The sequence below is a fragment of the Hordeum vulgare genome, chromosome 7H (genome assembly GCF_904849725.1).
Source record: "Hordeum vulgare subsp. vulgare chromosome 7H, MorexV3_pseudomolecules_assembly, whole genome shotgun sequence".
In the NCBI taxonomy this organism is placed as follows: domain Eukaryota; kingdom Viridiplantae; phylum Streptophyta; class Magnoliopsida; order Poales; family Poaceae; genus Hordeum; species Hordeum vulgare.
Window position 1 is genome coordinate 472,724,767 of NC_058524.1, and position 144,179 is coordinate 472,868,945.

At 44.0% G+C, this 144,179-nt stretch overlaps 1 long non-coding RNA gene and 1 pseudogene across 3 annotated transcripts; one reads left to right on the plus strand and one right to left on the minus strand.

The window, feature by feature from the left end:
• Positions 1-29,734: 29,734 nt before the first annotated feature.
• LOC123409108 lies at positions 29,735-83,956 on the minus strand (annotated as a pseudogene). The gene is made up of 2 exons (XR_006612828.1): positions 83,142-83,956; positions 29,735-30,336 (listed from the first exon to the last, which is right to left on the minus strand). The product of XR_006612828.1 is annotated as a malonyl-CoA:anthocyanidin 5-O-glucoside-6''-O-malonyltransferase-like (transcript).
• Positions 83,957-130,420: 46,464 nt separating this feature from the next.
• LOC123411948 lies at positions 130,421-133,254 on the plus strand. 2 transcript variants are annotated; one of them, XR_006613365.1, is made up of 3 exons: positions 130,421-132,577; positions 132,937-133,004; positions 133,046-133,254. It is a non-coding gene; the product is annotated as an uncharacterized LOC123411948 (long non-coding RNA). The 2 variants fall into 2 exon arrangements; XR_006613366.1 differs by having other exon boundaries at positions 130,421-131,835.
• The last annotated feature ends 10,925 nt before the right edge of the window (positions 133,255-144,179 follow it).

Below are 144,179 nucleotides of genomic sequence, written 5' to 3' on the forward strand. Positions count from 1 at the left end.
GAGAAGAAGGATACCGCGGGCGCCGGCACGGAAGTGCGTAGCCCCGTAACTGGGGAGCGCCTCGACGTCGAGAGGGGCATCCCGAAGCCATGCCAAATCGTCGACGATGAAGGAGAGAGCGCCGAAGAGGATCTCGTGACCCATGCTCAAATCTCCACCGGATGACATGATGAAAAGATGTAGTCGCAAACTCGTCGGAAGTCGCTTAGACGCCTGCCCCAAGGTGGGCGCCAACTGTCGTGGGTATAAGTCTGACAGTAGATGTGTAGGGTACGAAAGTATGCCCAGAGCCTTAGCTACGGCGAGGTTGTATGAGTTCAGGCCCCTCTACGGTGGAGGTAAAATCCCTACGTCTCAGTTCTCTTGGGAGCTTGTTGTTTAGTGGAATATGGATTACAGTGAATTGCAAACCCCTGCACCAGTGGGGAAGGGCGGCTTATATAGAGTGCGCTGCCCTTTACAACGGTTCGGTGCACCAGGGGTGGAGTAGTGGCGAATAAATGCCTACGTTACAGGTAACGTATGTCTTAAATGCTAATAAAGGTACATGGAAACGTATGACCGTTGCCCTCCAGGGGGTTACGATGTACAGAGTGGAATCCAGTCGGTAAGTTTGATACGCTCCGAATGCTCATCTCCGACTGGATGATGGAGGAATCGTCACCGACTGGATGATGGGAAGTCCTTAATTCAGTCGAAACTGACTAAGGGCCTTATCCCTTATGAAGGGTAGTCCTTGGGTAGGACCCATAGGGCAGGCCTATGACCCTACCCTACGACTATAACCCCATCAGGTGGTTTGGATCCATGTCTTTGATATTGTGCCTTGTTCTTGGATGGCATGAAGGAGATATTCGAGGGGAGTGTAGGTCCTATGAATCTTTGCCTTTATTTTTGCCATGCCCTAGGATTTACATGTTTTAGATCAAGCACTTGAACTATGTTTGGATTATATCTAAAACTTGCACTCTCTTGACTAGGCATGTGCTTATTTAGATAGTACTTATGATCCTCATGTGGTTAGGGCTGTGGTGGAGTTCTTAGTGATCGTACACAGCCCATGGCCCTCGTAAAATCCACGTAGCCATCTCTATGGGTTCTCTTCATATTTCAGATATGAAAAATCAAACCCCAGCGGTACTACGGCCACGGGTAGCGGTACTACCGCTAGGGACCCAGCGGTACTACCGCCAGGGGTAACGGTACTACCGCCAGGACCCCGGCGGTACTACCGCCAGGGGTAGCGGTACTACCGCTAAGACCCCAGCGGTACTACCGCCAGGGGTAGCGGTACTACCGCCAGGAGGATTCTCTGTGTATTCTTTTTATGTGCTTGGCAATGAGTGTTTACTTTTCTGCCTTTTCTTGTTCATTGCCTTGACTCCTTTTGTCGCTCTTTTTCGGTGTGTGTTTTGTGTCACAGGTGGTGCTCGCTGCTCGAACCCCCCACGGGACACGCAGTCAAAGCATTATCGCAACCCAGAGGCTCCAGAGGGCTCCGCCACTTCAGGTCTGCAACCCAAAAAGCAGGCCTTCAAGAAGACCACTCACAAGGACAAGGGGCTCAACGTTTGCACCATGCCCCTAAGGACTTTCTGCGGTTCCGCACCCAAAACCACTATCTCCAAGAGCGGGCTGTGATCAAGAATGTCAAGCATGTTTGGGCAAGGGATCACTACAAGATCTACCGTGATATCATCAACCATTTCAAGAAGAACTTTGTCCCCGTTCAGTGGATTGACCTGGCTCACCTTCAGCGGAACATGGACTATTTGGTGATGCTCTCTCTCTGATTGACAAACTGGGCATCAAGGAGATCATCTCTTTCAAGACAGACTTTGACCCCAATGTTGTTGCCCAGTTCTATGTCACGTGCCACTTCTCTCCTGATGACGAGCGCTCCATGGTGTGGATGACTGGGACTCAGAAGATGACCGGTACCTGGCGTGAATTCATGGCATTCCTCAAGGTTGATTTCCAGGGCGCTGACACCCCACTTGGGTCGCGTCCTCATGCTGCAGCTACCACTGATAGGGCCTCCGCCAAGGACAGATTGCAGCAACTCTATGTGAAGAAAGGTGTGCTCCCCAGGCATCTGGACATCATGCATCGGATCTCCCGCAACACCCTCTTTCCTCGCATTGGCAACTTCGACGAGGTACATGGCTCTCTGGCTGAGATGCTACTGCTCTGTGAGGAGGCTATGACTAAGGAGTCCGCCCCTCTTGATATTTCTGATGTGATGTTCATTGAGCTCTGGGACTGCATCATGATGCGTAAGGTTCCCATCTACGGGCCCTACTTGTTTGCTTATATCTGTTAGAAGTGGCAAGACACCTATCCGCAGGAGGAGTTATACATTCAGGCTGACTACATTGTGCACGATCCTGTCAAGCTTCGCGTCAAGGACAAATGGGCCAACCCATCAACTTCATCTCAGCACATGGACAGTGACACAGAGACTGCTGCTGACAGAGGAACCGCCTCTCAGTCCCGCTCTTCTGCCATGCCATCTTGGGCCATGAAACTGCAGGATAAGATGAAGACTCTCTTCTGTATGCAGGCTAAGGGCCAGTATCACACGCACGTGGCTCAGAAGGAGAACCGTCAGAGGCACAAGCGTGTCCTGAGGACACTTGATGTTGACATCTCCAGCGGATCAGAGGACGACATCACTCCAGAGGCTGCTTGGATGCGGTCTCAAGGTTACCAATGGTCTGGCGCTGAGGAGGAAGAGGACAATGAAGAGGAGCAGGACGATCCGGAGGCTACGGACGAGTCTGGCGATGCTGAGAATGAGGAGTAACCACCTGTGGCGTTAGGTGTGCCCCTTTTTGGTGTCTTGTGCCAAAGAGGGAGAGAGTCTAGGAGCTGGATTTGCTTTGAGAGTTGAACTTTTCTTAGCTTTGCTTATCTTTCGTGTTTTGCTTCGAACTTGGTTTGCTTCTATTTTGCTATCTTTCGTGAGACATGAACTTGTGTGAGATTTACTTCCATTGTATGATGTGAGTCATATGCTCCTTATTTTCACATATCTCTATCTTTTTGTTCTCATATTATTCTCTGTGCAAATCCGGCATTGTCATCAATCCACCAAAAAGGGGGAGATTGTTGGGGCATAGTTTATGCCTAAGTAATTTTGGTGATTGATGACAGTACCGCAAAGGACTAACCGTGTGTATTAAGATTTCAGATAACACACGTCAACGGCACAAGACGACTCGCCCCCTCTTTCATGGAACAGAAGCACGGTGTTCTCTACGATTCTCTTTATTTGAGTCATAGGAAAGCCGTACTATTAAGAGGGGAACCGTAGTGGAAAGGTTTGGGTGGAATCAATCTTGCACGCGCACACTTCACATATTTCCCCCTTGCCGGCAACTTTGGAGTGGCTCCCGCCTTTGTGTTTCCTTCTTCTTTGCAAATGGACCCCCAGCGGTAGTACCGCTAGCCCTAGTGGTAGTACCGCTGGAGTGCTAGCGGTAGTACCGCCCCTGATCAGCGGTAGTACCGCTCCAGGAGCTTAGTACCGCCTGCCTAGCGGTTGTACGTGGACGGACCTTTATGCGAAGACTTTCTTGACGGTGGTAGTGCTTATGCACTACCAGGGGCCCAGCGGTAGTACCGCTGCAACCAGCGGTAGTACCGCTGGAGTGCCAGCGGTAGTACCGCTGCATCCAGCGTTAGTACCGCTAGACATGGGCTATGAGTGGGAAAACGGTTGGATTCCCCCCCCCCACTATATAAAGGGTTCTTCTAGCTGTGGAACCTTGTCTCTTACCCTCCCAAGCTGCAGTGTTGCTCCCTAAGCTCAAAAGTGCCCGATCTCTCTCCCTAGCGAACCAAACTTGTTGATTCTTTAAGGATTGGTTGAGAAGGCCTAGATCCACACTTCCACCAAGAGAAAAGTTGATTCCCCCACCAATCCCTTGCGCATCTTGTTACTCTTGGGTGTTTGAGCATCCTAGACGGTTGAGGTCACCTCGAAGCCACATTCCATTGTGGAGAAGCTTCGTGGTCTTGTTGGGAGCCTCCAAGCTTTGTGTGGAGTTTGCCCCAACCTCGTTTGTAAAGGTTCGGTCGCCGCCTTCAAGGGCACCTATAGTGGAATCACGGTACCTTGCATCATGCGAGGGCGTGAGGAGAATACGATGGCCTTAGTGGCTTATTGGGGAGCATTGTGCCTCCACACCGCTCCAACGGAGACGTACTTCCTGTCAAAGGGCAGGAACTTCGGTAACACATCCTCGTCTCCATTGGTTCCACTTGTGGTTATCTCTAACCTTTACTTTGTGTATGCTTATGTTGTTGTCTATCTCTTACTTGTCTTAGTAGCTCTCGTTGTTAGCTTCATTAAGGTTCACCCCATTGTTGTAATATTTGTGAACCCGTATGTTGTTTACCCTAACTTGCTAAGATTAATGAAAAAGTGGTTGTTGCCTATTCACCCCCCTCTAGTCAACCACATCGATCCTTTCACTCTCGATGTTAAACGAGATGCTCCACAAGATTCTATCGCTTCAAATCTCAGATAACTAAAGCCCGACCTACGCACAGATCGGCTCCGAGGTGGATTATGAGGACTTTTACGACCCACCCACCTGGTAGCCACCGTCGAAGACTTAATCGATGCATTGGACTACGTTTTTGAGGAGATCGAGGGCATGGATGACAAGGCCGACTACCCCTCCCCCGTAAATACTGGGCGGTGGACCGCAACTTCCATCTATGATGTTTACATGGTAGACACGCCCCATGACACGGGTGACGTTACACCCAAAGAAAACGGTGATAAATCTGTGAAGGAGCCCTCAAAACGTCGAAAGCCGCGTAAGCGTAAGCCGTGCTTTTCTGTTTTTTTTTTAATTTTTGTTTGTTTGTTGTGGGTTGTGTCTTCATGTCAACTTGGGCTAATATTGGACTATTGTGTGCCATGTGCTTGTGTGTTTTTAATTTTTTGTATATTTTTATAAATAAAAGGACAATAAAATGAAAGGTTCAAATAATACTTCAAAATTTGCACTCGCAACTTAAACTTTGGAAACTTTTTATTGCAACCCAACAGGAAAACTTGCAGTTAAGGCACGACTTTGAATACTTGTTGTTGCAACACGAATTTGAATAATTGCTGTTGCAACCCGACTTCGAATACATGTAGTTATGACCCGACATTAAAACTAGCTGTTGCGACCCTACTTTAAAAACCTGCAGTTGCAACCCGACTTTGAATACATGCAGTTATGACCGAACATTGAAAACTTGCAGTTGCTACCCGATTATGAATAATTGTAGTTGCAGCCCGATTTTGAAAACATGTATTCGTGACCTGACTTTGAATACATGTAATTATGACCAGGCATTAAAAACTTGTAGTTACGACCCAACTTTCAATACTTAAAGTTGCGACCCTATTATGAATACTTGCAGTTGCGACCCGGCTTTAAATACATGAAGTTATGACCCGAATTGAAAACTTGCAGTTGCGATCCGACTATGAACACTTGCAGTTGCGACCCGATTTTGAAAACATGTATTTGTGACCTGACTTTGAATACATGTAACTGTAGTTACGACCAGAAATTGAAAATTTGCAGTTACGACCCGGCTTTGAATACTTGCAGTTGTGATCCTACTATGAATACTTGCAGTTGCAACCACATTTTAAAATTTATGACCCCCTTCAAAACTTGCAAATACGATCAGACTTGAGAACTTGCAGTTGTGATCCGACATTGAATACCGATGTCATTAGAACAAGGAAAACAAAACAAGGCACAAAAATAATAAATAGAACCAAGTAAAAAAAAGTAAAATATAAATAAGATGAAAAAATGAAAAAAATGGAAGATAAAAAAAGGTGAAAGCATAAAATGTCTATTTTTAATCGAGGGTAAGAAATGAATATTAAGCTAAAAATGAATACCCTTAATAATCAAGAGAAGGGGAAAAAGTGGAAGAACTTTTTACTAAATAGTAAATATAAAATAAAATTAATTATGAAAACAACAATTAATAAGGAGAGAAACAGCATAACAATTTAACCAAGAAAAGAACAGAGAAAAAATGAAGCAATGCTGAGGTTTGGTGGCATCAAACGCGTAAAACAAAGCATAGACGTTGAATAAAAAAGAGAAAAAGCCACCTAAAAAGGCTGCTCCATGCTCTCCTACACGACCTGCACGGCCTGCACGCCAAACAGAAAAGAATCCGTGATTATACAAAAATCAAACAGAAAAAATTGGAGGCTTTTATTCTAACGGTGGACTAGTTGACTGATGTCAAACTTAAAACTCAGCCAAACAGTTAAGAAAGTGCTGTCAGAAATTAATTAATAGATTAATTCAAGGGATGTATCCAACCCCGAACAGTCGTGTCTCCTCTCTCTTTATTGCCAACAGGCACCTGTTCTGGAGGGATGCCTTCGAACAGACACCTCTTCTTCGCACCTGTTTCAGATGTATATATACTTGAGAATCAATAGAAACAAGACTAATCGTCCATTCACTTTCATTGAATCTCGTTTATTCTAACAGGTTATCGGCACGTGGCTCTCCGCTGAGAGATAAGAAAAGCATCCCGACGGCGGTCACGCACAGGCCCGGTCTTTAAGCAACGAGAACGTGGACACGCACTTCCACAAGAGGCGAATCAGCGGCCACGACCGCTGCATCCCAGCGGGCCTCTCCACATGTCGTCGGTGTAGACGCCATCATTGGAGATGGTTAGGTCTGCCGCACGACGCGACAGCAGGGCCGCGTACGCCGGCGAGACACTGGCCGCAACGAAAAGTCGGGCATGCATCGGCATGCACACAATCAGGAATTACTAGTTTGCCGTAGTTTCATTCGATCTGTGAGTAAGCACTGACTAACCATTCAGGATCGATTGCAATGCCCGTGATTATCACTGCAATCTGGCAAGCGGCACATGGTTTCTTATAATTTAAATAACAAATCATCTAATGACTGATTATTCGTCTTGATCGTATATATGTACACTCATGCAAATCGATTTCATCGAGCGTGGAGTCGGCGAAGACGACTGGCGCACGGCCAGCGTTCAGCCCGGTCCATGCACAAGGCGAGACGATGGGCATGAACACATGGCCTCGATCTCCAGGTTGTGTCGGTGGCGGCTGCCAACGGCGTCGACTGAAGTAACATCGATTCTACCCGGCAAGGTGCGGTGATGTGGCATGCTGCATTGGTCTAGACGGCATAAGGCCTGCGATGCGGCCGCCGGCTGCGTCCGTGAGTGAAAATTTTCACATGCATGCATGCATTCGGTCAACGTCTAGCTAATTAGCATGTTGTAATTAGGTGTCTTATAACCACATACATGATCTAATTCATATGACAGTTACGAAATCCCTTTGGGGATGGAACGGATGGGAAATGAAAGAAAAATCTTATTTTTTTTCTTGATTTAAAAAATCAGCCTTCGTGTTTATGATGACTTTGACATGAGTCCCTGAAATTTCTGATTCAGTCTTAGACGTTTTAGATCTTAAAAATTAGCCTTTAAACTTAAGAAAAATTATGATGAAGTCATGAGGTTAATTGGACTTTGCAGTGTAGCCAACAGGCTTGCTGTTTTCAGGATTTTTGTTTTTGGAAACATGAGGTAGTGAAGTGTATGGCACTGCCTCGTTATGTCAAATTTATATTTATCATAAGGAATAGACAAATGGTACCTACTGCTTTATTGCAGATTATCCATCAGTGCTGTGAGCTCTATGTCTTTTGTTATTTTGATAAGATGACTACCTTCGACATGCTCTTCTAAATATTAATGTGTCTAGCCCAAAACATATTTGTGAATCACAAGGTCCTCATGGCATCTACTGCATAATTTGCAGATTATCCATCACTACTGTAAAGTCTACGTCTTGTCATTTTAACAAGATGACTACCTTTAAAGTGCTCTTCCAAATATTAATATTAGATGTGACTACCTCAAGAAATCATAAGGTAATATTGGCATCTACTACAAAATTTTACAGACTATCCATTATTACTGCAAGGTCTACATCATGTCATTCGGACAGATGACTACCTTCATATTGATTTTCTTAAAAATAGATAACATAAGGTAATAGAATTATGAACATCTACTGACAATAGTCAGACTATGTTCTCTATTACTGCGGGATCTACACCATATTGATGATTATCTTCAAAGTGTTATCCTATATAAATTGAGAGCTACACATATGGCTATATGGCATCAGCCATACTAGAATTTGCTCCTCCGAAGCAATTATTGTTGTTGTTCACTAACATATTTTACTCTCATAGTAAATATTGTTCTGGCACATTGGTTATATACTGAAATGGTATTTGTGTGCTAATATAAACTATTGAAGCCTCACTTTGCTTGAATATTTCATAGAAAACTATGCAAATGTTTGCAATACATGTGATTACCTTCTATTACAATCGTAAAATGCATCGCAATGGAGCCTACGTCACTATTTCTAATTATAGTGTCATCCATCCATCAAGATGGATACCATAATTTATAACGAGTGTCTAAAACACTATTGCAAGATCCACATCACATTGTGGTTGTTATTTTCATAGTGACTAAGCAATGTTAAAATTGCAAAGTCTATGTTTTGGTCGTGACTCTAAGGTCACAGTTTTTCTCATGAATGAAGCCCAAAACATTAGCAACGATTTCATCGCATGCACTATATTGAAGGTTTACACCCCATGTTCACCAAGCATCACCTTGGCGGATTTTGCTCAACAAGATAATTTCATTCATATATTTTATTTTACTCTAAGAAGTAAATTAAACAATGCAAGATCATTTCATGTAACACATGGCTATTCTATTGATGCACATATGCATTTTATAAATCACCAACTTCACTTAGTTATCGAACTAAGTACATAATGGATGAATATTTATTCACCTTGAATATTTCCCTTAAAAGAAACATGCTGCCATGAGCACATTTGGAATGATCACCCAATAATTATTCAGGGCCTCAAGTCTATCACAACTTACAATTTTGGTAGTTATAAAATCAACTTTAAGTTGAGATTTGTGATCAGATATTTTTCGTATTTGAATCCGATTGAAAATCCCATAATACATTTTACATCCACTTATGATGGTATTACCATTTTGCATGGTAAAGAAACATAATTTTTTTTATTAAAATCATCAGATTCACCCAACGGGTGCTATTCCATTTTTTGAAATTCTTGCTAGTATTGCAAATACTAAGAAAGTCATTGGTGACAAAATAGGACCATGATGAATTCAAAGTAAAGTGGAGGCTAAAAGACAACCAAAGATAGAATTAACTCTTTACAGGGAATATGTCGTTTTCAAACGATTACAAAGACAACTCTCAAGTTTGTCAAATGTGTGGTTATATAAATATCGTACCTATGATTACCAAGCCCTCAAACATATGGTCAAATCACATCACAAATTTATTCAAAAGGCCGATAAGTTCATTGGGATAAATTTTAAAAACTGCAAACTTATAACCAGAAACTATTCTGGTAAATGATGTTCTCGAATCTTCATCAGAAGGAGAACCAAAAATATAGTGCAATAAAAGGGTGATCAATTCATTTGCACCTATGATATGTTTGCATAATTCATTTTTCATTAATATGGGAGACCTCATGTAATATCCCGATTATTCCCAAAATATTGTTTGCCTATAGTTGTACTACTACATGTAGTATAATGTACAATATCCTATTTAGTGGACGTTATATTTGATAAATTTTGAATGTATGAATCAATTCATACTTAGTTTTGTTGCGTACAAAATAATTTTCTAAATCTTACAAAATATTTGGTTATAAGCCTTACAATCCTGGTTTGGGGTTGATTAGAAAATTATTGACAATTCTATTGGTCACAACTTAACAAGTTGCAAAATTTCCCAAATCATCAGATTTTATGTGCACCACATGTGCCATAGGGGAAATTAATTTAAGGAACTCTCACCTTACAATTCTAAATGAGCCAACTCATTCTTCCTTGAACACATTCACAAGATATGTGGATTACTCAACCATTATGTGGTATTATATAGATACTTCATGATACTCATGGAAACATTTATAAAATGATTTCAAGTGTGTCTCTTGTCACACAAAACCATGAATGATATAACTAAATTAATTTCTCAAATTCTCAAAGTAAGAGCAAGTTATCCTAAACAAGGGATAAATCCATTCGAATGGACAACTTCGTTGAACTCATTTCGAAAGCAATATCCGATTATACATAATAATTTATGTACATACCGAGAATGGTTTAGTTCAATATCTTATCAAAGATAATAAATTTAATAATATGATCAAACTTATAGAATCGTAATTTACTAGCCTCATGCTAGATAAATATGGCATTACACACCGTAAGTATGATATAAATCATACCAACTGCATAGCATACTACTTTCCCCTTGTAGTAATTACGTGGAAATCAACAAAGTATTTCCTATCTGCGATAATTCAGTTACATACCGATATCACCACTCCAGCATACATCAATGGGCTCTCAAAGAAAATTAGGGATCTATGTGAGGAATAACAATTTATTCGTCAATCAAAATTATTCATAGCTCGTATGTTGATTGCATCAGCAATAAGGACATTTCTGGCATTAGGGGGAGATAAGTACCACAAAGAATGCCAAGAAATAAATTAGAAATGTTATTCACATTTAGTCCTTATATCCACGTACTCAAAGAATCTGAACAAGAAGTTTAGAATCACATAATTGCAACACATTTCAAATCTTCCACATACATTTACTGATCACAAAAAGGTGTCACTCAATTTTATATTCTTGCAGTAAAGTGTGAGAAAGAGTGGAGGTACCTCATAAACCACTCTTCTCCCGAAATGAGAGCAAGAGGGGGAGAAATCTGATCACACGAGATATAATCTCACATATGCTTCCGCGGAAATAGAGGAAATCAAATCCTCAACCAGTAAATGTAATTCAACATCAAGTTGAAAGAACACCCACTAGTGGAAAACGGGCCTTTGGCCGGGACCCTTTAGTCCCGACCTGCCTCTAGGCCGGGACTAAAGGCCCGGCCACGTCGCCCCAATTCTCAATGCCTCCCTCGAGGCTTTAGTCCCGGCCCGTAAGGAGCCTTTAGTCCTGGTTCGTGTCCCAAACCGGGACTAAAGGGCTACGCGGTGGGCAGCCCGCATGTGCGCCACCTTTAGTCCCGGTTTGTGTCTCAAACCGGGACAAAAGTCCTCTGCCTATATATAGCACAGTCCCCCTCTCCCCTCTTCCTTGCATTTTTCTTGGATGGAGGATTGTGGGTGTGTGCTAGCTGTCCACTTTTTTTTATGCACTAGAGGTGTTTGTTGAAATGTGTGTTAGAGCGATGCCGCTTCAGTTCACCGAACACAACTACGATATGAGATGCCTGAGCCACGCTTAAACCTCTTCCTCTTTATTTCTACTTATTCTAAAAGGTTAGCAACTATATTTCCTCGTTTAGACCGTGCGGTACTAATTTTTAGGATCGTGATTGTATTTGATATACTGTCGTATAACACAGATGAGCCATCCATGGATGTACGGTGATCGGCGGATAGCCGCTTACAGAGAAGGCGTGCATTCTTTTCGAGATGCAGCCGATGCGAACAAGCATGGTGGTGGCTATATAATTTATCCATGTGTTGAATGTCGGAATGAGAAGGATTACACTTCCTCAAGAGTCATTCAGAGCCACCTGCTTCGGTCCGGTTTTATGTCGGGCTATAATGTTTGGACCAAGCACGGAGAAAGAGGGGTTATGATGGAAGACGACGATGAAGAAGAAGAGAACGATGATGAAAACTACCGATCTATGTTCCCTGAGTATGCTGATAGCGCAATGGAAGACAATGAAGAAGAAGATCAGGATGAAGAACGGGAACGAGATGAGCCCGCTGATGATTTTGGCCGGGTCATTTCTGATGCACGGCGAGGTTGCGACACAGAAAAGGAGAGGTTGCAGTTCGAGCAGATGTTACAGGGCCACAACAAATTGTTGTACCCAACTTGTGAAGATGGCCAGAAGAAGCTGGGTAGCACACTGGAATTGATGAAGTGGAAGGCAGAGACCGGTGTCACTGACTCGTCATTCGAAAAGTTGCTGGTACTGATGAAGAAGATGCTTCCAAGAAAGAACGGATTGCCCGCCAGCACGTACGAAGCAAAGAAGCTTGTCTGCCCTCTAGGATTAGACGTGCAGAAGATACATGCATGCCCTAATGAATGCATCCTCTACCGCGGTGAGAAGTACGAGAATATGGATAAATGCCCGGTATGCACTGCATTGCGGTATAAGATCAGAAAAGATGACCCTGGTGATATTGAGGGCGAGCCACCCAGGAAGTGGGTTCCTGCCAAGGTGATGTGGTATGCTCCTATAATACCACGGTTGAAACGTCTATTTAGAAATAAAGGTCATGCGAAGTTGTTGCGATGGCACGTGGAAGATCGTATGAAAGACGATAAGTTGAGGCACACCGCTGATGGTCGGCAGTGGATAAAAATCGAGAGAAAGTTCCCGAGATTTGCAGCTGACGCAAGGAACTTATGGTTAGGTCTGAGTACAGATGGCATGAATCCTTTTGGGGAGCAGAGTTGCAGTCACAGCACCTGGCCCGTTACTCTATGTATCTACAACTTTCCTCCTTGGTTGTGCATGAAGCGGAAGTTCATTATGATGCCAGTGCTTATCCAAGCTCCAAAGCAACCCGACAACGATATTGATGTGTACCTAAGGCCATTAGTTGATGAACTTTTACAGTTGTGGGCCGAACCAGGTGTACGTGTGTGGGACGAGCACAAACAAGAGGAATTTGACCTTCGAGCGTTGCTTTTCGTAACCATCAATGATTGGCCTGCTCTTAGTAACATTTGAGGACAGTCAAACAAGGGATACACTGCATGCACGCACTGTTTGGATCAGGCAGAAAGTATATATCTCGACAAATGTAGGAAGAATGTGTACCCGTACAATCATCCTTTTCTTCCGCCCAAGCATCCCTTAAAGAAAAAAAGGCAAGCATTTCAATGGCAAGGCAGAACCCCGCGGGAAGCCTGTCATCCGTACTGGTGCTGAAGTATTTGATATGGTCAAAGATTTAAAAGTAATCTTTGGAAAGGGTCCTGGCAGCCAACCTGTTCCTAACGGCCCTGATAAGCGCGTACCCATGTGGAAGAAGAAATCTATATTTTGGGAGCTACCCTACTGGGAAGTCCATGAGGTCCGCTCGGCAATCGACGTGATGCACCTGACGAAGAATCTCTGCATGAATATTCTAGGCTTCCTGGGCTTGTATGGGAAGTCAAAAGATACACCGGAAGCACGGGAGGACCAGGAAAGTCATAAAGGAAGAGATGGCATGCATCGAGGGCAGTTTCAAGGGCGTGCCAGCTACGCTCTTACTAAGGAAGAGAAGGAAATCTTCTTTGAAGTCCTTTTCAGTATCAAGGTCCCGACTGGCTTCTCGTCGAATATAAAGGGAATCATAAATATGAAAGACAAAAAATTCCAAAACCTAAAGTCTCATGATTGCCACGTGCTGATGACGCAATTGCTTCCGGTTGCATTGAGAGGAATTCTACCGGAAAATGTTCGCCTGGCAATTGTGAAGGTATGTGCATTCCTCAATGAAATTTCTCAGAAGGTAATCGATCGAGAAAGTCTATCAGGGTTACAGATTGATGTGGTCCAATGTCTGGTCAGCTTTAAGTTCTTGTTCCAGCCATCCTTCTTCAATATAATGACACACCTCCTAGTTCACCTAGTCGAAGAGATTAGAATTCTCGGTCCTGTGTTTCTACACAGTATGTTCCCCTTCGAGAGGTTCATGGGAGTCTTAAAGAAATATGTTCGTAACCGTGCTAGGCCAGAAGGAAGCATCTCCAAGGGCTATGGAACAGAGGAGGTCATTGAATTTTGTGTGGACTTTCTTCCTGACCTTAAGCCGATTGGTGTTCCTGAATCTCGGTACGAGGGTAGGCTGACAGGAAAAGGCACACTAGGAAGGAAAGCAAAAGTATGTATGGACGGGCATTCTTTCTCTCAAGCACACTACACAGTTCTACACAATTCCACCGTGGTGGCTCCGTATATCGTGAGACACAAGAATATTCTACGCTCTGAAAACTCGGGGAAGGCTGACGAATGTTTCTCCCTCTTAGGCCTCCACGTCGAGCAAAGCTACGAAACGAGGCCCGACTAGAAAGTTGGATGCACGGACGCATTACACCTTTGAGGTGATATTGCCTACGGACAAACCCAAGCTTCCTAAGAATGTTGCTGACACATTCAAGAAGCAATGCAGAGTTCTCGTTAGGGATCACGTCCCGATCAGCGTTCAGGAGTGGAACAAGCGCAAAGGGGCAGCCGATAGTGACTATGTCGCCGAAAGGTACAAAGATAATCTTTGGAATGATCTCATGTCACATTTCAACCTGCCAGAATGTAAGAATGAAGACGCCGCAGACAAACTGAGGGCCAAAGTCAAGCAGTGGACTCTAAAGAAGATGGCCGAACTGTTCCGTAGCTGGAAGAAGAAGCTATGGAAAAACAATCTCAAGACAAAGAAAGTGCCAGTATTCGAGGGGTATCTAGCCAAGGAGGCGAATCACTAGAAGGCATTTCAAGAGTACAAGGAGTAAGAAGATGCCCAGGCATTATCAGAAAAGAACAAGATAAATGCCGACAAGAAGAAATATCACCACAAGCTGGGGCCAGGGGGCTATGAGACTGCCATCCCAAAGTGGGATAAGAAAGAGCAAGATCTGCTAGATAAAGGCATCGTACCTGAACCACTCCGTGATGAGTGGGAATTGAGAGCAAGAAATTGGTTCCTTGCGCATGGTGGTTCGTACGACGAAAAAACTGTTGGGGAACGTTGCATGGGAAATAAAAAATTTCCTACGCGCACGAAGACTTATCATGGTGATGTCCATCTACGAGAGGGGATGTGTGATCTACGTACCCTTGTAGACCATACAGCAGAAGTGTTAGTGAACGCGGTTGATGTAGTGGAACGTCTTCACGTCCCTCTATCCGCCCCGCGAACTATCCCGCGAACAGTCCCACGATCTAGTGCCGAACGGACGGCACCTCCGCGTTCAGCACACGTACAGCTCGACGATGATCTCGGCCTTCTTGATCCAGCAAGAGATACGGAAAGGTAGAAGAGTTCTCCGGCAGCGTGACGGCACTCCAAAGGTTGGTGATGATCTTGTCTCAGCAGGGCTCCGCCCGAGCTCCGCAGAAACGCGATCTAGAGGTGAAACCGTGGAGATATGTGGTCGGGCTGCCGTGGCAAAGTTGTCTCAAATCAGCCCTAAAACCCCACTATATATAGGAGGGAGGGAGGGGAGGAGGCAGCCTCAAAACCTAAAGGTTTGGCCGAAATTGGAGGTGGAGGAGTCCTACTCCAATCCTACTTGGAGTAGGATTCCACCATCCCACTTGGAAACTCTTTCCACCTTGTGTTTTTTCCTTCTCAAACCTTATGGGCCTTAGTGGGAACTTATTCCAGCCCACTAGGGGCTGGTTTATCTCTTCCCATAGCCCATGAGACCCCTTGGGGCGTGACACCCCTCCTCATGGTCCCCGGCACCCCTCCCGGCACTCCCGGTACACTACCGATGAGCCCGAAACTTTTCCGGTAATGCACGAAAACCTTCCGGTAACCAAATGAGGTCATCCTATATATCAATCTTCGTTTTCGGACCATTCCGGAAACCCTCGTGACGTCCGTGATCTAATCTGGGACTCCGAACAACAGTCGGTAACCAACCATACAACTCAAATACGCATAAAACAACGTCGAACCTTAAGTGTGCAGACCCTGCGGGTTCGAGAACTATGTAGACATGACCCGAGAGACTCCTCGGTCAATATCCAATAGCGGGACCTGGATGCCCATATTGGATCCTACATATTCTACGAAGATCTTATCGTTTGAACCTCAGTGCCAAGGATTCATATAATCCCGTATGTCATTCCCTTTGTCCTTCGGTATGTTACTTGCCCGAGATTCGATCGTCAGTATCCGCATACCTATTTCAATCTCGTTTACCGGCAAGTCTCTTTACTCGTTCCGTAATACAAGATCCCGTAACTTACACTAAGTCACATTGCTTGCAAGGCTTGTGTGTGATGTTGCATTACCGAGTGGGCCCCGAGATACCTCTCCGTCACACGGAGTGACAAATCCCAGTCTTGATCCATACTAACTCAACGAGCACCTTCGGAGATACCTGTAGAGCATCTTTATAGTCACCCAGTTACATTGCGGCGTTTGATACACACAAAGCATTCCTCCGGTGTCCGTGAGTTATATGATCTCATGGTCATAGGAACAAATACTTGACACGCAAAAAACAGTAGCAACAAAATGACACGATCAACATGCTACGTCTATTAGTTTGGGTCTAGTCCATCACATGATTCTCCTAATGATGTGATCCCGTTATCAAGTGACAACACTTGCCTATGGCCAGGAAACCTTGACCATCTTTGATCAACGAGCTAGTCAACTAGAGGCTTAGTAGGGACAGTGTTTTGTCTATGTATCCACACAAGTATTGTGTTTCCAATCAATACAATTATAGCATGGATAATAAACGATTATCATGAACCAAGAAATATAATAATAACTAATTTATTATTGCCTCTAGGGCATATTTCCAACAGTCTCCCACTTGCACTAGAGTCAATAATCTAGTTGACATCACCATGTGATTCCAACGAATCCAACACCCATATAGTCATGGAGTCTGATCATGTCTTGCTTGTGAGAGAGGTTTTAGTCAACGGTTCTGAAACTTTCAGATCCGTGCATTCTTTACAAATCTTTATGTCATCTTATAGATGCTGCTACTACGTGCTATTCGAAAATGCTCCAAATATCTACTCTACTATACGAATCCGTTTCACTACTCATAGTTATTCGGATTAGTGTCAAAGCTTGCATCGACGTAACCCTTTACGACAAACTCTTCAACCACCTCCATAATCGAGAAAAATTCCTTAGTCTATTTAGTTACTAAGGATAACTTTGACCGCTGTTCAGTGATTCAATCCTGGATCACTCTGTGTACCTCTTAACAGACTTGCTACAAGGCACACATCAGGTGCGGTACTCAGCATGGCATACTTTAGAGTCTACGGCTAAGGCATAGAAGATGACCTTCGTCTATTCTCTTTATTCTGCCGCGGTCGGGTTTTGAGTCTTACTCAAATTCACACCTTACAATGCAGCCAAGAACTCCTTCTTTGCTGAAAAACTTGTCAAGGCATGCATCTTGTTGAAACTTCTATTAAGCGCTTTCGATCTATCTCCATAGATCTTTGATGCTTAACGTTCAAGTAGCGCAATCCAGGTACTCCTTTGAAAACTCCTTTCAAACAACCTTGTATGCTTTACAGAAATTCTACATTACTTCTGATCCACAATATGTCAACCACATATACTTATCAGAAATTCTATAGTGCTCCCACTCACTTCTTTGGAAATACAAGTTCCTCATAAACCTTGTACAAGCCCAAAATCTTTGATCATCTCATCAAAGTGTATATTCCAACTCCGAGATGCTTGCACCAGTCCATTGAAGGATCACTGGAGCTTGCATACTTGCTAGTATCTTTAGGATCGACAAAACCTCCTGGTTGTATCACATACAATGTTTGCTCAAGGAAACCGTCGAGGAAACAATGTTTTGACATCCTACGTGCAATATTTCATAAATAATGCGTCAACTACTAACATAATTCTAACAGACTTTTAGCATCGCTACGAGTGAGAAAGTCTCATCATAGTCAACTGTTTGATCTTGTCGGAAACATCTTTGCGACAAGTCGAGCTTTTCTTAATAGTGACTTATCACCATCAGCGTCTGTCTTCCTTTTAAAGATCCATCTTTACTCAATAGTCCTCTGACCATCAAGTAGTTCTTCCAAAGTCTACACTTTGTTTTCATACATGGATCCTCTCTCGGATTTCATGGCTTCCAGCCATTTGTCGGAATCCTGGCTCACCATTACTTTCTTCATAACTCGTAAGTTCATTGTTGCTCAACAACATGACCTCCAAGACAGGATTACCGTACCACTCTGTAGTAGTACACGACCTTGTCAACCTACGAGGCTTGTAGTAACTTGATCTGATGCTCGATGATCACCATCATCAGCTTCCACTTCAATTGGTGTAGGCGCCACAGGAACAACTTCCTGCGCCCTGCTACACACTGGTTGAAGTGATGGTTCAATAACCTCATCAAGTTCTACTACCCTCCCACTCAATTCTTTCGAGAGAAACCTTTCCTCGAGAAAGGATCCGTTTCTAGAAACAAACACTTTGCTATCGGATCTGAGATAGGAGATGTACCCAACTGTTTTGGATATCCTATGAAGATGCATTTATCCGCTTTGGGTTCGAGCTTATCAGACTGAAACCTTTTTCACATAAGTGTCGAAGCCCCAAACTTTCAAGAAACGACAGCTTAGATTTCTCTAAACCTCAGTCTATACTGTGTTATCTCAACGGAAATACGCGGTGCCCTATTTAAAGTGAATGTGGTTGTCTTTAATGCATAACCCATAGACGATAGTGGTAATTCGATAAGAGACATCATAGTATGCTCCATACCAAATAGTGTGTGGCTATGACGTCCAGACACATCATCACACTATGATGTTCTAGGTGGCATGAACTGCGAAACAATTTCCACATTGTCTTAACTGCGTACCAAAACTCGTAACTCAGATATTCATTTCTATGATCATATCATAGACAGTTTATCCTCTTGTTACGACGAACTTCACTCTGAAACTGAATTGAACTTTTCAATATTTCAGACTTGTGATTCATTAAGTAAATACTCCTGTATCTACTCAAATCGTTAGTGAAGTAAGAACATAATGATATCCACTGCGTGCCTCAGCACCCATTGGACTGTATACATCAAAATGTATCACTTCCAACAAGTTACTATCTTGTTTCATCTCAATGAAAAACAAGGCCTTGCTCATGTGGTATGATTTGCATGTCACTAGTGATTCAAAATCAAGTGAGTATAAAGATCCATCAGCATGGAGCCTCTTCATGCAATTTATACCAACATGACTCAAGCGGCAGTGCCACAAGTAAGTGGTACTATCATTATTACCTCGTATCTTTTTGGCACCAATATCATGAACATGTGTAACACTACGATCAAGATTTAATAAACCATTGAAGGTGATTATTCAAGAAAATAGAGTAACCATTATTCTCTTTAAATGAATAATCGTATTGCAATAAACACGATCCAATCATGTTCATGCTTAACGCAAGCACCAAATAACAATTATTTAGGTTTAACACCAATCCCGATGGTAGAGGGAGCGTGCGACGTTTGATCATATCAACCTTGGAAACACTTCCAACACGTATCGTCACCTCGCCTTTAGCTAGTCTCCGTTTATGCCGTAGCTTTCATTTCGTGTTACTAATCATTTAGCAACCGAACCAGTATCCAATACCCTCATGCTACTAGGAGTACTAGTAAAGTACACATTAACATCATGTATATCAAATATACTTCTTTCGACTTTTGCCAGCCTTCTTATCTACCAAGTATCTAGAGTTGCTCCGCCTCAGTGATTGTTCCCCTCATTACAGAAGCACTTAGTCTCGGGTCTGGGTTTAATCTTGGGTCTCTTCATTAGTGCAGCAACTGTTTTGCCGTTTCACGAAGTATCCCTTCTAGCCCTTGCCTTTCTTGAAACTTAGTGGTTTTACAAACCATCAACTATTGATGCTCCTTCTTGATTTCTACTTTCGCAGTGTCAAACATCGCGAATTGCTCAAGGATCATTGTATCTATCCTTGATATGTTATAGTTCATCATGAAGCTCTCACATCTTGGTGACAGTGACTTTGGAGAACCATCACTATCTCATCTGGAAGATTAACTCCCACTTGATTCAAGTGATTGTTGTACTCAGACAATCTGAGCACACGCTCAACGCTTGAGCTTTTCTCCTTTACTTTGTGGACAAAGAATCTTGTTGGAGGTCTCGTACCTCTTAACAAGGGCACAAGCATGAAATCACAATTTCATCTCTTTAGAACATCTCTTATGTTCCGTGACGTTTCAAAACGTTTTCGGCGCCTTGCTTCTAAGCCATTAAGTATTCTGCACTGAACTATTGTCTAGTCATCAGAAACGTGTATGTCGGATGTTCACAGCATCCACAGACGACGCTCGAGGTGCAGCACACCGAGTGGTGCATTAAGGACATAAGCCTTCTGCGCAACAACGAGGACAATCCTCGGTTTTACAGACTTAGTCTGCAAAGTTTGCTACTATCAACTTTCAACTAAATTTTCTCTAGGAACATATAAAAACATTAGAGCTATAGCGCAAGCCACATCGTAATTCTCAAAGACCATTAGACTATGTTCATGACAATTAGTTCAATTAATCATATTACTTAAGAACTCCCACTCAAAAAGTACATCTCTCTAGTCATTTGAGTGGTACATGATCCAAATCCACTATCTCAAGTCCGATCATCACGTGAGTCGAGAATAGTTTCAGTGGTAAGCATCTCTATGCTAATCATATCAACTATACGATTCATGCTCGACCTTTTGGTCTCATGTGTTCCGAGGCCATGTCTGCACATACTAGGCTCGTCAAGCTTGACCCGAGTGTTCCGCGTGCGCAACTGTTTTGCACCCGTTGTATGTGAACGTTGAGTCTATCACACCCGATCATCACGTGGTGTCTCGAAACGACGAACTGTAGCAACGGTGCACAGTCGGGGAGAACACAATTTCGTCTTGAAATTTTAGTGAGAGATCACCTCATAATGCTACCATCGTTCTAAGCAAAATAAGGTGCATAAAAGGATTAACATCACATGCAATTCATAAGTGACATGATATGGCCATCATCACGTGCTTCTTGATCTCCATCACCAAAGCACCGGCACGATCTTCTTGTCACCGGCGTCACACCATGATCTCCATCATCATGATCTCCATCAACGTGTCGCCATCGGGGTTGTCGTGCTACTCATGCTATTACTACTAAAGCTACGTCCTAGCAAAATAGTAAACGCATCTGCAAGCACAAACGTTAGTTATAAAGACAACCCTATGGCTCCTGCCGGTTGCCGTACCATCGACGTGCAAGTCGATATTTTCTATTACAACATGATCATCTCATACATCCAATATATCACATCACATCGTTGGCCATATCATGTCACAAGCATACCCTGCAAAAAAAAGTTAGACGTCCTCTAATTTTGTTGTTGCATGTTTTACGTGGTGACCATGGGTATCTAGTAGGATCGCATCTTACTTACGCAAACACCACAACGGAGATATATGAGTTGCTATTTAACCTCATCCAAGGACCTCCTCGGTCAAATCCGATTCAACTAAAGTTGGAGAAACTGACACCCGCCAGTTATCTTTGAGCAACGAAGTTACTCGTAGCGATGAAACCAGTCTCTCGTAAGCGTACGAGTAATGTCGGTCCGAGCCGCTTCGATCCAACAATACCACGGAATCAAGAAAAGACTAAGGAGGACAGCAAAACGCACATCACCGCCCACAAAAACTTTTGTGTTCTACTCGAGAAGACATCCACGCATGAACCTAGCTCTGATACCACTGTTGGGGAACGTCGCATGAGAAACAAAAAATTTCCTACGCGCACGAAGACCTATCATGGTGATGTCCATCTACGAGAGGGGATGTGTGATCTACGTACCCTTGTAGACCGTACAGCAGAAGCGTTAGTGAACGCGGTTGATGTAGTGGAACGTCTTCACGTCCCTCGATCCGCCCCGCGAACTATCCCGCGAACAGTCCCACGATCTAGTGCCGAACGGACGGCACCTCCGCGTTCAGCACACGTACAAATCGACGATGATCTCGGCCTTCTTGATCCAGCAAGAGAGACGGAGAGGTAGAAGAGTTCTCCGGCAGCGTGACGGCGCTCCGAAGGTTGGTGATGATCTTGTCTCAGCAGGGCTCCGCCCGAGCTCCGCAGAAACGCGATCTAGAGGTGAAACCGTGGAGATATGTGGTCGGGCTGCCGTGGCAAAGTTGTCTCAAATCAGCCCTAAAACCCCACTATATATAGGAGGGAGGGAGGGGAGGAGGCAGCCTCAAAACCTAAAGGTTTGGCCGAAATTGGAGGTGGAGGAGTCCTACTCCAATCCTACTTGGAGTAGGATTCCACCTTCCCACTTGGAAACTCTTTCCACCTTGTGTTTTTTTCTTCTCAAACCTTATGGGCCTTAGTGGGAACTTATTCCAGCCCACTAGGGGCTGGTTTATCTCTTCCCATAGCCCATGAGACCCCTTGGGGCGTGACACCCCTCCTCATGGTCCCCGGCACCCCTCCCGGCACTCCCGGTACACTACCGATGAGCCCGAAACTTTTCCGGTAATGCACGAAAACCTTCCGGTAACCAAATGAGGTCATCCTATATATCAATCTTCGTTTCCGGACCATTCCGGAAACCCTCGTGACGTCCGTGATCTAATCTGGGACTCCGAACAACAGTCGGTAACCAACCATACAACTCAAATACGCATAAAACAACGTCGAACCTTAAGTGTGCAGACCCTGGGGGTTCGAGAACTATGTAGACATGACCCGAGAGACTCCTCGGTCAATATCCAATAGCGGGACCTGGATGCCCATATTGGATCCTACATATTCTACGAAGATCTTATCGTTTGAACCTCAGTGCCAAGGATTCATATAATCCCGTATGTCATTCCCTTTGTCCTTCGGTATGTTACTTGCCCGAGATTCGATCGTCAGTATCCGCATACCTATTTCAATCTCGTTTACCGGCAAGTCTCTTTACTCGTTCCGTAATACAAGATCCCGTAACTTACACTAAGTCACATTGCTTGCAAGGCTTGTGTGTGATGTTGCATTACCGAGTGGGCCCCGAGATACCTCTCCGTCACACGGAGTGACAAATCCCAGTCTTGATCCATACTAACTCAACGAACACCTTCGGAGATACCTGTAGAGCATCTTTATAGTCACCCAGTTACGCTGCGACGTTTGATACACAGAGCATTCCTCCGGTGTCCGTGAGTTATATGATCTCATGGTCATAGGAACAAATACTTGACACGCAAAAAACTGTAGCAACAAAATGACACGATCAACATGCTACGTCTATTAGTTTGGGTCTAGTCCATCACATGATTCTCCTAATGATGTGATCCCGTTATCAAGTGACAACACTTGCCTATGGCCTGGAAACCTTGACCATCTTTGATCAACGAGCTAGTCAACTAGAGGCTTACTAGGGACAGTGTTTTGTCTATGTATCCACACAAGTATTGTGTTTCCAATCAATACAATTATAGCATGGATAATAAACGATTATCATGAACCAAGAAATATAATAATAACTAATTTATTATTGCCTCTAGGGCATATTTCCAACAAAAATAGGGGACCTCATCTGCAGTGACGGTCTTAGGATACCCAGAGCAAATTGGAAAAGGATAGTGAAAGAAATTAAGGAGGGAAAAAGAAAGTTCACTGCAGATAGAGAGAACGATTTGCTCATACTGGTCCTCGGCAATGACGAACATGGAGGACGAACGCGAGGCTTCGGTCCTTCTTACCCGTGTTGGCTTGGGTTTGCTAGAGACCAAGACACTTATAGAAGCCGAGAGAGAGCAAAGAAGCGGCAGCAGGATGAGGAGAATGACAAGTTCAACCACTTGCTTGCCAGGATTAACGAGCAACTGAAGCAGATTGATGAGCTTAGAGGAGTAGCGCGCCAGGAAGATCCTGCACTTGATATTACCGGCGCCCCATCTAAGCGGAAAAGCAGGGTGGCTGAATCTGAGGCCCCGCCCGACGATGCACGAAGAATGATAGAGGGCGGTCCCGGCTACCCCGTGGATGGAATCAAGGAGTCAACATCATGTGAACTCCATCAGAAATTCAAGAACATATCCATGAAGGTGGCCGTCGGACAAGCTTTACCTTCTGGCCCTGATGCACGCTGGCATGGCCGTGAGATTCCAGCTGGCTTTGCTAAAGTCGGGGTGGATGAAATCCTGGCGGAGTTTCATGATATGGAGCTCGACATAGCTGGACCCGAAGATGAGAGGACACTCGGAGAAGTACTGGGTGGAGTCATCCTATGGGACAAGAACTACATCAAGCTTCCAGGCTCGGCCCCAAGGACAACACCGCCTCCGAGTCGTTGCAGGTCACCTACACCTCCATTACCTCTAAGCCCTCCACATGACGTCGGCCAGCACAACACGAGTCCATCTCGATCACCGCCGCCGGACTTGGGTCGTCCGTCTCCGCCGCCGCCCGCTCCGGATACTAAGCGGGAGCGTGCCACCAAGAACGCTCCGCCGACGATTCCTAAGCGACGGAGCCCCCCAAAGCGCAAACGGTCGCCCCTCCCAAAGGTACGTCATGCTAATCTTCCTATCAGACCTTATGATCGTACCCCCGAGGAAAATGCCAGGATAGCAAACGAACATCATGATGCGCAGATGAAAAAGAAGGAACCCGAGCCCCGCCCGGAATACACCGAGAAGCAAATAGCATTTGCAAAATACTTCACGACCCTTCCATCACAGTATGACTTACACCATAAGCCTAATGACTATACACGCACATTGAAGAAGGAAGTGAAAAAGAGCTGATCACCTCCAAGCCCTCCACATGACGTCGGCCAGCACAACACGAGTCCATCTCGATCACCGCCGCCGGACTTGGGTCGTCCGTCTCCGCCGCCGCCCGCTCCGGATACTAAGCGGGAGCGTGCCACCAAGAACGCTCCGCCGACGATTCCTAAGCGACGGAGCCCCCCAAAGCGCAAACGGTCGCCCCTCCCAAAGGTACGTCATGCTAATCTTCCTATCAGACCTTATGATCGTACCCCCGAGGAAAACGCCAGGATAGCAAAGGAACATCATGATGCGCAGATGAAAAACAAGGAACCCGAGCCCCGCCCGGAATACACCGAGAAGCAAATAGCATTTGCAAAATACTTCACGACCCTTCCATCACAGTATGACTTACACCATAAGCCTGATAACTATACACGCACATTGCAGAAGGAAGTGAAAAAGAGCAGATCACGTGCAAGTGCAAGTGGGAGCAAATCAAGTTCAACTACAAGCAAGAAAAAATCAGACGTTCCTCAGCTTGGACAACAGGCCAAACAGTCGATCCCACCCCTCAAGGTGTTAACCGAGAATGTTCCCCCTCCGGTGCAGGGGCAAGCTTTTGAAATAGCAAAGGAGTGGGCGGCTGAATGTGGTGTCTCGGTTGAAGATTTGCTGGCTTCCCAAGACGACAGGATACCCAAGGCTGTGGTAGCCCCTAAGCCACAATTTGTCATGGGAGAGCCTTTCGTCAGCAAAGATGATCTCCCAACAAATATGCGTTACTTGCATCAATGGTACTTAAGTGAATCAAAGAATGGGAGAACGATGATCGTGGTGAGTGTCCCACGGGAGTACTACGGCCGTCCGGAACAAATCCATATCGACTTTGATGAACTCTTCCAGATGTACAATGGCGACGCCCTCGACAAATCGCTTATGAGTTGCTATTGTCTGTAAGTTTTTCAATTGGTTGTCTACATATAACTTGTTTAGTTATTTCAATTCATTGTCTATATATAACTTGTACTCTATTATGCAGAAAGAAGATTCTGGATTGTAAAAGTAAGAACATCCTAAATATTGGGTTTATTGACCCAGATAAAATACATATAGTGATGCTAACTAATAAACCCAAGGAGACGGAGGAAAACTTTCTAAGGTTTCTAACAGATCAAAATTTATGTGACCACATACTGTTCCAATACAACTTCAGGTGAGGGTCTTTACTCTGTTGTGTCCATTCACTTATAAGTATAATTGTTAAGTTACTGACACACATATAGATATATACATGTGCAGCTTCCATTGGATTCTGTTGGACATTCAAATTGATAAGGGAAGAGTTGATGCCTTCGACCCATTATCGAGACCCTTGGAACAGTTCCAAAGCCTGCAGGACATGCTCCAAGGGCAATTTCAATCATTCTTGCGCTCTATCGGTCTCTTTCGATGATTTTCTGATATATCAATTAATGAAAAACTTAGCAAGTCATTATCCTTGTCGGACAGGGTTTGGAAGCGGTTCAAGTGCGTGACTCCCGGTAACTTTCCTGAGAAGCTGACCTTTAGAGCGGCTCAGGTAAGTAGTAGTATGATATACTTCTATTTTCAATACATTTATGATGCTAGATTATTATTTTTATTATATATATTCTATTCTCGTAAAGTGCGACCAACAGCCACGAGGAACGCATCTATGCGGATACTATGTTTGCGAGACCATTCGCACGTTTACCTGTGAGCACAAGGATCACAGATTCGACGTAAGCAATGAACATTCACACCTCTATTTTTACCCGTCATTCTTTGTTATCATGATTGATATTCATATTCATCTCCTCTTCTTATATAGTACACGGCCATGACGACGAAGGTCCTACCAGAGCAACGCGCAATTGCTGTTGCAGAGGAGCTTGCGACCTTTGTGAGGATGGAAGCTATAGATGACAAAGGGCGATTTAGTGTAGCTAGGGGCCATTACTGATGTTCGTCCATGTAATCGAATAGACGGGCTCTAGTCCCGATAATTCGGATCTCCATATAATTGTATATATATGCTCGCTTGTAAGATAAGTTAATCTTATATATATATGCATAATTATTCTATTTAAATTATATGAAAACTAATTCCCGAACACCAAACAAGGCATCATGTTAATCTCCCGAACACCTGAACCCTAAAACCCTAAAACCCAAAAATAATTTCATTCAAAAAAAACCCAAAAATAAGCAAAATCTGAAACTCTTTAGTCCCGGTCCGTGTAACGAACCGGGACTAAATGGCCTGCCACTGGGGCGCTACGAGGCGCCCACGTGGAGCACCTTTAGTCCCGGCTTGTAAGAGGGCCTGGACTAAAGGTTGGGCCTTTAGTCCCGCCCCTTTAGTCCCGGTTGGTGAACCGGGACTAAAGCCCCTTACGGGCCGGGGCTAAAGGCCCCGTCCCCACTAGTGACCTCACTGGATGCTCATCATCCAAAGGCCGGCATAGATGTGCACAAATGTTTTGGTTCCGGGACAACGAAACACCTTGACTCCATTGTTGTAGCAAATCACAAGGAGTTAAAATGCATAAATACATTTCCACAAATTTCATTGAGTCCTCTAAAATCATATAACATAAGTCTACATTTGTCGACATATATTTCTTCTCCAAATTGCAAAAACCTTTTGGGCCCTGAACCAAAATCCATGGTAGAGTGCCTCTTGTACTCGTATTGGTTCATATAAAAGGAAGCAAGTAATGAAGAATAGCACTCGCTCATCAAAGAGTGGTATTTACCACAGTAATACCTACTCCTCATAAGTATCTTCCATATGGAATACTAAAAACTTCTCATTTATAGACAAAGTCAATGAGGTGGTGAAAAAGCGAGGCTTGTAGCAAAAGGGTTCATGCAGAGACCCGGCATCAAATTATGATGTAACATACACTCTTGGTATGAGTGGAATTCAGTTTCGATAATAAATATCATTGGCAGTACAAATAATATTATCCATGCACTTAACGGATGTAGTGACTACATACTCATATGAGTCACTCATTTCGGAAATCTATATTAAAGTCCCTGAAGGGCTTCATTTACGAATCCAAAAACAAATTGCAACATGTATTGTGTAAAACTTCATAAGTCACTCTATGACTAGAAATAGTCGGAAATCATATGGTACTACCGACTAAATGATTTTGTTCTTCCGAAGGATTACTCAATGATGATTGTTTATGTGTTAACAAAGGAACACCAAATTTGAATTCCTTATACCACCTCAGTATATATTGATGATTCCATCATCAATGTCTCTACAAAACCTAAACATACATAAAATCATCTCAAGACGGAAAATTTGGATTCAACCAAATTTAGCTTAAGTTTACAACTTGAGCATTCTCTCAAGAATACATATCAGTCTACATATATCCAAACATATACGAGAAGTTCCATTTGGATATATCATATCAACAAAAGACATGTATGATCATACTACCTTTGATAAGGTACAATCCATTCATACCTAGGGGTGATAATGAAGTGATACTAGGACCTGAAGTTCTATATCTCACTAATGTCAAATCACTCATATACTTGCAAACTACGTCAGGCCTGACACTATATTTGCTATCTTTATTCGGAGTGCAACCCCAAACAAAAGGTATATGGTTGATATAAGTACTATCATCGTATATCTGAAGATTATAGTAAATCTTGAATATTTCCATCAGGAAATAGAAGATATGACCATGATACGATGTAATGATATTGGCTCTTTATTTGATCCGAACGACGCCATATCAATGACTGAATTTGCTGCAATAGCCTTCACATGGAAGTCATGTAAATGGATTTTAATGATTATTTTCAGTTATCATTCTAACATAATTGCTTTATCTAAAGGCATTGCAAAATATGCATAACTTAGTAGAAAGGTTAACCACACTCAAAATCATGTGGTTGAGATTCATCAGAATCACATAACTTGATTTATCAAGATACTTCCACTTGTGTTACTCAATACCTATAGGTTATATGAAGAGCAATATCATAAATCACATTGCTCGGAAATTACTTATCATCGCGGATTATAGAAAAGTGAGGAAATAATTTGCAAATAAAATACTATTATAATCCAACAGATTATACACAATCTCATGTTCATGTCAATGGAATTGGTATGGGACGTCCTTCATATTTGCAAAGTTCAGGGGGAGTAATCTTCCAAGACTATAACCTATTAACAATCATCAGATTGCATATATTGTACTATTTTTCCTTGATGAGTTTTCCCCTAATGGTTTCTCGTAAAGGTTTTTAACGAGACAAGATAAACACAAGTGTCTTTATATGCCATCTCATTTTCTCCTTGTATTTTTCCCACTGGGTTTTAAAGGAGTTTTCAATGGCATGTACGATTGCACTCTTTTTTCTTATGAGTTTTCTCTCAAAGTTTCTCATAATGGTTTTTAGTGGGGCAATATCTTCTCAAAGATCATATGTCATGCTTTCTATTTTCCCTATCAGGGTTTTTAAAGGAAGTACTCAAGACATATTAATTGTTCTCTAAACTTATCAATGAGTTTTCTCCTTCTTCAAAGGTTTTCTCATATGAGTTATCAAGAGACAATGATCATCATATGTTGCATCATTTTCTCCTTATTTTTCCCATTGGGTTTGAAGAAGTTTTAGCAACATATCTACTCTATTCTCCTCATATTTTTCCCACAGGGTTTTTGGGGAGACTCTCAAGATTATTTGAAAGGTTTCTCAAGATGAAAGATCTATATGCAAGAAGCTTTCAACAATGAAACATTCAAGAAGCGGTGTTGTACAAGGGGAAGTGTTAGAAATTAATTAGTAGATTAATCCAAGGGATGTGTCCAACCCCGAACAGTCGTGTCTCCTCTCTCTCTATTGCCAACAGGCACATGTTCTAGAGGGATGCCTCCGAACAGACACATCTTCTTCGCACGTGTTCCAGATGTATATATACTTGAGAATCAATAGAAACAAAACCAATCGATTATTCACTTTTATTCAATCTGGTTTTACTTTAACAAGTGCGACTTGAACGCGCCCATGTTATCCGGGTGCACGCACACGGATGCCTGCACGCTGCCGCCCCCGCCCTTGGCAGCCACGAGCACCACCTGCCCGCAATTGTTCATGGTGATCAGCTCCGTCCTACTTGGCGCACCCCACCCGAAGTCGGCCACCTCGTACGCCGGGTAACGCGGTGACCCGGAGATGTTCACCATCCGGTCCATTGGTAGCCATGACACCAGGTCCATCCAGTCCCAAACGGCGAGCGGGTCCTCGGCCGCGCGGCGGACCTCCAGCTGCACCGCCGCCGTGGCGGCTGCGAAGCCATCTACGGCGAGGAGGTCCCGCGCCGCCCGCGGCAGTCGATGAAGAAGAAGACGTAGACGTCGTGGTCGGCGGAGATGACAGCCGGGTGCTTAGCCCGGACGAAGGACACCCAGGCGAGCGCCACGACCGCCACGAAGCTGGACGGTGCAGGTGTGGAACCGGCTTGCGCGGAGGTCGTGTGGCCGGAAATACGTTGCTTCAGGCGGTCAATGTGCTGCGCGGTGACGGTGAACGTCCGGCGAGGGAGATTAATTGGGGCGCTAGGAAACAGGTTGATGTCCTGCAATGTGGAGTGCCGAGAATGTTAGTTTGAGAGCAGGCCTCCTCGATTAACGCAGGCCATTAGATGAAGATCTACTGTCACGCCGGCTTTTTAGTTTCAGACTGTATTTTTCAAAGAATTCAGGTGGACTGTGAATCTGTCCACTCGGGGGATCAACTTTCGCTCCAAACATTTTGAAGAATGCCGGTACAGCCATGAAGCACACAGTGGTATCTTTGAAATCTCATAATTTAGCAAAGTTTGCGTTATCTCTTACAGCCTGTATGGATTTTGTGTGTGTGTGTGTGTGTGTGTGTTTGGGATGGGGACGTGGGGATGAAACTAAGGAATTGAAATTGAGCATTATATGTAAAGTAACATCATCAGAATAAAATACAGGACCGAACGATACAAAATGACGAAAATATCGTTGTCTAGCTGTGCGGAACGAGCGAGAGGAAGAAGATGGACTGGAATTGACAGAGAGTTTGTGTTGCTGAACTGCCTGCAACTTTCCGGGGTTCTGTTATTATGCAGAGTGTTTCATTTGTGAATTACTAGGGAAAACCAAATACCCACGCTCGGCCAGCTACTGATCGTGCCATCCTACGATTCTGATCATGCGCAAGCCAACTACGTCGTCGCCAAATCCGCTAGAGCTCATGCCATCCCATAAAGCGGTCTTGCCGACGCAACTACTGCTAACTACCTAACTGAAGAGAGGAAAAATAGTCACACACTCGAGCGTGAACATGGGCACGCTTCCGGCCTGGTTATTCACCTAAGTATCCAAGTGCTTAGGGACCGTTCTAGCAACGGGATTACACATCAAATCACCCCTAATCTTGTTGCTCTTCTTTTACGTGGATGATCCCAAGTCTGCACCGGAGCTCTGTGAACTTTGCACGCCTAAGAGATTTCGTTAGTATCTCCGCCAACTGATCTTCAGTTCGAACGTGCTCAACCTTCACTTTACCTTCCTCCACACACTCTCTGATGTAGTGGTACCTTAGAGCAATGTGTTTGCTCCTCTCGTGGTGTACGGGATTTTTGCTCAATTGCAGATATGTTGTCCACCTTGAGCTTCACCTTCTGCTCCTCTGTTCCGAGCATCTTTGAAATTAAACGGCTAAGCCAGACAGCCCGTGTTGCTGCTGTCGCTGCCGCTATGTACTCAGCCTCGCAGAAGGACATGGCCACAATCTTCTGCTTTTGTGAGCATCAAGTGATGATGCTCGGACCCAGGAAGAAGGCCAGACCAGTCGTGCTCTTTCTGTCTGTCAGATCACCGGTGGGATCACTGTCACTGAAGCCGGCAAGAGAAGTTCCTCCTCCTGCCTTATAAGTGCATCCATAACTCAGAGTTCCTCGAATGTACCTGAGGATCTGCCTAATAATCACCCAGTGTTGCTTTCTAGGTGCTTCCATGAATATGCTGGCGACTCCGACTGCATAAGCTATATCTGGTCGCATATTAACCAAATACCGCAGGCTTCCAATTACACTACGATATGTGGTTGCATCGACCACCTCTCCATAGTTCTTCCCAACTTTCAGACGATTCTCCATGGGTACGAAGCTGGGATTGCAGTCCTTCATGCCTTCATCTTCCAGAATCTTGGCTGCATAACTGGATTGACACACTGTGATCTTGAGACGCTCCTCCTTCAGTTCAATGCCAAGATAATAGCTAAGCAGTCCGAGATCGCTCATCTGGAAGAGCTCGTGCATATGTGTATTGAAGCAGTCAATGGCGCTGTTGGTAATGCCCGTGATGATCAGATCATCGACATACACCCGCACCAGCAAGAAGTTGTCATCACTTTCACGCCGGTACAATGCGTGATCCAGCTTGCACCGTGCAAACCCAAGCGACTGGAGCGTCGCGTCTAGTTTGGAGTTCCATGCTCGAGGGGCCTGCGGAGCCCATGAAGTGCCTTCCGAAGCTTGAGTACCTTGTGCACGTTGTCATCGTCGATGAAGCCGGCTGGTTGGTGCACATACACCTCCTCCTCTAGGTCACCATTGAGGAAGGCCGACCGTATGTCCATATGATGCATGCTCCAGCTTTGGTGCGCGGCGACAGCAAGCAGCAACCTCACTGTCTCCAGCCGCGCCACCGGGGAAAAGACCTCATTGAAGTCGATGCCCTGCCGTTGAGCATAACCTTTGGCCACGAGACGAGCTTTGTGCTTCACAACATTGCCCGCTACATCTCTCTTAACCTTGTACACCCATTTCAGGCCGATCGCCCGGTGCCCATCTGGGAGCATGGCAAGCTCCCATGTGTTGTTGGCGCGGATGGACTCCATCTCTATTTCCATGGTAGCGTTCCATGCTAGCTCACTCAGTACAACAACGACGGACACGGGCTCTTCCGCTGCGGACAAACACAACCCGCTGTACTCAAGATTGCACGCCGGGGCATGGTCGATGAGGTGTTCGATTGTCTTGTACCGGAGGGGCACCCCCTCGGAGTCGAAGGTCTCCCCACCAGCTGCAGATACCCAGCCATCATCGTCGGATGCAGGTTGCGTGGTCACAGGGGAGCGACTGGGTCCAGCAGGTGCGAGCGAACCCACACCCACTGTCGGTGTGCACGGCGATGTTGCGAGGCTTGCCGGTTAGTTCAGTCCCGCAGATGTTGTAGATGAACTGGGTGTGGGCGTCGTGCTTGAAGACATAGTGTACGTCGTTGTTACGGGCACCCCCTGTTGGAAATATGCCCGAGAGGCAATAATATATTAGTTATTATTATATTTCTTAGTTCATGATAATCGTTTATTATCCATGCTATAATTGTATTGATTGGAAACACAATACTTGTGTGGATATATAGACAAAACACTGTCCCTAGTAAGCCTCTACTTGACTAGCTCGTTGATCAAAGATGGTCAAGGTTTCCTGGCCATAGGCAAGTGTTGTCACTTGATAACGGGATCACATCATTAGGAGAATCATGTGATCGACTAGACCCAAACAAATAGACGTAGCATGTTGATCGTGTCATTTTGTTGCTACTGTTTTCTGCGTGTCAAGTATTTGTTCCTATGACCATGAGATCATATAACTCACGGACACCGGAGGAATGCTTTGTGTGTATCAAACGTCGCAATGTAACTCGGTGACTATAAAGATGCTCTACAGGTATCTCCGAAGGTGTTCGTCGAGTTAGTACGGATCGAGACTGGGATTTGTCACTCCGTATGACGGAGAGGTATCTCGGGGCCCACTCGGTAATACAACATCACACACAAGCCTTGCAAGCAATGTGACTTAGTGCAAGTTGCGGGATCTTGTATTACGGAACGAGTAAAGATACTTGCCGGTAAACGAGATTGAAATAGGTATGCAGATACTGATGATCGAATCTCGGGCAAGTAACATACCGAAGGACAAAGGGAATGACATGCGGGATTATCTGAATCCTTGGCACTGAGGTTCAAACGATAAGATCACGGAGTCCCGGATGTTTTATGCGTATTTGAGTTATATGGTTGGTTACCGAATGTTGTTCGGAGTCCCGGATGAGAACACGGACATCACGAGGGTTTCCGGAATGGTCCGGAAACGAAGATTGATATATAGGATGACCTCATTTGATTACCGGAAGGTTTTCGGAGTTACCGGGAATGTACCGGGAATGACGAATGGGTTCCGGGAGTTCACCGGGGGTGCAACCCACCCCGGGGAAGCCCATAGGCATTGAGGGTGGCGCACCAGCCCTTAGTCGGCTGGTGGGACAGCCCAAAAGAGCCCTATGCGCATTGGAAGAAAAATCAAAGAGAAAAGAAAAAAAGAGGAGGTGGGAAAGGGAAGAAGGACTCCACCTTCCAAACCAAGTAGGACTCGGTTTGGGGGGGGGAGACCTTCCCCCTTACGTTCGGCTGACCCCCTTGGGAGTCCTTGGACCCCAAGGCAAGGCTCCCCCTCCTCCTACTATATATAGTGGGGTTTTAGGGCTGATTTGACACAACTTTGCCACGGCAGCCCGACCACATATCTCCACGGTTTTACCTCTAGATCGCGTTTCTGCGGAGCTCGGGCGGAGCCCTGCTGAGACGAGATCATCACCAACCTCCGGAGCGCCGTCACGCTACCGGAGAACTCTTCTACCTCTCCGTCTCTCTTGCTGGATCAAGAAGGCCGAGATCATCGTCGAGCTGTACGTGTGCTGAACGCGGAGGTGCCGTCCGTTCGGCACTAGATCGTGGGACTGATCGCGGGATAGTTCGCGGGGCGGATCGAGGGACGTGAGGACGTTCCACTACATCAACCGCGTTCACTAACGCTTCTGTTGTACAGTCTACAAGGGTACGTAGATCACACATCCCCTCTCGTAGATGGACATCACCATGATAGGTCTTCGTGCGCGTAGGAAAATTTTTGTTTCCGATGCGACGTTCTCCAACAGTGGTATCAGAGCCAGGTTCATGCGTAGATGTCTTCTCGAGTAGAACACAAATTTTTTGTGGGTGGTGATGTGCGTTTTGCTGCCCTCCTTAGTCTTTTCTTGATTCCGCGGTATTGTTGGATCGAAGCGGCTCGGACCGACATTACTCTTACGCTTACGAGAGACTGGTTTCATTGCTACGAGTAACTCCGTTGCTCAAAGATGACTGGCGGGTGTCAGTTTCTCCAACTTTAGTTGAATCGGATTTGACCGAGGAGGTCCTTGGATGAGGTTAAATAGCAACTCATATATCTCCGTTGTGGTGTTTGCGTAATTAAGATGCGATCCTACTAGATACCCATGGTCACCACGTAAAACATGCAACAACAAAATTAGAGGACGTCTAACTTGTTTTTGCAGGGTATGCTTGTGATGTGATATGGCCAACGATGTGATGTGATATATTGGATGTATGAGATGATGATGTTGTAATAGATAATATCGACTTGCACGTCGATGGTACAGCAATCGGCAGGAGCCATAGGGTTGTCTTTATACTAACGTTTGTGCTTGCAGATGCGTTTACTATTTTGCTAGGATGTAGCTTTAGTAGTAATAGCATGAGTAGCACGACAACCCCGATGGCGACACTTTGATGGAGATCATGGTGTGGCGCCGGTGACAACAAGATCGTGTCGGTGCTTTGGTGATGGAGATCAAGGAGCACGTGATGATGGCCATATCATGTCACTTATGAATTGCATGTGATGTTAATCTTTTTTGCACCTTATCTTGCTTAGAACGACGGTAGCATTATGAGGTGATCTCTCACTAAAATTTCAAGACGAAATTGTGTTCTCCCCGACTGTGCACCATTGCGAGAGTTCTTCGTTTCGAGACACCACGTGATGATCGGGTGTGATAGACTCAACGTTCACATACAACGGGTGCAAAACAGTTGCACACGCAGAACACTCGGGTTAAGCTTGACGAGCCTAGCATGTGCACACATGGCCTCGGAACACATGAGACCGAAAGGTCGAGCATGAATCGTATAGTTGATATGATTATCATAGAGATGCTTACCACTGAAACTATTCTCGACTCACGTGATGATCGGACTTGAGATAGTGGATTTGGATCATATAGCACTCAAATGACTAGAGAGATGTACTTTTTGAGTGGGAGTTCTTAAGTAATATGATTAATTGAACTAATTGTCATGAACATAGTCTAATGGTCTTTGCGAATTACGATGTAGCTTGCGCTATAGCTCTACGGTTTTTATATGTTCCTAGAGAAAATTTAGTTGAAAACTAATAGTAGCAAACTTTGCAGACTAAGTCTGTAAAACCGAGGATTGTCCTCGTTGCTGCGCAGAAGGCTTGTGTCCTTAATGCACCACTCGATGTGCTGCACCTCGAGCGTCGTCTGTGGATGCTGTGAACATCCGACATACACGTTTCTGATGACTAGACGATAGTTCAGTGCAGAATACTTAATGGCTTAGAAGCAAGGCGCCGAAAACGTTTTGAAACGTCACGGAACATAAGTGATGTTCTAAAGAGATGAAATTGTGATTTCATGCTTGTGCCCTTGTTAAGAGGTACGAGACCTCCAACAAGATTCTTTGTCCACAAAGTAAAGGAGAAAAGCTCAACCGTTGAGCGTGTGCTCAGATTGTCTGAGTACGACAATCACTTGAATCAAGTAGGAGTTAATCTTCCAGATGAGATAGTGATGGCTCTCCAAAGTCACTGCCACCAAGCTGTGAGAACTTCGTGATGAACTATAACATATCAAGGATAGATACAATGATCTTTGAGTGATTCGCGATGTTTGACACTGCGGGAGTAAAAATCAAGAAGGAGCATCAATAGTTGATGGTTAGTAAAACCACTAAGTTTCAAGAAAGGCAAGGGCTAGAAGGGATACTTCGTGAAACGGCAAAACCGTTGCTGCACTAATGAAGAGACCCAAGATTAAACCCAAACCCGAGACTAAGTGCTTCTGTAATAAGGGGAACAGTCAGTGAGGCGGAGCAACTCTAGATACTTGGTAGATAAGAAGGCTGGCAAAAGTCGAAAGAAGTATATTTGATATACATGATGTTGATGTGTACTTTACTAGTACTCCTAGTAGCATGAGGGTATTGGATACCGGTTCGGTTGCTAAGTGATTAGTAGCACGAAATGAAAGCTACGGCATAAATGGAGACTAGCTAAAGGCGAGGTGACGATACGTGTTGGAAGTGTTTCCAAGGTTGATATGATCAAACGTCGCACGCTCCCTCTACCATCGGGATTGGTGTTAAACCTAAATAATTGTTATTTGGTGCTTGCGTTAAGCATGAACATGATTGGATCGTGTTTACTGCAATAAGATTATTCATCTAAAGAGAATAATGGTTACTCTATTTGCTTGAATAATCACCTTCAAATGGTTTATTGAATCTCGATTGTAGTGTTACACATGTTCATGATATAGGTGCCAAAAGATACAAGGTAATGATGATAGTACCACTTACTTGTGGCACTGCCGCTTGAGTCATGTTGGTATAAATTGCATGAAGAGGCTCCATGCTGATGGATCTTTATACTCACTTGATTTTGAATCACTAGTGACATGCAAATCATACCACATGAGCAAGGCCTTATTTTTCATTGAGATGAAATAAGATAGTAACTTGTTGGAAGTGATACATTTTGGTGTATACAGTCCAATGGGTGCTGAGGCACGCAGTGGATATCATTATGTTCTTACTTCAATGACGATTTGAGTAGATACTAGAGTATTTACTTAATGAATCACAAGTTTGAAATATTGAAAAGTTCAATTCTGTTTCGGAGTGAAGTTCGTCGTAACAAGAGGATAAACTGTCTACAATATGATCATAGAAATGAATATGTGAGTTACGAGTTTTGGTACGCAGTTAAGACAATGTGGAAATTGTTTCGCAGTTCATGCCACCTAGAACATCATAGTGTGATGATGTGTCTGAACGTCATAGCCACGCACTATTTGGTATGGTGCATTCTATGATGTCTCTTATCGAATTACCACTATCGTTTATGGGTTATGCATTAGAGACAACCGCATTCACTTTAAATAGGGCACCGCGTATTTCCGTTGAGATGACACAGTATAGACTGAGGTTTAGAGAAATCTAAACTGTCGTTTCTTGAAAGTTTGGGGCTTCGACACTTATGTGAAAAAGTTTCAGTCTGATAAGCTCAAACCCAAAGCGGATAAATGCATCTTCATGGGATATCCAAAACAGTTGGGTACATCTCCTATCTCAGATCCGAGAGCAAAGTGTTTGTTTCTAGAAACGGATCCTTTCTCGAGGAAAGGTTTCTCTCGAAAGAATTGAGTGGGAGGGTGGTAGAACTTGATGAGGTTATTGAACCATCACTTCAACCAGTGTGTAGCAGGGCGCAGGAAGTTGTTCCTGTGGCGCCTACACCAATTGAAGTGAAAGCTGATGATGGTGATCATCTAGCATCGGATCAAGTTACTACAAGCCTCGTAGGTTGACAAGGTCGCATACTACTGCAGAGTGGTACGGTAACCCTGTCTTGGAGGTCATGTTGTTGAGCAACAGTGAACCTACGAGTTATGGAGAAAGCAATGGTGGGCCCGGATTCCGACAAATGGCTGGAAGCCATGAAATCCGAGAGAGGATCCATGTATGAAAACAAAGTGTAGACTTTGGAAGAACTACTTGATGGTCATAGGACTATTGAGTAAAAATGGATCTTTAGAAGGAAGACAGACGATGATGGTGATAAGTCACTATTAAGAAAAGCTCGACTTGTCGCAAAGATGTTTCCGACAAGATCAAACAGTTTACTATGATGAGACTTTCTCACTCGTATCGATGCTAAAAGTCTGTTAGAATTATGTTAGTAGTTGCTACATTATTTATGAAATATTGCACATAGGATGTCAAAACATTGTTTCCTCGACGGTTTCCTTGAGCAAACATTGTATGTGATACAACCAGGAGGTTTTGTCGATCCTAAAGATACTAGCAAGTATGCAAGCTCCAGTGATCCTTCAATGGACTGGTGCAAGCATCTCGGAGTTGGAATATACACTTTGATGAGATGATCAAAGATTTTGGGTTGTACAAGGTTTATGAGAAACTTGTATTTCCAAAGAAGTGAGTGGGAGCACTATAGAATTTCTGATAAGTATATGTGGTAGACATATTGTTGATCAGAAGTAATGTAGAATTTCTGTAAAGCATATAAGGTTGTTTGAAAGAAGTTTTCAAAGGAATACCTGGATTGTGCTAGTTGAACGTTGAGCATCAAAGATCTATGGAGATAGATCAAAAGCGCTTAATGAAAGTTTCAATAAAATGAATGCCTTGACAAGTTTTTGAAGGAGTTCAAAGTAGATCAGCAAAGAAGGAGTTCTTGGTTGCGTTGTAAGGTGTGAATTTGAGTAAGACTCAAAACCCGACCACGGCAGAATAAAGAGAATAGACGAAGGTCGTCTTCTATGCCTTAGCCGTAGAATCTAAAGTATGCTATGCTGTGTACCGCACCTGATGTGTGCCTTGACTCAAAGTCTGTTGAGAGGTACAGAGAGTGATCCATGATTGAATCACTAAGAGCGGTCAAAATCTATCCTTAGTAACTAATGGACTAACGAATTTTTTCTCGATTATGGAGGTGCTTAAAGAGTTCGTCGTAAAGGGTTACGTCGGTGCAAGCTTTGACACTAATCCGAATAACTATGAGTAGTGAAACAGATTCGTATAGTAGAGTAGATGTTTGGAGTATTTCCGAATAGCACATAGTAGCAGCATCTATAAGATGACATAAAGATTTGTAAAGAACACACGGAACTGAAAGTTTCAGAACCGCTGATTGAAACCTCTCTCACCAGCGAGACGTGATCACACCCCATAACTATATGGGTGTTGGATTCGTTGGAATCACATGGTGATGTGAACTAGTTTATAGACTCTAGTGCAAGTGGGAGACTGTTGGAAATATGCCCTAGAGGCAATAATAAATTAGTTATTATTATATTTCTTAGTTCATGATAATCGTTTATTATCCATGCTATAATTGTATTGATTGGAAACACAATACTTGTGTGGATATATAGACAAAACACTGTCCCTAGTAAGCCTCTAGTTGACTAGCTCGTTGATCAAAGATGGTCAAGGTTTCCTGGCCATAGGCAAGTGTTGTCACTTGATAACGGGATCACATCATTAGGAGAATCATGTGATGGACTAGACCCAAACAAATAGACGTAGCATGTTGATCGTGTCATTTTGTTGCTACTGTTTTCTGCGTGTCAAGTATTTGTTCCTATGACCATGAGATCATATAACTCACGGACACCGGAGGAATGCTTTGTGTGTATCAAACGTCGCAACGTAACTGGGTGACTATAAAGATGCTCTACAGGTATCTCCGAAGGTGTTCGTTGAGTTAGTATGGATCGAGACTGGGATTTGTCACTCCGTATGACGGAGAGGTATCTCGGGGCCCACTCGGTAATACAATATCACACACAAGCCTTGCAAGAAATGTGACTTAGTGTAAGTTGCGGAATCTTGTATTACGGAACGAGTAAAGAGACTTGCCGGTAAACGAGATTGAAATAGGTATGCGGATACTGACGATCGAATCTCGGGCAAGTAACATGCCGAAGGACAAAGGGAATGACATACGGGATTATCTGAATCCTTGGCACTGAGGTTCAAACGATAAGATCTTCGTAGAATATGTAGGATCCAATATGGGCATCCAGGTCCCGCTATTGGATATTGACCGAGGAGTCTCTCGGGTCATGTCTACATAGTTCTCGAACCCGCAGGGTCTGCACACTTAAGGTTCGACGTTGTTTTATGCATATTTGAGTTACATGGTTGGTTACTGAATGTTGTTCGGAGTCCCGGATGAGATCACGGACATCACGAGGGTTTCCGGAATGGCCCGGAAACGAAGATTGATATATAGGATGACCTCATTTGATTACCGGAAGTTTTTCGGAGTTACCGGGAATGTACCGGGAATGACGAATGGGTTCCGGGAGTTCACCGGGGGGGGCAACCCACCCCGGGGAAGCCCATAGGCATTGAGGGTGGCGCACCAGCCCTTAGTGGGCTGGTGGGACAGCCCAAAAGAGCCCTATGCGCACTGGAAGAAAAATCAAAGAGAAAAGAAAAAAAAGAGGAGGTGGGAAAGGGAAGAAGGACTCCACATTCCAAACCAAGTAGGACTCGGTTTGGGGGGGGCGACCTTCCCCCTTAGGTTCGGCCGACCCCCTTGGGAGTCCTTGGACCCCAAGGCAAGGCTCCCCCTTCCTCCTCCTATATATAGTGGGGTTTTAGGGCTGATTTGACACAACTTTGCCACGGCAGCCCGACCACATATCTCCACGGTTTTACCTCTAGATCGCGTTTCTGCGGAGCTCGGGCGAAGCCCTGCTGAGACGAGATCATCACCTACCTCTGGAGCACCGTCACGCTGCCGAAGAACTCTTCTACCTCGTCGTCTCTCTTGCTGGATCAAGAAGGCCGAGATCATCGTCGAGCTGTACGTGTGCTGAACGCGGAGGTGCCGTCCGTTCGGCACTAGATCGTGGGACTGATCGCGGGATAGTTCGCGGGGTGGATCGAGGGACGTGAGGATGTTCCACTACATCAACCGCGTTCACTAACACTTCTGCTGTACGGTCTACAAGGGTACGTAGATCACACATCCCCTCTCGTAGATGTGCATCACCTTGATAGGTCTTCGTGCGCGTAGGAAATTTTTTGTTTCCCATGCGACGTTCTCCAACAGTGGCATCATGAGCTAGGTTCATGCGTAGATGTCTTCTCGAGTAGAACACAAAAGTTTTTGTGGGCGGTGATGTGCGTTTTGCTGCCCTCCTTAGTCTTTTCTTGATTCCACGGTATTGTTGGATCGAAGCGGCTCGGACCGACATTACTCGTACGCTTACGAGAGACTGGTTTCATCGCTACGAGTAACTCCGTTGCTCAAAGATGACTGGCGGGTGTCAGTTTCTCCAACTTTAGTTGAATCGAATTTGACCGAGGAGGTCCTTGGATGAGGTTAAATAGCAACTCATATATCTCCGTTGTGGTGTTTGCGTAAGTAAGATGCGATCCTACTAGATACCCATGGTCACCACGTAAAACATGCAACAACAAAATTAGAGGACGTCTAACTTGTTTTTGCAGGGTATGCTTGTGATGTGATATGGCCAACGATGTGATGTGATATATTGGATGTATGAGATTATCATATTGTAATAGAAAATATCGACTTGCACGTCGATGGTACGGCAACCGGCAGGAGCCATAGGGTTGTCTTTATACTAACGTTTGTGCTTGCAGATGCGTTTACTATTTTTCTAGGATGTAGCTTTAGTAGTAATAGCATGAGTAGCACGACAACCCCGATGGCGACACGTTGATGGAGATCATGGTGTGGCGCAGGTGACAAGAAGATCGTGCCGGTGATTTGGTGATGGATATCAAGAAGCACATGATGATGGCCATATCATGTCACTTATGAATTGCATGTGATGTTAATCCTTTTATGCACCTTATTTTGCTTAGAACGACGGTAGCATTATGAGGTGATCTCTCACTAAAATTTCAAGACGAAATTGTGTTCTCCCCGACTGTGCACCGTTGCTACAGTTCATCGTTTCGAGACACCACGTGATGATCGGGTGTGATAGACTTAACGTTCACATACAACGGGTGCAAAACAGTTGCGCACGTGGAACACTCGGGTTAAGCTTGACGAGCCTAGCATGTGCAGACATGGCCTCGGAACACATGAGACCGAAAGGTCGATCATGAATCATATAGATGATATGATTAGCATAGGGATGCTTACCACTGAAACTATACTCAACTCACGTGATGATCGGACTTGAGATAGTGTAAGTGGATCATGAACCACTCAAATGACTAGAGAGATGTACTTTTTGAGTGGGAGTTTAGCGAGTAATTTGATTAAGTTAAACTCTAATTATCTTGAACATAGTCTAAGTCCACTTTGAATATATTTGTGTTGTAGATCATGGCTCAAGCGACAGTCACCCTGAATTTTAATACGTTCCTAGAGAAAGCTAAGTTGAAAGATGATGGAAGCAACTTTGTAGACTGGGCTCATAATCTTAAGCTAATCTTACAAGCTGAGAAGAAGGATTATGTCCTTAATGCTGCGCTAGGAGATGAACCACCCGTTACGGCTGATCAGGATGTTAAGAACGCTTGGTTAGCACGTAAGGAGGACTACTCAATAGTTCAATGTGCAGTCTTGTATGGCTTAGAACCGGGACTTCAACGTCGCTTTGACGTCATGGAGAATTTGAGATGTTCTAGGAGTTGAAGTTTATCTTTCAGAAGAACGCCCGGATCGAGAGGTATGAGACCTCCGATAAATTCTATGCTTGCAAGATGGTGGAGAATTCGTCTGTCAGTGAACATGTGCTCAAAATGTCTGGGTACTCAAACCGTCTAGCTGAGCTGGGGATTGAACTCCCGCAAGAAGCTATCACTGACAGAATCCTTCAATCACTGCCGCCAAGCTATAAAGGCTTTGTGTTGAACTACAACATGCAAGGGATGAACAAGTCTCCCGGCGAGTTGTTTGCGATGCAGAAAGTCGCAGAGTCTGAACTCCGTAAAGAACATCAAGTGTTGATGGTGAATAAGACCACTAGTTTCAAGAGAAACGGCAAAGGCAAGAAGGGTAATTCAAAGAAGAGCGGCAAGCCTGTTGCCAATCCAACGAAGAAACCCAAAACTGGACCTAAGCCTGAAACAGAGTGTTACTATTGCAAGGGTATGGGTCAGTGGAAGTGCAATTGCCCCAAGTATCTGGCTGATAAGAAGGCGGTCAAAGAAAAATCAGGTATATTTGATATACATGTTATTGATGTGTACTTAACCGGCTCTCGTAGTAGTGCCTGGGTATTCGATACCGGTTCTGTTGCTCATATTTGCAACTCGAAACAGGAATTGCGGAATAGACGAAGGCTGGCGAAAGATGAAGTGACGATGCGCGTAGGAAATGATTCCAAGGTTGATGCAATCGCCATCGGCACAGTTTCACTTCAGTTACCATCAGGATTAGTTATGAACTTGAATCATTGTTATTTAGTGCCTGCGTTGAGCATGAACATTATATCTGGATCTTGTTTATTGCGAGACAGTTACTCTTTTAAGTCAGAGAATAATGGTTGTTCTATTTCTATGAGTAACATCTTTTATGGTCATGCACCCAATGTGAGAGGATTGTTCATATTGAATCTTGATAGTGATACACACATACATAACATTGAGACCAAAAGAGTTAGAGTTAACAATGATAGCGCCATATTTTTGTGGCACTGCCGCTTAGGTCATATTGGTGTAAAGCGCATGAAGAAACTCCATGCCGATGGACTTTTGGAGTCACTTGACTTTGATTCACTTGACACGTGCGAACCATGCCTCATGGGCAAGATGACTAAAACTCCGTTCTCCGGAACAATGGAGCGTGCAAGTGACTTGTTGGAAATCATACATACCGATGTGTGTGGTCCGATGAGCGTAGAGGCATGCGGCGGATATCGTTATTTTCTCACCTTCACTGACGATTTGAGTAGATATGGTTATGTCTACTTAATGAAGCACAAGTCTGAAACATTTGAAAAGTTGAAGCAATTTCAGAGTGAAGTTGAAAATCATCATAACAAGAAGATCAAGTTCCTACGTTCTGATCGTGGGGGTGAATATCTGAGTTTCGAGTTTGGTGCTCACTTAAGACAATGTGGAATTGTTTCACAATTGACACTGCCTGGAACACCACAGCGTAATGGTGTGTCCGAACACCGTAATCGTACTTTATTAGAGATGGTGCGATCTATGATGTCTCTTACCTATTTCCCATTATCATTTTGGGGTTATGCATTAGAAACAGCTGCATTCACTTTAAATAGGGCACCATCAAAATCCGTTGAGACGACACCATACGAAATGTGGTATGGCAAAGGCCAAAGTTGTCGTTTCTTAAAGTTTGGGGATGTGATGCTTATGTCAAAAAGCTTCAGCCTGAAAAGATGGAACCCAAAGCGGAAAAGTGCATCTTCATAGGTTACCCAAAAGAGACAGTTGGGTACACCTTCTATCTCAAATCCGAGGGCAAAGTGTTTGTTGCTAAAAACGGAGCTTTTCTCGAGAAGGAGTTTCCCTCGAGAGAATTGAGTGGGAGGAAGATAGAACTTGACGAGGTTGTCGAACCTCTCATCCCTCTGGATGGTGGCGCAGGGCAAGGGGAAACCTCTGTCGTTACGACTAAGGTTGAGGAGGAAGTTAATGATGATGATCATGAAACTCCAGTTCAAGTTTCTGTCGAACCACTCAGGTCGACGAGACCACGTGCTGCTCCAGAGTGGTACGGTAATCCTGTCTTGTCAATCATGTTGTTAGACAACAATGAACCTGCAAATTATGAAGAAGCAATGGTGGGCCCAGGTTCCAACAAATGGCTGGAGGCCATGAATTCCGAGATAGGATCCATGTATGAGAACAAAGTGTGGACTTTGGAAGTATTACCTGAGGGCCGCAAGGCTATTCAGAACAAATGGATCTTTAAGAGGAAGACGGACGCTGACGGCAATGTGACCTTTTATAAAGCTCGACTTGTGGCAAAGGGTTTTTCACAAGTTCAAGGAGTTGACTACGATGAGACATTCTCACCCGTAGCGATGCTTAAGTCCGTCAGAATCATGTTAGCAATAGCTGCATTTTTCGATTATGAAATCTGGCAGATGGATGTCAAAACGGCTTTCCTTAACGGTTTCCTTAAGGAAGAGTTGTATATGATGCAACCCGAAGGTTTTGTCGATCCTAAGAATGCTAACAAAGTGTGCAAGCTCCACCGATCCATTTATGGACTGGTGCAAGCATCTCGGAGTTGGAACAAACGCTTTGATGAGGTGATCAAAGCATTTGGGTTTATACAAGTGGTTGGAGAATCATGTATTTACAAGAAAGTGAGTGGGAGATCTGTGGCGTTTCTAATATTATAAGTGGATGACATATTGCTGATTGGAAACAACGTGGAGTTCTTGGAGAGCATAAAGGATTACTTGAATAAAAGTTTCTCTATGAAGGACCTAGGAGAAGTTGCTTACATTCTAGGCATTAAGATCTACAGGGATAGATCAAAACGCCTGATAGGACTTTCACAAAGCACATACCTTGATAAAGTTTTGAAGAGGTTCAAAATGGAACAGTCCAAGAATGGGTTCTTGCCAGTTTTACAAGGTACGAGATTGAGTAAGACTCAGTGCCCAGCAACTGATGAAGATAGAGAGCATATGCGCTCCGTCCCCTATGCTTCAGCCATAGGTTCTATCATGTATGCAATGTTGTGCACTAGACCGGACGTTAGCCTAGCCATAAGTATGGCAGGTAGGTTCCAGAGTAATCCAGGAGTGGATCACTGGACGGCGGTCAAGAATATCCTGAAGTACCTGAAAAGGACTAAGGAGATGTTTCTCGTGTATGGAGGTGACGAAGAGCTCGCCGTAAAAGGTTACGTCGATGCAAGCTTTGACACAGATTCGAACGACTCTAAGTCGCAAACCGGATACGTATTTATTCTTAATGGGGGTGCGGTAAGCTAGTGCAGTTTCAAGCAGAGCGTCGTAGCAGATTCTACATGTGAAGCGGAGTACATGGCTGCCTCGGAGGCGGCTAAGGAGGGTGTCTGGATGAAGTAATTCATGACGGATCTTGGAGTGGTGCCAAGCGCACTGAATCCAATAACCTTGTTATGTGATAACACGGGTGCCATTGCCCTAGCAAAGGAACCACGGTTTCACAAGAAGTCCAGACACATCAAACGACGCTTCAACCTCATCCGCGACTACGTCGAAGGGGAGGACGTAAATATATGCAAAGTGCACACGGATTTGAATGTAGCAGACCCGCTGACTAAACCACTTCCACGGGCAAAGCATGATCAACACCAGAACTGTATGGGTGCTAGATTTATTACAATGTAATTCGCATGATGACGTGAGGGCTAGATTATTGACTCTAGTGCAAGTGGGAGACTGTTGGAATTATGCCCTAGAGGCAATAATAAATATAGTTATTATTATAATTCCTGTATCAAGATAATCGTTTATTATCCATGCTATAATTGTATTGAATGAAGACTTGTATACATGTGTGGATACATAGACAAAACACTGTCCCTAGCAAGCCTCTAGTTGGCTAGCCAGTTGATCAACGATAGTCAGTGTCTTCTGATTATGAACAAAGTGTTGTTGCTTGATAACTGGATCACGTCATTAGGAGAATCATGTGATGGACTAGACCCAAACTAATAGACGTAGCATGTTGATCGTGTCATTTTATTGCTACAGTTTTCTGCGTGTCAAGTATTTGTTCCTATGACCATGAGATCATATAACTCACTAACACCGGAGGAATACTTTGTGTGTATCAAACGTCGCAACGTAACTGTGTGACTATAAAGATGCTCTACAGGTATCTCCGAAGGTGTTCTTTGAGTTAGTATGGATCAAGACTGGGATTTGTCACTCCGTGTGACGGAGAGGTATCTCGGGGCCCACTCGGTAATACAACATCACACACAAGCCTTGTAAGCAATGTGACTTAGTGTAAGTTGCGGGATCTTGTATTATGGAACGAGTAAAGAGACTTGCCGGTAAACGAGATTGAAATAGGTATGCGGATACTGACGATCAAATCTCGGGCAAGTAACATACCGAAGGACAAAGGGAATGACATACGGGATTATATGAATCCTTGGCACTGAGGTTCAAACGATAAGATCTTCGTAGAATATGTAGGATCCAATATGGGCATCCAGGTCCCGCTATTGGATATTGACCGAGGAGTCTCTCGGGTCATGTCTACATAGTTCTCGAACCCGCAGGGTCTGCACACTTAAGGTTCGACGTTGTTTTATGCGTATTTGAGTTATATGGTTGGTTACCGAATGTTGCTCGGAGTCCCGGATGAGATCACGGACATCACGAGGGTTTCCGGAATGGTCCGGAAATGAAGATTGATATATATGATGACCTCATTTGATTACCGGAAGGTTTTCGGAGTTACCGGGAATGTACCGGGAATGACGAATGGGTTCCGGGAGTTCACCGGGGGGGCACCCACCCCGGGGAAGCCCATAGGCATTGGGGTGCCGCACCAGCCCTTAGTGGGCTGGTGGGACAGCCCAAAAGGGGCCTATGCGCATTGGGAAGAAAATCAAAGAGAAAAAGAAAAAAAAAGGAGGAGGTGGGAAAGGGAAGAAGGACTCCACCTTCCAAACCAAGTAGGACTCGGTTTGGGAGGGGAATCCTTCCCCCCTTGGCTCGGCCGACCCCTTGGGGGTTCTTGGACCCCAAGGCAAGGCTCCCCCCTCTCCCTCCTATATATAGTGGGGTTTTAGGGCTGATTTGAGACAACTTTTGCAACGGCAGCCCGACCACATATCTCCACGGTTTTACACGACCGAGAGCTCCTCGTGCAGACGTGCACGTCCCCCGGCCTTGCTCCAGTCCAAGGGTCGGCCCTCCTCAAAGCGAACATCCCGCGTGATGTGCAGCCGCTTGCCGATCGGGTCGTACACACGATAGCCTTTTGTGTCGGGCTCGTACCCGAGGAAGATGCCGGGGCGCGACCTGTCAGCGAGCTTGATCATGCCAGGCCCGACGAGCTTGACATGCGCGACGCACCCGAAGGTGCGGAAGTAGGCCACCGCTGGTTTCTTCTTGCGCCATGCCTCATATGGTGTGAGGCCCTGCAGGCGTTGGGTGGGTGAGCGATTCAAAATGCGCACTGCCTCGCCCGAGAACATGCACGGCACGTCTATGGCTTTCAGGAGACTGTGAGCCATCTCCACCACAGACTGATTCTCGCGCTCGACGACACCGTTTTGCTCGGGAGAGTACGGTGTTGTAGTGTTCCTCTGAATCCCTAGCTCCTCACGGTAGGAGGCAAATTCTTTCGAGATGAACACCCCACCTCTGTCGGTGAGGAATGCCCGGAGCCTCACGCCACTCTCCATCTCTGCCCGTGCCTTGTTCTTCCTGAAGTACTGGAACGTCTCATCCTTGCTTTTTAGCACCTCAAGCCACATGTACCTAATGTAATCATCGACGATCAATAGAAAGTATTTGTTGCCGCTGGCTGTCGTCGGAGTAATTGGCCCACAGAGATCGCCATGGGTGAGATCAAGGGCTTGCTCAACGCGGCACGCTGACGTGCACGGTAAAGAAGTGTGGTGCATCTTCCCTATGGTAGAGCCCTCGCAAAACTAGTCGACGCGGCCGATCGTTGGCATGCCGTGCACCATGCTCTTCACGCCAAGATCGTGTAGCGCACGGAAGTGCAGGTGCCGAAATCTGGCATGCCATCGCCAGGCTTGGTCTGTGGCGCCAGCAAGCAGGCACATGGGTGTGGCTAAGTTTAGATCCACGACGTATAACCGGTTGCTCGTCCGCCGCACCCGAGCCAACAGTAGCTTGTGCCTGTCGTAGAGACAAAGTTCTCCGCCCTCGATAACGGATTTGCACCTGTCTCATCAAGTTGTGCAAGGCTGACGATGTTAGTGCGCAGCTGCGGGATGTAGTAGACGTCTGAGAGCGCGCGGTGCTCACCATTACGGCATGAGAACAACACGACCCTGCGGCCGAGGATCTGCATGACAGAGCCGTCTCCAAACCGCACTCTATCTCGTATAGTTTTGTCGACCTCAGAGAGTAGATCACGACGCCTCGTCATGTGATTGCTGGCGCCTGTGTCGAGGTACCACCGATCGTCGTCCGTGGGGACGGGTACGACTCACGCCTCGTTGAGGTAGATCTGTTGCCGTGCTGGCTCACCTAGAATGGTGACCATGTCGGTGTTGTCCTGTGCCACGCAGGCTTCAAGTAGCAACTCCTGCTGCTCGACGCCAACGTGGGCGATATTTGTGTATTGATCCTGATGCTGCTGGCGATCACGTGCCTTCTTGCGACACTCCTTGACCCAGTGCAACGTGAGTAACGGCGGTCGCCCTTGTGCATGGGTGTCGATGCGCTCCCGTTGCCGCGACCAGCACCCTGGCCGCGGCCGCCTCCACCCTGCGAGTTCTTCGGCTTTCCAGAGGCGCGCCCGCGCCGATCCGCAATGCCGGATGACCCGGTGCATTGATCTAGCTTCTTCTGCCGCACCGGCCACTCGTCCGTCTTGAACATAAGCTGCGGGCCGGGCGCGAGCGTCTCCTCGCGCTCGTGCTCTTCGATGACAAGCAACCAACCACAGAGTTCCTCTAGGGAGAAGATCTTGGTGTCGACGAGCGACTCAATCGCCATAGCCATCTCACAATATAGTCGCGACACCGTACGCAACACCTTAAGGACCGCCTTGTGTTCGTTCACCGGGTCGCCGAGGGCCTCGAGCTCGTCGATGATCATCCTGAGCCGCATGACGTACGACTAGATCCCTTCTCCGTCCCTGTACCGCAGCCCTTCGTACTCCGAGCGGCGGGTTTGTGCCTTGGCCTCTCTCACGCGCTCGACCCCGACCCTCATGGTCTTCACGGTGTCCCAGGCCTGTTTTGCCGTGTCTTTTCCGCCTAGGATGCGCATGAGCCACCGAGCAGGGCGATCATGCACGCCGGTCGTCGTGACCCGTGCCCTGGCCTGTTTCCACCACGTGCCAAAGTTCGTCGGCCTGTAACTACAGCTTGGTGAACATGGCCCAATCCGCGTAGTTTGTACGCGTGACCATCATCGGGGACCCGGTGATGCCGCCATCATGCATGAAGCGCTCGACGATGCGCACCCCTGATCCGTCCCCCATGAAGAGACACGCCAGAGTTTTTTTCCAACGCCACTGCCTCTGCGGCGGCCTGCTCTTCCTCTTGACGTTTCTTCGCTTTCTCCTTGTCGCCTCCAGTCATCTCTCCGACAGATTAAACACCGTCGGTGCCCAGGATGGATCAAACACCACCGAGGTTGTGATGCCACTTGTTGTTGCCGAGCTGTGCTGAACGAGCGACAGGAAGAAGATCAAACGGAGGAAGAAGATGGACTGGAACTGACAGAGAGTTTGTATTGTTGTATGTGCTGCTGAACTGCCTGCAACTTTTAGGTTGTTCTGTTACTATGCAGACTGTTTCATCTATGAATTACAAGGGAAAAACCAATATCCACGCTCGGCCAGCTACTGATCGTGCCATCCCACGATCCTGATCATGCGCAAGCCAACTACGTCGCTGCCAAATCTGCTGAAGCTCATGCCATCCCATCAAGCGGTCTTGCCGGTGCAACTACTGCTAACTAAGTAACTCAAGAGACGAAAAATAGTGACAAGCTCGGGCGTGAGCATGCGCACGCTTCAGGCCTGATTATTCAACTAAGTATCCAAGTGCTTAGTGACCGTTCTAGCAACGAGATTACACATCAGAAAAAGCCCTCAAAGAATGACGATCATTGGATGATCGGAACACACAAGGCGCTCGCGACTACACTACCGAAATAAAACACAGGAAGAACAGAGAGCAAGCAACGCTACACCCTATAACATCCAAGCTCTACGACAACGCTCCCAAGATGGAGAACGACGCTAGGCGACGCCGTTGTCGAGTCCATCGAACATAGGTCTTCACCCGAAACTCGAACACAAAGAGGAGCACCACGACGATGTCTTCACGAAGAAAGCGACGCCCATAAGCGTCGTCATTGTCGATGACAAAGCGCGAAACTTTCGCTCGGCAGCTTTCTTGTGCCACCACGAGGGCTCCAGAACAAGCGCGGCGAGTTTCAGAACTCTAGATCCGGATCGGGACACAGTCATAGATAGAGATTGAGCCCACCCGTCGCTTCACCAATCATCATTCACACGACCAAGAGGGAAACCATCACCGCGCCATGGCGCCCGTCATAGAACTAACCATGTGGACCACCTTTCGTAGCCGCCATCCCGGCATCCAAGGTCCGAAACCCTGCTAGCCGTCCACTTCACAACGCACCAACCATGATAGGAGAAGTAGAGGGACCTCCCTCACTCCTAGCCCGACATCAGCCACAAGATGTGGGTCAGGACCTCCACAGGACGAAGCCCCAACGCATGCGTCCCCAACCGATCCCGGTGGCCGGGGGTACTCGATCTGGTGGCTGCCGATGGCCGCCAGGAAGCAAGCCCAGGCAACCACTCACGTCGATCCGTCTGAAAATGTAGCGATGTCACAACCAGCACCACCTTGCACCATGCCCGCCGGAGAGGAATCTCGCTGCCAGTGGGCACTACCCAGACCAAGCCCGACCACCCCTACCCGGAGCAAAAGCACCGACCTACCTCGGGCCCAAATCTGGTCCGCCCAAGCACGAGCCCTAGGTCCAAGACAACATCGGCCAGACCCAGAAGAAGAAATGTCGCCGCCACCATGCAGCGCCACGCTGCCACCTACCGGAACCAGGCCGCCACATACACCATCGAGATCCCAGCAAATACGCACCATCTCCACCATGCCCAACGCCTCCGTCTGCAAACGTCGTCCTCGCGCGCCAAGCCCGGAGCCACAAACTGGAGCGCTGAGCCACATCTGCACAGGGGGCGGCCAGCCCGCATCCATCGGAGGGAAGACGCCGGCCGCCGAGGTGCACGCCATCACTAGCAGCAGCACACCCACCGGAGGGCCGCCGGCCGCCATTGGCACATCAGGCAAGCATCGCTGCCGCCAGGACCTCCCCGCCCCGTCCACCAGCGTCATGCCGAGCCCGGACGCTATAAAGGAAGGGGGCACCACCTCGCAGCCCTCCACGCGCCCACATTGAGCTGTCGAGACCGCCGCCAGCTCCGGCCGACTGGCCGTCGCGTCCAGCGCCTGCGCTGCGCCGCCGCTTGGAGCCCGCGTCCTGCATCGCCAACCCCGGACAGGGAGGAGAGGAGGCCTAGCCGCCCGGTCAGCCTGCACAGGCGGCGATGAGGAGGGTTAAGGGAGGGATGAGGGGACCTGGTCGCCGTTGCACCTAGGTTTCCCTTCGGACGCCTGCGGGGCCCCACTAAGGGTTAAGGGAGGGATGTAATTGCGGGGGCGATGTGGGGAGAGGAGAGGGGAAAAAAGGTCTCGCCGGCCCCAATTTGTATCATTCATTTACCTTGCTCCCTTAGCTTGGAGACATCCGAAGACCATGAATGGGTAGCGATCCTTTGGTTTGTTCCCTTCTATCATGTTTGTTGCATGTGATCATCTGATTTATTTATTTAAAAATTAAAATTTTATTTTAAATTATAAGTGCCATAGGTGTGACACGAAGCTATATAGTTTATACAGTATGTCTTTATAACCATCTATCGTGTCACATGAAACAAAAAACATCGGCGGAATTTTTTTGGTTTTCGGACTTAAAATGTTGCATCTCTTAAATAAAATATCCATATACAAAGCCGTTTCATCATTAAGTCTGTTTCAACGAGATCCGTAAAACTTGAAAACTAGATTCTATATTAATATGTTTCGACGATTTTTTTTGGATAAAATGTTGCCACGATATTTACACTGAATTTACCATAGCATTTACACTAAAGTTGCCCTTCATTTAGATTTCAAGCTACCATAGTATTTTAACTATTTTTTACTGCAATTTTTATTAAGTAACCATGAAAATTTAAGTAATTAACCACGGCAAATTTAATTCATGATTCATGACAATTTTTAGTAATAAATCATAGCAAATTTAGTTTATAGATCATGAAAATTCTAGTATTTTTACCATGTCAATTCTAATTATCTTTTAGATGGACCATGGTAAATTTTAGTGCATGTCTCATGGCAAATTTAAGTAATTTATCATGACAATTATATTTTATGGTTTATGACAACTATGAGTTACTGACCATGTGATATGTCAAAATCTACTCTAAAGGTAAAAGAAAAAAAGTATTTTAAACATATCATGACAACTTTAATGTAACTACCATGACAATTTATATGCAATAGACATGACAACTTTTAATTCTAAAAAATCATGGAAACAAATCGATATGAGATCTAGTTTCGATGATCTGATCGCAATGGATTTAATAATGAAAACAAATTTTGAATCTGATTTTTCATTTAAGAGATAAAATATTTTAAAAGCTGAAAACCTAAAAGAGATTTTCATATGCATGCATATGATGACATGGTAAACTGTTGCTATAGAAACATTTGTTCGTCCTACTGCAGCCCACATGTGTGGCACTAATTAAGATAATTTCTTATCAAGTTCCCATAAGCAATTCACGACAAGCATCAAACCTGGTATTATGACTAATAGTCCACTTTCCAAGTCTAACCGGCCACTCTACAAATTCCCTTTTATAAACTTTCATTCCCTTTCTCCCCAACTATCAAACAGGCTTTAAGGTTGGCCGCCTTGTTTGGCTTTGAGTGCTTGGAACCCTCGGCGATGTTTTGAACTCACTCTCTCTTTTCTAGTTCCCTTTTAACTCTGGTGAATTTGAACAACATATCTTCGTTGTTTGGTTAATGAAAGGGTTTATGACCGGCTAAAAAAAATGTTTGTCTTGGAGTACCGCATGATATTGTAATCATCCCTATGAACGCAGCTGTTTGTCAATGATAAAACATAGCAATGTTTTCTCTCAAAACAAACATTGATAGAGCCTTGAAAAGTCGTATACACCAAAGCTGTACTTCAGTTAGACACCAGGATTGTACTTATAGGCTCGTGACCTTAAAGCATACCACGTGAAAGACTCTATATCAATTGGATACATTAAGCTAGTACTGGTTAGCATAGCTTGTGAGCTGTGACTTGTGAGTCATCAGGGATGCAGAACAACTTAAAACGAGTATGCCTGTCTAAGAGGATCATTTGCCGTGATTATACAGCTTTAGTTGGCACTAGTAGTGTACAGTCACAATTATTTCAGTGGGCAAAGGCAGAGTGGCAACCTATCATGCTGACCATGGACAATAGAGCATCACCAACAGCCGCGCTTCGCGTAGTGCTCAAAAATTTATTTGCCGTGCACGCTTCGGCTGGTTTGGCGCGTCGCGCAGCGCTGGCTCCAGCAGCAGCGCTAAAATGCAGCGCGCGCGAGCCGCTCCAGCAGCGCGCGCAAAAATGCAATGAACATGTGAATTTGACACAAACAAATTGATGCATAAAAGTTTATGCCCACAAGTTCATCCAACCAAGTTCAAAATGCAAACTAAAGTTCAAGACATATAAATGAAAGAGACATCAATCATCATCTTCCCCGTCTTCGTCCTCATCTTCCGAAGACGATTCTTCCGCCTCCGTAGATGAATCTTCCTCCCTAACCTCATCACGTGAAGCTCCGACGGTGTTGGCAAGATCTTCAACGGCATATTCATGGAAATGTGTGTGAGGAGGCACATCGAAAGACCTTCCACCCATGGCCGGAGGTGCACCCATGCCTCCCATGAGAGAAGCAAAACTCATGCCTCCCATGGCGGCCATAGCGTCGGAGGGTGCTCCAAAGCCACCCATGCCTCCCATGGCGGCCGGAGGTGCACCCATGCATCCCATGGCTCCAAAGCCACGCATGCCTCCCATGGCGCCGAGGCCACCGCCACCCATGCCGCGGATCATGGCTCTTTTTTGGATCAAGACTTCTTCACGGGCAAGGTTGACATATTCCTTTTGCGCATCATTGAACAAAGATGTGTGCAAGAAGAACAAGTGCTTCTCCCATTCCAACAACTTAGCTCGCTCCTCCATGCCCACCTTCCACTACACCACGACACTGTATGCCCTACAGACGTGTGTTGGGAAAGATAACTTTTGTCGACCGATTGTTGGTGGGGAAAACTTCTAACAAACTGTTGGTCGGGAAAACTCATATACGCCAACCAACTGTCGGTCGGGAGTGCAAGGATGCATACCGTCTAATTATCGGTCGGCAGTACTCTTAATAAGAGCTACCGGTCGGTCGGCAAAGCAGACAAAGAATCCCGACCAAATTGCGGTAGATAAAGAGGCCAACCTTCCATCGACGCGCGCGTGTATGAAATTTCGTAGAGCCACCAATTTTGGCCCAGCCCGCGAAACCTCCCTCGTTTCCTTTTCCTTGACCGCACATTCCAAAACCTAATCCCCTCCCTCCCTCCCACGTATCTTCTCCCTCCCTCCCACGCCGCCGCTGCCACCTAGCGCCCCATCTCCTCGCACCGACCATGGCCTCCCCCACAGCTTCCATCCCGACACACTCCTCTCTCCCTCCTCCCCTCATCAGAAGAGAAGAAGAGGGAAATCAAGCGAGCAGGTCCAGATCGAGCTCTGTAGTCCAGGACTTCGACCACACCTCCGATGACGCGGCCATGCGTTATGAAGGAGACGGGGCTGCCTACTCCATGCAAGTGTTGGGGAACGTCGCATGGGAAACAAAAATTTTCCTACGCGCACGAAGACCTATCATGGTGATGTCCATCTACGAGAGGGGATGTGTGATCTACGTACCCTTGTAGACCGTACAGCAGAAGCGTTAGTGAACGCGGTTGATGTAGTGGAACGTCCTCACGTCCCTCGATCCGCCCCGCGAACCGTCCCACGATCAGTCCCACGATCTAGTGCCGAACGGACGGCACCTCCGCGTTCAGCACACGTACAGCTCGACGCTGATCTCGGCCTTCTTGATCCAGCAAGAGAGACGGAGAGGTAGAAGAGTTCTCCGGCAGCGTGACGGCGCTCCGGAGGTTGGTGATGATCTTGTCTCGGCAGGGCTCCGCCCGAGCTCCGCAGAAACGCGATCTAGAGGTAAAACCGTGGAGATATGTGGTCGGGCTGCCGTGGCAAAAGTTGTGTCAAATCAGCCCTAAAACCTCCGTATATATAGGGGGAGGAGGGGGAGCCTTGCCTTGGGGTCCAAGGACTCCCAAGGGGTCGGCCGAGCCTAAGGGGGGAGTTCTCCCCCTCCCAAACCGAAATCTACTTGGTTTGGAAGGTGGAGTCCTTCTTCCCTTTCCCACCTCCTTTTTTTTCTCTTTGATTTTTCTTCCAATGCGCATAGGGCTCTTTTGGGCTGTCCCACCAGCCCACTAAGGGCTGGTGCGCCACCCCCAAGGCCTATGGGCTTCCCCGGGTGGGTTGCCCCCCCCCCCCGGGTGAACTCCCGGAACCCATTCGTCATTCCCGGTTCATTCCCGGTAACTCCGAAAACCTTTCGGTAATCAAATGAGGTCATCCTATATATCAATCTTCGTTTCCGGACCATTCCGGAAACCCTCGTGACTTCCGTGATCTCATCCGGGACTCCGAACAACATTCGATAACCAACCATATAACTCAAATACGCATAAAACAACATCGAACCTTAAGTGTGCAGACCCTGCGGGTTCGAGAACTATGTAGACATGACCCGAGTGACTCCTCGGTCAATATCCAATAGCAGGACCTGGATGCCCATATTGGATCCCACATATTCTACGAAGATCTTATCGTTTGAACCTCAGTGCTAAGGATTCATATAATCCCGTATGTCATTCCCTTTGTCCTTCGGTATGTTACTTGCCCGAGATTCGATCGCCAGTATCCGCATACCTATTTCAATCTCGTTTACCGGCAAGTCTCTTTACTCGTTCCGTAATACAAGATCCCGCAACTTACACTAAGTCACATTGCTTGCAAGGCTTGTGTGTGATGTTGTATTACCGAGTGGGCCCCGAGATACCTCTCCGTCACACGGAGTGACAAATCCCAGTCTCGATCCATACTAACTCAACGAACACCTTCGGAGATACCTGTAGAGCATCTTTATAGTCACCCAGTTACGTTGCAACGTTTGATACACACAAAGCATTCCTCCGGTGTCCGTGAGTTATATGATCTCATGGTCATAGGAACAAATACTTGACACGCAGAAAACAGTAGCAATAAAATGACACGATCAACATGCTACGTCTATTAGTTTGGGTCTAGTCCATCACATGATTCTCCTAATGATCTGATCCCGTTATCAAGTGACAACACTTGCCTATGGCCAGGAAACCTTGACCATCTTTGATCAACGAGCTAGTCAACTAGATGCTTACTAGGGACAGTGTTTTGTCTATGTATCCACACAAGTATTGTGTTTCCAATCAATACAATTATAGCATGGATAATAAACGATTATCATGAACTAAGAAATATAATAATAACTAATTTATTATTGCCTCTAGGGCATATTTCCAACAGTCTCCCACTTGCACTAGAGTCAATAATCTAGTTCACATCACCATGTGATTCCAACGAATCCAACACCCATATAGTTATGGGGTCTGATCACGTCTTGCTCGTGAGAGAGGTTTTAGTCAACGGTTCTGAAACTTTCAGATCCGTGCGTTCTTTACAAATCTTTATGTCATCTTATAGATGCTGGTACTATGTGCTATTCGAAAATGCTCCAAATATCTACTCTACTATACGAATCCGTTTCACTACTCATAGTTATTCGGATTAGTGTCAAAGTTTGCATCGACGTAACCCTTTACGACGAAATCTTCAACCACCTCCATAATAGAGAAAAATTCCTTAGTCCATTAGTTACTAAGGATAAATTTTGACCGCTGCTAGTGATTCAATCATGGATCACTCTCTGTACCTCTCAACAGACTTTGAGTCAAGGCACACATCAGGTGCGGTACACAGCATGGAATACTTTGGATTCTACGGCTAAGGCATAGAAGACGACCTTCGTCTATTCTCTTTATTCTGCTGTGGTCGGGTTTTGAGTCTTACTCAAATTTACACCTTACAACGCAACCAGGAACTCCTTCTTTGCTGATCTATTTTGAACTCCTTCAAAAACTTGTCAAGGCATGCATCTTGTTGAAACTTCCATTAAGCGCTTTTGATCTATCTCCATAGATCTTTGATGCTCAACGTTCAAGTAGCTCAATCCAGGTATTCCTTTGAAAACTCCTTTCAAACAACCTTGTATGCTTTACAGAAATTCTACATTACTTCTGATCCACAATATGTCAACCACATATACTTATCAGAAATTCTACAGTGCTCCCACTCACTTCTTTGGAAATACAAGTTTCTCATAAACCTTGTACAAACCCAAAATCTTTGATCATCTCATCAAAGTGTATATTCCAACTCCGAGATGCTTGCACCAGTCCATTGAAGGATCACTGGAGCTTGCATACTTGCTAGTATCTTCAGGATCGACAAAACCTTCTGGTTGTATCACATACAATGTTTCCTCAAGGAAACCGTTGAGAAAACAATGTTTTGACATCCTATGTGCAATATTTCATAAATAATGCATCAACAACTAACATAATTCTAACAGACCTTTAGCATCGCTACGAGTGAGAAAGACTCATCATAGTCAACAGTTTGATCTTGTCGGAAACATCTTTGCGACAAGTCGAGCTTTTCTCAATAGTGACTTATCACCATCATCGTCTGTCTTCCTTTTAAAGATCCATCTCTACTCAATATTCCTCTGACCATCAAGTAGTTCTTCCAAAGTCTACACTTTGTTTTCATACATGGATCCTCTCTCGGATTTCATGGCTTCCAGCCATTTGTCAGAATCCGGGCCCACTATTGCTTTCTTCATAACTCGTAAGTTCATTGTTTCTTAACAACATGACCTCCAAGACAGGCTTACCGTACCACTCTGCAGTAGTACGCGACCTTGTCAACCTACAAGGCTTGTAGTAACTTGATCCGATGCTCGATGATCACCATCATCAGCTTCCACTTCAATTGGTGTAGGCGCCATAGGAACAACTTCCTGCGCCCTGCTACACATTGGTTGAAGTGATGGTTCAATAACCTCATCAAGTTCTACCACCCTCCCACTCAATTCTTTCGAGAGAAACCTTTCCTTGAGAAAGGATCCGTTTCTAGAAACAAACACTTTGTTTTCGGATCTGAGATAGGAGATGTACCCAACTGTTTTGGATAACCTATGAAGATGCATTTATCCGCTTTGGGTTCGAGCTTATCAGAATGAAATTTTTTCACATAAGTGTCGAAGCCCCAAACTTTTAAGAAACGACAGTTTAGATTTCTCTAAACCTGAGTCTATACTGTGTCATCTCAACGGAAATACGTGGTGCCCTATTTAAAGTGAGTGCGGTTGTCTCTAATGCATAACCCATAAACGATAGTGGTAATTCGATAAAAGACATCATAGCATGCACCATACCAAATAGTGCGTGGCTATGACGTTCACACACATCATCACACTATGATGTTCTAGGTGGCATGAACTGCGAAACAATTTCCACATTGTCTTAACTGCGTACCAAAACTCGTAACTCAGATAATCATTTCTATGATCATATCGTAGACAGTTTATCCTCTTGTTACGACGAACTTCACTCCGAAACAGAATTGAACTTTTCAATATTTCAGACTTGTGATTCATTAAGTAAATACTCTAGTATCTACTCAAATCGTCATTGAAGTAAGAACATAATGATATCCACTGCGTGCTTCAGCACCCATTGGATTGCATACATCAAAATGTATCACTTCCAACAAATTACTATCTTGTTTCATCTCAATGAAAACAAGGCATTGCTCATGTGGTATGATTTGCATGTCACTAGTGATTCAAAATCAAGTGAGTATAAAGATCCATCAGCATGGAGCCTCTTCATGCAATTTATACCAACATGACTCAAGCGGCAGTGCCACAAGTGGTACTATCATCATTACCTCGTGTCTTTTGGCACCAATATTATGAACATGTGTAACACTATGATCGAGATTCAATAAACCATTGAAGGTGATTATTCAAGCAAACAGAGTAACCATTATTCTCTTTTAAATGAATAATCGTATTGCAATAAACACGATCCAATCATGTTCATGCTTAACGCAAGCACCAAATAACAATTATTTAGGTTTAACACCAATCCCGATGGTAGAGGGAGCGTGCGACGTTTGATCATATCAACCTTGGAAACACTTCCAACACGTATCGTCACCTCGCCTTTAGCTAGTCTCCGTTTATGTCGTAGCTTTTATTTCGTGTTACTAATCACTTAGCAACCGAACCAGTATCCAATACCCTCGTGCTACTAGGAGTACTAGTGAAGTACACATCAACATCATGTATATCAAATATACTTCTTTCGACTTTTGCCAGCCTTCTTATCTACCAAGTATCTAGAGTTCCTCCGCCTCAGTGACTGTTCCCCTCATTACAGAAGCACTTAGTCTCAGGTTTGGGTTTAATCTTGGGTCTCTTCATTGGTGCATCAACTGTTTTGCCATTTCACGAAGTATCCCTTCTAGCCCTTGCCTTTCTCGAAACTTAGTGGTTTTACAAACCATCAACTATTGATGCTCCTTCTTGATTTCTACTTTCGCAGTGTCAAACATTGCGAATCACTCAAAGATCATAGTATCTATCCTTGATATGTTATAGTTCATCACGAAGCTCTCACAGCTTGGTGACAGTGACTTTGGAGAACCATCACTATCTCATCTGGAAGATTAACTCCCACTTGATTCAAGCGATTGTCGTACTCACACAATCTGAGCACACGCTCAACGATTGAGCTTTTCTCCTTTACTTTGTGGACAAAGAATCTTGTCGGAGGTCTTGTACCTCTTAACAAGGGCACAAGAATGAAATCACAATTTCATCTCTTTAGAACATCACTTATGTTCTGTGACGTTTTAAAACGTTTTCGGCGCCTTGCTTCTAAGCCATTAAGTATTTTGCACTGAACTATCGTGTAGTCATCAGAAAACGTGTATGTCGGATGTTCACAACATCCACAGACAACACTCGAGGTGCAGCACACCGAGTGGTGCATTAAGGACATAAGCCTTCTGCGTAGCAACGAGAACAATCCTCGGTTTTACAGACTTAGTCTGCAAAGTTTGCTACTATCAACTTTCAACTAAATTTTCTCTAGGAACATATAAAAACAGTAGAGCCATAGTGCAAGCTACATCATAATTCGCAAAGACCATTAGACTATGTTCATGAAAATTAGTTCAATTAATCATATTACTTAAGAACTCCCACTCAAAAAGTACATCTCTCTAGTCATTTGAGTGGTACATGATCCAAATCCACTATCTCAAGTCCGATCATCACGTGAGTCGAGAATAGTTCCAGTGGTAAGCATCTCTATGCTAATCATATCAACTATACGATTCATGCTCGACCTTTCGGTCTCATGTATTCCGAGGCCATGTGTGCACATGCTAGGCTCGTCAAGCTTAACCCGAGTGTTCTGCGTGTGCAACTGTTTTGCACCCGTTGTATGTGAACGTTGAGTCTATCACACCCGATCATCACGTGGTGTCTCGAAACGAAGAACTGTCGCAACGGTGCACAGTCGGGGAGAACACAATTTCGTCTTGAAATTTTAGTGAGAGATCACCTCATAATGCTAGCGTTGTTCTAAGCAAGATAAGGTGCATAAAAGGATTAACATCACATGCAATTCATAAGTGACATGATATGGCCATCATCATGTGCTTCTTGATCTCCATCACCAAAGCACCGGCACGATCTTCTTGTCATCGGCGTCACACCATGATCTCCATCAACGTGTCGCCATCGGGGTTGTCGTGCTACTCATGCTATTACAACTAAAGCTACATCCTAGCAAAATAGTAAACGCATCTGCAAGCACAAACGTTAGTTTAAAGATAACCCTATGGCTCCTGCCGGTTGCCGTACCATCGACGTGCAAGTCGATATTATCTATTACAACATGATCATCTCATACATCCAATATATCACATCACATCGTTGGCCATATCACATCACAAGCATACGCTGCAAAAACAAGTTAGACGTCCTCTAATTTTGTTGTTGCATGTTTTACGTGGTGACCATGGGTATCTAGTAGGATCGCATCTTACTTACGCAAACACCACAACGGAGATATATGAGTTGCTATTTAACCTCATCCAAGGACCTCCTCGGTCAAATCCGATTCAACTAAAGTTGGAGAAACTGACACCCGCCAGTCATCTTTGAGCAACGGAGTTACTCGTAGCGATGAAACCAGTCTCTCGTAAGCGTACGAGTAATGTCGGTCCGAGCCGCTTCGATCCAACAATACCGCGGAATCAAGAAAAGACTAAGGAGGGCAGCAAAATGCACATCACCGCCCAAAAAAACTTTTGTGTTCTACTCGAGAAGACATCTACGCATGAACCTAGCTCATGATGGCACTGTTGGGGAACGTTGCATGGGAAACAAAAAATTTCCTACGCGCACGAAGACCTGTCATGGTGATGTCCATCTACGAGAGGGGATGTGTGATCTACGTACCCTTGTAGACCGTACAGCAGAAGCGTTAGTGAACGCGGTTGATGTAGTGGAACATCCTCACGTCCCTCGATCCGCCCCGCGAACTATCCCGCGATCAGTCCCACGATCTAGTGCCGAACGGACGGCACCTCCGCGTTCAGCACACGTACAGCTCGACGATGATCTCGGCCTTCTTGATCCACCAAGAGAGACGGAGAGGTAGAAGAGTTCTCCGGCAGCGTGACGGCGCTCCGGAGGTTGGTGATGATCTCGTCTTTGCAGGGCTCCGCCCGAGCTCCACAGAAACGCGATCTAGAGGTAAAACCATGGAGATATGTGGTGGGGCTGCCGTGGCAAAAGTTGTCTCAAATCAGCCCTAAAACCCCACTATATATAGGAGGAGGAGGGGGGAGCCTTGCCTTGGGGTCCAAGGACTCCAAAGGGGTCGGCCAAGCCTAAGGGGGAAGGTCTCCCCCTCCCAAACCGAAATCTACTTGGTTTGGAAGGTGGAGTCCTTCTTCCCTTTCCCACCTCCTTCTTTTTTTTCTCTTTTCTCTTTGATTTTTCTTCCAATGCGCATAAGGCTCTTTTGGGCTGTCACACCAGCCCACTAAGGGCTGGTGCGCCACCCCCAAGGCCTATGGGCTTCCCCGGGGTGGGTTGCCCCCCCCCCCCCCGGGTGAACACCCGGAACCCATTCGTCATTCCCGGTTCATTCCCGGTAACTCCGAAAACCTTCCGGTAATCAAATGAGGTCATCCTATATATCAATCTTCGTTTCCGGACCATTCCGGAAACCCTCGTGACGTCTGTGATCTCATCCGGGACTCCGAACAACATTCGGTAACCAACCATATAACTCAAATACGTATAAAGCAACATCAAACCTTAAGTGTGCAGACCCTACGGGTTCGAGAACTATGTAGACATGACCCGAGTGACTCCTCGGTCAATATCCAATAGCGGGACCTGGATGCCCATATTGGATCCCACATATTCTACGAAGATCTTATCGTTTGAACCTCAGTGCTAAGGATTCATATAATCCCGTATGTCATTCCCTTTGTCCTTCGGTATGTTACTTGCCCGAGATTCGATCGTCAGTATCCGTATACCTATTTCAATCTCGTTTACCGGCAAGTCTCTTTACTCGTTCCGTAATACAAGATCCCGTAACTTACACTAAGTCACATTGCTTGCAAGGCTTGTGTGTGATGTTGTATTACCGAGTGGGCCCCGAGATACCTCTCCGTCACACGGAGTGACAAATCCCAGTCTCGATCCATACTAACTTAACGAACACCTTCGGAGATACCTGTAGAGCATCTTTATAGTCACCCAGTTATGTTGCGACGTTTGATACACACAAAGTATTCCTCCGGTGTTAGTAAGTTATATGATCTCATGGTCATAGGAACAAATACTTGACACGTAGAAAACAGTAGCAATAAAATGACACGATCAACATGCTACGTCTATTAGTTTGGGTCTAGTCCATCACGTGATTCTCCTAATGACGTGATCCAGCAATCAAGCAACAACACCTTGTTCATAATCAGAAGACACTGACTATCTTTGACCAACTGGCTAGCCAACTAGAGGCTTGCTAGGGACAGTGTTTTGTCTATGTATCCACGCATGTATATAAGTCTTCATTCAATACAATTATAGCATGGATAATAAACGATTATCTTGATACAGGAATTATAATAATAACTATATTTATTATTGCCTCTAGGGCATAATTCCAACAGCAAGCCCTCCCTTCCTCACCCCAGGCAGTTGCTAGATCATGGATTCACGCCGTCGTTAAGGTCCTCGACGGAGATGCTCGCGCGCCGTCCGTTGCCCATGCCATGGACTTCTCGGGACGCCACTCAGACTTTGGTACTCTTTCTAAGGTCCATCTTGCATTTTCTCTTCTCCCCTTCCCATCCATTCTGTGATGTGGTTTCTGTTTGTTCGATGGAGCAGGTGCATGTGCATGGTCGCGGGAGACGCCTGGCATCCAACACCAGCTACCGAGAACCCTGTTGCAAGACAGTCTGACGCCTCCCTTCTTTTGTGATTTTGGCATAGGTCGTTCCTCTACTCTGCTCTCATGCTCACTATGTGTGTGCGTGCAAATTTCTCCCGTGCGTTTTGGACTTGTGAGTCTGTCAACTGTATCTATAGCTAAAAATCTCTTCCTTGCTGGTATTCTTCAGGCCATGAGCAGCTCTACCCTATTAAATCTGCTAAGTTTGTAACCAATAGGCGTACTTTTATGCTAGTGCCATTGGATAAGTACTATCACGTCACGTGTGGTCTAATGCAAAAGGATATTTGAAAATGTACATGAATCAATAAGGGAAATCAATTAGCGAAGATGAGGTTCTAGCAGTACAAGAGTTCTTATTTGGATTTGTACAGAACTACCTCGCGGGAAGGCACTCATTTATTCTTATTTATTTTGATCCTTTGGTCAGATGAATAAGGTTCCGGAAATTTACATGCGCATACATCAAGTGTAAGTAAAAACAATCTATTGATTGTGTTGAAAAATAATTAATTTTGGTCTAGTAATTATTCTTTGTAGCTAGCTTGTGAGACTTGGGGTACTGGTTGGTGCTCTAATTCACAACAATCACTGTAGGTTAAATTCTTTTGGGAGGAATCAGCTGAACTAGCTATTAAGTCTAGTTTGCCTTGCACGGGTTTGGAGGGGTCTGTTGCTGGGGTTGGTTCCTCGCTGCATCGTTGAGGTTAAGGTAATTCAATTTTATTTGTTGCTTGCATTCATACATGTTAACAAGATACATGCGTTTGCGAAATTTCTTGATTTGGTTCTGCAAATTATTTCCAATCATGGCATGATTATTATTTTTACTTTTATCTGATTTTTTTGCCAAAGCTAGAAAATATTGGTAGCTAACTTATCGAATGTTTCAGGCATCAGCTGTGTGGGGCTAACAACTGGAACACTGGTGGGCAATGACCACTAAGAACAGTTATTTTAAGAGAAAGATGATATGCCCTATCGGTGGCCACCAGGAGAGGAGAAAAGCAACCGCCAAGCTCCAGGAGATAGGGGATTAGCCCCACCTACTGGTGAAGAACACACACATGCAAATGCCATCTCTAAGTATGTCAACATCCTGCATTCTCTTCTTCTCTGCTTCCCATTTCACAATTTGGTACAACTACATGCCAATGTTTTACGAACTTTAGTATCCCAAATGTATCTATCGCTGGCACCAGGAAGATAGCATTCTGTTGTTGGTGTCCATGTATCTATTGCTTCCACCACGAAGATAGCAATATCCCTTTCAGTGCCATTTAATTTATGGCCATTACTAAAGACTAAACAAAGATAGCTGAAATACTTTACTCACATGGATAGAAAACACTAGAAAGGTGTATCTCTAATACTTAGCTATATGGTACTAGTTCTCTAGAAAAAAATTACATGACCACATAACTCTTTCATGTGTTCGAGAAACAAAATTACAGTGTCAATTACGTCTTTTATGTATCATATACTTTCCATCTTAGATATCTATGATGGTGGAAAGATAACATTTGTTTATGTCATTGTTGATAAGAAAATCTGAGAATATATCTTTTTTTGGTCATCATTATCGAAAGGAAGCTAGTACTTGGCTTCCTGTAGTTATAACTAGATGAGTGTAGCAGTCAACACAGCTACAACCACAATATTGTTTTATTTTTTTTCCACCTCGACACGCATTATTCAGTTTCATAGCATAACATGAACCTTCTAGTGCACAACATTTTTTCACCCTATGATATAAATCAGATGAAGATAGTCATGAAATGGTTCAAACAAATGCCTTCGCTGACCTATCAACTCCTTATGGAGATGGTGGGTCGGTTGGGGTGATCTCAGTCGAGGATCAACGTTAGTATTAACACATGGCTATTGAATACTCTGTATTTATTATTATTTATATTTTTGAGAATGTGATGATCCTCTATGTTTGATTTTTTGTTTTGTAGTGTAGTTTCTAATAGTGTATTATAATTGAAAATTGTTTAAATTTTGTAGGAAGCAAACAAAAGGACTTCACTCTCATGGAACCATGAAGCATGATCTACGTCAACTAGATGTTTTAGATTTCATTTTGTACAATTGATGTCTCATGCATGCATCTTTTACATGTACTTTTTTGAACCTGATGTATGCTCATTTTGTACAACTTATGTACAATGTATGGTATCTGAGTAGTTATGTCTAGAACAGACTTAAGTGTGTGTATGTGATAAATAGTTAATGGAATAAAAAATGTTTGGTGGACTTGAAGTGAGCCTAATCGGTGTCTTGGTGATTGTACTTAGAACACATGAACTATATGTATGTGACAATCAGTACCATATGTAAGGTGGTTGGCTGAAGAAAATGTTTATGAACTATTGGTCGGCGAAGAAAAACCATTTCTGATTGTTGGTCGGCAAAACAAACCGTGTCTGACAGTCGGTTGGCAAAGGCTAACACCAGGCCCAACATAATGTTGGTCGGGAAAGAATACCCTGTCCAATAGTCGGTCGGGAGAGGCACATGGTTGCCCCAACAGACTGTTGGTCGGGAAAGGCCCATGGCAGGCCTAGCAGACTGTTGGTCGGGAAATATACTCCATAGCCATCAAGCAGTCGGTCGAAATCTATGTCGGTCGGGAAAGGGTTTTCCCGTCTGGACATTCCCCAACAGACATTGTGGGTCGGCAATAGTTTTTTCCGTTCGACTGTTTGTTGGCGAAACTTGTATTCCCAACCAAACTGTCTATCGGGGAAGCAGTGTCATGGTGTAGTGTTCCTCTCCTCCAATGCCACTTTCCTCTCCTCGACGGCCACCCTCCTCTCCTCGGCCGCCAACCTCCTCTCCTCGGCCGTGGCATCTTGGTTCCTTGCCATTTTCCTCACCTCGTTGGCTTCTTTTCTTGCCTTCACAATACCTTCCATAACATTTGTGAGCTCATCATCTCCTTTCCTCTTCTTCTTTTCGGTTTTGTCCTTCTTGCACCCATCCGGTCGTTTTGGTTTCGAGTATGAAATAGAGTTGGGTGCGGGGCTTCTCTTGCCGTCATCACTTGATGCATCATCCTCCTCATCATCATCATTCAACTCAATTGTTCGCTTGCGTTTGTTGCTCAAATGCAAATCATCCAAATCTTCACGCTTCTTCCATTTCTCATCATCCTTCAACACTTCATAGCAATGAGGCAAGGTAAAGATCTTTCCTTTCTTGATCTTCCCCTTCTTGGTTGTCCTCGTCTCTTCTTTGAAGAAGTTTTGTGCAATGTTGTACTACAAGAAAAACAAAATAAGTTAGCACTTCGGACACCAAAAACAAGTATGATGAACATGTATGAGATGCCACTTACTCTATCATCCTCATTTGTGCCACTTGGGTTAACTTGTCAACTGCCTTTTGTGCGGCCGCCCACTTTTGACAATCCGAGTTGATTGTCGACCATCGGGACCGAAGTGATCTCTCGGAGCGGTCAATTCCACTCATGTTCTGAGCATCAAAGTATTCTTTCATTCGCCCCCGATAAGCATCTCAACTTTGATCACCTCCAATGGATGGATCCCTCGACACTTGCAACCAAGTATTGCATAATAATTTTTCATCGTTGGTGGTGTAATTGCCCGCTCTTCCTTTCGGCGCCGTGACAATGCCCTCACCCTCCTCGTCCACCTCAAACTCATGGTCGTCCAAATGGATGTCATTGGTTTGAGACCAATGCGAATTGTTGGACCCAACACCCATAGTTTACATGTATGCATGATCATTGAGACTACAAAGTTTTTTGAAAAATGCAAATATAAGCTATCTATATGATGATGCATTGAAAAAATAACAAGAAAATAAAAGTTGGAATTTTTTTCACCTTAGGGGCATTTAGTCGAACACGTGGTGTGCATCGGCCGCTGGCTCAACGAGTGAGCTCGCCGGTGCTTCAATAGACGACGCGCCGGTCCGCCGCCCTGCAAGCTTCTTCTTCGCCTTCGAGCTCCCGGAACCGTCCGCCGCCTTCTTCTTCGCGGATGTTTTTCCTTTCTTCGACCCTGCCGCATTGGGGAGCTTCGACAGTGCGGCGGCGGCACGGGATGGCGTCGGCGCGACGCCACCCGTCGGCGTGGTCATCCGCGGCGGAAAGAAGAGGCTGCGCGCGAGGCCGACGGTCGGGGGAGCTCCGGCGGTGGCGGCGCCAACGCTCGCCACGCTAGGGTTTTCGGCGGCGGCGGCGGGGGGGGGGGGGGGGGGGCTCGCGGCTTTACTGTTGGAATTATGCCCTAGAGGCAATAATAAATATAGTTATTATTATAATTCCTGTATCAAGATAATCGTTTATTATCCGTGCTATAATTGTATTGAATGAAGACTTATATACATGTGTGGATACATAGACAAAACACTGTCCCTAGCAAGCCTCTAGTTGGCTAGCCAGTTGATCAAAGATAGTCAGGGTTTTCTGACTATGCACAAGGTGTTGTTGCTTGATAACTGGATCACGTCATTAGGAGAATCACGTGATGGACTAGACCCAAACTAATAGACGTAGCATGTTGATCGTGTCATTTTGTTGCTATTGTTTTCTGCGTGTCAAGTATTTGTTCCTATGACCATGAGATCATATAACTCACTAACACCGGAGGAATGCTTTGTGTGTATCAAACACCGCAACGTAACTGGGTGACTATAAAGATGCTCTACAGGTATCTTCGAAGGTGTTTGTTGATTTAGTATGGATTGAGACTGGGATTTGTCACTCCGTGTGACGGAGAGGTATCTTGGGGCCCACTCGATAATACAACATCACACACAAGCCTTGCAAGCAATGTAACTTAGTGTAAGTTGCGGCATCTTGTATTACGGAACGAGTAAAGAGACTTGCCGGTAAACGAGATTGAAATAGGAATGCAGATACTGACGATCGAATCTCGGGCAAGTAACATACCGAAGGACAAAGAGAATGACATACGGGATTGTATGAATCCCTGGCACTGAGGTTCAAACGATAAGATCTTCGTAGAATATGTGGGATCCAATATGGGCATCCAGGTCCCGCTATTGGATATTGACCGAGGAGTCACTCAGGTCATGTCTACATAGTTCTCGAACCCATAGGGTCTGCACACTTAAGGTTCGACGTTGTTTTATGCGTATTTGAGTTATATGGTTGGTTACCGAATATTGTTCGGAGTCCCGGATGAGATCACGGACCTCACGAGGGTTTCCGAAATGGTCCGTAAATGAAGATTGATATATAGGATGACCTCATTTGATTACCAGAAGGTTTTCGGAGTTACCGGGAATGTACCGGGAATGACGAATGGGTTCCGGGTGTTCACTGGGGGAAGGGGGGCAGCCCACCCCGGGGAAGCCCATAGGCCTTAGGGTGGTGCACCAGCCCTTGGTGGACTGGTGGGACAGCCCAAGAAGGCCCTATACGCCATAGATAGAAAATCAAAGAGAAAAGAAAAAAAAGGAGGTGGGAAGGGAGAGAAGAACTCCACCTTCGAATCCTAGTTGGACTAGGATTGGAGGAGGACTCCTCCTCCCCTTGGTGCGCAGCCCTTGGGGCTCCTTGAGCCTCAAGGCAATCCTCCCCTCCCTCCTCCTATATATATGGAGCTATTAGGGCTGATTTGAGACAACCTTTTCAAGGCAGCCCGACCACATACCTCCACGGTTTTACCTCTAGATCGCGTTTCTGCGGAGCTCGGGCGGAGCCCTGCTGAGATTAGATCACCACCAACCTCCGGAGCGCCGTCACGCTGCCGGAGAACTCATCTACCTCTCCGTCTCTCTTGCTGGATCAAGAAGGCCGAGCTCATCGTCGAGCTGTACGTGTGCTAAACGCGGAGGTGCCGTCCGTTCGGCACTGGATCGTGGGACGGATCGCGGGACGGTTCATGGGACGGTTCGCGGGGCGGATCGAGGGACGTGAGGACGTTCCACTACATCAACCGCGTTCACTAACGCTTCTGCTGTGCGATCTACAAGGGTACGTAGATCGGAAATCCCCTCTCGTAGATGGACATCACCATGATAGGTCTTCGTGCGCGTAGGAAATTTTTTGTTTCCCATGCAACGTTCCCCAAGAGTGGTATCAGAGCTAGGTTCATGCGTAGATGTAATCTCGAGTAGAACACAAAAGTTTTTGTGGGCGGTGATGTGCGTCTTGCTGCCCTCCTTAGTCTTTTCTTGATTCCGCGGTATTGTTGAATTGAAGCGGCTTGGACCGACATTACTCGTATGCTTACGAGAGACTGGTTTCATCGCTACGAGTAACTCCGTTACTCAAAGATGACTGGCAAGTGTCGTATTCTCCAACTTTAGTTGAATCGTATTTGACCGAGGAGGTCCTTGGATAAGGTTAAATAGCAATTCATATATCTCCGTTGTGGTGTTTGCGTAAGTAAGCTGCGATCCTACTAGATACCTATGGTCACCACGTAAAACATGCAACAACAAATTAGAGGACTTCTAACTTGTTTTTGCAGGGTATGCTTATGATGTGATATGGCCAACGATGTGATGTGATATATTGGATGTATGAGATGATCATGTTGTAATAGATAATATCGACTTGCACGTCGATGGTACGGCAACCGGCAGGAGCCATAGGGTTGTCTTTAAACTAACGTTTGTGCTTGCAGATGCGTTTACTATATTGATAGGATGTAGCTTTAGTAGTAATAGCATGAGTAGCACGACAACCCCGATGGCGACACGTTGATGGAGATCATGGTGTGGCGCCGGTGACAAAGAAGATCCTTCCGGTGCTTTGGTGATGGAGATCAAGAAGCACGTGATGATGGCCGTATCATGTCACTTATGAATTGCATGTGATGCTAATCCTTTTATGCACCTTATTTTTCTTAGAACGACGGTAGCATTATGAGGTGATCTCTCACTAAAATTTCAAGACGAAATTGTGTTCTCCTCGACTGTGCACCGTTGCTACAGTTCGTCATTTCAAGACACCACGTGATGATCGGGTGTGATAGACTCAACGTTCACATACAATGGATGCAAAACAGTTGCACACGCGAAACACTCGGGTTAAGCTTGACGAGCCTAGCATGTGCAGACGTGGCCTCGAAACACATGAGACCGAAAGGTCGATCATGAATCGTATAGTTGATATGATTAGCATAGGGATGCTTACCACTGAAACTATACTCAACTCACGTGATGATCGGACTTGAGCTACTCTAAGTGGGTCATGAACCACTCAAATGACTAGAGAGATGTATTTTTGAGTGGGAGTTTAGCAAATCATTTGATTAAGTTAAACTCTAATTATCTTGAACATAGTCTAAGTCCACTTTGAATATATTTGCGTTGTAGATCATGGCTCACGCGACAGTCACCCTGAATTTTAATACGTTCCTAGAGAAAGCTAAGTTGAAAGATGATGAAAGCAACTTTGTAGACTGGGCTCGTAATCTTAAGTTGATCCTACAAGCTGGGAAGAAGGATTATGTACTTAATGCTGCGCTAGGAGATGAACCATCCGCTAAGGCTGACCAAGATGTTAAGAACGCTTGGTTAACACGTAAGGAGGACTACTCAGTAGTTCAATGTGCAGTCTTGTATGGCTTAGAGCCAGGACTTCAACGCCGCTTTGAGCGTCATGGAGCATATGAGATGTTTCAGGAGTTGAAGTTTATCTTTCAGAAGGACGCCCGGATCGAGAGGTATGAGACCTCCATAAATTCTATGCTTGCAAGATGGAGGAGAATTCGTGTCTCAGTGAACATGTGCTCAAAATGTCTGGGTACTCAAACCGTCTAGCTGAGTTGGGGACTGAACTCCCGCAAGAGGCTATCACTGACAGAATTCTTCAATCACTGCTGCCAAGCTATAAGGGCTTTGTGTTGAACTACAACATGCAAGGGATGAACAAGTCACCCTCCGAGTTGTTTGCGATGCTGAAAGTCGCAGAGTCTGAACTCCGTAAAGAGCATCAAGTGTTGATGGTGAATAAGACCACTAGTTTCAAGAGAAATGGCAAAGGGAAGAAGGGTAATTCAAAGAAGAGCGGCAAGCCTGATGCCAATCCGACGAAGAAACCCAAAGCTGGACCTAAGCCTGAAACAGAGTGCTACTATTGCAAGGGTATGGGTCACTGGAAGCGCAACTGCCCCAAGTATATGGCTGATAAGAAGGCGGCCAAAGAAAAATCAGGTATATTTGATATACATGTTATTGATGTGTACTTAACCGGCTCTCGTAGTAGTGCCTGGGTATTCGATACTGGTTCTGTTGCTCATATTTGCAACTCGAAACAGGAACTGCGGAATAGGCGAAGGCTGGCGAAAGATGAAGTGACGATGCGCGTAGGAAATGGTTCCAAGGTTGATGCAATCGCCGTCGGCATAGTTTCACTTCAGTTACCATCAGGATTAGTTATGGACTTGAATAATTGTTATTTAGTGCCTGCGTTGAGCATGAACATTATATCTGGATCTTGTTTATTGCGAGACGGTTACTCTTTTAAGTCAGAGAATAATGGTTGTTCTATTTCTATGAGTAACATCTTTTATGGTCATGCACCCAATGTGAGAGGATTGTTCATATTGAATCTTGATAGTGATAATACACATATACATAACATTGAGACCAAAAGAGTTAGAGTTAACAATGATAGTGCCATGTTTTTGTGGCACTGCCGCTTAGGTCATATTGGTGTAAAGCACATGAAGAAACTCCATACCGATGGACTTTTGGAGTCACTTGACTTTGATTCACTTGACACGTGCGAACCATGCCTCATGGGCAAGATGACTAAAACTCCGTTCTCCGGAACAATGGAGCATGCTAGTGACTTGTTGGAAATCATACATACCGATGTGTGCGGTCCGATGAGCGTGGAGGCACGCGGCGGATATCGTTATTTTCTCACCTTCATTGACGATTTGAGTAGATATGGTTATGTCTACTTAATGAAGCACACGTCTGAAACATTTGAAAGGTTCAAGCAATTTCAGAGTGAAGTTGAAAATCATCGTAACAAGAAGATCAAGTTCCTACGGTCTGATCGTGGGGGTGAATATCTGAGTTTCGAGTTTGGTGCTCACTTAAGACAATGTGGAATTGTTTCACAGTTGACACCGCCTAGAACACCACAACGTAATTGTGTGTCCCAACGTCGTAATCATACTTTATTAGAGATGGTGCGATCTATGATGTCTCTTACCGATTTGCCGTTATCGTTTTGGGGTTATGCATTAGACACAGCTGCATTCACTTTAAATAGGGCACCATCAAAATCCGTTGTGACGACACCATACGAACTATGGTATGGCAAAAGTCCAAAGTTGTCATTTCTTAAAGTTTGGGGATGTGATGCTTATGTCAAAAAGCTTCAGCCTGAAAAGCTGGAACCCAAAGCGGAAAAGTGCATCTTCATAGGTTACCCAAAAGAGACAGTTGGGTACACCTTCTATCTCAAATCCGAGGGCAAAGTGTTTGTTGCTAAAAACAGAGCTTTTCTCGAGAAGGAGTTTCTCTCGAGAGAATTGAGTGGGACGAAGATAGAACTTGATGAGGTTGTCGAACCTCTCATCCCTCTGGATGGTGGCGCAGGCCAAGGGGAAACCCCTGTCGTTGCGACGCTGGTTGAGAAGGAAGTTAATGATGATGATCATGAAACTCCGGTTCAAGTTCCTATCGAACCACGCAGGTCGACGAGACCACGTGCTGCTCCAGAGTGGTACGGTAATCCCGTTTTGTCAATCATGTTGTTAGACAACAATGAACCTGCAAATTATGAAGAAGCAATGGTGGGCCCAGATTCCAACAAATGGTTGGAGGCCATGAAGTCCGAGATAGGATCCATGTATGAAAACAAAGTGTGGACTTTGGAAGTACTACCTGAGGGCCGCAAGGCTATTCAGAACAAATGGATCTTTAAGAAGAAGACGAACGCTGACGGCAATGTGACCGTTTATAAAGCTCGACTTGTGGCATAGGGTTTTTCACAAGTTCAAGGAGTTGACTACGATGAGACATTCTCACCCGTAGCGATGCTTAAGTCCGTCAGAATCATGTTAGCAATAGCTGCATTTTTCGATTATGAAATCTGGCAGATGGATGTCAAAACGGCGTTCCTTAACGGTTTCCTTAAGGAAGAGTTGTATATGATGCAACCCGAAGGTTTTGTCGATCCTAAAAATGCTAACAAGGTATGCAAGCTCCAGCGATTCATTTATGGACTGGTGCAAGCATCTCGGAGTTGGAACAAACGCTTTGATGAGGTGATCAAAGCATTTGGGTTTATACAAGTTGTTGGAGAATCTTGTATTTACAAGAAAGTGAGTGGGAGCTCTGTGGCGTTTCTAATATTATATGTGGATGACATATTGCTGATTGGAAACAACGTAGAGTTTTTGGAGAGCGTAAAGGATTACTTGAATAAAAGTTTCTCTATGAAGGACCTAGGAGAAGCTGCTTACATTCTAGGCATTAAGATCTACAGGGATAGATCGAAACGCCTGATAGGACTTTCACAAAGCACATACCTTGATAAAGTTTTGAAGAGGTTCAAAATGGAACAGTCCAAGAAAGGGTTCTTGCCAGTTTTACAAGGTACGAGATTGAGTAAGACTAAGTGCCCAGCAACTGATAAAGATAGAGAGCATATGAGCACCGTCCCCTATGCTTCAGCCATAGGATCTATCATGTATGCAATGCTGTGCACTAGACCGGACGTTAGACTGGCCATAAGTATGACAGGCAGGTTCTAGAGTAATCCAGGAGTGGATCACTAGACGGCGGTCAAGAATATCCTGAAGTACCTGAAAAGGACTAAGGAGATGTTTCTCGTGTATGGAGGTGACGAAGAGCTCGCCGTAAAGGGTTACGTCGATGCAAGCTTTGACACAGATCCGGACAACTCTAAGTCACAGACCGGATACGTATTTATTCTTAATGGGGGTGCGGTAAGCTGGTGCAGTTCCAACCAAAGCATCGTAGCTGATTCTACATGTGAAGCGGAATACATGGCTACCTCGGAGGCGGCTAAGGAGGGTGTCTGGATGAAGCAGTTCATGATGGATCTTGGAGTAGTGCCAAACGCACTGAATCCAATAACCTTGTTCTGTGACAACACGGGTGCCATTGCCTTAGCAAAGGAACCACGGTTTCACAAGAAGACCAGACACATCAAACGACGCTTCAACCTCATCCGCGACTACGTCGAAGGGGAGGACGTAAATATATGCAAAGTGCACACGGATCTGAATGTAGCAGTCCCGCTGACTAAACTTCTTCCACGGGAAAAGCATGATCAACACCAGAACTGTATGGGTGTTAGATTTATTACAATGTAATTCACATGGTGATGTGAGGGCTAGATTATTGACTCTAGTGCAAGTGCGAAACTGTTGGAATTATGCCCTAGAAGCAATACTAAATATAGTTATTATTATAATTCCTATATCAAGATAATTGTTTATTATCCGTGCTATAATTGTATTGAATGAAGACTTATATACATGTGTGGATACATAGACAAAACACTGTCCCTAGCAAGCCTCTAGTTGGCTAGCCAGTTGGTCAAAGATAGTCAGGGTCTTCTGACTATGTACAGGGTGTTGTTGCTTGATAACTGGATCATGTCATTAGGAGAATCACGTGATGGACTAGAGCCAAACTAATAGACGTAGCATGTTGATCGTGTCATTTTGTTGCTACAGTTTTCTGCGTGTCAAGTATTTGTTCCTATGACCAAGAGATCATATAACTCACTGACACCGGAGGAATGATTTGTGTGTATCAAACGTCGCAACGTAACTGGATGACTATAAAGATGCTCTACAGGTATCTCCGAAGGTGTTCGTTGAGTTAGTATGGATCGAGACTGGAATTTGTCACTCCGTGTGACGGAGAGGTATCTTGGGACCCACTCGGTAATACAACATCACACACAAGCCTTGCAAGCAATGTAACTTAGTATAAGTTGCGGGATCTTGTATTACGGAACGAGTAAAGAGACTTGCCGGTAAACGAGATTGAAATATATATGCGGATACTGACGATCGAATCTCAGGCAAGTAACATACCGAAGGACAAAGGGAATGACATACGGGATTGTATGAATCCCTGGCACTGAGGTTCAAACGATAATATCTTCGTAGAATATGTGGTATCCAATATGGGCATCAAGGTCCCGCTATTGGATATTGACCGAGGAGTCACTCGGGTCATGTCTACATAGTTCTCGAACCCGCAGGGTCTGCAGAGTTAATGTTCGACATTGTTTTATACGTATTTGAGTTATATGGTTGGTTACCGAATGTTGTTCGGAGGCCCGGATGAGATCACGGACGTCACGAGGGTTTCCGGAATGGTTCGGAGACGAAGATTGATATATAGGATGAACTCATTTGATTACCGGAAGGTTTTCGGAGTTACCGGGAATGACGAATGGGTTCCGGGTGTTCACCGGGGGGGGGGGGCAGCCCACCCCAGGGAAGCCCATAGGCCTTGGGGGTGGCGCAGCAGCCCTTGGTGGGCTGGTGGGACGGCCCAAGAAGGCCCTATGCGCCATAGATAGAAAATCAAAGAGAAAAAAGAGGTGGGAAGGGAGAGAAGGACTCCATCTTTCAATCCTAGTTGGACTAGGATTGGAGGTGGACTCCTCCTCCCCTTTGTGCGCAGCCCTTGGGGCTCCTTGAGCCTCAAGACAAGCCTCCCCTCCCTCCTCCTATATATTGGAGCTATTAGAGCTGATTTGAGACAACCTTTTCAAGGCAGCCCGACCACATACCTCCACGGTTTTACCACTAGATCGCGTTTCTGCGGAGCTCGGGCGGAGCCCTGCTGAGATTAGATCACCACCAACCTCCGGAGCGCCGTCACGCTGCCGGAGAACTCATCTACCTCTCCGTCTCTCTTGCTGGATCAAGAAGGCCGAGATCATCGTCGAGCTGTACGTGTGCTGAACGCGGAGGTGCCGTACGTTCGGCACTAGATCGTGGGACGGATCGCGGGACGCTTCGTGGGACGGTTCGCGGGGCGGATCGAGGGACGTGAGGACGTTCCACTACATCAACCGCGTTCACTATCGCTTCTGCTGTGCGATCTACAAGGGTACGTAGATCGGAAATCCCCTCTCGTAGATGGACATCACCATGATAGGTCTTCGTGCGCGTAGGAAAATTTTTGTTTCCCATGCGACGTTCCCCAACATGTACAGCGGGGTGAGCGGGGTGCCGGTCTGCGTGTCCATGGTGACATGGGCGCTGGCGCTGGCGCGCGCGGTGCGAAGGAGGAAGAAAGAGAGAGAGTTCACGCGCGCGCTCGAGTCTGCTGCGCGCGGAAGTGAGCGCTCCAAATTACGAGCGCGGGTTAAGGCAATGGACAGCGCGCCCAACTTGTTTTAGCGCGCGCGGTTTTTGCGCACCCGCTGGAGCATCCCGCCGCGTCGCTGCGCGCGCTAAAAATGCATATTTTTAGGCGCGACGCTTGTTTTGCGCTGCTGTTGAAAATGCTCTAAGAGCACCTCCAACAGCCGCGCTTCGCGTCGCGCCCAAAAAATGCGTTTGCCGCGCGCGTTTTGGCTGGTTTAGCGCGGGGTTAGGCGCAGGCTCCAGCAGCCGCGCTATAATGCAGCGCGCGCGCCGCTCCAGCAGTGTCCAAAAATACAGCGCACGCAACCCATTTTTTAAATAGATTGCATTCAAATAAAAAGAAAACAATGTTATTTTACATACATTGCAACTTGATAGGTAGTTCGACAATATAGATAGATAATTCGGTGCTAGATAGTTCGAAAACATAAAAACTAATCCCAGTCGCTCCAATCATCTGCACCATCACCATCGTCGTTGGTGTCGTCAGAGGTTGACAGCCGGATGTCGAACCAACGCTCGTCTTCTTCAGTGAAGAAGGAGCTCCCGCCTGCATTGACGAGGTCAGCCTGCGCACTCGCCAATGCCTTCCGCCGACGCCTGTCCAATCGCTCCTCGCGACGACGGCGCGTGTCCTCCTCGCGACGCCTTGCCCAATAACCCTGCTTGTAGGTGACATCCTCCGGGTGGCGCCGGCGCCACTCCGCCATGACCCGCTCGTCCTCCTGGGCGACGAGGAGGCGGCGCTGCCGCGCAGTGTGCTCCGTACGGTCTTGTGCGGAGTTTACACGAGGCGGCGGGGCGACGTCTAACGCCTGCTGGAGCGTGTAGGCGTCCTGGAAATTCATTTGGCGGCGCGGCCTGCCTAGGCGCCACGCCGCCGCGTCGAACGCGCGGACGGCCTCGTGCGCCGTGTCGTACGTGCCGAGGCTAAGCCGGAGATCGCCGGAGCGTATCTCGGCGTAGAACCCGCTGTTGGGGCGCTCACGGACGCCGCGGTAGCCGGACGTAGAACGGCAGCACGGCGGCATGGTGGCGCGTCGGGGGCGGGGCGCTGGAGCGGCGGCACGCGCTGGAGCGGCGGTGGCGCGAGAGGCAGAGGGAGAGAGAGAGAGAGACTGGAGCGGTGGCGGCGCGAGGAAGCGACAGAGCTGCGCTTTATTAATAGGCGCGCGCGAAGCGGCGCGGCAAAAATGGCGCGCGAGCTACAGCCTTTTCGCGCGCGCGCAACCGGTTACCGCGCGCGCTGTTTTTCCGCCGCCGCTGGAGCGCGCCATTCCATCCCGCGCGCGCTATAATGACGGTTTACCGCGCGCGCCCCTTTTCACGCGTCTGTTGGAGATGTTCTAAGCTGTATTACTTTGGACGGGCCAGGAAGTGCGATTATTATATACAATGGTTTGATAATTTGGGTGCTTATTATTTAGGTCATCAATCTCCCCCACAAAAATGTTATCGCTCTGACTAAGCAGTGACCAGGTAAATTTGGTCAACTTGTCTTCGGTCGTTAGATCTTTAGGCCAACTTCTATGCATAACCCCAAATGAATGTCCGTTTTGTTTGGAATTTATCAGTTTGAGGCGGGCAAAAGGACGGCATCCGGCTCATTATATGTTCATGCTAGCCGTGTGTCCAATGAACACATTTTGTCGGGCGCCTGAATTTTTTTGCAAAGGCATAGAGAACTGAAATTTTCGCACTCAGGCCGTAGTTCATGCCAGCAACCATAATTCATGCCGGCCAGAGAGAACACCAGCGGCCGGCACTCATGCCAGCTCACAAAATGATCAACCTCCTCCACCCCTCAGAGTTTTCACGTCGACACAAAGCCAGCGGCCGACACACCTGCCCGCCTTCAAAATGACCAAGGTCCCTCGCCGGAAACAAAGCCAGCGGACGACACACATGCCAACCTACAAAATGATCAACCTCCCTCACCCCCTCAGAGTTTGCACGCCGACAACAAAGCCATCGATCGGCACACTTGCCCGCCTTCAAAATGACCAAGGTCTCTCGCCGGCAACAAAGCCAGCGGTCGGCACACTTGCCGGCCTTCAAAAAGAACGGCCATAGCCCACGCAAGGTACCGATCGCGAGCTTCTTCGTCTGGATGGCTTCCTCCATGTCGAGCTTCCTCTTCTTAACGACCTCCTCCCTATGAAGATTCTTCACATGGATCTCCAAATATATCTTCATTTGCTCCTCCTTTTCTTGGATCTTGGCTCTTCCTTTTGTCCCGCACTTCCTTTTGCAGTCATCATGCCTTGCAAAGTTTCTTGCAAGGGAATGGATGCCGCACTCGTCAGTCTTCAAGTTGGTATTGCCCCTCGGCCTCTTCACATCTTCATCCCCGGCTATGGCCGCCGACGCTCCTTTCTTCTTTAGAGCGGCATATTGACCTTTAAACTTGGGGCATTCCTTGATGAGTGAACAACAATTGGTCTTTGGTGTATGACCCCATGCGAATGCTTTCCTCCCTCCTTTGTGCCTCGGCTCTTTGGGTGAGCTCATCGATGAAGACCAATGGCTCCACCTCAATGTCGACGCCATCTTCTTCCTCATCTTCGCAATAGTTGTCATCATGCCATGACTCACCATGGCAGTAGCGTTCATATTCTTCTTTGACATCATCTTCGAAGCCTTGGCATTGGCCCTTGGGATGTAAGGCTTGGCCACGTCCTTCATAGATGTCGTTCGCCATGAATGCATGGTATCATCGGACGCCGGGGTCGAGTTGCGCGTATCATCGACCATGTAGGGTATGGTCGCCCCCCCCCCCCCCCCCCCCGCATCCGTGTCTGCGCACTGGCCCCCTATCCGCAGAGGAATGCAATGTACGGTTTATTGGTTAGCATTGGAGATGACATAACCTGTAGCGATCGTGCTCCTTGGATGTGGATCGCGAGCATCCGAGCACGTCCTCACTTCTACGGTGTTGCGCCATGATACACGGTGACAATAAGGTTTGTGGATTATGGATTTTTGACGATGGAGGAGAGGGAACGGCGAAGAAAGTGGGTGTGAAAGGTCCCCTTTTGTTGGACACGGGATAATTATGTACAATGGTTGATAAAATAGTCTTATTTTAAGTCTGCCACGTAATTAAGATAAAACGATAAAATATAATTTACAATGGGTTCTTTCCTGGTTTATTCTCTAAACATGTGGTGAGACATATTGTTGCTAAGACATGATTTCTTAAATAAGAGAGGGAAAGTCTTCTCTTATGGTTTCTCTTTTCTCCGCCCCATTATTTATCCCACGTGTCACTTTTAAGATAACAACATTGTACATGGCCTTATCGCCTGGACATACGTGGTTGCGTATGAGGCTCTCCCAAAACTCTTGATTCTCCCCGACAATTGGGGTTGAAATGGAAGAGTTGGCTATCTACACACAATTTGTGTACAAATTGGAATCAAGAAGTTACTGGCTCTTCGGAGAGTTGTTCTATTACGGATAGAGCATAGTCAAAATAAAGTTGCTCATAGTTCAGCTTATTATTGGTCAATATGAGGGTAGCACCGTTTGTTGGTTTCTTTGCATTAGTAAACTGTAACACTATATATGTGTGTGTTTGTGTTGGATTTTTTTTTTGAAAAGGAGGCCACACCCCGTCCTCTGCATCGAGTGATGCATACAGCCATTGTATGCACCCTAACTAGGTTGGATCTATATTCATTGTGTTTGTATTGTTTGATGCTTCATTTTGAATGAATAACATTAATCTTTATCAAAAACAAAAATTACTATACAAATATGGTTTCCTTCCGGGTGTTCCATTCCTCGAAAAGACGTTCAACGTGGTGCGATGGCATGTGAACTATGATCATGCAACGACGTGACTCCTGGTCACGTGGTGTTCAGCTAGGACAGCTTAGAGCATTTCTAACAGACCCCGTGTAATTAATCAAACCTGTAAATTTTTTGTATTTTACATTTTTGTCGTAAAAAGGATACAGAACAGAAACGTAAAAATGATCCAATCCGTAATTTTTTAGGGATACGATAAAGCCACATCCGAAACTCTTATTTTTGAAAGTTGAAAGACCGATTTTAGGGGTCCTCGTATACCAGTCAAACCTCGTCCGGGCAAACACGCCGCCACGGAATTCACCAAAATCCGTCCTAAATTTGCCGGAATTCATCACCGTACGCCGGAAAAGACCGTTGGACGTCACGATCGATCGCCGCCGGTTTTAATTGGACGAGTTCGACCTCGCCTTCCATGACCTCAGCCTGGCCGCCGAAATCCTCCCAGCACGGCAGACAAAGGGTCATGGCTCGCCCGACGCAGCTGGCAATAGAACAAGTCGCTGACGATGGAGGCGACGAGGCATGGCCGACGGGCGACAAGGCGTGGCGGGCGAGGCTGGGCGCGGTCGACGTGGTGATGGGGCGCGGCCGACGGGGGACGGGGCGCGGCCGATGGGCGAAGGTGCGCGTCCAACGGGGTTGGACGCGTCCGGCGTGGCCGAGACGGCCGGGTGGAGGAAGGGGTGGCGGCCGCTGCACCAGAGGAAGGAGCTCTTTACCATATTTTTACACTTTCTTTTACCGTTTTTGTTCGGACATTACTAAATTGGATCTTTAAAATGTTTTTTTAATTTATTACAGTTTGCGTTTTTATAATGTACTGTATATGCTCTTAGGGAGATCCGCCTGCCTAGTTTGTTTTTTTCGAAGCAAACGGAGGCTGTAGAGCGGAGGCCGCCTGCTTAGTTTGACCACGCGCGCTTGCTCGCCGGCGGCCGAGACGAACGGACTGAGAAGGGAAGTAAAGGGGGAGGAACATACCAGCGGCAGATTGGGCGCGTACTTACGCAGCGTGCTCCTCGTGAGCTCCTCGCCGCCGGGGAGCGCGATCACCGCGCGGTCGAACGTCAGGCCGGCCACAACCGCCTCTGCGGGAGCGTCGTCCCCGCGGCAGGCCGCCGCCCACGCCTGGAAGAACCTCCATACCGACCGGCCGTCGACCACTGCGTGGTGCATCGCCACGCCGACCGCCACCCCACCCTTCAACCGTGTGACCTGCACAGCCAGCACCTCCGCAGGGAGCACGTCGACCTTGAGCTTCGGTACGAACGCCTTGAACGCGTCCACGTCGTGGTCCGCGTCCCCGCCGAGCCGCCCAGCGTCCGCCTCGTCGCTCTCCGCGACGATGAACCGCACGCCGCTTCCCTCGGAGGCGGAGCATTCGATTGCGGCGTCGCCGGTAGACGGCAGGAAGACGATCCTTCCGGCGAGCGAGGGAAGCCGCGCGAGCGTGGCCGCCAGTGACGCGCGGAGGGAGCCGACGAGAGATGCGAAGGGCGGGTGCTGGCTCCCGGCGTCGTCGAAGAGGAACACGCGCTGGATGACCGGGAGTACGACCCACGGTGCTTCCAACGCGGACAGCCTGAGTAACAAGTCCTCCGGCGGCGGGGCGACGCTGTCGAATTCGACGATCTTGACCGTCGGCATGACTAGCGACGAGAGAGACAAGCTTGGTGGAGGTGGCAGCGCCCTAGAGAGTCTGAATGAGATTTGTCAACGCCGAGTGTTCGTGGAGGGGAAAGGAAAGCGGCGGCTGCTCGCCCGAGAAGGGGAGGGGGGCAGGGTGGGTATCAGGTGCTGCCGCAGTTCATGTGATACCACGTCTCAAAGTTCAAACTTGCAAATTCTGAAAATAATAATTTAGCCAAATTATCTCAAAATATTCAACGATTGTGACCGACAGGGCTCACCAGTTCAGAGTCACATCTACGAAAGTTTGAAGTGCTCGGATAGAGATTTTCTTTCTCGAACACGTAGAGTTTGTGTACTATTCTATTGAAAGAAGTTGGAGTAAATAATTCAGCCAAATTATCAAAATATTCAACGATTGTGACCGACAGGGTTCACCAGTTCAGAGTCGTGTCTATGAGAGTTCGGTGTGCTCGGATAAAAGTTTTTTTTGGTCTCAAATATGTAAATCTATTATTCTATTGATGAAAGAAGTTAGTGTGAGTATAAGAAAAACAATACGTGACACAGACACAACATGCATGAAGATGGTGCTTGGAAGAGAGACATGGAATACTCAGCCCGAAAAAGAGAAAATACATATTTAGACTCACCATCATGAAAAGTAGCCTAGATAAACATAAGACGACCAACAACTCCAAATCCCAAACAATGGACACCACAAACAAATAAGACATCGCCTTCACGAAGGAGAGCGACGCCGAGACAACGTCACCGTCGATCCAAATAATCGGACCTAGGGTTCCCCTTGTTGATCAAAGAGGGGCACAGAGAACGGCCATGACAACGCCTCCAAGAAGAGCACGACAACCGCGGATGTCAGTGCTGTCAGCATATGATACAGAAATGTCGCCCTGGCCAGATTGGGTGCAACCCCAAGCGAACGGAGCACGAATTGGAGTAGAGGAAGTCGATAATAGGCTGAAACCATGACCACGAAAAGGGAGTCCGGGCCTCCACCAAAGAGGCACCAGGCTACGCCGGACGCACGAGCAAGAGTGTGGCGAACGGACATACGGGGCATGAAGGTGGCCGGCTGGGTAGAACGAGGGGCCGCGAGGAATGCGACGATGATCGAAGGCCCGAGTGAACATGATCCGTAGGGTAGCGCAGATCTGGATCATCAGGACCGGAACAACAAAGATGTCGGCAAGCCGAAGGAGTTAGAAAGGGGCGCACAACTCCCGAGGTGCACCGGAATCAAAGACGCGTCACGGTGGACGGCCACCAAGGGCATTAGCAGGGTGGGTGCGGATGACCAAGGCACTGACGAGCCGAAGGACGACATCCGACACTGTACGCAGGAGAGGGCGCATGCCCATGGCCGTCGAGTGGGAATCACCATTGCAGGGAGGTGGATGGAGGTGTTGAGCCCACACACAACGAAGTCTCGGCCAACACGATGCAAGAGCCAATGTCGGGAAGCACCAATAGCCTCCGAAGATCACCACTTAAGAAGGGGGTGGTGAGGGGTAGCCACAACATGGGTGGGGCATGCCAGACCGTAAGAGGAGGCGCATGGGTGCGGCGAGCGCTGCTGCCGGATGGGGAATGATGGCCCACAAGTGTAGGGGATCTATCGTAGTCCTTTCAATAAGTAAGAGTGTCGAACCCAACGAGGAGCAGAAGGAAATGACAAGTGGTTTTCAGCAAGGTATTCTCTGCAGGCACTGAAATTATCGGTAACAGATAGTTGTGTGATAAGATAATTCATAACGGGTAGCAAGTAACAATAGTATCAATGGTGCAGCAAGATGGCACAATCCCTTTTGTAGTAAGGGACAAGCCTGGACGACCTCTTATATAAGGTAAAGCGCTCCCGAGGACACATGAAAAATTTCTGTCAAGCTAGTTTTCATCATGTTCATATGATTCGCGTTCGCTACTTTGATATTTTGATATGTGGGTGAACCGTTGCTTGGGTGCTGTCCTTACTTGGAAAAGCATCCCACTTATTATTAACCCCTCCCGCAAGCATCCGCAACAACGAAATAAGAATTAAGACAAAGTCTAACCATAACATTAAACTAGTGGATCCAAATCAGCCCTTACGAAGCAACGCATAAACTAGGGTTTAAGCTTCTGTCACCCTAGCAACCCATCATCTACTTATTACTTCCCAATGCCTTCCTCTAGGCCCAAATAATGGTGAAGTGTTACGTAGTCGACATTCACATAACACCACTAGAGGAAAGACAACATACAACACATCAAAATATCGAACGAATACCAAATTCACATGACTACTTATAGCAAGACTTATCCCATGTCCTCAGGAACAAACATAACTACTCACAAAGCATAATTATGTTCATGATCAGAGAGGTATTGAATAGCATTAAGGATCTGAACATATGATCTTCCACCGAGTAAACCAACTAGCATCAACTACAAGGAGTAATTAACACTACTAGCAACCTTACAAGTACCAATCAGAGTCGCGAGACGGAGAATGGGTACAAGAGATGAACTAGGGTTTGGAGATGAGATGGTGCTGATGAAGATGTTGATGGAGATGAGTCCCCTCCGATGAGAGGAGTGTTGGTGATGACGATGGCGACGATTTGCCCCTCCGGGAGGGCAGTTTCCCCGGCAGGATGGCCCTGCCGGAGCTCTAGATTGGTTCTGCTCAAGTTCTGCCTCGTGGTGGCGACGTTTCTTCCCGAAAGCTCTTTCTTGATTTTTTCTGGGAAGAAACCCTCCTTATAGCAGAAGATGGGAGCCGTAGGGGTAACAGGGGCCCACGAGCCACCCAGGTGCGCCCAGGGGGGTAGGGCGCGCCTGGCAGGCTTGTGAGTTCCTCGTGGCTCCCCTCCAGTATTTCTTCCACCCAGTATTTTTTATAAATAAGTCCTTGCTGATTTTCACGGCTTTTGGAGTTGTGCAGAATAGGTATCTCAAACTTGCTCCTTTTCCAGCACAGAATTCCAGCTGCCGGCATTCTCCCTCTTCATGTAAACCTTATAAAGTAAGAGAGAAAAGGCATAAGTATTGTACCATAATGTGTAATAACAGCTCATAATGCGATAAATATCAATATAAAAGCATGATGCAAAATGGACGTATCAACTCCCCCAAGCTTAGACTTCGCTTGTCCTCAAGCGGAAGCCGAGATCAATAAATATGCCCACATGTTTAGAGATAGAGGTGTCGATCAAATAAAATACGGACATGCAAGCATCATGATCATATTTAGAACGGCAATATCGTCATATAATCGCTTATGCTAAAGTGACAATTCCGTCACAATGTAAAATATGGATCAAGAACCTTATTCAGAATTAACAACCAATAGTCTTTAGTCACTAAAGCAATTGCAATTTATCATAACGTTGGAAAGAGTCAAATATGAGCTTGTAAAGCAAATCCACATACTCAATCATCTTTTAGTCTTCTACAATTGCTAAAACTCACGCGGTACTCATGAAATCAAAGTTTCAGTTGCCACAGAGAACGATAGGGGCTTATAGTTTCGCCTCCCAACTATTTACCTCAAGGGTAATGTCAACTATAATAATCATGATTACTTACTTCCAAGTTGATATATGAATATACATCGTTCCCTAGCACATGACGCTTGCCAAGATAATGGCGAAATAAGGAATTGGTGTCGCTCACCATGACTCTTTTAAAGATAAAAAGTAAAGGTACAAGATAGGCCCTTCGCCGAGGGAAGCAGAGGTTGTCATGCGCTTTTGAGGTTTGGATGTGTGATCTCTTAGTGTGAAGGAACGTCACTTTATATTGCCTCTTGTGATAAAGAACTTTATTATGCAGTGTATCGCTTTTATGTCTTCCTCATCACAGGTTCGTACAAAGCTTATTTTCCACACACTAATAGATCATACATATTTAGGGAGAAATTTTTTATTGCTTGCACCAATGACAACTTACTTGAGGGATCTTATTCAATCCATAGGTAGGTATGGTGGACTCTCATGGAAAAACTGGGTTGAGGGTTTATGGATGCACAAGTAGTATTTCTACTTAGTGCAGAAGTTTTGCCTGATATGAGGTGGAAGCAAGCGTCACATGCTAAGGGATCACTAGTCATATCACATTGTTTGGAACCAAGCAAACATAATTCATTATGTTGTCTTCCTTGTCCAACATCTACTTCTTAGCATGTAATAGTTTAATGAGTGTTCACAATCATAGACGGTGTCAAAGATGATATATGTATATGTGAACCTCTCTTTCTGTATTACTTCCTATTAATTGCAACAATGATCAAGGTCTACGTTTTAGCCACCCACAACAAGTTTCAATCAACATTATTTTTATATGTGAAGCCATCACTTCCCATAAGATCATTACATGATCTTTCATGATTTTGTTCTTTTATTATTCTTTTCTTTAGATCATGGCATGAAGCAAGACCCTTAACTAAAACACTCCTTATTATATAACTCACGAACTCGATTACATTGGGGGTAACACAAAGCAAAACTCAAGCCTAGATCATACTAAGAACTTTATTCTACTAGATAAATATATTACCAAAAAGGATCGAACTAAGATAAAGGTAAAGGCAAAAGATGTGATGGTGATATGATACCGGGGCAACTCCCCCAAGCTTGGCACAAGCCAAGGGGAGTGCCCATACCCTTGTTTAATTGTCTTCCTTCGGGGGTGATGGTGATGAAGCAATCCTGTCTTTTAGTTCCAAGAGGGCCATCAATCTTCGATTTATGCTTTGGGGCTCTGTGATTCGTTTCTCCAGCAAAATAACTTCACGGGTGAGATAAGTATTGCGAACACGAGTTATTTCACATAACCTCAAGAGTTCGATCAAGGATGGAGATAGCACGTGGAGGTAGAGTTGGAGGAAATCCTCTTCCTCAGCTTCTTCCTTGTTGAGCACAGATTGCCCTTCGCCCGACACCGGATTCTCCTCCTTAGTCTTGCCCTTGGTTTCTTCCAGCATCCCTTCCTTGGCCTCCGTGACTTCCACCCTTTTCAAATCAACATTTACTTGTTCATAGACTTGAGGAAAATCGTTCTCCTCGAAGATTCCTGATACGACATCCTTGCCCTAAATCTGTAGTAGAAACAGGCTCGAAACGAAAACACGGGATATTTGCGTGATACGAGGGTCAGGCCTTTCAGGAGATTATATAATGCATTTTTACCGACCAAAAGGAGTATTCCACAAGAAAACGGAGTCCGGGAGACACACGAGGTGCTCACGAGCCCCCACGTGCCCAGGGGGTGGGGCGCGCCTGGCAGGCTTGGCAGCTCCTCGTGCCCTTTCCGGACTACTTTAAATTTTTCTATTTTTCTAAAAATTCTAAAACGGAGGAAAATTGCTTTTGGAAAAGCTTTAGAGTCGGTTCACTTATCGAATCACATACCTCCTCGTTTTTGGAGTCGGAAACAAGCTCGTAAATATCCCTTATGTACTCCTCCGGAGTTATGGTATTAATAATATTGCTTTCAACATTTATGGGAGTACCTGAGATATAATGCTTGATCCTTTGCCCATTTACAACTCTCGGAAAATTACCTTCCGCATTGTTGATTTTTGTGGCACCGGAACGATATACTTCCTGAACAATGTAAGGACCTTCCCATTTAGAGAGAAGCTTGCCTGCAAAAAACCTTAAACGAGAATTGTATAGCAAGACATAATCACCTACATTGAACTAACGTTTTTGTATCCTTTAATCATGCCACCTCTTAACTTTTTCTTTAAACAACTTGGCATTTTCATATGCCTGAGTTCTCCTTTCATCAAGTGAGCTAATATCAAATAACCTCTTATCACCAGCAAGTTTGAAATCAAAGTTGAGCTCTTTGATTGCCCAATAAGCCTTATGCTCTAGCTCAAGAAGTAAATGACATGCTTTACCGTAAACCATTTTATACGGAGACATGCCCATGGGATTCTTATAAGCAGTTCTATAAGCCCACAGTGCATACACAAGTTTCTTAGACCAATTCTTTCTAGACCTATTAACGGTCTTTTGCAGAATTAATTTAATTTCTCTATTACTTAACTCTACTTGACCACTAGACTGAGGATGATAAGGAGATGCAATTCTATGATTGACATCATACTTAGCAAGCATTTTACGGAAAGCACCATGAATAAAATGTGAACCACCATCAGTCATTAAATATCTAGGGACTCCAAATCTAGGAAAAATAACTTCTTTAAGCATCTTAATAGAGGTGTTATGATCAACACTACTAGTTGGGATAGCTTCTACCCACTTAGTAACGTAATCAATAGCAACTAGAATATGAGTATATCCGTTGGACTTTGGAAAAGGTCCCATATAATCAAAACCCCAAACATCAAATGGTTCAATAACAAGTGAATAATTCATAGGCATTTACTGACGTTTACTGATATCACCTATTCTTTGACATTCATCACAAGACAAAACAAACTTATGAGCATCCTTGAAGAGAGTAGGCCAATAAAAACCGGATTGCAATACCTTGTGTGCAGTTCTATCTCCCGCATGGTGCCCTCCGTAAGCCTCGGAGTGACACTTCTGTAGGATCTGTCCCTATTCATGCTCAGGTACACAACGCCTAATAACACCATCTACTCCTTCTTTATAAAGGTGAGGATCATCCCAAAAGCAATGTCTCAAATCATAAAAGAACTTTTTCTTTTGTTGGTATGTGAAACTAGGTGGTATATATTTAGCAACAATATAATTAGCATAATCAGCATACGAAGGTGTACCACGTGAAGCATTGATGACATTCAATTGTTCATCAGGAAATCTATCATCAATAGGTTGTGGGTCATCAAGAACATTCTCTAACTTAGACAAGTTATCTGCTACGGGTTCTCTGCACCCTTCCTATCAACAACATGCAAATCAAATTCTTGTAGCAAGAGAAACCATCTAATAAGTCTAGGTTTAGCATCTTTCTTTTCCATGAGATATTTAATACCAGCATGATCAGTGTGAATAGTAACTTTGGAGTCAACAATATAAGATCTGAACTTATCACATGCAAACACAACTGCTAAAAATTCTTTTTCAGTAGTAGCATAGTTTCTTTGGGCACTGTCTAGAGTTTTACTAGCATAATGAATAACATTTAAATTCTTATCAACTCTTTGTCCTAGAACAGCACCGACAACATAATCACTAGCATCACACATAATTTGAAAAGGTAGGTTCCAATCAGGTGGTTGAACAACAGGTGCAGTTATCAAGGCCTTCTTAAGTATTTCAAATGCTTCTTCACAATCATCATCAAAAACAAATGGAATATCTTTTTGCAAGAGATTGGTGAGAGGCCTATAAATCTTAGAGAAGTATTTAAGGAACCTTCTATAGAAACTAGCATGACCAAGGAGACTTCTTATACCTTTAATGTTTGTAGGGCATGGTATTTTCTCGATTGCATCAACTTTAGCCTTATCGAATTCAATACCTCTTTCAGAAATTTTATGTCCTAAGACAATGCCTTCATTAACCATAAAGTGGCACTTCTCCCAATTCAAGACAAGGTTAGTATCTTTACATCTCTGCAAAACTCGATCAAGGTTGCTCAAGCAATCATCAAAAGAAGATCCGTAAACGGAGAAATCATCCATGAAAACCTCAACAATCTTTTCACAAAAGTCAGAGAATATAACCATCATACATCTTTGAAAGGTAGCAGGTGCATTACATAAACCAAAAGGCATACGTCTATAAGCAAAGGTACCGAAAGGGAAGTAAAAGTGGTTTTCTCCTCATCAGATTGTGCAACAGGTATTTGGTAGAAACCAAAATAACCATCTAGAAAGCAAAAGTGTGTATGTTTAGACAATCTTTCTAGCATTTGATCAATAGAAGGCAAAGGGTAATGATCTTTCTTAGTAGCTTTATTTAATTTCCTACAATCAATTACCATCCTATAGCCAGTAACAATTCTCTGTGGGATCAATTCATCTTTATCATTAGGGACAACGGTAATACCTCCCTTCTTAGGGACACAATGCACCAGACTTAACCAATCACTATGAGCAACATGATAGATAATACCTGCTTCGAGGAGCTTTAGTATTTCTTTTCTTACCACCTCTTTCATCTTAGGATTTAATCTTCATTGATGATCGGCAACTGGTTTGGAATCAGGATCAATTTTAATTTTATGCTGGCATAGAGTGGGACTAATGCCCTTAAGATCATCAAGAGTATATCCTATAGCAGCACAGTGCTTCCTTAGAGTTTTCAATAATTTCTTTTCTTCATGCTCTGAAAGGTTAGCACTAATAACAACAAGATATATCTCTTTTTCAACAAGATAAGCATACTTAAGAGTATCAGGTAATTGTTTAAGCTCAAACACAAGATCACCCTTTGGTGGAGGTGGATCTCCAAGTAATTCAACAAGCAAATTATTCTTAAGGATAGGATGTTGTTCAAAGATAACTCTATCTATCTCATTCCTTTCATCCATATGCATATCATTTTCATGTTCAAGCAAGTATTGCTCTAAAGGATCAGTAGGAGGCACAATAATAGAAGCAAGAGCAATAATTTCATCATTACTAGACAATTCTTTTTCATGCAGTTGTCTACCAAACTTTGAAAAATTAAATTCATGTGACACACCTTCAAAGCCAACAGTAACACTTTGTTTCTCACAATCAATTTGAGCATTAACAGTACTGAGGAAAGGTCGACCAAATATGATGGGACCAAAGCTATCTTGTGTAGTAGCAAGAACGAGAAAATCAGCAGGATACTTAGTTTTACCACACAAGACTTCAACATCTCTAACAATTCCCACAAGGCAGATAGTATCTCTATTAGCAAGTTGGATAGTAACATCAATAAATTCCATCTCGACAGGTGCAATCTCATCTTTAATTTCATTATATAAAGATCGAGGTATTGCACTAACACTAGCACCCATGTTACATAAACCATGATAACAATGATCTCCTATCTTAACAGAAACAACATGCATGCCAACAACAAGTTTATGTTTGTCTCTAGCATGAGGTTTAGCAATTCTTGCAGCATCTTCACAGAATTGAATAACATGCCATCAACATTATCGGCCAAGAGATCTTTAATAATATCAATGCTAGGTTCAACTTTAATTTTCTCAGGGGTGTAGGTGTTCTAATGTAGCCCTTACGTATCACAGTTGAAGCTTTAGCATGATCCTTTATTCTAACAAGGAAAGGTGGTTTCTCAATGTAAGCACTAGGAACAATAGAATCATTATAAGCAATAACTTTCTCTTCAACTGGATATGGTTTTACTACATTCACTTCTATGGGAGGATGATGTTTAAACCACTTCTCCTTAGGGAGATTAATATGAGCAGCAAATAATTCACAAAATGAAGCTACTATATATCTCAGAGTCAAGTCCATGTTTAGCGCTAAAATCACGAAAAGTATTTGTTTCAGCGAAGGATTTAACGCAATCGAACTTAAGATTCATACCTGACTCCTTACATTCATCAAACTCCCAATCTTCAGAGTTGCGTTTAATTCTTTCCAATAAATTCCATTTGAAGTCAATATCTCTCTTCATAAAAGAACCGGTACAAGAAGTGTGAAGCATGGTGCGATTATCATGAGAAAGCCGAGCATAGAAGTTCTGAATAATAATTTCTCTCAAGAGATCATAGTTGGGGCATGAATATAACATTGACTTAAGCCTCCCCCAAGCTTAATCGATACTTTCTCTATCACGAGGCCAAAAATTACAGATATAATTCCGATCACGATGTACCAAATGCATAGGATAAAACTTTTGATGAAATTCCAATTTCAATCAGTTGTAGTTCCATGATCCAGTATCATCACATAGCCTATACCATGTCAATGCTTTATCCCTCAAATATAAGGGAAAAAACTTCTTCTTGACCTCATCCTCGGGCAAATCTGCAAGCTTAAATAAACCACAAACTTCATCTACATAGATTAGATGCAAGTCAGGATGTGATGTTCCATCTCCTATAAAAGGATTAGCCAACAGTTTCACTAGCATTCCCGAAGGGATTTCATAATAAATATTTTCAGCAGGTGCGGTAGGCTGAGGAGCATCTCTTTGTGCTTCTGGTCGAGGTGAAGATACCCCGAACAAGCTCCTCAAAGGATTAGTTTCCATAGTGACAAGTGACAATAAATTTCAGCATACTATATAAATGTTTCCTTACCAAATTCCACTCACCAAAGGCGCTTCACTCCCCGGCAACGGCGCTAGAAATGAGTATTGATGACCCACAAATGTAGGGGATCTATCGTTGTCCTTTCGATAAGTAAGTGTGTCGAACCAAACGAGGAGCAGAAGGAAATGAAAAGTGGTTTTCAGCAAGGTATTCTCTGCATGCACTGAAATTATCGGTAACAGATAGTTGTGTGATAAGATAATTCGTAACGGGTAGCAAGTAACAATAACAACAATGGTGCAGCAAGATGGCCCAATCCCTTTTGTAGCAAGGGACAAGCCTGGACGAACTCATATATAAGGTAAAGCGCTCACGAGGACACATGGGAATTTCTGTCAAGCTAGTTTTCATCATGTTCATATGATTCGCGTTCGCTACTTTGATATTTTGATATGTGGGTGTGCTATGGCAACAGACAACAGTGCCAGAGATTGACACGTTGACGGAGGCTGGGCTTGCATTGGTTTTTTCCATTGAAGAGGAAAGGGTAATGCAGCACAGGAGCAGTAAGTATTTCCCTCAGTTTGAGAACCAAGGTATCAATCCAGTAGGAGAATCTCGTCAAGTCCAGAGTACCTGCGCAAACACAAAAGAGCTTGCACCCAACACTTTAAAGGGGTTGTCAATCTCTTCAAGATTGATTGCAAAGTGAGATCTGAAGGCGGAAAGTGCAACGAACAAAAAGTGTAAGGCTGAAAATATGGTGTGGAGTAGACTAGAGGGGCCATAGTGTTCACTAGAGGCTTGTCCCAAAATAGCAAATATCACGGTGGGTGAACAAATTACTGTCGAGCAATTGATAGAACCGCGCAAAGTCATGACGATATCAAAGGCAATGATCATACATATAGGCATCACGTCCGAGACAAGTAGACCGATACTTTCTGCATCTACTACTATTACTCCACACATCGACCGCTATCCAGCATGCATCTAGTGTATTGAGTTCATGACGAACAGAGTAACGCCTTAAGCAAGATGACATGATGTAGAGGGATAATCTCAAACAAATGATGAAACCCCATCTTTTTAACCTTGATGGCAACAACACGATGCGTGCCTCGCTACCCCTGCTATCACTTGGTGAGGCCACCGCACAATATGAACCCAAAACCAAGCACTTCTCCCATTGCAAGAATCATAGATCTAGTTGGCCAAACAAAACCCACAAGTCGAAGAGAATTACAAGGATATGAAATCATGCATAAGAGAGATCAGAAGAAACTCAAATAAGATTCATAGATAATCTGATCATAAATCCACAATTCATCAGATCTCAACAAACACACCGCAAAAGAAAATTACATCAGACAGATCTCCGTGAAGATCATGGAGAACTTTGTATTGAAGATCCAAGAGAGAGAAGAAGCCATCTAGCTACTAGCTATGGACCCGTAGGTCTATGGTGAACTACTCACACATCATCAGAGAGGTCATGGTGTTGATGAAGAAGCCCTCCGTATCCGAATCCCCCTCCGGCAGGGCAGCAGAACGTACCCCAGATGGGATCTTGCGGAGACAGAAGCTTGCGGCAGCGGAAAAGTACTTTCGATGATCTCCTGAGTTTTTCTAGGATTTTAGGGAATATATAGGTGCAAAACCTAGGGTAGAGAAGGCTCAGGGAGCCCACAAGCCAGGGAGGCGCCCCCCCGGCCACGCCATGAGGGCTTGTGGGGTCCCTGCAGCCCCCCTGCCGTGATTCTCCGGCTTCCCGATCTTTTTCTGTTTCGGAAAAAATCTTTTTGGCAGTTTCATTCCGTTTGGACTCCGTTCAAAATCCTCCTCTGAAAGGGGTCAAAAACATGGAAAAAGCAGGAACTGGCACTTGGCACTGAGTCAATAAGTTAGTCCCAAAAAATATATAAAAGGCATACAAAACATCCAAAGTTTGACAAGATAATAGCATGAAACCATCAAAAATTATAGATACGTTGGAGACGTATCAAGCATCCCCAAGCTTAACTCCTGCTCGTCCTCGAGTAGGGAAGTGATAAAGACTGAATTTTTGATGTGGAATGCTACCTAGCGTAGTTGTCCTTTGCAACTTCTTTCACGTGACATGAATGTTCAGATCCGTAAGATTCAAAACAATAGTTTTCTATTGACATGAAAACAATAATACTTCAAGCAAACTAGCAAGGTAATCATGAACTTTCAAAATAACAAGGCCAAGGAAAGTTATCCCTACAAAATCATATAGTCTGGCTATGCTCCATCATCCTCACACAACTAATGTAAATCATGCACAACCCCGGTATTGGCCAAGTAATTGTTTTCGCACTCTTACTTTCTCAAACCTTTTATAACTATCACGCAATACATGAGTGTGAGCCATGGATATAGAACTATAGGTGGAATAGAGTGTGGTGGTGGTTGTGAGACAAAAAAGGAGGAGATGGTCACATTGACTCGGCGTATCAAAGGGCTATGGAGATCCCCATTAATAGATATCAATGTGAATGAGTAGGGATTGCCATACAAGGGATGCACTAGAGCTATATATAAGTATGTGAAAGCTCAAAATGAGAACTAGTGGGTGTGCATCCAACTTGCTTGCTCACGAAGACCTAGGGCAATTTTGAGGAAGCCCATCATTGGAATATACAAGCCAAGTTATATAATGAAGATTCCCACTAGCATATGGTAGTGACAAAGCAAGAAGCTCTCAATCATGAAGAACATGGTGCTATTATGAAGCACAATTGTGGAAAAATATAGTAGCATTGTCCCTTCTCTCTTTTTTATTTTTATTTGGGCTCTTGGGCCTCTTTTTTTCTTTTTTTATGGGCTCATTGGCCTATTTTTTTATTTTTTTCCTCACATGGGACAATGCTCTAATAGTGATGATCATCACACTTTTATTTACTCACACCTCAAAGCTTAGAACGATGATGACTCTATAGGAAATGCCTCCGGCAGTGTACCGGGATGTGCAACGATCTAGCTTGGCATATGACGTTGAAACATCTCGCTAGCTTTCTTATGATCATGCAATGGCAATATGAGAGTGACGACACAAGTCATGAGACAGAACGGTGGGAGTTGCATGGCAATATATCTCAGAATGGCTATGAAAATGCCATAGTAGGTAGGTATGGTGGCTGTTTTGAGGAAGGCATATGGTGGGTTTGTGCACCGGCAAGAATTGCGCGGCACTAGAGAGGCTACCAATGGTGGAAGGTGAAAGTGCATCTATACCATGGACTCACATTATTCATGAAGAACTCACATACTTGTTGTGAATTTTTTTATTAGTAATCGAAACAAAGTGCTAAACGCATACTCCTAGGGGAAGGGTTGGTAGGTGTTAACCATCGCGCGATCCCGACTTCAACACAAAGGATGACAATCAATAGATCAATTATGCTCCGACTTCCTAACATAGCGGTTCACCATACGTGCATGCTACGGGAATCACTAACTTCAACACAAGTATTTCTAGATTCACAACACCCTACTAACATAACTCATAATATTACCGAATCCACGTCTCAAAACTAATTGAGAGGAATCAAGACTTCTCTTTCTACTCAATGCACATGAAGATGGAGGTTTTTGTATCCTCTATGGGTACCTATCACCTTTGGGACTACTTTCATAGCATAAGCCAACTACCAAGTCACGCACCGCCGTTCTCTAGAAGATATAAGCAAAGCACATAGAGCAAAATTATCTAGCTCAAAAGATATAAGTGAAGCACTATGAGCATTCTAGAAAAATCACGATGAGTGCATGTCTATCTCTCTCAAAAAGATGTGCAGCAAGGATGATTGTGACACAACAAAAAGAAAAGACTCCTACGATACAAGACGCTCCAAGCAAAACACATATCATGTGGTGAATAAAAATTTAGCTCCAAGTAATGTTACCGATGGATTGAAGACGAAAGAGGGGATGCCTTCCCGGGCGTCCCCAAGCTTAGGCTTTTTGGTGTCCTTTGGCTTGGGATGCCTTGGGCATCCCCAAGCTTGAGCTCTTTCCACTCCTTATCTCTTTGTCCATGAGAACATCACCCAAAACTTGAAAACTTCACAACACAAAACTAAAGCAGAAACTCGTGATAACATTAGCACAAGAAAACAAACTACCACCTCTTTTTTTTACTGTAGCAAGCTTGAATTCTATCTATATTGGTGTTGGGATACTGTATTCTCACTTTTCCATGGCTAGTACCCCCCCCCCCATACTAACCATAGTTTCATCAAAACAAGCAACCAACTCAACAAAAACACAATATGTCAAAAATAGACCAGTCTGTAGAAATCTGTATACTTAGTATACTTCTGGTACCTCTGAAATTCTGAAAACTTACGACTACCTGGGAAAAAGGCATATAAACCAGCAGCAAAAAGAATCAACTCAAAAGATCTTTCTGAATAAAAATAAAAAATTATCTCGTGGGCGAAAAGTTTCTGTCTTTTCCAGCACGATCAAACAACCATTACCAAGACTAGTCATAAAGGTTTTGCCTGGCTCAAACACAAAAAGAAACACAGAAAACACAATAACAACAGAATTATGATGGTGTGGACGCAACAAAACAGAAAGAAAAAAGATAAATTCATTGGGTTGCCTCCCAACAAGCGCTATTGTTTAACGCCCTTAGCTAGGCTTAAAAACGAGAGAATCACGTATCGTCGTCTTTGGTGCTCAAACCATAAGTAGCCCTCATCATGGATTCAATCTTATTTTATTTCTGGGAAAGTGTTCCATGCCCTTCTTTAAAGGAAATTGGAATCTAATATTCCCTTCCTTCATATCGATGATAGCACCGATAGTCCTTAGGAAAGGTCTACCAAGAATAATAGGGCATGTAGAATTGCAATCAATGTCAAGCACAATGAAATCCACGGGTACATAGTTCCTATTGCAATAATAAGAACATCATTGATCCTTCCCATGGGTTTCTTGACAGTAGAATCCGCAAGATGAAAATTAAGAGAACACTCTTCAATCTCATTAAAACCCAGAACATCACATAAAGACTTTGGAATCGCGGAAACACTAGCACCCAAATCACACAAAGCATTGCATTCATAGTTTTTGATTTTGATTTTGATGGTAGGTTCCCACTCATCATGAAGCTTTCTAGGGATAGAGACTTCCAATTCAAGTTTCTCTTCAAGAGATTTTATCATAGCTTCGACGATATGATCGGTAAAGGCCTTGTTTTGGCTATAAGCGTGTGGAGAGTTTAACATGGATTGCATCAAGGAAATGCATTCAATCAAGGAGCAACTATCATATTTGAATTCCTTGAAATCCATGGTAGTAACTTCATTACTACTCAAAGCTTTAATATCTTTTACTCCACATTCAATGCTTTTAGCATCAAGATAGATGGACTCTCAATCATTGGGGCGCTTTTCAACCAAAGTGGATTCATATCCAGCCCCATAATCACTGGGTTTGACACAAGAAAACAAAGATTCAATGGAAGTCACACAAAGCACTTTAAGATCATCGTGATTCTTATCACGAGAACACGCCTGTTTAATCCATTCATGTCTAGCACGAATTTGGGCGGTTCTTTCTTTGCTCTCAATCATGGAAACACACATAGCTTTCAAAGTTTCATCCATATTGATCTTGGGAGGAGCACATCTAACTTTCAAAGCATCAATATCACTAGACATTCTATCAACGCTCTTAGCCAAATTGTCAATTTTTAGTAGTTTTTCCTCTATGGACGCATTGAAAATCTTTTGTGAGTTGATAAACTCTTTGATATTACTCTCTAGATCAGAGGGTAATCTATTGTAATTTCCATGAGTATTGTTGTAGGAGTTGCCAAAGTTATTAGAGGAGTTACTAGGAAAAGGCCTAGGAACATAGTTTCCTCTAAAAGCATTGTTGTTGCCAAAATTATTCCTACCAACAAAATTAACGTCGAAGTTAGCGTTGCTACTCTCAATCAAAGAAGACAAGGGCATATCATTAGGATCTAAAGGAGCACTTCTACTAGCAACCAAATTCATTAAATCATCCATCTTAGCACTCAACGAGTTAATTTCTTCTATAGCATGTACCTTCTTACTAGTAGGTGACCTTTCTGTGTGCCACTGAGAGTAGTTCGTCATGATATTGTCTAGGAGTTTTGTGGCTTATCCTAACATGATTTCCATGAACGTTCCACCTGAGGAGGAGTCAAGATATTTCTAGAAGCGAAATTCAAGCCAGCGTAGAAGATTTGTATAATCATCCAAAGACTCAAGCCATGAGCGGGACAATTTCTAATCATCAATTTCATTCTCTCCCAAGATTCATGATCAAGTTGCTTGAAATTCATGATATCATTACGGAGAGAGATAATCTTAGCCGGCGGAAAAATACTTGGATATATAGGCATCTTTGCACCTATCCCAAGAATCGATACTATTTTTGGGCAAAGACGAAAACCAAGTTTTTGCGCGATCTCGCAACGAGAAAGGAAAAAGCTTCAATTTAATCACATCATTATCCACATCTTTCTTCTTTTGCATATCACAAAGCTCAATGAAGGTATTAAGATGGGATGCGACATCTTCACTAGGAAGGCCGGAGAATTGCTCTTTCATAACAAGATTCAGCAAAGCGGCATTGATTTCGTATGACTCCGCACTAGTGGGGGAGCAATCAGAGTACTAATAAAATCATTATTGTTAGTATTCGAGAAGTCACAGAGTTTGGTGTTTTCATTCATGGTGACTCCAGCAAGCAAGCAAGCACACAAGCGAACAAAGAGCAAGCAAGAAAAAGGGCGAACGAAAAAGGCAAATTGTGAAGTGGGGGAGAGGAAAACGAGAGGCAACTAGCAAACAAAGTAAATGCAAGAGATACTTGGATGATTTCTTGACTTGATCTTCCCCGGCAACGGCACCAGAAATTCTTCTGCTACGGCAACAGACAACAGTGCCAGAGATTGACACGTCGACGGAGGCTGGGCTTGCGTTGGTTTTTCCCTTGAAGAGGAAAGGGTGATGCAGCACAGGAGCAGTAAGGATTTCCTTTAGTTTGAGAACCAAGGTATCAATCCAGTAGGAGAATCTCGTCATGTCTAGAGTACCGGCGCAAACACAAAAGAGCTTGCACCCAACGCTTTAAAGGGGTTGTCAATCCCTTCAAGATTGATTGCAAAGTGAGATCTGAAGGCGGAAAGTGCAACGAAGAAAAAGAGTAAGGCTGAAAATATGGTGTGGAGTAGACCCGGGGGCCATAGTGTTCACTAGAGGCTTCTCTCAAAATAGCAAATATCACAGTGGGTGAACAAATTACTATCGAGCAATTGATAGAACCGCGCAAAGTCATGACGATATCTAAGGCAATGATCATACATATAGGCATCACGTCCGAGACAAGTAGACCGATGCTTTCTGCATCTACTACTATTACTCCACATATCGATCGCTATCCAGCATGCATCTAGTGTATTGAGTTCATGACGAACAGAGTAACGCCTTAAGCAAAATGACATGATGTAGAGGGATAATCTCAAACCAATGATGAAATCCCCAACTTTTCACCCTTGATGGCAACAACACAATGCGTGCCTCGCTACCCCTTCTGTCACTGGGTGAGGTCACCGCAGGGTATGAACCCAAAACCAAGCACTTTTCCCATTGCAAGAATCATAGATCTAATTGGCCAAACAAAACCCACAAGTCGAAGGGAATTACAAGGATATGAAATCATGCATAAGAGAGATCAGAAGAAACTCAAATAAGATTCATAGATAATCTGATCATAAATCCACGATTCATCGGATCTCGACAAACACACTACAAAAGAAGATTACATCGGATAGATCTCCATGAAGATAATGGAGAACTTTGTATTGAAGATCCAAGAGAGATAAGAAGCCATCTAGCTACTAGCTATGGACCCGTAGGTCTATGGTGAACTACTCACGCATCATCGGAGAGGTCATGGTGTTGATGAAGAAGCCCTCTGTATCCTAATCCCCCTCCGGCAGGGCACCAGAACGTGCCCTAGATGGGATCTTGCAGAGATAGAAGCTTGCGGCGGCAGAAAAGTACTTTCGATGATCTCCTGATTTTTTCTGGCATTTTAGGGAATATATAGGCGCAAAACCTAGGGCAGAGGAGGCTCAGGGAGCCCACAAGCCAGGGAGGCACGGGCCCCCCTGGCCGCACCATGAGGGCTTGTGGGGTCCCTGCAGGCCCTATGCCCTGATTCTCCGGCTTCCCGATCTTTTTCTGTTTCGGAAAAAATCTTTTTGGCTCTTTCATTCCATTTGGAATGCATTCAAAATCCTCCTCTGAAAGGGGTAAAAAACATGGAAAAACAGGAACTGGCACTTGGCACTGAGTTAATAAGTTAGTCCCAAAAAATATATAAAAGGCATACAAAACATCCAAAGTTTGACGAGATAATAGCATGAAACCATCAAAAATTATAGATACGTTGGAGACGTATCAGGGTGGACCGGTGCTTGGGTGCTGTCCTTACTTGGACAAACATCCCACTTTTGATTACCCCTCCCGCAAGCATCCGCAACTACGAAAGAAGAATTAAAACAAATTCTAACCATAGCATTAAACTAGTGGATCCAAATCAGCCCCTTACGAAGCAACGCATAAACTAGGGTTTAAGCTTCTATCACTCTAGCAACCCATCATCTACATATTACTTCCCAATGCCTTCCTCTAGGCCCAAATAATGGTGAAGTGTTATGTAGTCCACGTTCAAGTAACACCACTAGAGGAAAGACAACATACAACGCATCAAAATATCGAACAAATACCAAATTCACATGACTACATACAGCAAGACTTGTCTCATATCGTGAGGAACAAACGTAACTACTCACAAAGCATAATTATGTTCATGATCGGAGAGGTATTGAATAGCATTAAGGATCTGAACATATGATCTTCCACCGAGTAAACAACTAGCATCAACTACAAGGAGTTATTAACACTACTAGCAACCTTACAAGTACCAATCGGAGTCGCGAGACAGAGATTGGGTACTAGAGGTGAAGTAGGGTTTGGAGATGAGATGGTGCTGATGAAGATGTTGATGGAGATGAGTCCCCTCCGATGAGAGGAGTGTTGGTGATGACGATGGCGACGATTTCCCCCTCCGGGAGGGAAGTTTCCCCGGCAGGATGGCCCTGCCGGAGCTATAGATTGGTTCTGCTCAAGTTCCGCCTCGTGGCGGCGCCGTTTCTTCCCGAAAGCTCTCTCTTGATTTTTTTCTGGGAGGAAACCCTCCTTATAGAAGAAGATGGTAGACGGAGGGTAACAGGGGGCCCATGAGCCACCCAGGCGCGCCTGGCAGGCTTGTGACCTCCTGGTGGCTCCCCTCCAGTATTTCTTCCGCCTAGTATTTTTTATATATTCCAAAATAATTCCTCGCTAATTTTCACGGCTTTTGGAGTTGTGCAGAATAGGTATCTCAAACTTGCTCCTTTTCCAGCCCAGAATTCCAGCTGCCGGCATTCTCCCTCTACATGTAAACCTTATAAAATAAGAGAGAAACAACATAAGTATTGTACCATAATGTGTAATAACAGCCCATAATGCGATAAATATCAATATAAAAGCATGATGGAAAATGGGCGTATCATTGAACATTACCTGAACACGCCAAGATGGGTGGGTGATACTTGTGATCTGCGTTGGGTTTTCCGTAAAGAGGAACGGGTTATTGCAGCACAATGTGAGTCAGTATTTCCCTCAGTTATGAAAACCATGGTTTATCGAACCAATAGGAATATCAACCACAACCGTCTTCAGTGGCTACACACGAAAGAATAAACAGCTTGCATCCAACGCGGGCAAGACGGTTGTTAATCCCCTTGGTCTTATTATTTGCAAGCGAATAAGTTGTGTACACAACTGTAGATAATTGTAACATGCAAAATAAAATAAAAGCAAATAAATGGCAGCAAGGTATTAGAGGTTTTAGCAGTATGTTGTGAATAGACGCGGGGGCCATAGTTATCCCTAATGGCATCTCTCATGAAAATATCACATGGTGGGTAAACAAATTAGTGTTGGGCAATTGATGGAAGAGCGGATAGTTTTTCGATTTTCACGACAATGATGATGTAAATATAGGCATCACATCCATAAACAAATAGAACAGCTCCTACCTGCACCTATTACCATTACTTCACTTCAAGAGCGCTTCTATGCTTGCCTCTCTACGTATTAAGTTTATGACAAATGAAGTAATGCTTGGAGTAAGATAACATGATGTAGACAAAGTAAACTCAACCAATATGAATAAACCCCATCGTTTTACCCTTAGTAGCAGCAGAAACACAAAGATGCAACTTGTCCCCTTCTGTCACTGGGATATAGAAACTCTCCTAGTTGAACCTACTACAACACACCTTTCTCACCGAAGAAATATCAATCTAGTTGGCCAAACTATTTCAATAGATCAGAGAGAATTACGAAGCTATCATAAACATGCACATAAGAATCATATTATATATCAGAGGAGTCTAAAATATTTATCATGAATAATCTAAACATAAACCCACAATTCATCGGATGAACATAGATCTCAACAAACGCACCGTATGAAAGAGTTACATCATATGGATCAAAGCGAAGATGCGATGATCATTGTACTGAATATCAAAGAGAGAGAGAGAGATTGTCATCTAGGTATTGGCTATGGACCCATAGTTCTGTGGTGAACTACTCACACATCATCATGATGGCAGCAAGGTTGATGAAGAAGCCCTCCCTGATCAATCCCCCTTCGACAGAATGTCGGAACAAAGCTCTAGATGGCCTCCCATCGGAACAGAGACTTGTGACAGCATAAAAAGTGTTTTGGGACCTCCCTAGATGTTTTTAGGGTAGATGGGAATTTATAGGCTAGAGAACGGAGTCGGGAGAGCCACGAGGGGGCCACAAGCCATCAGGGTGTGCCCCAGGCCGCATCCTGCTGGCTTGTGAGGCCCTCGTCCACCCTCGTGCCTCCTTATGATGCTCCATGCTCTTGTTTTGGTCCAGAAAAAAATCACAAATTTTTTTAGGTCAATTGGACTTCGTTTGGTACTGAAAACCTGAAAAGTGGAAAAACACTCACAAAACAACAACTGGCACTAGGCACCGGGTCAATATGCTAGTTCTCAAAAATAATATAAATTGGTGGATAAGTACATAAAAAGTGTTCTACGATAACATAATAGCATGGAACAATTAAACATTATAGATACGTTGGAGACATATCAAGGACCCCTAAGCTTAATTCCTCCTCGTCCACCAGTAGGTAAATGATAAAAATAGAATTTTTGATGTGACATGCGATCCATAATTTAATCTTATGCATGTATGCTCACTCGGAAACTATGAATTAATAAACATTAACAAATCAATATTAATAAGTATAAGTAGCAAAAGAACTAATTTTCCAAAGTGTACCATCCTTAAAGATTGCTTCACCCATTTCATCTTTATTATATTAGCAAGGCATGCCCCCATCTTCACCAGAGAACTACAAATGTCAAGCACCACGATGCCCAATTTGGAAAATTGGATCACACCTTTTCAATATGCATCAACTTTTCATTCTTCACGCAGTACATGAGCGTGAACCATTGGACATATCATAAAGGTTTCAAAGGGGTTGAAAAGTGGAGAAGATAGTCCCGTATCAACTACGCGTACCAACGAGCTATGGAGACGCCCATCAATAGATATTGACAAAAGGAGTAGGGATGGCCATGCAAATGATGCGCTAGAGATATAAGTGTATGAAAGCTTCACTGAAACTAGGCGGGGGTGTGCATCCAACTTTCTTGCTCATGAAGACCTCGGGTATTTGAGGAAGTCCATCATTGGAATATATAAGCCAAGTTTATAAAGTTTTTGATTCTCACTAGCATATGAATGATATAACATGAGACTCTCTATATGATGAACATGGTGCCACTTTGAGGCAAAGTCCCTTATCTCTTTTTCTCTGATTCATTTTATTATATGGTGGGCTCATTTGGCCTCCCCCATATTTATTTCCTCACTAGGAATGCTCTAATAATGATGATCATCACACTTCTATTTACTTACAACTCATGGATAACTCGATATGATAAACTATGAAGCAACATGACTCAAATATGAATGTCTTTAGCAGTGTACCAGGATGTGCAATGATCTAGCATGACATGTATTCAATATATGATAATTGGTGGCTTTGACACAAATGCTATTATGAATGGTGGCTTTATCACAAATACTATGTTAGCTGTGTATAATCATCAAAGCAATATGATGATGAACGAACTAGTCATGTGAAGTGATGATGGAATTTGCAAGACAATATATCTCAGAATGTCTATGGAAATGCCATAATAGGTAGGTATGGTGGGTGTTTTGAGGAGGATATAATAAGGCTTATTTGCAATGGAGTGTATCATGTCACGGGGTTTGGATACACCCGCGAAAGTTGCACCAATCCTCGAGGTGAGAATGGGCTATGCACGATACTGGAGAGCCTAGCAAATATGAGGAGGTGAGATTGCGTATGTCCATGGTGTCACATTTGTCATAAAGCTCACATACTTATTGCAAAGTTTTATTAGTCTTATCACAAATCGAAGTACTACTCGCATGCCCCGAGGGAGAGGGTTGGTAGGAATTAACCATCATGTGATTCTGGCTCGAAACAACACTAGGTTTTCTACGAGGAATAGAAATGCTCGCATCATCACCATGCCCTTTTAATTTTTCGGATGTTCAACAAGCTTTGACATCTCTTAATATCGACACCTCTCTGAATTAATGATTATTCATTCACACCCTTTCATATCACCGCATCAATATCATTAACCACAATTTCTCATATGTGCTACATGATGGTTTTAATTATCACACATTGAACACTCATTATTTTTGATCTAGTCTTATGACTCATGCAAATTACCGTCACTATTTATTAACTCTGAAACAAATATAAGTGAGGAACGAGTGAATATTATTTCTATAAAATTTACACGCCACCGTGCTCAAAAAGATATAAGTGAAGTACTAGAGCAACTGCTAAGCCCCAAAGATATAAGTGAAGCACATAGAGTATTCTAACAAATTATGATGATGGTGTCTTGATATGTTCATTTTGCATCATATTTTGTTACTTTTATTTATAGTGTTTTTATGCATATTTCCAGTTGATGGAGTAATTCTAATTCCTTTCCTCCCATAATATGCAAGGTTTACATCAAGTGGGAGAATACCGGCAGATGGAATTCTAGACCTGAAAAAGCTACGTCAAAGATACCTATTCTCCACATCTCCAATTTGGCTCACAATTTAAGGAGATTTATTTTATAAAAAATAAAAAATACTAGAGCGAAAAAGTATCGGAGGGGCCCCACAAGGCGGCCACTAGACATGAGGGTGCGCGAGGTACCCCTTGCGTGACCTGATGTCTAGTGGGCCACCTCGCCCACCCGTGGCACTCATCTTCTCGTATAAATTCTCCTTCGCCCTAAAAAAATTAAGGAGAGGACTTTCAGGATGAAGTGCAACCATCTCGAGGTGGGACCTGGACAGGAGCACTTTTGCCCTCTGGCGGAGCGATTTCGTCGGAGGAACTTCCCTCCTGGAGGGGGAAATCGAGGCCATCGTCATCACCAACAACCCTCTCATCTTCGGGAGGGCAATCTCCATCAACATATTCACGAACACCATCTCCTATAAGAACCCTAATTCATCTCTTGTACTCAATCTTGTACCGGAACCTATGATTGGTACCAGGGGTGTGTCTAGTAGTGTTAATTAGATCTTGTAGTGGTGGAAGATTGATAACCCACAAGTATAGGGGATCACAACAGTTTTTGAGGATAGAGTATTCAACCCAAATTTGTTGATTCGACACAAGGGGAAGTCAAAGAATATTATCAAGTATTAGCAGTTGAGTTGTCAATTCAACCACACCTGAAATATTTAGTATCTGCAGCAAAGTATCAGTAACAAGGTAGTGTGATAGCAACAGTAGCAACAGTAACCAACAATAGTGACAGAGTAACAGTAACAACAGCTACAACAATAGTGACAGAGTAACGTAGCAAGGAGTGACAGCAGTAGAAGCAAAGTAATAGTAGCAGCAGTGACAGCAGTAGCGGCAAAGTAACGTAGCAAGGACCAGTAGGAAAAACTCGTAGGCATTGGATCGGTGATGGCTGATTATGCCAGATGATATTCATCATGCAACTGTTATAGCACGGAGAGATAAGTAACTAGCTCCAGTTCGTCAATGTAATGTAGGCATGTATTCTGTATGTAGTCATACGTGCTTAGGGAAAAGAATTTGCATGCCATCTATTGTCCATCCCTCCCGTGGCAGCGGGGTCCTAATGGAAACTACGAGATATTAAGGTTCTCCTTTTAATAGAGAACCGGACCAATGCATTAACACTTAGTGAATACATGAACTCCTCATACTAAGATCATCTCCGGGAGTGGTTCCGGCTATTGTCACTCCGGGGTTGCCGGGTCAAAACACATAGTAGGTGACTACAACTTGCAAGATAGGATCAAGAACACGTATATATTGATGGCAACATAATAGGTTCATATCTGAAATCATGGCACTCGGGCCCTAGTGACAAGCATTAAGCATGGGAAAGTAGTAGCAACATCAATCTCAGAACATAGTGGATACTAGGGATCAATCCCCGTCAAAACTAACTCGATTACATGATAGATCTCATCCAACCCATCACCGTCCGGCAAGCCTACGATCAGATTACTCACGAACGGTGAAGAGCATCATGGAATTGGCGATGAAGGAAGGTTGGTGATGACGATGGCGACGATATCCCCTCTTCGGAGCCCAGAGGAGACTCCAGATCTGCCCTCTAGAGGAAGAACAGGTGGTGGCGGCGCCTCCGTATCGTAAAATGGGATGAACTCTTCTTCTTGATTTTTTTCAGGACAAAGGGGACTAAATAGAGATGGAATTGGAGGCGGTGGAGCTCTGTGGGCCCCACAAGCCTGCCAGGTGCGGCCAGGGGGGCCGCGCCTGGTGGGCTTGTGGGCTCCACGCTCCACTTCTCCGGTTGATTCTTCAGCCAGTATTTTTTATATATTCCACAAAAAATACTCGTAAATGTCCAGGTCATTCTGAGAACTTTCATTTCTGCACAAAAACAACACCATGGCAATTCTGCTGAAAACAACGTTAGCCCGGGTTAGTTCCATTCAAATCATGCAAATTAGAGTCCAAAACAAGGGCAAAAGAGTTTGGAAAAGTAGATACGACGGAGACGTATCAACTCCCCCAAGCTTAAAGGCTTGCTTGTCCTCAAGCAATTCAGTTGACAAATTGAAAGAGACAAAATAAAAACTTTTACGAACTCTGTTTGATCTTGTTGTTGCAATTATGTCTAACTCATATTCAGATTTTCAGCAAGATCATAAGCTAACCACATAAGCAATGACATCTAGGTCTCATGGTAAACTCATATTAATGGCATAATCAACTAGCAAGCAATAATAATAAGTTTCAAACGTCAACACTTCAATCAAAACAATCATGAAGTAGTGTGAACATATGGTATCTCGCTAGCTCTTTCTGAGACCGCAAAACATAAATGCAAAGCACCTTCAAAGACCAAGGGCTGACTGAACATTGTAATTCATGGCAAAGAAGATCCAGTCACAGTCATACTCAATAAAAATTAAAATCAAAGCATAGAAATGACAGAGGTGCTCTCTAATTGGTGCTTTTATAAGAAGAGGATGACTCAACAGAAACATAAATAGACAGGCCTTCGCAGAGGGAAGCATTGATTTGTAGAGGTGTCAGAGCTCAAGCTTTGAAGACAGAGATAAATAATTTTGGGTGGCATGATTTCATTGTAAATGCAATGACCAAGAGTTTTCACCATCTTCCATGCTACACATACTATAGGCGGTTCCCAAACAGAAAAGTAAAGTTTTGACTCCCCCACCACTGATCAATCACACTCCACGACTAGCCGAATACTCGGGTGCCGTCCATACCAACACCAATCCAGGGGGAGTTTTATTTGCAATTATCTTTTTGATTTGAGCATGGAACTGGGCATTCCATTTACTGGCCCCTTTCTCATGAATGATAGTGAATAAACACATATCGAGGATAACACGCCTAGCATGGAAGATACTGATCGCCCCTTGTCACCGCATGAGTGGTTCGGGCATGCAAAACAGATTATTTCTTGAAGGTTTTAGAGAGTGGCACATGCAAATTTACTTGGAACGGCAGGTAGATACCGCATATAGGCAGGTATGGTGGACTCATATGGAACAACTTTGGGTTTATGGAAGTGGATGCACAAGCAGTATTCCTGCTTAGTACAAGTGAAGGCTAGCAAAAGACTGGGAAGCGACCAACTAGAGAGCATTGATATTAACCAACATTGAGTGCAAGCATGAGTAGGACATAACTCACCATAAACATGAATATCATAGAGGCTATGTTGATTTTTTTCAACTACATGTGTGAACATGTGCCAAGTCAAGCCACTTGAATCATTCAAAGGAGGATACCATCCTATCATACTACATCATAATCATCTCAAAATTCATGTTGGCATCCAAGGCAAACCATTATAAGCTCCTAGCTAATTAAGCATGGCATCAGAAACTATGATCTCTAAGTTGTCATTGCAAACATGTCTCTCGCACAACAAAGCTGAATCAGGAACGATGAGCTAGTCATATTTACAAAAACAAAATAGATCGATTTCATACTAGCTTTTCCAGGCTCAGTCACTTCATCATATATCGTCATTATTGCCTTTCACTTGCACGACCAAATGATGTGAACAATAATAAGAGTGCTCGTGCATTGGACTAAGCTGGAATGTACAAGCAAACAGAAAGGAGAAGACAAAGTAATATGGCTCTTTGACAGGTAAACATATATGCATGCGAGAGCTACTAAACATTGTAACCATGATCTTCTACCTTGACCCAAAGAAAAAGAAAACTATTTACACCGGAGATCTCCCAACAAGCAAAAGAAGAACGGAAATCTTTTTGGGTTTTCTCAAACTAGACAAACAGACGAGAAGAAAGCGAGAAAAAGAAATAAACTAGCATGGATGATACAGTGGCAAAGTGTGAACACCGACTATCTAAGTGAAAGTGTGAACATGAATATAAAGTCGGTGAGAAACACGTACTCCCCCAAGCTTTGGCTGTTGCCCTAAGTTGGTCTGCTCCCAATGAGGGAAATAACCGTCTCCGGGGTACTCCGGAGTGTACTGAGGGTGCCACTGCTGGGTGAGCTCCCCTGGCTCCCACTAATAAACTGGCATCTGGTACTCGACTAGTATCTCGGGCACGGGCGCCTATGGTTGGGCTATGCCCCAATATGCATAGATGTCCGAGGGCATAATAATGTACCTACCTAGATGAAGATTGAACAAAGAAGGAGCAGGCAAAGTAATAATCTCACGAGTACCTTGACTAAATACCAGGTTATAAATCATCCTCTTGTTTATATCTTTATCAAGAAAGTCATGGCGAACCACGCTATCATAATCTAGATATCTCCCAGGAAGAAGAATCTCTTCTTCCTCGTGTAGTCTAATGGGTATCTCAAAATGTCTAGCAAGAAGGGTAGCACAGATACCTCCATAAACAACGCCTTTAGAACGGTTCGTGTTCAACCATTGAGCTACTATAGCGCCCAAGCTATAAGTTTTGTCATTATAAAGGGCTTTGCGCAAGACCGCAAGATCTGGGGAGCTAAGGGCCCCAGCTTTCCCACGGCCAATCAAACATTTTCCCACGAATAATGAGAAGTACCGAAGCACGGGAAAATGTATGCTAGCAGCTCTAGCGCAAGACACTCCTCTCTCCTCTCCTACAACAATAGTATCTATGAAAGCCTCCAAGTCCCGTGGACGAGGTTCATGAATATCCCCAACATAAGGTAATTTGCAAACATTGCAAAAATCCTGAAGTGACATGTGTTGGGGGATATCATATAACTTGAACTCAACCATTGGAGGATTCTTCCTTGGATAGAAGTTAAAGCTTTGCACGAAAATATTAGTGAGGAGGAGGTATTGCGGACACTTATCTTCAACGAAGGCGGTAAGGCATGCGTTCTCCACCAAGTAGTAAAAGTCCTCATAAAGTCCGACGGCCCGTAGGAACACATCGCTTGGCCACTCGCACGCTCGAACTTCTGCAACTCGGGGGACCGGATACTTGGGTTTCTTCTTCTCATTTTCCTCATCCTTGGGGTCACGGCTTGAAGAGCCTCTTAAGAACCTCCTCATCTTTTCCTTTTTCTATCTCTGAAAATTTCTGAAAATTTTTAGTGACTCTAAGGAAAAGTGCACAAGGGTCAATGAAACTCATAGCAACTACTCCGACAAGTGCCTAGAGGCAATATCACACATCAAAACTACTTGGGACCAGCTAAAATTAGCATGCAAAGATCAAGAACAGGGTCACCAAGGCAGCAAAAATACGCGACGTATAAGGCACTAGAGCAGAAACTAATTGGACCAATGGAGGAGTCACATACTAAGGAGCAATTTCCCCAAAACAGTTTGGTAAATGGGGCTTTGCACAAGGAGATAGAAAATCGCAGCAAGAAGAGCAAGAACACGGGTTTGAGTTGCGAAACGATTTTTTCTGGAGGTAGGAGAAGGAGATGGGAGCTAGAATGAGTGGAGGGGGGTACACGTGGGCCCCACAAGACTGGTAGGCGCGGCCAGGGGGTGCTCGCGCCTCCATTGCTTGTGGCCCACTGGTGCAGCCCCGTCACTAGCTCTCTGTCTCAGAATTTTTCAAAAATTCTAGAAAAAATCATACTTGATTTTCAAGGCAATCGGAGAACTTTTATTTTTGGGACACTTTTCTACGGGACGCAAAAAGTAGAAAACAGGGAAAACTAAAGCTAAATCTATCATTTTTCTTCTAAGCAACCGAAGGTGAAAGCTTGGAACACAGGTTTGTGACTCCTCGATTCATCCGTCTCATGGTCATCGAAAGAAATCCATCAATGAGGTTGATCAAGTTTCCTTGACAAACTTTTTCGAATCGCGTAAAAAAGAAGAGAGAATTTTCGAATAGTCACTAGGTTACCTCAATGGGGATGTGCATATCCCTAACAAGCAAATCATCCTTCATCTTAACAGTAGGTATAGGGCATTCAAAGCTCCCTATAAGAATCGATGAAGTTTTTTTGATAGCATTGATGCAATGTACTCGATATTGTTTCTTCGGGAAGTGCACCGTATGCTCATTACAGTCGACATGGAAAGTGACATTGCCTTTGTTGTAATCAATAACAACCCCTGCAGTGTTTAAAAAGGGTCTTCCGAGGATGACCGCCATGGCATCGTCCACGGGAATATCCAAGATAACAAAGTCCGTTAAGATAGTAATGTTAGCAACCACAACAGGAACATCCTCGCAAATGCCAATAGTGAAAGCAGTTGATTTGTCATCCATTTGTAGAGAGATTTTAGTGGGTGTCAACTTATCCAATTCAAGTCTACGATAAAGAGAGAGAGGCATAACACTAACACCGACTCCAAGGTCTCATAATGCAGTTCTAACGTAGTTTCCTTTAATGGAGCAAGGTATAGTGGGCACTCCGGGATAACCTAGTTTCTTAGGAGTTCCACCCTGGAAGGTATAATTAGCGAGCATGGTGGAAATCTCAACCTCAGGTATCCTCCTCTTATTAGTCACAATATCTTTCATGTACTTGGCATAGGGAGACATTTTGAGCATATCTGTCAAACGCATTTGCAGAAAGACAGGTCTAATCATGTCAACAAATCGCTCAAAATCCTCATCATCCTTTCTCTTGATGGTTTGGGAGGAAAGGGCATGGGTTTCTGAACCCATGGTTCCCTTTCTTTACCAAGATTCCTAGCAACGAAGTCATTCTTATCGTATCTCTTATTCTTAGGATGTGGGTTATCAAGACCAACAGGTTCAATCTCCACATCCTTATCATTGCTAGGTTGAGAATCTTCATGAGCATTACTATCGATATTATCATTAGGCTCATGTTCATCACAAGATTGCATTTCCGCATCAGAAACAGAGACATCGTTTGGACTCTCAGGTGTAACAGCAACATGGTTGCTAGCATGCAAATTCCTATCATCTTTCTTTTTCTTTCTAGGATGACTAGGTGCATCAGTGTTAACTCCTTGAGAATCTTGTTCAATTCTCTTAGGATGACCCTCGGGATACAAAGGTTCCTGGGTTATTCTACCGCATCTAGTGACGACTGTGACAGAATTGTCATTCAACTCATTGAGCAAGTCATTTTGAGCCTTAAGTACTTGTTCTACCTGAGTAGTAACCATAGAGGCATGTTTACTCAGGAGCTTAAGATCATTAACGTTTCTGTCCACACAAGCACTTAAATGACTAAGCATACGAGCATTCTGTTCCAATTATCTGCTAACATAATCATTAAAACTTTGTTGTTTGGCAACAAAGTTATCAACTTCATCCAGGCATAAACTAGCATGTTTATCAAAAGGAATATCACTCTCATTGAATCCACGGAGAGAATTTACCTCTACTACATATATCGGGTTATCAAGACCATCGATCTCTTCGATAGGTTGTAGATTTTTGATATCTTCAGATTTAATGCCTTTCTCTCTCATAGATTTCTTAGCTTCTTGCATATCTTCAGGACTGAGGAATAGAATACCTCTTTTCTTAGGAGTTGGTTTTGGAGGTGGTTCGGGAATAGTCCAAGCATTCTCATTGCACAAGATATTACTCAATAGGATCTCAGCTTGTTCTATAGTTCGTTCCCTAAAAACACAACCGACACAACTATCTAGGTGGTCCTTAGAAGCATCAGTTATTCCATTATAGAAGATATCAAGTATTTCATTCTTCCTAAGAGGGTGATCAGGCAAAGCATTCAGTAGCTGGACGAGCCTCCCCCAAGCTTGTGGGAGACTCTCTTCTTGAACTTGCGCAAAGTTGTATATTTCCTGCAAGGCAGCTTGCTTCTTATGGGTAGGTAAATGTTTCTCAGAGAGGTAGTAGATCATATCCTGGGGGCTACGCACGCAACTAGGAGCAAGAGAAGTGAACCAAGTCTTAGCTTTATCCTTTAGCGAGAAAGGAAACAACTTAAGGATATAGTAGTGGCGGATCTTTTCCTCACTCGTGAATAGGGTGGCTATATCGTGCAGTTTGGTAAGATGGGATACAACCATTTCATACTCATAGCGTGAAAAGGATCAGATACGACCAGAGTGATTAACTCAGGGTCGACAGAGAATTCATAATCCTTATCGGTCACAAAGATAGGTGAAGTAGCAAACTTCGGGTCGTATTTCATCCTAGTGTTCAAAGATTTTTCTTTCCACTTGTGCGGTAAGTTCTCAAGATCATAGCTATCCTTACAAGCAAGAAATTTCTCATCTATCTCTCCCTCCATAACATAACCCTCAGGCATACCAAGCAATTCATATCTAGGGGAGCTTGTTCTCACAGGCGAAATAGCAGGTTCTACTTCAATAATCTCAGCAGTTTCAGAAGTATCATCACATCTAGCAGTAACTCTAGCAATTTGTGCATCAAGGAATGCACCTAGTGGCAAAGCAGTATCAAGCATAGCATCATCACAAGCATCATGGATAGCAAAAGTAGCATCATCAAGCACAGGCGAGACATCAAAATTTCTAGGAGGAGGTGGTGTCGCAAACTTACTCATAACTGAAGGTGAATCAAGTGCACAGCTAGATGGCAGTTCCTTACCTGTCCTCGTAGTTGAGGGCATGACTTTAATTTTTGGATCTCTCAAATTTCTCATAGTGATCAGCAGACGTAAATCCCAAGTGACTCAGAGACTAGAGCTATGCCTCCCCGGCAACGGCGCCAGAAAATGGTCTTGATAACCCACAAGTATAGGGGATCACAATAGTTTTTGAGGGTAGAGTATTCAACCCAAATTTGTTGATTAGACACAAGGGGAAGCCAAAGAATATTCTCAAGTATTAACAGTTGAGTTGTCAATTCAACCACACCAGAAAAATTTAGTATCTGCATCAAAGTATTAGTAGCAAGGTAGTGTGATAGAAACAGTAGCAACAGTAACCAGCAATAGTGACAGAGTAACAGTAACAACAGCGACAACAATAGTGATAGAGTAATGTAGCAAGGAGTGACAGCAGTAGCAGCAAAGTGACAGTAGCAGCAGTGACAGCAGTAGCGGCAAAGTAACGTAGCAAGGACCAGTACGAAAAACTCGTAGGCATTGGATCGGTGATGGATGATTATGCCGGATGATATTCATCATGCAACAGTTATAACACGGAGAGATAAGTAACTAGCTCCAGTTCGTCAATGTAATGTAGGCATATATTCCGTATGTAGTCATACGTGCTTAGGGAAAAGAACTTGCATGACATCTATTGTCCATCCCTCCTGTGGCAGCGGTGTCCTAATGGAAATTACGGGATATTAAGGTTCTCCTTTTAATAGAGAACCGGACCAACGCATTAACAGTTAGTGAATACATGAACTCTTCATACTATGGTCATCTCCGGGAGTGGTTCCGGCTATTGTCACTCCGGGGTTGCCGGTCATAACATATAGTAGGTAACTACAACTTACAAGATAGGATCAAGAACACACATATATTGATGACAACATAATAGGTTCAAATCTGAAATCATGGCACTCGGGCCCCTGTGACAAGCATTAAGCATGGCAAAGTAGTAGCAACATCAATCTCAGAACATAGTGGATACTAGGGATCAATCCCCGTCAAAACTAATTCGATTACATGATAGATCTCATCCAACCCATCACCGTCCAGCAAGCCTACGATTAGATTACTCACGGACGGTGAAGAGCATCATGGAATTGGCGATGAAGGAAGGTTGGTGATGACGATGGCGACGATCTCCCCTCTTCGGAGCCCAGAACGGACTCCAGATCTGCCCTCTAGAGGAAGAATAGGTGGTGGCGGCGCCTCCGTATCGTAAAACGCGATGAAATCTTCTTCTTGATTTTTTTCCGGACGAAAGGGACTAAATAGAGCTGGAATTGGAGGCGGTGGAGCTCCGTGGGCCCCACAAGCCTTCCAGGCGCGACCAAGGGGGGCGCCTGGTGGGCTTGTGGGCTCCACGCTCCACTTCTCTGGTTGATTCTTGCGCTAGTATTTTTTATATATTCCACAAAAAATACTCGTAAATTTCCAGGTCATTCCGAGAACTTTCATTTGTGCGCAAAAACAACACCCTGGCAATTCTGCTGGAAACAGCGTTAGTCCGGGTTAGTTCCATTCAAATCATGCAAATTAGAGTCCAAAACAAGGGCAACAGAGTTTGGAAAAGTAGATACGAGGGAGACGTATCAAAGATCATATGTTCAGATTCATTATGCTATATAATACCTCTCTGATAATGAACATGTTTATCACTTGTGGGTAGTTACGTTTGTTCTTGAGTCCATGGGAGAAGTCATGTTGCAAGTAGTCATGTGAAGTTGATATTCGTTCGATATTTTGATGATATGAATGTTGTGGTTCCCTTAGTGGTGTTATGTGAACATCGACTACATAACACTTCACCATATTTTGGGCCAAAATGGAATGCATTGTGGAGTAGTAATTAGAGGGTGGGTTGTGAGAGTGATAAAAACTTAAAACCCCAGTCTATGCAATACTTCGTAAGGGGCTGATTTAAATCCATATGTTTACTGCTATGGTTAGAATTTATTCTTAATACTTTTCTCATAGTTGTGGATGCTTGAGGGAGGGTTAATCATAAGTGGGAGGCTTGTTCAAGTAAGAAAAGCACCCAAGCACCAGTCCACCCACATATAAAATTATTAAAGTACTTAATGCGAATTAACCCAACATGACGAAAGTGACTAGATGAAATCCCCGTGTGCCCTCAAGAACGCTTTGCATATAATAATAATTTGTTTTGGCCTATCCTTTGCCACAAAAGAATTGTGATACCTTGCATCACCTATTGTTACTATTGCTACTTATCACTTGTTACAATTACCTTGCTATCAAACAACTTGTTACCACTATTTCAATGCTTGGAGAAATTACCTTGCTGAAAACCGCTTGTCATTTCCTTCCGCTCCTCGTTGGGTTCGACACTCTTACTTATCAATAGGACTACGATTGACCCCCTATACTTGTGGGTCAACAAGACTATCTTTTGGCACCGTTGCCGGGGAGTTAAGTGCCTTTGGTAAGCGGAATTTGGTAAGGGAAAATTTATATTACGTGCTGAAATTTATTGTTACTTCTCACTATGGAACATAATCCTTTGAGGGGCTTGTTCGGGGTGTCTTCACCTCGACCGGAAACACCAAGAGTTGTCCCTCAACCTGCTGAACCTACTGAAAATGTTTATTATGAAATTCCTTTGGGTATGATGGAGAAACTGCTAGCTAATCCTTATGTAGGAGATGGAACAAAACATCCTGATATTTACATAATCTATGTGGATGAAGTTTCTGGATTATTTAAGCTTGCAGGTTTATCCCGAGATGAAGTCAAGAAGAAGGTTTTACCTTTATATTTTGGGGGAAAAGCGTTGACATGGTATAGGCTATGTGATGATACAAGATCTTGGAACTAGAATTGATTGCAATTGGATTTTCACCAAAAAAAATATCATATGCATCTTGTTCATCGTGATCGGCATTTTATCTCTAATTTTTGGCCTCGTGAAGGATAAGTATCGATCTAGCTTGGGGGAGGATGAAGTCAATGTTATATTCATGCCCCAATCATGAGCTCTCGAGAGAAATTATTGTTCAGAATTTTTATACTCGGTTTCTCATAATGATCAAACCATGCTCGATACTTCTTGCTCTAGTTATTTTATGAAGAAGACTATTGAATTCAGGTGGGATATTTTAGAAAGAATTAAACGCAACTCTGAATATTGGGAGCTCGATGAAGGTAAAGAGTCAGGTATGAAATCTAAGTTTGATTGTGTTAAATCTTTTATGAATACCGATGCTTTCAAAGATTTTAGCACTAAGTATGGACTTGACTCTTAGATAGTAGCCTCATTCTGTGAAACCTTTGCTGCTCATGTGATCTCCCTAAAGAGAAATGGTTTAATTATCATCCACCCATTACACAAAAAATTGAAGAACCAATTAAAGTTGAAGTTGAAACTATTATTCATAATGTTGACCCAGTTGTGACTACTGCTTATATTGAGAAACCACCTTTCCATGTTAGGATAAAGGAATATGCTAAAGCTTCATGTGTAATTAACAAAAATTATGTTAGAATAACCAAACCCTCTGAGCAAATCAAGTTAGAACCTAGTACTGCTATCTTTAAGGATATCTTGGTAGACAATATTGATGGGCATGTTATTTATTTCTACAATGAAGCCGCTAGAATTGCCAAACCTGATACTAAAGATAAGAATAGACCTGTTGTTCGCATGCCTGCATTTCAGTCAAAATAGGAGATTATTGCTATCATGGTTTATGTGATATGGGTTCTAGTGTTAGTGCTATCCCTTTTACCTTATATCAATAAATTATGCATGAGATAGCACCCGCTGAGATAGAAGACATAGATGTTACTATTAAACTTGCTAATAGAGACACCATCACACCACTTGGGATTGTTAGAGATGTTGAAGTATTGTGTGAAAAAGTAAAATACCCTACTGATTTGCTATTACTTGGCTCACCACAAGATTATTTTTGTCTCGTAATATTTAGTAGACTCTTCTTGAACACTGTCAATGCTCTAATAGACTGCAAAAAGGAAACCACGAGTGTTAATTTTGGTGGTATGTCTCATGATTTTCATTTATTCAAGTTTAGTAAGCAACCCCATGACAAAGAATTTCCTAGTAAAGATGAAGTAATTGGCCTTGCTTCTATTGACATTCCTCCTATAGACCCATTAGAACAATATTTGCTAGACCATGAAAATGATAAGCTTTGGAAGAAGATCGGAGGGCACACCAGGTGCCCCCAAGCCAACACGGCGTGCCCAGGGGGTGGCGACACCCTTATGGGTTGGGGCCACATCCCATCTCCTCCTTCCCTATCTCTGCTCCTATAAATACACTTATGTGGGAAAACACTAGAGAGCCAGCCAAAATACTTTTTTGTCACCGCAGTTTGTGTTCTGAAGTGATCCCATCTGGAGCCTTGTTCCGGTGCCCTGCCAGAGGGGGATCAATCAGGGAGGGCATCTGCATCAACCTTGCAGCTCCCATGTTTATGTGTGAGTAGTTTACCACAGACCTACCGGTCTGTAGTTAGTACCTAGATGGTTATCTCTCTCTATGTTCTTCATTGCCAAGATCACCGCTATTCCCATGGTGATCTATCTTATGTAATCACTTTTGTGCGTTGTGTTTCTTGGGATCCTATGAATTGTGGGGTTATGTTCATATTATTCATGAAAAATATTTGAGTTGTCCCTGAGTTCTTATATGCATGATTATGATAGCTTTGTATTTCTCTATGATCCATCGGTTTGGTTTGGCAAACTAGATTGATTTATCTTCAGTGGGAGTGGTGCGTTGTAATGGGTTAAATCTTGCGGTGCTCAATCTGAGTGGCAGAAAGGGATATGCCACGTATTTGTATTGATGTCATTAAGGATTAAATGATGGGGTTTATTCATATTGGTTGAATTTACTTTGTCTACATTGTGTCATCTTTCCTAAGGTGTTGCTCTGTTTTACATAATACTCTAGTGCCATGCTGGATAGCGGCCGATGAGTGGAGTAATAGTAGTAGATGCAGGGAGGAGTCGGTCTAATTGCTTACGGTCGTGATGCCTATATGTAATGATCATTGCCATTAATAAATATTCCATAACTATGCGTTTTTCTATCAATTACCCAATAGTAATTTTTTACCCACCGTATGCTATCTTCGAGAGAGATGCCACTATGGAAAACTATGCCTCCCGGGTCTTCACAACTCAAATTCTAAAAACAATAAAAATATTTCTGCCATTATATAATTTCTTTTTATTTTGCATTTATATTTATCTATCTTTCACTAGTTATCGTTTGCAAGTAACAAATTCAAGGAAATTGGCATCCCTCTTGCCCCATTGGGTGCAAGTGCATGCTCGTTTGTGTGCATGCGTTGAAGAAGGGCGTTTGCATGGTACTCCTACTATTTCGATAACCTTGGTTATCAGTGAGAAAAATACTTATCTCTACTGTACTTCATCTCCCCTCGTCTTTGTGGAAAATTCCACAGTAGTTTACAAGTAGAAGGGGGCTTAGGAGACGGTGTCGTGGGATAGGGACCCCACCGTCGCCGCCATAAACCAAGCTTTTCTTGGTGGTGGCCTTCGGCGATGATGATTGGAGGAGACGTAGGGTGGGGTCCGGTGGCTGCATTGCTCGGAGAGCCGCTCGTGCCACCTAGGTTAGGCCACACGGAGGCCGATCAAGAGATTTCTCTAAAAAGTTTTCTTGTCATAAAAGGTTTGAATGTTACGTAGAGGTAATATAATAAGTACACTTAACCATGTATCCTGACCGTCGAGCTTGATATGTAAGACACATCAAAGGAGGAGCCTTGTGGGGAGTGGGATGGGCAAGACATGATCGAGACAACTTTATAGATTATTGTGTGCAAGACATACATGGTTGTGTGGAACCTTTGTATAAATATCTCAGTAGTTATTGTCCGAAACAAAAGAGAAGGAGAGTATTAATTTAGGCATTTTGGTCACATAAGTTATTGAAGGTATTTCGTGAGATCACGATAATGATGATCGACAAAAGAAAGCTAAAGCATAGAAAAGGAATCATATCCTTGATCCTTCTGAATCTGTACCAAATATGGAGCGAGTGCAGTAGCTGTATGTTCAAGGGAGCAACGCTAGCCAGACCAATATTGCAATAGCCATCAAAACAATTTTGAGCTTTGGCGACAAGCAGGAGCCAATTCTATTGAGCACCCATTTGAACAACCACCGTGAGTAGTCAGACTATGATCACCCCCACCCACACCTTTAGTGGGAGAAACTTTTCTGCTCTTCTTTGTATCTCCTTAATCATTTGATCACCAACCCATCGATCTTTGTATTACCATTTTCTCCCTGCTATCAATATATGCAAGCCAGCGTTCAGCTGGATCTGTAAAGAAAATCTACAAATATTGTTATTGTCCCTTGAAACAAATATACCAAAGTGGCAAAAGAGTTAAGGATTGCAGCTAAAATACTAAAGCTCCTAAAAGTAAATAACATATGAAAGTAAATGATTTATGGTCTAAAATTCAGAGGTTAGGCATAGGGAAACTTCAGATTATGGTGTACATCAAGTGTGTTAGTGCGACGGTAATATCAGTTACCTCGTATTGTGAATATAGTGCATAGATTGTTTTTTCTATAGGAAGTTCACCCTTCAATAGTCAACCTCCTCCATGCCGGAATTTTTCTCCCCTACCGTCCTACATCGACGCCATCATAGAATGATCGTTTCCAAAAATAAGGTCATCAGACCCGATCAACACATAAGTGTCATAGATCAATGTTATCGTCATATTTTCCCCTTCAGTTAGATACCAATACGTGTTAGGAGGTAACTGATGCGCAAAACAATATATGTTACCTATGTAGATCCTCAGATCATGTTGTGATGTCCCTTGAAATGGATAACACACATTATGTTTACCACACACAACCAACTTACTAATCAATCATATAACTATTACGACGAACAATGGCATATATAAGAGGCACAAATGAATCTCATTAATTCCTTACATCTTTGACACGTGTGAGGTATTCCTCAAGAATGAGAGAGAAATAACCAAATAACTCAGAGATCAAAGAAAGGAGCTCAATAATTTGACAAAGATCCGCAATAAGCCGAATGATTAAAAAGTCTTGATCTTGAGATGACTAGTAGAGTTACAACTTATAATCTCAAAACTTATACTAATTCTCGATACGTTGACATTTCCCATGAATGACAGGGGTTTGAAGCGGAAGAGACGAAGTAAGTCTTCAGGATTCTTTCTGCTCCGGATGTCTCTCCTCTCTCTCTCTCTCTCTCTCTCCGCTGATGCTAGTGACAATGAGTCCTTTCTGTATTAGTTTGCGTCCCATTCATGAAAGTGGATTGTATAGAGAAGGGGCATACGATGTCGTGTGGTATGAACACGGGTACAAGCGGGTGCGCTCGTACCATGTACACGTGTTTTGGTCTCGTGCGTGTGATGAGTAATCTCCCAAAAGGAATATTGCTCTAGTTGACTTCATTTGTCGAGATCTTCGGTATTCCTTCCAAATATATATACTTCTGCATATCACTAGGAAAAATTAAGTTTTCTTGTTTCTTGAAGTCTTAGCGTTAGAAAAATACGAGAATTAACAAAAACCATTTGAAAACTCCATGAAAGCTTGTAATGTTAGTTAAGAGAATACTTGCATTTGAATAAACCCTTGTAGATATCTAGGTGCAAAGCAAGTTAAAAGATATTGTCTCATGAGAATGAATTTTGAATTTTGGATCTTATTTAAAACATAAACATAACCGAGGGGTTTTGGGTAGAATAAAACATAGTACACAAGTTTCTCTTAAACAACCACCAACACAACTTAATCATGCCTCTCAAGTATGTCATTTAATCATTGTCCATCAGAACTTCTATATTTGGTGATGGGATTATAACAAACAAATAATACATGCAAATGGGGTCTCATTATGGTTTAAGTTGAATACTATGGACCAAAGATTTTATTTTTCGGGCCCAACGATTTGTATTAGTATTACCACATACGCACACCCTCAAGAGAAATCCTAATAATATTTGATGCAGCGTTGCCACTTAAAATGGTGACAAAGTCACAGTAACTCGCAACAAGCAACTTATAGTTATGGGACAGGGAACATGCATAAATCTATGTACCATGTATTGCAAAGAATGTTTATGGGGTAATCTCGATCACCTCAAATTTCCGTTGTTATAGAAATATCTATCACTAGGTACTATCAAGACAATCAAAATTAGTCCTAATTATCTTAAATTCTAGTTCTCTACAAATTCCAAGCCCCCAAGTTTCTTTGAAAACTTATTCTTTCTCTCAAAAAAATTTGAAATCAAAACAATGCTTAACATCACAGTTTCACTATCAGGACTTAGTATGGGAACTGGAAATAAATAACTTGGGAAATGAAGCTTAAGTGAACTAGCCAAATGAAGTATTGAGTTAATTAAGCATGCGAGAAACATAAGTATGCATATATTATTCCTTCTGTCACTGGTTTCCTCTTTTCTCAAGTCATGTCTCCACTTGTTCTTCCCATTTCCAAACCATGAATGATGGACAAATTTGTTGGCTCATATAAAGAAATACCACCAAAGAGAATTGCAAGAAATAGAACCAAAAGTTTTCTCTAACTTATATTATGCAAAATTGAAAGTAAACATGAGAACATAAAAGCAAATAAATAAAAATAAAATAATCGAAATATGCATGCAAAGATAACAAGGGATATTAGCTTCCCCAAGTATCCGTCTCTTGCCTATTCGGGCCTAGTCCTCGTCTCCTCCCTTGCCGATATGTGGGTTATGGGGCCACTAATATCTAGGTAGTGTTGAGAAACATAGTAGAAAAAACATCTGCACCTAAAAAGCATCATGCTCGATGTCATGCCCTCATGAAAACAATGCGGAAACAAATGGAACTGGGTGCTACCAAATTTCTTTTCATATTTTTTGCAGAAGAGGAAATGAGTACAAAAATTCCAGAAGTGAATACAAAAACAAATACTACCAAAAAGAGACAGAAAGCGAATACATAACATACACGGATACAAAAGTGGGTGTTAACCGACCTTAATAAACCTTTTAAAAATACACATAAAAACATTTTTTAATAAATTTCTAACATCGCTACAAAATAATATGATATGTTATCAACACAGCGTACTACTACTGTAGTACTAGACAATTGCATACAAGGTTTTTGAGTACATATGTGGTGGTAAAATTTAGGCCTTAAATGATGTATTCTGCTCATTGTGTCATTGTGTGTTGTTTGGCGGTTGAGCTACAAATCAGCCATAAGATTATAGTAAACACAGAAATTCCATATTCACGAAAACAGAAAGTTCTATTTCCACGTTTGTTCCATCGAAAAACACCATTCCGTTTTTATTTCTGTTTTCACAAAAAGAAATTCATTTCCATTTTCGTTTTCATATTTCCTCTCCATTTCCATTTTTTTCCTTGGGAAAAGTGAAATGTTACAACTCCATTTTCATATCTAACTCAGCGCATCGTGATTACTGATACGTCTCCAACGTATCTATAATTTTTGATGGTTTCATGCTATTATCTTGTCAAACTTTGGATGTTTTGCATGCCACTTATTTATTTTCTGGGACTAACTTATTAACTCACTCCCAAGTGTCAGTTCCTGTTTTGTCCATGTTTTTGACCCCTTTCAGAGGAGATTTTGAAACGGAGTCCAAACGGAAAAAAATACTCGAAAATATTTTTTCTAGAACGGAAGAAGATCGAAGGACTTGGGGGCCAAGCCACAAGACCACCAGGGGCTCCAGGCTTGTGGGCCCCCTGGAGGTCCCCTGACCTAGATCTTGCTCCTATAAATTCCCAAATATTCCCAAAAAAATCAGGGGAGCATCGTAATCACTTTTCCGCCACCGCAAGCTTCTGTCTCCGCAAGATCCCATCTGGGGCACATCCTCGTGCCCTGCCGGAGGGGGATTCGGACATGGAAGGCTTCTCCATCAACACCATGACCTCTCCGATGATTCATGGGTAGTTCCCCATAGACCTACAGGTCCATAACTAGTAACTAGATGGCTTCTTCTCTCTCTTGGATCTTCAATACAAAGTTCTCCATGATCTTCATGGAGATCTATCCGATGTAATCTTCTTTTGCGGTGTGTTTGTCGAGATCCGATGAATTGTGGATTTATGATCATATTATCTATGAATCTTATTTGAGTTTCTTCTGATCTCTCTTATGCATGATTTCATATCCTTGTAATTCTCTTCGAGTTGTGGGTTTTGTTTGGCCAACTAGATCTATGATTCTTGCAATGGGAGAAGTGCTTGGTTTTGGGTTCATACTGTGCGGTGACCTCACCCAGTGACAGAAGGGGTAGCGAGGCACGTATCGTGTTGTTGCCATCAAGGGTAAAAGGATGGGGTTTTCATCATTGGTTTGAGATTATCCCTCTACATCATGTCATCTTGCTTAAAGCGTTACTTTGTTCGTCATGAACTCAATACACTAGATGCATGCTGGATATCAGTCGATGTGTGGAGTAATAGTAGTAGATGTAGAAAGTATCGGTCTACTTGTCTCGGACGTGATGCCTATATGCTAGGTCATTGCCTTAGATATCGTCCTGACTCTGCGTGGTTCTATCAATTGCTCGACAGTAATTTGTTCACTCACTGTATTACTTGCTATTTTGAGAGAAACTTCTAGTGAACACTATGGCCCCGAGGGTCTACTCCACACCATATTTTCAGCCTTACACTTTTTACTTCGTTGCACTTTCCGCCTTCAGATCTCACTGTGCAAACAATCTTGAAGGGATTGACAACCCCTTTGAAGCATTGGGTGCAAGCTTGTTTGTGTTTGCGTAGGTACTCTGGACTTGACGAGACCCTCCTTCTCGATCGATACCTTGGTTCTCAAACTGAGGGAAATACTTACTGCTCCTATGTTGCATCACCCTTTCCTTTTGAAGGGAAAACCAACGCAAGCCCAATCTCTGTCAACGTGTCAATTTCTGGCGCTGCTGTTTGAGAAGTAGCAATTACCTTAAACTTGTGAACTTGTAGGTTCGATACGACATCGACATGAATGAAACCCCTTTGTTCAATGATCGCTAGAAGAACCATGTACGTTCATATCAAGCCCTATGTATACACGAATGTGTCACACCCTGTGTTTGTACCACATTGCCACATTATGTTTTAGCAAAAATTTGGAACCAATTAATTTTTTTGAGTGATTGTGATGGTAGTTTTGATTGCAACATGCTTGTGTGATTGATTGTGTTCTAAGACACCAAAGTTATTATTCTCTCCAAACTTTCCCCTCCTTAATCCAAACCCTTGCCCAATGATCATGCCATGTGTATAGGACAAGAAACTACTTTTATAAAATTGTTATCTCCACAAAAAGGCATTTATTTATTTTAAAGTTTCAAACCCCGTGAATTGACATTTGCACTACAAGTCCTTAATTTAGGAGGGATGTTTTACCATAAATATTTTATTTTGATTATATTATCAAAATGACTTCCCAGAACCACAAAATAATTATTTTAAATCTATTTTCCTATTTTATTTAAACATCTTTTTCTGATGCCAGAAATGGTATTTCATATGTAATTTTTTTTGTTGCTTTGAAAATATTTGAGAAAAATCAGGGAAACTCAGTGGAAATATATTTTCCATACATATGAGTTTCAACACATGGTCATGTTCAAAATATTGGACAAAACCCCTCAAAACCGCTTCTGTCCATTTCAAGCTTTTGAAATATTTCCGACGGAAATATTCTCAATAAATTCCAGGAAAATTCTACAACGTCACCCATGGTATATGCAGTGAGCCTACAAAATTTCATATCAATCCAAGTTGATTTGGTTCACCTAAGAACGCCAAAATCCTCTGTGTCCAGACCCAAACTTGAGCAACGTTAAATTGCCAAGTTTATCCAAATGATCTCAAATTTTGCACAAGTGATCTATGCCCCAAATAAGGATGCTACACCAAGTTGTGCATTTGTGGGACTTGATTTGGTCACCAAAGTCATTAGGAATCTGATTCTGTCAACGCTTGGGTAATTTCATGTTTACATTGCCAACTTTGCTCAAATGCGTTGAAACTTGGTGAACACTCTTGGTTTCGACGACAATGGAATCTTGTTAAATTTCACGGCAATTTGGTAAAGGTACCTTGCCCAAGCAATCCTCAAACACGTTCTGGTTGTTTGGTAAAGTTGCTACTTTCACAACCTTTACTCATATCCTTCACTTCATTTTTCTACAACTTGTCCTGGTGATGCTCTCCACCCCAATAACTTTCCCACGATCATAGCTCAATTATTTGTGGGGTAAAACGCCCAAATCCCCTCCTGGACAGCAAGATCTCATCTCTCTCTACACTCCTCTTTCTCTCTCCGTCGAATCTCTAGAGCATCCAAAGCCTTTGCCCACATGTTTAATTGCCCCTTGACCCCCTCGACCCGGTTTCCATGCAAAAGTCGTCGTTGGCGTGCCTGGCATGCAATTTGGGTGCTCTGGAGCATGCTACAGTGCCCAACTACATTGTAACCGCCCTCTGCTCGACGCTGCTGACCGCCTCAAGCCTCTACCTCGAGCCAGTCGAGGCGCGTGGGCATGTGCGTCCTTCTCCCTTGTCGGCCCCCTCCTCTCTGCCTCTCCAACGGCCTTCCCCGACACGTGTCCCATGCTCCCCGATTCGTCCAAGCGGTCCTCTTATGCACAGGCTGCCCCGCTCCCCCTCTTCTCTACCCTCGCCCTGGACTGACCCTAAGAGCACCCCAGACATGCCCTCTTCTCTCCCTCATGCCCCTATCCTCGACCTCGAGCTCGCCATGCTCCTCGGCCACGATGAGCCCGACCACCACAATAAAAGGGGTCCTCGGGCCTCGAGCTCCTCCCCTATCGCCTCCCCCCGATCGTGCACCTGCTCTCCCCCCGCAAGCTCCCGAGCCTCTGTGCCCGAGATTGAGCCGGAGCTCCGCTACCTCGGGCTACAATCGTCCAGCCGGTACAGAGCTCCACCCCCCCCCCCGTCGTTTCCTTCTCCTAGATCCTCTGCGACCCACGGGGCTAACCCCATCATAAATTCGGCAATTTGCAGGCAAATCGAGCTCATCGTCCTTGCCTCCTTCCTCCATCGCTCGGGTTCGACATCACCGTCGCTTCTGTCAACTCCATCGGCCAGCATCACTACTGAGAGACGCGCACCGACCTCACGAACCCGACGGTGCCCTCAGAATCCCTGGCCGTGCCTCGTATCACCGGCGGTGAGAACCCCGCCTCCCTGACCGAGGCTAGGGATGATAGGTGGAGCCCACGTGGCATCCCCTCCCTCTCCCCTCTCTCGCTTCCAAGACGGCCCCGTGGGCAGGTTTAAAAATAAACCTGTCGGGCGCACCATTTTGCTATGGGTCGGATTCTCTCCTGGGCCGGCTTAGATGCGACTGTTCTGGCCTAGTTTGCTCTAAGGTCTTTCCTTTTTTCTTTTATCAATGGGATTCCAAAAATCCCACAGGATTTAGTAATTGTCCAATTACAATTTTTTCCACCTCAAATCTTGCAATAATCTGTAGTATTTCATAGTGCCACTTGTAAAAATGTTGGAAAAAGTTTTGTGTACTGTTTTATTTTAAAACCGCATTTAGGCATTTTTAGCAACTATTAAAAGTATTTGAAAAATCATTTTCACTACAAAACTGTGGGGGGCCCGACTTATGTGTCGAGATCTCCGAATGCACGTGTACCGTGATCCTAGAGATCAATGCTCACTAAACACACATATACTGAATAACAAGAGTCTTACTTCCGAAATTAACGTCTGATACAATAAAGGATCATCATGGTCAAGTCTTACATAGATAGGGCCTAGAAGGCCAATCACACCATCACAACTACTAGCGGAATACCGGGTAGTAAACGGGAACCCATGCCATCAGCCTTAACCAACATGCATTCTGACTCGGAAGTGTCCTAGTTTGCGTGTCCGCCTCCAACGATGAATTCTTCTGCATACTCTAGTTCCTCCATGTCTGGTCAATAAAATAACTAGTGGCAAGCGAATGAGTACTTTTGAACGTACTCGCAAATAGCCCATGATATGAATAATGCAGTTGGTACGATAATAAAGTAATATGCAGCATTTGCGGAAAGCAAGGTTTAATTGAAACATGTGCATGGTCAATTACTTCTTTGGATATGCATCATAAGCTAGATGGTAATCATGATTACGGGACACAGATATCATCACTACAAGAAATCCGTTGATCCATGACGGATTTGCGCTAGCGTTTTGAAAAACTGTCATGGAAACCGTCATGAATGAGCAAGACCCATATGGGCCTCAAAATTGTAGCCCTTTATGACAAATATTGAAGGCCGTCACAGAAATCGTCACCGATCAACCAGGTGAGCTTGGTCGGGCTTGTACCTTTTCTTGTTCATACATCATTTGGACCGTCATGGATAACTTGTGCTGATGTGTTGTGCATGCCTTTTATTTGGTCCACATGTCATACTGTTCCAATCAAATCTCTCTATATATATATATATATAAAACTGAGACTGAAATTGAGAGAGGGTGCATGAGAAGGAAAGTTTTAATTTGCGAGCGCGGGGACTCGAAATTTTCGGGCCAATCCATTTATGTAGGATCCACACTAGCCTAACCCTAGTTACCTTCTCCCATCTCCCTCCCGTACCAACAATCAGCCGCCGCCACTCCACCTATCCTCCTCATGCTGCTCCATGTTGGCGCCGGCACCGAACCACCCACCGTTGTATCTCCCCATCTCTCCCGCGACGGCACCGAACCACCCACCGCTGGATCTCCCCATCTCTCCCGCGCCCCATCAAGTCCATGCTATGCCCCTCTCCACTCAGATCGACCATCAAGCTACGGCGACCCAGTCCTACCCCTAAGCTGAGGCGTCAGTGGTAGCGACGGCACGGACTGTTAGATTTGGCAGTCCCAGAGGTCGCTGGCGGTGGGAACGGATCCATCTCTATCCGGCGGCGTGCCAAGGTGAGGTACAGGAGGTGACGACACTGCCACAGATCCATCTCCACCCCGTCAAGGTGAGGTACATGGGCGACCCTAATGGCTGGGTCCAAGTACGTATTTATTTGCATTAGGCCTATAATTTAGCTGCAGAAAAAAACGTCATTGGGTCTGGCCCATCACCCAAGTAGTAGCAGTTCCATAATCCAAGAAGTATTGTAGATGGAAAGTCTGATACATCGTCGTAACCCATGCATTGACTCGTGGGATCGAGGAATACACGCATGCATCGCATCAGGCATGCTGCGGGTGCCACCTTTTCTTCTCTAGCTCAGATCGTGCCAGATGAACCAGGAAGGAGGAGTTCCAGATCTCAACTTCTCAAGTGGTGCGCGCCGTAGATCTGCGGCGGTTGCTCTGTATTTTTGTGCTGATGCTTCGTGTCCTTTATATAGAGGCGAGTATTGTCAGTCGGTCGACATTTTCCATTGTTTGTACAATTAATCGTTTTGATTCCGCCTTTTAATATTGATGTTCATGTGGTGCTATAGATCTCAAGCAATAACGAGGTTTGGATGCTGCTCATAGTGGTGAGTTTATAGATGAACTCAGCAATGATAGCACAATTGGGTAACAAATTATTAATTTAATCATCCCTACAACTTCGCGGGAGTAACTTTTCACTATCTCGGCACTATATAATTTGATTTTTAAAGATACAAAGGTAAGTTTAGAAGATATGACAAAATATTTCCACATCACTCGTATTGATTTTCTCATCTATCTAAATCCTCATATACTGATGTTTGCTGTAACAGTCTTACAATAGTCATTGGAAGGACTCAAAATGTGAATGCAACTATGTATTTTGGATGCAAATTATTTTTGGACCATTTTTGGAGTCTTCTGTCCCTTTTGACACCTGAAATAATATACTCCTACACGTGTAATTCAAGCATTAAACATGACTTTGCATCACACACAGTGTGTACTTTCTTCATAGCCTAATATTCTGATATATCTGTCAAGGGCCTCTAAGTTTTAGTTTCGCCCTGGGCCCCCAAATCTTAGGACCGGCCCTGCGTGGTGCACGTGTACTCAAGGCAATGTTGAAGGTAATATTTCACCGAAGGTAATATTGTGATGCAGTACAGCTAGTCAGATATAGTAAATTCAGAGATTGCTTTTAAAACATCAGATTTAAAAGCTAAAGTAGAGGAGAAATAACTATGTCAGCTAGTGTAGACAATTTCATATTCTTAGACCAAGTTAGCTATAACTGTGAAAACATTCTATAGAGTAAACCATTGGAAATTTGTACTCAAAATTTAGCTAAGTAAAATCAATCTTCAGAAAATATTAGAGGGTATGGACATTAGCGAGTGTATTCGTATTTGTGCTTTTGCTAATAGTTTTCTGGGAAGAAAATGATAATAATCTGGACACCACCAACCATTACACTTAAGGGATACATTTTCCATTTCCCATTGACCCATCTACATAAGCCATTCATCTAGAGAATATTTTTGTGTATAATTATTCATCTATGGAAGCAATGTAATTATTTTGAAAATCCATTGTAAATTATGCTCTAGATGTATGGCGTGTTTTAGTTTTTACTCATAATTTGTCCCGACATCTAAAATAGGTTGATAGACATTCTTTTATTTTTACTGATATGTATTGTTGTTATACAAACAGGGAAGTTAAATTTTTCGTTGAAAGCAAGGTATTACTATGACCATGAAGTACACCCATTTTTGTTGGATGGCTGTTTGAATGTTGGGCAAATTTTGCTCGTTCATGTACGTGTGCTATGTACAAGGGGGCTAGGCTTTGTAATATATTTCCTTGTAGGTAAGAAGATTTTTTTAGCATTATGTTGATTGATTTTCTAATAGCATAGTTATATTCGAGAACTTATTGTATGTCTGTACAACACACGTGATAATGGGAAGTGTCTTCTTTTTTGCGAAGAGATGGCAAGTTTCCTTCCATGTGTTTTGTTTTGCACTTCTCAATCATAGGCTTCGTTTGATAAACTTTGTTTGATCACATCCATTCTTTTTAGCTCTTTTATTGTTACATCTATGCCATTTGTTTTGTATCGTTTTATAATTATATAATAGATTTTCATGTTTACATTTGTTGCAGTTCCCTTGTTTCTACTATCTATTCATACCTACAAATATCAAATTGTTTTGTAAATATGCTAGGTATGATTGTGTACTCGGCTACTTGGTGCTGCCATCACAATTTGGATGACGTGATAGTTTCCATCAAGGTTTCCATCACAATTTGGATGACGTGATAGTTTCCCTCAAGGTTTCCATCACAATTTGGATGACGTGATAGTTTCCATCAAGGTTTCCATCGGGAGGGCCGACGACAAGAACTTCAATAGTTTAAGTGTTTTGTTTGTTCGAACTGGATTGCACTGTTTTCTAAATTGTTGAGTGATATATTTTTATCAATCTAGGTTGTAAAATATCATTTCATGGATGATTTTGTGAACTACTATGTTGTAGATACTTGCGGATGACTACATATTGATTCATACGTGTACACATGACACTTTGTAAATACCTTTCCTTTGTCTAAATTGTCACTACAATTTGAGTAATGCATTATGCTTAAAAATGTACTTGGTGAAAATTGGGTTGAATGAAATAGGCTAATGGGCTGAATTAAATTTAAAAGTTTTGGAAATCCATGACGATTTCTGTGACGAAAATAGTGTCCATGTAGGCTGCCACGTCATTCAAGTTGGTCAATTGAAAATCCAACGCGGCGTTGGTCCATGACGGTCTATTCCGTCACCATGGTTTGGGCCTTGGGCGGGCCTGCGGCACATCCATGACGGACAAGAACCGTCGTGGATGGCATGATGTCAAATTATGACGCGATATACATGACGGATTCTCATTCCGTCATGATTGCGCACCCATGACAGTTTTGGGATAACCCATGACGGATTAGAACCGTCATGTATTAACAGATTTCTTGTAGTGTATCATATCCACGGAGGGCTGAACACGACAGGTTCACCCTATAAGCCAAGTCTCCAGACTTGTCATATCATCTTACTCAGATATCACCTTAATACACACACACTTGGTGTATGCGGAAACAACTGGATGTAGTTTAAGCAGGATTACCCAACTGTCCTTGACCGTGGACACGACTATTCGAATAGTTTTACACTCTGCAGAGGTTGTACGCTGTACCCACAAGATCCGGGGAACTTTTGTGTCATCCACGACTCGTGGTATATAACATACCCGAGGTAAGTACCCGATCATTGCCTTTCTATAACAACACTAGACAAAGAGTCCACTCGATTGGTACCCAGCCCACATGTTCCTTATCAACTCAACCCCAGCAATAGTATTGTTTCTTTGTGGTGCTTCATATTATTTTCTTACTCACAAGTTTGCACAAAAGAGTGGTATTGAGCCCACAACTTTGGGTAGTCTAGTGATGTCACAAACCCTGGGTGCAGTATTAAAATCTAAGATCAGATGTAATGGAGTTGGGATTAATATCAACGTGGTAGACTTCCTAGCAGATCTTATCACCCTCAAGTCGCAAGGCTTAGATGTGATCCTTGGCATGGATTGGTTGACCAAGCACCAAGGCTTGTTGGACTGTTCCAAGAGGGCTATCACCATGACAAATAGTCAGGGAGTTAAAGTTAAGTATGTTTCCGACTCCGCCTCCGCTCAAGCCCCTAAGGTAAATTTCCTTTTGGGAATTGAGTTGGACCAAGTACTAGTGGTATGTGAGTACCCGGATGTCTTTCCTGACGAACTGCCCGGGATGCCTCCTGACCGAGACATCGAGTTCATTATTGAGCTAATGCCCGGAGCAAGACACATCTATAAGAAGCCCGATATAATGGGGTCTGAAGAATTGGTTGAGTTGAAGAGACAACTGGTTGAGCAGCTCAGGAAAGGATTTATCCGCCCTAGTGCCTCTCCTTGGGGATCGCCTGTTCTATTTGTGTCCAAGAGGGACGGAACTATCAGACTCTATATTGATTACCATTCTCTCATTGAAGTCGCGATAAATAACAAGTATCCACTCCCCAAGATTGAAGACATGTTTGATCAGTTGAATGGTGCCAAAGTACTCTCCACAATAGACCTCAGGTCTGGGTACTACCAATTGGAGATCAGACCCAAAGAGATTCCCAAGACGACATTCGTAACCCGATATGGCCTATACGAGTGCACAGTCATGTCATTTGGGTTCACCAATGCCCTAGCTTACTTCATATACCTCATGGACAAAGTCTTCATGGAGTAATTGGACAAGTTTGTTGTTGTCTTCATCGACGACATACTCGTCTTCTCCAAGTCTGAGGAAGAACATGAGAAGCACTTGAGGATGGTCCTGGACAAGCTTCAAGAGCACCAACTTTATGCCAAATTCAGCAAGTGTGAATTCTGGCTACATAAAGTTGGATTCTTGGGTCATGTGATGGCAGCAGAAGGATTGTCGGTTGATCCTACCAAGATTGAAGGTGTGATGAAGTGGCAATCTCTCACCAATGTGAAGGAAGTCAGAAGCTTCCTTCGACTCGCGAGATATAACCGCAAGTTCGTCGAAGGGTTCTCAAGCATCACCCAACCAATGATGCAGTTCTTGAAGAAGGACTAGAAGTTCAAATGGATGTCGAAGTGTGAAGAGTGCTTCGAGGAGCTTAAGAAGAGATTGACAATGACCCCAATTTTTGCCACCCTTGATATTCAAAAAGAAGTTGTGATATATTGTGACGCATCAAGGACCGGGCTTGGTGGTGCCCTGATGCAAGAAGACAAAGTCGTAGCCTATCCATCCACACAGCTACGCCCTCACAAAGAAAACTACACCGCTCATGATCTGGAGCTCGCAGCAGTAGTTCACGCCTTGAAGACATGGTCACATTACCTTCTCAGTAAATGATGTGAGATATACATAGACCACAACATCTCAAGTATATTTTCACTCGAAGGGAATTGAACATGAGGCAACGAAGATGGTTGGAGTTGACCAAAGATTACAACCTCAGTGTCCAATACCACCCCTAAAAGCCAATGTGGTAGCTCATGCCTTGAGCAGAAAGGCTTGTTCCTTGAATGCTCTGTTCAAGGAAAGGTTACCCACCTTGTATGAAGAGCTTGAAAGCTTCGAATTGGAGCTAGCCGCACTAGGATTTCTGGCCAACTTCGAAGCGAAGCCTACATTGATGGACGACATCAAGGAAGCTCAGAAGGGACACGAGAGCATTGAAGACATCAAGAGGAAGATCAAGGAAGGCAAAGCCCCAGGATTCTCACTGGACAAGCAAGGAGTTGTATGGTTTGGGAATCACATTTGCTTACCCAACAAGGCTGATCTCAAGAACCTGATCTTGCAAGAAGCACATGACACTCCGTATTCCATCCATCCTGGAGGAACCAAGATGTACCAGGACCTCAAGGCAAGGTTTGGTGGCATGGCATGAAGAGGGAAATAGCTTCATATGTCACTAAGTGTGGCATATGCTAGCAGGTCAAGGCTGAGCACCAACGACTCGCTTCGCTGCTTCAACCTCTCAAAGTGCCAGAATGGAAGTGGGACAAGGTCGGGATGTACTTCATTACTGGTCTGCCCAGATCAAGCAAAGGACATGATTCCATCAGGGTCATTGTCGATCACGCGACCAAGGCGGCCCACTTCTTTCCTGTCAAAACCACATATGATGGGCACAAGCTAGCCAGTCTCTACATCGAGCGTATCGTGAGGCTCCATGCAGTACCTAAGGAAATCGTGCCATATCGGGGTACGCAGTTTACCTCGAGATTTTGGAAGCAGTTCCAAGAAGCCATGGGGACCAAGCTCTCTTTTAGTACTGCCTTTCACCCTCAGACAGGTGGACAGACGGAACGAGTAAATCAGATACTCGAGGACATGCTCCAAGCTTGTGTTTTGGCATATGGAGCCAAGTGGGAGGACTGCCTGCCTTTTTTTGAGTTTTCATACAACAAGAGCTATCAGTCCAGCCTTCACATGGCACCATTTGAGGTGTTGTGTGGACACAAGTGCCGCACTCCCCTCAATTGGTCAGAAACTGGAGAAGGCCTAGTCTTTGTTTCAGACATTCTTCGCGAAGCTGAAGAGCAAGTTCAACTAGTCAAATAATGTCTGGAGACTGCCAATTCAAGGCAGAAGAGTTAAACTAACACCCTCCGTCGAGAAGGGAATTTCTGTTTTGGAGACCGCGTCTACCTACGGGTTGCCCCTCAAAAGGGGAACAAGCGTTTTCACGTCAAGGGAAATCTTGCGGCAAGGCATATCGGCCCCTTCAAAATCACCGTGAGATGAGGAGAAGTTGCCTACCAAGTGGAGCTACATTCCGAGCTCTCGGATGTTCACAACGTTTTCCACATGTCGCAACTCCGAAAGTGCATCCAAGTTCCCGACCGTCCGGACCTCTACAAGGACATCGATCATCAATCCATCAACCTGCAGTCAGACCTCACCTATCATGAGAGATAGATTCGCTTCCTGGATGAAGACGAGCGTTGCACCCGAAGCCACATCATCAAGTACGTCAGGGTCCAGTGGAGCAACCACACCGAAGCGGAAGCAACATGGGAGCGCGAATACTACCTTAGATCCGAGTTCCCTTTTCTTTCTAGCGCTTAGCCTAGGAATCTCGGGGATGAGATTCTTATAAGGGGGTAGGTCCATAAAACCGTGTGTTTGTACCACTTTGCCACATTATGTTTTTGCAAAATCTTGGAACCAATTAAAACTTTTTGAGTGATTGTGATGGTTGTTTTGATTGCAACATGCTTGTGTGATTGATTGTGTTCTAAGACACCAAAGTTATTCTTCTCTCCAAAATTTCATCTACTTAATCCAAACCCTTGCCCAATGACCATGCCATGTGTATCAGCCCAGAAACTACTTTTACTACAACAAATGTGATAATCTCTGGCGCATATTCTGTGACGATTTGGTGAAAACACGTTAGGGAATCATCTTAATTTCACAAATTGTGACGTTTTTTCATTGAATCGTCACGGAATGAGCATCACAAATTATCACTTTTGTTGTAAAATGTTATATCAACAAAAAACATTGATTTATTTTAAAGTTTCAAAACCCCTAAATTGGGATTTGCACTACAAGTCCTTAATTTAGGAGGGATGTTTTACCCCAAGATTTTATTTTGATTCGATTATCAAAACGACTTCCCAAAACCACAAAATATTTATTTTAAAATTTATTTTCCTATTTTATTTAAACACCCTTTTGTGTGGCGAGAAATGGTATTTCATAGGGGAAAATTATTTTCTTGCTTTGAAAATATTTGAGAAAACTTAGGGAAACTCAGCCGACATATATATTCCATACATATGAGTTTCAACACATTTCATGTTCAAAATATTGGAAAAACCCTCAAAACCCTTTCTGCCTATTTCAAGCTAAATTCTAGGAAAATTCTAGCAAGTCACACATGGTATATGTGGTCACCCTGCAAAATGCCATCACAATCCAAGTTGATTTGGTTCACCTAAGAACCCCAAAACCCTCCGTGTCCAGACCCAAACTTGAGAAACTTTACATTGCCAAGTTTATCCAAATGATCTCAAATTTTGTAGAGGTGATCTATACCCCCAAATAAGGATGCTACACCAAGTTGTGCAGTTGTGGGACTTGATTTGGTCACCAAAGTCATCAGGAATCTGACTGTGTCAATTCTTGGGTAATTTCATGTTTACATTGCCAACTTTGTGCAAATGAGACGAAACTTGGTGAAAACTCTTGATTTCTACCACAATGCAATTTGCTTAACTTTAACAACAGTTGTGTAAAGGTAACTTGCCCAAGAAATCATAAAACACCTTCTGGTAGTTTGGTAAAGTTGGTCCTTCCACCACCTTTACTCGTCTCCTTCACTTCATTTTTCCACCACAACTTCTCCTAGTGATGCTCTCCGCCCCAGTAACTTTCCCACGGCCATAGCTCAATTATTGGTGGGGTAAAACCCCCAAATCCCCTCCTGGACAACAATATCTCATCTCTCTCTCCACTCCTCTCTCTCTCTCTGTCGAATCTCCAACGCATCCAAAGCCTTTGCCCGCATGTTTAATTCCCCCTTGACCACCTGGACAAGCTTGGTCACGCAAAAGTCGTAGTTGGCATGGCTTGCATGCAATTCGTGTGCTCTAGAGTGTGCTATAGTGCCCAGCCACACTGTAGCCACCCTCTGCCTACGTTGCTGACCACCTCGAGCCTCTCCCTCGCCCAGTCGAGGCGCATGGGCACCCGTGCCCTTTTCCCCTATTGCCCCCCTCCTCTCCCTCTCTCCAACGGCCTTCCCCAGAGCTTGTCCGACACCGCCCTATTCGGCAAACCGTGGTCCTCATGCGTGCAGGTGACCTTGCTCCCCTCTTCTCTCCCCTCTCCCTGGACTGACCTGAGGAGCACCCCAGACTCACCCTCTTCTCTCCCTCGTGCCCTTATCCTCGCCCTCGAGCTTGCCATGCTCCTTGCCACGGTGAGCCCGTCCACCACTATTAAAAGGGGTCCCCGGGCGTTCCTCCCCTATCGAGTCCCCCCAATCGAGCACCCGCTCTCCCCCCTCGCAAGCTCCCGAGCCTCTGTGCCCAAGATTGAGCCGGAGCTCCACCGCCTCGCGTTGCCGTCATCTGACTGGTAGAGAGCTCCATCCCCCCTGTCGTTTCCTTCTCTCGGAACCTCTACGACCCAAGGGGCAGACACCATCGTCGATTGGGTAATTTGCAGGCGTATCGAGCTCGTCGTCCTCGCCTTCTTCCTCCACAACTCGGGTTCGACGTCACCGTCGCTTGTGCCAACTCCGGCGGCCAGCATCACTACCCAGAGACGTGCAGCAACCTCACGAACCCGTGGGTGCCCTCAGAATCCTCGGTCGTGCCTCGTATCACTGGCGGTGAGAACCCCCGCCTCCCTAACCGAGGTTAGGGATGATAGGTGGAGCCCACCTATCATCCCCTCCCCCTCCCCTCTCTCACTGCCAAGACGGCCCCAGGGGAAGGTTTAAACATAAACGTGTCACACACACCGTTTCGCTCTCGGACGGATTCTCTCCTGGGCCAGCTCAACTGCGACTATTCTCGCCCAGTTTTCTCTAAGGCCTTTTCCCTTTTTATTTTATCAATGGGATTCCAAAAATCCCACAGGATTTAATAATTGTCCTATTCCAATTATTTTTCCACCACAAATCTTGTAATAACCTGTAGTGTTTTATAGTGCTACTTGTGAAAATGTTTGAAAAAGTATTGTGTGTTGTTTTATTTTAACACCACTTTTTAGGCATTTTTAGCTATTGCTAAAAGAGTTTTAAAAATCTTTTTCACTACAAAACTTCAGGAAAATATTTTAGTTTTGTATGTAGAATTTTTAAGAGTAGAGTAACATTTTAGAAGTGAGTTTTGTGTTCTATTTTGTTGTGATTCTTATTATTGTTGTTATTATCACGACAATAGATTATGTTGTTGACGAGGGAGTTGGACCCGAATACTTTAAAGACCCCGAAGACTTGGTTGAGCTAGGCAAGAAACCCTTTGGCCATGTTTAAGAAATTTTTATTTGCATGTAATATAACACTTTACCTTTGCATTTAATTCATGTTGAATCGGTGACCCTGATACGTCCATTTTGCATCATGCTTTTATGTTGATATTTATCGCTTTATGGGCTGTTATTACACTTCATGGTACAATACCTATGCCTTTTCTCTCTTATTTTGCAAGGTTTACATGAAGAGGGAGAATGCCGGCAGCTGGAATTCTAGCCTGAAAAAGGAGCAAGTTTGAGATACCTATTCTGCGCAACTCCAAAAGCCGTGAAAATCAACGAGGAATTATTTTCGAATTTATAAAAAATACTGGGTGGGAGAAGTACCAGAGGGGAGCCACCAGGAGGCCACAAGCCTACTAGGCGCGGCCTACCCCCTGGCCGCACCTAGGGGGCTTGTGGGCTCCCTGTTGGCCCTCTGGCTCCCCTCCATTTCTATAAGGAGGGTTTCGTTCCAGAAATAATCAGGAGGAGGCTTTTAGGAGGAATCGCCGCAGCCATGAGGCGGAACTTGAGCAGAACCAATCTAGAGCTCTGACAGGGTCGTCCTGCACGGGAAACTTCCCTCCCGGTGGGGGAAATCTTCGCCATCGTCATCACCAAAACTCCTCTGATCGAAGGGGACCCATCACCATCAACATCTTCATGAGCACCATCTCATCTCCAAACCCTAGTGCATCTCTTGTAACAAATCTCCGTCTCCCGACTCTGATTAGTACTTGTAAGGTTGCTAGTAGTGTTAATTACTATTTGTAGTTGATCCTAGTTGGATTACTCGGTGGAAGATTATATGTTCAGATCCTTGATGCTATTCAATACCTCTCTGGTCATGAATATTATTATGCTTTGTGAGTAGTCACTTTTGTTCTTGAGGACATGGGATAAGTCATGCTATAAGTAGTCATGTGAATTTGGTATTCGTTTGATATTTTGATGCGTTGTATGTTGTTTTTCCTCTAGTGGTGTTATGTGAACGTCGACTACATAACACTTCACCATTATTTAGGCCTAGAGGAAGGCATTGGGAAGTAATAAGTAGATGATGGGTTGCTAGAGTGACAGAAGCTTAAACCCTAGTTTATGCGTTGCTTCGTAAGGGGCTGATTTGGATCCACTAGTTTAATGCTATGGTTAGACTTTGTCTTAATTCTTCTTTCGTAGTTGCAGATGCTTGCGAGAGGGGTTAATCATAAGTGGGATGTTTGTCCAAGTAAGGGTAGCACCCAAGCACCGGTCCACCCACATATCAAACTATCAAAGTAGTGAACGCGAATCTTATGAACATGATGAAAACTAGCTTGACAGAAATTGCGGTGTGTCCTCGGGAGCGCTTTACCTCCTATAAGAGTTTGTCCAGGCTTGTCCCTTACTACAAAAGGGATTGGGCCATTTTGCTGCACCTTCTTTACTATTGTTACTTGCTACTTGCTACGAATCATCTTTTCACACAACTATCTGTTACTGATAATTTCTGTGCTTGCACAGAATACCTTGCTGAAAACCACTTGTCAGATCCTTCTGCTCCTCGTTGGGTTCGACACTCTTACTTATTGAAAGGACTACGATAGATACCCTACACTTTTGGGTCATAAAGACTCTTTTCTGGCGCCGTTGCCGGGGAGTGAAGCGCCTTTGGTAAGTGGAATTTGGTAAGGAAACATTTATATAGTGTGCTGAAATTTATTGTCACTTGTTAGTATGGAAACTAATCCTTTGAGGAGCTTGTTCGGGGTATCTTCACCTAGAAGGAAGCACAAGGAGTTGTTCCTAAACCTGTTGCACCTACTGAAAATATTTGCTATGAATTTCCTTCGGGTATGCTTGAGAAACTGTTGGCTAATCCTTTTACAGGAGATGGAACATCACATCCCGACTTGCATGTAATCTATGTAGATGAAGTTTGTGGTTTATTTAAGCTTGCAGGTTTGCCCGAGGATGAGGTCAAGAAGAAGGTCCTTCCCTTATCTTTGAGGGATAAAGCATTGACATGGTATAGGCTGTGTGATGATACTGTATCATGGAACTACAACCGATTGAAATTGGAATTTCATCAAAGGTTTTATCCTATGCATTTGGTACATCGTGATCAAAATTATATTTATAATTTTTGGCCTCGTGACAAAGAAAGTATCGCTCAAGCTTGGGGGAGGCTCAAATCAATGTTATATTCATGCCCCAACCATGAGCTCTCGAGAGAAATTATCATTCAGAACTTCTATGCTCGGCTTTCTCATGATAATCGCACCATGCTTGACACTTCTTGTACCGGTTCTTTTACGAAGAGAGATATTGACTTCAAGCGGAATTTATTGGAAATAATTAAACGCAACTCTGAAGATTGGGAGTTTGATGAAGGTAAGGAGCCAGGTATGAATCTTAAGTTCGATTGCGTTAAATCCTTTGTTGAAACAAATACTTTTTTTATTATTTTAGTGCTAAATATGGAAGTCATTGTGTGAATCATTTGCTGCTCATATTGATCTCCCTAAAGAGAAGTGGTCTAAATATCACCCTCCCTTAGAAGTCAATGTAGTTAAACCCAATCTAGTTGAAGAGAAAGTCATTGCTTATAATGATCCTATTGTTCCCAGTGCTTACATTGAGAAACCACCTTTCCCTGTTAGGATAAAGGATCATTCTAAAGCTTCAACTGTGATACGTAGAGGCTATATTAGAACCCCTAAACCCCCTGAGAAAATTTGAGTTGAACCTAGCATTGCTATTAACAAAGGTCTCATGTCCGACAATGTTGATGGCCATGATATTCACTTCTGTGAAGATGCTGCTAGAATTCCTAAACCACATGTTAGAGACAAACATAGGCCTGTTGTTGGCACGCCTGTTGTTTCTGTTAAGATAGGAGATCATTGTTATCATAGTTTATGTGACGTGGGTGCTAGTGTTAGTGTAATACCTCAATCTTTATATGATGAAATTAAATACGAGATTGCACCTGTTGAGATTGAACCTATTGATGTCACTATTCAGCTTGCCTATAGAGATACTATCTGCCCTTTGGGAATTGTTAGAGATGTTGAAGTCTTGTGTGGTAAAACGAAGTATCCTGCTGATTTTCTCGTTCTTGATACCACACAAGATAGCTTTTGTCCCATCATATTTGGCACACCTTTCCTCAATACTGTCAATGCTCATATTGACTATGAGAAGTAAACTGTCACTGTTGGCTTTGAAGGTGTGTCACATGAGTTCAATTTCTCCAAGTTTGGTAGACAACCTCATGAAAAAGAGTTGCTTGTAAGGATGAAATTATTTCCCTAGCTTCTATTGATGTGCCTCCTACTGATCCTTTAAAGCAATACTTGCTTGAGCATGAAAATGATATGCATATGGATGAAAGGAATGAGATAGACAGAGTTATCTTTGAACAACATCCTATCCTTAAGAATAATTTGCATGTTGAACTGCTTGGAGATCCACCCCACCAAAGGGTGATCCTGTGTTTGAACTTAAGCAGTTACCTGATACTCTTAAGTATGCTTATCTCGATGAAACAGAGATATATCCTGTTATAATTAGTGCTAGCCTCTCAAAGCATAAAGAAAAGAAGTTATTAAAAACTCTGAGGAAGCACCGTGCTGCTATTGGATATACTCTTGATGATCTTAAGGGTATTAGTCCCACTCTATGCCAGCACAAAATTAAAACCGATCCTGATTCTAAACCAGTTGCCGATCATCAACGAAGATTAAATCCTAAGATGAAAGAGGTAGTAAGAAAAGAAATACTAAAGCTCCTGGAAGCGGGTATTATCTATCATGTTGTTCATAGTGATTGGGTGAGTCTGGTGCATTGCGTCCCTAAGATGGGAGGTATTACCGTTGTCCCTAATGATAAAGATGAATTG